The sequence below is a fragment of the Urocitellus parryii genome, chromosome 7 (assembly GCF_045843805.1).
Source record: "Urocitellus parryii isolate mUroPar1 chromosome 7, mUroPar1.hap1, whole genome shotgun sequence".
In the NCBI taxonomy this organism is placed as follows: domain Eukaryota; kingdom Metazoa; phylum Chordata; class Mammalia; order Rodentia; family Sciuridae; genus Urocitellus; species Urocitellus parryii.
Window position 1 is genome coordinate 158,483,789 of NC_135537.1, and position 139,567 is coordinate 158,623,355.

At 52.3% G+C, this 139,567-nt stretch overlaps 4 protein-coding genes across 7 annotated transcripts; 2 read left to right on the top strand and 2 right to left on the bottom strand.

The window, feature by feature from the left end:
• The first annotated feature begins 13,697 nt into the window (after window positions 1-13,697).
• Window positions 13,698-31,210, top strand: Ppp1r9b (protein phosphatase 1 regulatory subunit 9B). Of its 3 annotated transcripts, none has more exons than XM_026386778.2 (10): window positions 13,698-15,575; window positions 19,532-19,664; window positions 21,580-21,703; window positions 23,641-23,745; window positions 24,766-24,901; window positions 25,434-25,586; window positions 25,662-25,715; window positions 28,736-28,965; window positions 29,295-29,391; window positions 29,575-31,210. In XM_026386778.2, exons 1-10 carry the CDS (start codon window positions 14,202-14,204, stop codon window positions 29,626-29,628), a joined length of 2,460 nt encoding a protein of 819 aa, XP_026242563.1. In that variant the 5' UTR covers window positions 13,698-14,201; the 3' UTR covers window positions 29,629-31,210. The 3 variants fall into 3 exon arrangements, with proteins under 3 accessions (XP_026242563.1, XP_026242564.1, XP_026242565.1); XM_026386779.2 differs by having other exon boundaries at window positions 21,583-21,703; XM_026386780.2 differs by lacking the exons at window positions 28,736-28,965; window positions 29,295-29,391; window positions 29,575-31,210 and adding an exon at window positions 25,851-25,921.
• Window positions 31,211-34,562: 3,352 nt separating this feature from the next.
• On the top strand, window positions 34,563-51,044 carry Samd14 (sterile alpha motif domain containing 14). Its single transcript, XM_026386781.2, has 10 exons — window positions 34,563-34,856; window positions 38,219-38,273; window positions 45,064-45,230; window positions 45,635-45,923; window positions 46,862-46,949; window positions 47,031-47,105; window positions 47,187-47,346; window positions 48,368-48,487; window positions 48,582-48,737; window positions 49,542-51,044. Exons 2-10 carry the CDS (start codon window positions 38,231-38,233, stop codon window positions 49,695-49,697), a joined length of 1,254 nt encoding a protein of 417 aa, XP_026242566.2. The 5' UTR covers window positions 34,563-34,856; window positions 38,219-38,230; the 3' UTR covers window positions 49,698-51,044.
• Window positions 51,045-51,461: 417 nt separating this feature from the next.
• On the bottom strand, window positions 51,462-66,148 carry Pdk2 (pyruvate dehydrogenase kinase 2). The gene is made up of 11 exons (XM_026387007.2): window positions 65,918-66,148; window positions 63,700-63,841; window positions 56,238-56,309; window positions 55,700-55,884; window positions 55,172-55,261; window positions 54,905-54,982; window positions 54,138-54,214; window positions 53,949-54,047; window positions 53,739-53,846; window positions 53,083-53,196; window positions 51,462-52,522 (listed from the first exon to the last, which is right to left on the bottom strand). The coding sequence occupies exons 1-11, from the start codon at window positions 66,033-66,035 to the stop codon at window positions 52,382-52,384; spliced, it is 1,224 nt and encodes a 407-aa protein (XP_026242792.1). The 5' UTR covers window positions 66,036-66,148; the 3' UTR covers window positions 51,462-52,381.
• Window positions 66,149-70,952: 4,804 nt separating this feature from the next.
• On the bottom strand, window positions 70,953-99,419 carry Itga3 (integrin subunit alpha 3). 2 transcript variants are annotated; one of them, XM_026386894.2, is made up of 26 exons: window positions 98,770-99,419; window positions 91,649-91,776; window positions 91,296-91,375; window positions 89,128-89,377; window positions 87,195-87,281; window positions 86,587-86,794; window positions 85,953-86,149; window positions 84,316-84,404; window positions 84,054-84,190; window positions 83,801-83,887; window positions 82,887-82,954; window positions 82,678-82,814; window positions 81,962-82,111; window positions 81,781-81,878; window positions 81,343-81,490; window positions 81,042-81,110; window positions 80,410-80,489; window positions 80,251-80,328; window positions 79,647-79,749; window positions 79,312-79,494; window positions 78,998-79,120; window positions 78,152-78,265; window positions 76,978-77,076; window positions 73,378-73,503; window positions 72,879-73,020; window positions 72,089-72,169 (listed from the first exon to the last, which is right to left on the bottom strand). In XM_026386894.2, the coding sequence occupies exons 1-25, from the start codon at window positions 98,973-98,975 to the stop codon at window positions 72,910-72,912; spliced, it is 3,156 nt and encodes a 1,051-aa protein (XP_026242679.2). In that variant the 5' UTR covers window positions 98,976-99,419; the 3' UTR covers window positions 72,089-72,169; window positions 72,879-72,909. The 2 variants fall into 2 exon arrangements, with proteins under 2 accessions (XP_026242678.2, XP_026242679.2); XM_026386893.2 differs by lacking the exon at window positions 72,879-73,020 and having other exon boundaries at window positions 70,953-72,169.
• Window positions 99,420-139,567: the final 40,148 nt, after the last annotated feature.

Consider the following 139,567-nt stretch of genomic DNA (forward strand, 5'->3'; position numbering starts at 1 on the left):
GCACACGCACACGCAAGCACACAGGCTCCTCCAGCCTCACTCTGCCTCTCCCTAGCTGATAAGCCCTTTCCTCTGCCTGATATTCCCTCCCTCCCTCCACCTCACCATCCAAACCAGCCAACTTTGGCTCAATGCACGAGTTCCCTCCTCTCTGAGGCAAGGTTCCCCTTAGCTCCTGTGTGCATCCCTGTGTCCAATCCAAGGTCACAGCTGGGGTGATATGGGTGCTCTGGGCTCCTAGGGGACTATGATCACTGTACTTTCCTATCCCTAACCTGACACAGGTATGTGTAAGGGACAGGGTGACAGCTTCCTGAACAGCAAATGGAAGTGTCTGTTCACCCTGTGCTGGTTTCCTGGCCAAGCATCCCCTGTGTGGAGGTCTGGGAGGAGCAAGCCTTGCATGGAGCCTGTCTCTGAGCACAGGAGGTGCCCTCTGTGGTTCATGCAGCTGGGGCTACCTGAATGGGCTTGGAGGCATGCTTGCCTGGGCATATGCCCCACCTTGAGGCTCCCCAAGATGTGGCCTTGAGTGAGTCACTTGCCCTCTTAGGCCTCTGTCCACAAGTACAAGCCTGCATGAATAGTGCTCACCTCTCACCGTCATTGTGGAACTTTTGCATGATCATGTTTGTAGCACATCTGTGACACTGGGTCTACCAGGTACCAGCTGCCGAGGAGGCAGAGCTGAGCAAAGTCCAGGCTGTGTGACACTTGCACACAAAGTCAGGAGAGCTGAACTGCCTGCCCTGTGCTAGAGGGCTCACATAGGTTTACACCTATTACCCTGCTTGTTGCATACCATGGTGGTTCTGTGAGGCAGCATTACTATTGTCTCCACTTTATAGATGGTAACACTAAGGCACAGGACTGTATGACTTCCCAAGTCATGCTGCTGATGAGTTGAATGCATGGTAGGTACTTAGCCCAGTGCCCAGCTCCATCAAAGCAGCCACTGAGGTACTTGCTGGCAGGGCATGCTTCCTTCCTCCTGTATCTGCCAAAGGACCTTGGTCCAGGGGGCTCTTCTCTCCCAAAGCCTTGCATTCAGAGAAGGCTGAGGGGCCCCCTCTCCAGGTGCTGGAGAGGGAGGCAGGACCCCAGGGCTGCCAGTGTTCCACTGTCCTTGGTCTCTGGGTAAGCAAGCCTGCAGGCCTCAAAGTGAAAGGGGCTTCCCACTTCACCCCACAACCTAGCAACCCGGGCAAGGACGTCTGGATTTGCCCTGGATTGGGCCTCCAGGTGTGGGCCTGCAAATGGGCTTGGCGTGTGGACTAGCAGGTAGGTTGCTTCATCTTTGTCCTCTCCCTTTCCACCTGACCACCTCACCTGTCTCTGGAGAGCTACCAAATTCCAGAGTCAGCAACCGCTGTGGATCTCAGGCAGGTGTTTGTCCCTGAATCACCTTGGCATCTCTCTGACTTCTCAAAGATGAAGGCAGAGAGGAAGAGCCATTCTGGAGGCAGAGGGCCATTGGGGCAGGCGGAGGTGCCTGAGCTGGGCAGCTGCCCAAGCCTCAGCCCCTGAGCTTCCCCATGTGACTTTCCTCCCTGCCCCCTGCTGCCTCCCCTGCTATTTTTGGAGCCACACACTCACACCCTCAGCTGTGCCTGCACCCAGGGTCACCAGACCCGAGGAGGTCACCCTACCTCAATGGAAAAGCTGTAGCCAACTCCCCTCTGATCCTCCCCAAGACTGCCCTCTTTCAGAAGAGCCAGAGACTGTTCGGGAGCCAGCTAGAAGTAACTAGGAAGCCTCCTCAGTCCCCTAGATTACCAGATGGATTCCCTACCCTCAGAGCTGCCTGAATCCCAACTTGCTGCTGTAACACATAGCACTTTCTGTTGAAGCCTAGGGCTGGGATGGGCGAAGTCATAGGGTCTTTAAACTTCTTATTTGGGAAGTTTTTAAAAAGTATTCAGAGCTGGGCGTGGGTGGTGGAAGCCTATAATCCCAGTGGCTTATGAGGTTGAGACAGGAGGATGGCAAGTTCAAAGCCAGCCTGAACAAAAGTGAAATGCTAAGCAACTCAGCGAGACTCTGTCTCTAAATAAAATACAAAATAGGGCTGTGGGGCTGGGGATGTGGCTCAAGCGGTAGCGCGCTAGCCTGGCATGCGTGCGGCCCGGGTTCGATCCTCAGCACCACATACCAACAAAGATGTTGTGTCCGCCGAGAACTAAAAAATAAATATTAAAAATTTCTCTCTCTCTCTCTCTCTCCTCTCTCACTCTCTCTTTAAAAAAAAAAAAAAAAAAACAAACAAAATAGGGCTGTGGATGTGACTCAGTGGTCGAGTGCCCCTGAGTTCCACCCTTAGTACCTCCCCCCAAAAAGAAGTATACAGAATAATATAATAGTGTCTATGTATTTATCGACTTGTGGCCAATCTACTGTCATCTGTGCTCCTTCCGATTGCCCTCTCCCACCAGATTTCATCTGTCAGTGTTCCAGTACATACCTGTAAAAGATAGTGGCTCCTTTTAACATAATCACAAAACATAATCAATTATTAATATAATCAACAATCCCTTAATATCAAACTTTTAATGTTCAATTTCATACAAATTTCATGTGTTTGTTTTCAAGAGATAAGGTCTCACTATGTGGCCCAGGCTGGTCTCAAACTCTTGGGCTCAAGCCATCCTCCTACCTCAGCCTCCTACGTAGCTGGGACTAAGGGCACATGCCTAGGGACCCAGCTAAGTTCTTCTTCTTCTTCTTTTTTTTTTTACAATGTATTTGTTTGAAATAGAACCTAAATAAGATGGACATACAACTGATTGATAGTCTCTTTTAAGTATCTCCAAATTCCTGGCATGAGTGAGGCCCTGGATTCAATCCCCAGTACCACCAAAATAAATAAATAAATAAATACATACATACTCAAAAACAAAAACCCCTCTAATCCATAAGTTCCTTGTCCATCTCTTTCTCTTCTCCACCCTCTCTCCTCCTTCCTCCTGGCTTCTCTTCTTCCTTCCCTCCATCTTCCTTCCTTCCTTTCCCTACCACTCTCTCCTTCCTTGAAAGAGTCAGCTCTTCTGCAGTTTTCTGATTGTGCTGATTGCATCTCTCTGGTGTTCTTTAACATGTTCCTCTGACCTCTGCACTTTCTGTAAATGGTATTTCCTGTACATTGTAGTTGGATCCAGAGGCCTGATCAGATTTAGGTTCAATTTTCTTTTGCAGAACCACTTTATAGGTGCTGCAAGTGTCTTCCATCTGGAGGCAGATCATGCACCATCAGTTTTTTTAGTTTAGATGTTTTTTCTTCCTCCTTGGAAAATGATATTAAAATTTGATCTTTATTTTACTAGCTGGAATACTTCTAAGTAGAGAAACTGGGCCAGGTGTGGTGGCACACACCTACAATCCCAGCAACTAGGAAGACTGAGGCAGGAGGGTCTCAAGTTCGAGGTCGGCCTCAGCAATTTAGTGAGACCCTATCTCAAAATAAAAAAATAAAAAGGGTTGGGGATATAGCTCAGTGGTAGAGTGCCCATGGGTACTTAAATTAATCATCATCATCATCATGATACTGCCCTTCACTCATGATTTGGTTACCTGAATGGCACAGTTCATATAGAAAAAAACAACAACAACAACAACAACAACAGGGTAAATGCTTGGTTTGTTTCCTGTATTGACCAGTTTCAAAATAGTAGGCTGATTTCCTAGCATCCTCCAAACTGTGACTAATTAGCTTTCTTTTCACTATTAGTTTAATTGTGAATTTATGGTTTAAATATATTTGCTTTAACCCATTGCGACTAGTGTCCCTCCTGGTGTCCACTTTGCAGGTCTTTAGCTCTCGGATTAGCTCTCCTCACCAGTGGGAGCATCCGGCCAGGAGGGGAGGGACCATACAGAAGTGCCTATGTGTTTCTCAGCCTTGTCTCTGCAGGCTCAGTCAGAGCTTCCCTCGCCTCTCCTTCACTACTGCGACCCCAGTCCTGCCCTGGCCTAGCTGGTTTTCTGTCTTCTTTGCCATCCGCGTCCATCTCCCCAGCTTCCTACCCTGTCTCTTCCCTCCCAAGGAATCCTGCATGAATGAATGCATGCGCGATATCCCCAACTCTCTCATCCCACTCCAGGATCCATGAGCCTGTCTCTCTAAGTCTCTTGATCTTTGAGGGCCATATTTTCTTTATCTGCATCTAAAACAGGGGATTATACGTGGTGGTGAGGGACAAAGGAAAGGCATTTTCGTCACTGTGATCTGATTCTCGCATCTGCTTCCCAGGCTCCACCCACATCTTTCTCCCCCATCCTCTTCGTCGCCCCCAGCGCAACAAAGGGTGCGACTCGTCAGTTCGCCACGAGAGGGCGCGTTAGCCAGCTCCAGCCAGTCCTGCGCCTGCGCATTGATGAGGCGGAACAGAGAGCTGAGCGGAGAGCCCGGGGGCGAGAGGGAGGAGGAGGGCGGCAGGGCGCCCCGCCCGGGTTGAGGATGCGCGATCGTGGTGCATGCGTGCTGAACGCGATGGTTGAAGGGGCGACGCAGAAGGGCACCCAAGGCCGCGCGCCCCATGTTGTCCTCCTCTTCCCAATTCAGAGAATGTTCTTCCCTACGGAGAAGAGAACCTGCACGGAAGCAGGTGGCTGGGCAGAACGATCTCTTCCCCACCTGTCCCCCACCTACCCATCATCTGTGTCAATCCAAAGATTGACGACTTCCAAAGACATTTCCATATCCCCCTAACCCCGCAGGCACTCTGGAGCACCAGCCTAAAGACTTACATCCACCCAGAATCTTCTCCCCGTTCTTACCAGTGGATTCCAGCCCTCTAAGGGGTTTCTTGAATCTCTAACACCCCCTCCCTCCACCCAAGCCATCATCACTGAGTTCGAGAATGCTAGAGACTCTTCCTGCCCAAATTTTTTAGCTTCCAGGAGAAATGAAGTGGGGGAGAGACCGTCGGAGGTCAGTGCCATAGCCATTTCTACGGAGGCACTCCCTCTCTGTAAAGGGGCGTAAGAAGGATCAATGAGATAATGGAAGCCAAAGTGCTTTGTAAACTGTAAAGCTCTGGAGAAAGTAAGGGGTCTTTTATTTATTTATAGCGGACAGTGCAAGGCAAAGCTGCCCAGGGCCAGGCCACTGGCAGGGCCTGAGAGCTGGGACAGGTCAAATTTAGAAGCCAGAACTCACTGATAAAAGTATTGGGAACATAAAAGAGACACAATCTCTGACATCTTTTGTAGACGGTATGGTTATTTACATAGAAAACCCAAGGGATTTCTACAGGGATTATTATTATTAGTGTTACTAAGGGAGCTCAGCAGGGTTGCTGGACAAAGATCAGCATCCAGCTACAAATAAAATACAAAACTCTAGTGTTTCTACTAGCAATAATTTATTAGAAATTATATATTTTTAAAAAAATAAATCATTCACAAAAAAATTAAATGATGGGAAATCCAGAAGAAGCTTGACACAGTGGCTCACGCCTGTAATCTCAGCAGCTCAGGGGGCTGAGACAGGAGAATTGCAAGTTCAAAGCCAGTCTCAGCAATGAAGAGGCACTAAGCAACTCAGTGAGACCCTGTCTCTAAATAAAATACAAAACAGGGCTGGGAATGTGGCTCAGTGGTCGAATACCCCTGAGTTCAATCCCTGGTACCAAAGGAAAAAAGAAAGAAAGAAAATCCAGAAGAAAACCTTACACAATTTCAAGTATTTGTGGGGGAAAAAAGTTATTGTAGCCTATAAAAGTAATAAATGGAGAGAAGTAGAGTATGGTTGAGTTTAGGGACCAGACTCCTCAATGTCGTTTTCATTCAATGATTCTCTCACTGGTCTGGGTGGTGCAATCTTTTAATCCCAGTGTCCATCCCCAGACTGAGTTTCCTGGCAGGAAGCAGGAGGACCACAGGTTTGAAGCCAGCCTCAGCAATTTAGGGAGGCCCTAGGCAACTCAGTGAGACCCTGTCTATAAAGAAAATTTTTAAAAAAGGGCTGTGGATGTGGCTCAATGGTTGAATGCCCTGGGTTTAAACCCTAGTACAAAAAAAAAAAAAAAAGTGCTCTCTGCATTAATCTGTTGATTCAATGAATGTCCAATAAATATCCCAACAGGATGTTCCCCAGAGCTGGGTAGACAAATTCTAAAATTCAGATGGAAGAGCAAAGGGCTAATAAAGAGCTAAACAAGTACAAAGAAGAACAGGACGGGGTCCTAAACCTAACAGATACCAGGATTTTTTTTGAAAGCCATAGTAATTAAAACAGTGTGGTATTGGTGCCCGGCTAGACAAAGGGATCAATAGAATAGAGGGCCCAGAAACAAATGCAAGCATATGTGGGGATTTGATTTATGATGGCAGCGGCATTGCAGCCCAGCGAGAGAGGAACAGACTATTCAATGAAGAGTGTTGGGACAATTGGCTTTTCACATGAAAACTCTTCACATCATCCATAAATATTAATTCCAGATGGATTAAATATCTGCTAGTGAAAAACAAAACTTTAAGGTAATTAGAGGAAAATGTAGGAGATCCATGGATAGGAAAGCAGCATTTCTTAGACAAAAGACACAAGTTATAAAAGATGGTCTGATTTTATTACAGGACCCCCTGAAAAGCCTTCTGCTATTAAAATGACAAATAACAGCCTGGGTGGCGATGTTGGCAGCACATGAAACAGATCAAAGGTTAGTATTCCGAATATATAAAGACCTCCCAGAAACCAATAAGGAAAAGGCAAGCCTTTTGAATGCCACTTTCCCTTCTCCACACTAGAATCTTGGTCTGATTCAGGAGTTTGGGCTTTGGGGAAGAATGAGCCTTGCCTGGTCTCAGCAGTAAACTGTTAGTCTAAATACAGCAAAAATTTCATTTCTCTGGTCAGTGATTGGGTTCGGTGTAGACATGTATGTGATTCGGGTCACCAAGACAAGATGGAGATTTCCTTAGGGGGGCTTCTGGAAAAGAGTCTAAGAAGAAAGCGTTCACTTCCTTCTGCCTTGGATATTGCTGCCTATACAAGATACATGAGCTGAGGCAGCAATCTTGGGATCATGAGGGAGCCGGTTTAAGAGACAAGCAAACATGATGAGGGTGGGATTATCCTCATGAAAGAAAAATGGAGAAATGGGAGAACCTGGTCCTTGAAGTCACAGTTGAATCTCAGAATGAACCAACTCAAAGACTTCCTGTTATATAAGAGAATCCTTTTTGATGAAACCACTTCTAGTTGGGCTTTCTGTAACGTGTATCAAAAGCTATAAAAGACAGAGAAGGATATGAACATAAGTGATTCATCCGGAGGAAATTCAGAGGGCCAAAGAACATGATAAGAAGCCTGACCTCATAGGCAGGGAATGCAGACTCAAATGAGATACCACCTCACATCCATCAGATTGGCAAAGATAAAAAATCTAACAAGAGCAAAAGTTGGCAAGGATGAGGCCAGACAGGACATCTTGTACAAAGGCTGGTGATGGAAAAACCAATAGGTTCAGCTGCTGGAGATATTTGGCAATACTAGTCAGGTGGAGAGCGTGCCTGCCCCAGTTCTGCTTCTAGGAGACACTCTAAAGACGGTTGAGAGAACTGTCTGAGGATGTTCATTGCAGCTAAACATGGAAATGATCCAAACAACCATCCGTGGAGGAACTTATACAGAAATTATGGCTCATTCACATTAAAAAATAACAAACAGAAATTAAAATGGACAAATCAAAGCCAGAAGCATTAATATGGCTGAATTGTGAAAAACATCTCAGAAAAGGCACAAATTCGTACACATAGTATGATGGTTATCACCTTAATTGTGAAATGACAGAAAGCACTACTGTTTTATGAAATTTAAATGTGTAGAAAAAATATGAAATTATGGGCTATTTTATTTTCATGGTGCCAGGGACTGAACCTGGGGTCACTTAACCACTGAGCCACACCCCCAGCTCCCCACCCTTTTTTTGTAGTTGTAGTTGGACACAATACCTTTATTTTATTTATTTATTTTTATGTGGTGGTAAGGATCTAACCCAGGGCCTTACACATGTGAGGCGAGTGCTCTACCGCTGAGCCACAACCCCAGGCCCAGCCCCAGACCTTTTTATATTTTACTTAGAGATAGGGTCTCCCTAAGTTGCTTAGGGCCTCGCTAAGTTGCTGAGGCTGGCTTTGAATTTGTGATCCTCCTGTCTCAGCCTCTGAACCACTCGAATTACAGACGTGCACCAGCAGGACCAGCAAGTCTATTCTTTAAAAAGAAGAAAATTCTGACACATGCGGTAACACTCATGAATCTTGAAGACATGACGCTAAGTGAAATGAGCTAGTCACAAAAAGACAATTTCTGTATGATTCTGCTTATATGAGGTACCAAGAGTGGTCAAATTCATAGAGCAAGTAGAATGGTGGTTGCCAGGGCAGCTGGGAGAGGGAGCAGAGAGTTACTGTTGGACCTATGTGGAGTCACAGTTTGGGAAGATGAAAAAAATGTTGGAGATGGTAGTGATGGTTTCACAATGTCAATGTACTTAATGCCACTGACTTGTATACTTGCAAATGGTTAAAATGGTGAATTTTATGTTATGTTAGTTTGCTACTATTAAAAAGTGATGATACAAAATTGGGATCTACCAAGGATGTGTTCCAAGTTTGGGAGAGTAGAAAGGACAGGCAAGCAAGGCTAGGGGAAAAGGAACCGGAACTTCACTCAAACCGGAATGGTCACTTTGTATTACAGGGAAAAACCTGAAGCAAAAAATATCACACCGCTAGCATTTGTTAATTCTGATTCTGATTTTCTGCACTTCCCAGGGGCTGGAGTTGTGGCTCAGTAGTAGAGCCCTTGCCTAATACATGTGAGGCACTGGGTTTGATCCTTGGCACCACATTTTTTAAAATAAATAAATAAATAAAAGGTATTGTGTCCACCTACAACCATATATATATGAAACTTTTTAAGCTAAAAGTTAAAAAATAAGGACTAATAAGTTATTTTTAAATTAGAAAGTTTTTCTCTCTCTGAAGCAGAACTCCCCCCCACACACACACACACCTCTCTCTTTCTCTCCCTCTCTGAAGTAGAACTGTCCTTAAGTGTCAGTATCTCTCATCTTGGGACTGAGGCCCCCTGAAGTGCAAGGAAATGGGTATGGGGGACCGATATCTGGACAGTGCCGGAGGCTATACATGTGCTGGATGCCACACTAACCCAATCAAGATGGAAGATGGCAGGATCCAGGGCAGGTAATGAAAAAGCTGGAAGAAGAAGGTGACTCTGAGAGTCAGTCGCCTCCTCAGGCACCCACTGCACAAGATCCAGAGAGCAGATGAAAAATAGAAACCATCAAAACATAGAAATGTGTATTATTAGCAGTTGGAGCAGGCAGTAGAAAGAGTTCTTCGAATCTGCTGATGACAAAATATATTGCCTAATCTTTCCGGTTCTTTTTCTTTTTTTCCTTTTTGACCTCCCTGCGTGTCTCTGGAGCTCCCATGGCTACGGCTGTCTGCGCTGCAAAATACATATTTACAGGCCCTCCAAGCCAAGCTAAATATAGGCTTTCCTTTAAAACAACTGATGATTTGGAGAAATCTTTCCTCTGTCCCACCCTCTCCCCCCAACACACACACCACACACACACACTAACTCCTCCTTCTCAGTTCCTCTTGCCAGTCTCCAAGATGTATCTGAACTTTCCAAGGGGCACTAGACTGAAGTGTGGGAAACTGATGGAAAGAAAGGGAGCAAACCAGAAAGAAGAGGCAGGAGGAGTCTCTCAGCTACAGGAGGACCTCACCACTCCTCTCCTTGCAGATGCATGGACAAACAGGAATGAAAGACCCTTTGGGAAGTAGAGAAAGGAGGTGACCTTCACTACAAGAATGATCTCAAGAGACTTGGAGGAACTGCAGGCAGGGGGTACTTGTATTTCAGAATTTCACGAAATGGGCCTTAAAAAAGAAATTAGAGGCCCAAAGTTCCATGAAAACAGATATAGAGCTGCAGATACCAATTTTCATTCTCAGTCACACCTGCCCATATGTGTGCATGTGTGTGCATACACACACCCCCAGATATATGTGCCATCAATAACAGGGAACACCCCCAGCTCCTCTGTGCTTTATGCATTTAGCACCACTAATCCTCACAACAACTCTCTGAGCTTGGTACATTACATTTAAGTCCCTTAGCTTGAAAGTGGCAGCTTGGGGATTTTAACAAAAATGGTGTGGCTTCAAATCTCACGTCCTGCTCTGTTCCACACACAGATTGTGGAACACTCAGGGTCACCCATACTCAGGAGATGATCAGACATTCAAGTTAGGCCAGTTGAGGAAATTGAGGCGTAGGGAGGGGAAATGAGTAATCCAAGGTCACCTACCAAATGGGTGACCCTTGTAAACCCTAGCCTGGTCTCTTTCCTCAAAATGAGTAAGCCACTGCTCAGCCCTCCTCACTCCCCTGTGAAAGGGTCAGACAGGGGCTTCTAAAGGCCCTACTAACACTGACATGCTGAAGTTGAGCTCTGCTCTATGTCAGTGTACACACACAAGTGTACTTCCCAGTGCCCCGGCAGGAAAGGAAGAAATTGGGGCAAGGACTACTGGCTTACCACAAAACATCTGAAGGACAGAGTCTAGACCTGTCCCTGCTCAGATGACCGTGCCCAGGGAAAAACCACTTTTGGAGGCTGTCTCAAGGCCCCGGGGCTGGGAAGAGAAGCCAGTCTTGGCACCCAGCCTGGGCCTCAGCCCAGGGCGCTGAAGTCTCGGGACTTATCCATCGGGCCCCTCCCTGCCTGTATTGCTGTTTTTGCAGCTACACCCCATGTTTAAAGCAAGCAAGCCTCAAGGAACAGTCCTCAAAGAGCATCTTTCCAAAGGCTCTCATCAGATGAGGGTGTGTGGGAAGGTGGGAGGGAGTTGGGGTGAATTATATCTGCCTTCGGCCTTTTAGCAAGCTCTGGGAAAGCTTCACCTTTCCCATGTACCTAGTTGTCTGGGTTGCAGTCATTGTCACCTCTCCTGGAACTTGATTTATCCTCTCGGAGAACAGAGGGATTACATGACTTGTCCAAGATCACAGAGCTAGTAAGTTGTAAAGCCAAAGTCAGAACCTTGGGAGCCACTCCTAAGGCACAAAGGAAATGAAAGAATGTCCATCAGAAGACCACCAGGCACCCTGACCATCAAGGTCTCCTCCACTAGGAGGAGCATGGGAAGAATAGGGTGCTGAGTTACCCTGGGGTGCTGAGTGAGAGGGAATAGGTGGGCATCAGAGCCTGAGAAGTGAAGTAGGGTATAAAGCCTTCAGTTGGACGGTAACTCTCCCAAATGTAGCCCTCTCCTCACGGTGGGATCACTGCTCCCAGAGAGGATGGAAATCATGACACCCATTCCCCACCCATCTTACAATCCAGCAGCTTGGTGCCTGACCTCAGAGACGAGTGATGGGGAAGCACTTAAAGCTCCCTAAAAGCTTCTTCAGGAATCCTAGCTGGAGGTTGCTCAGCTAACTAGGAGCCCATGAAATAAGAATCCAGCTCATTAGTCTCAGTCACCCAAGGTCAGGGCTGGCTCCACCCTCTTGCATCCCAAAGCCCTTAAAGGGGTTTCACCCTCATAAATCTCTGGACAAGGAAGACCCGAGCATCCTAGTAATTCTATTTCACTCCAAGCTGCTGCAGAGATGTTGTTGGGGGTCCCAGGGTGCCTGCATCTGACAGTTGGTTTTCATTTCCTCCTCCCACCCTCAGAAGCTGGGGGCTCCCCCACCTGGCCAGAAGCGTGGGCACAGACCCCTTGGGCTGGGACTAGTTAAGATGACTCACTACAAAGGGTGTGGGAGATTCTGGGCAGAACACCCAGGGGCCTTCGCCCTCCTCCAATCCACAAAAGAGCTTCTAAGGACACTGCCCAAATTCCCAGCCCCCACCTGGGTAAGCTTTTAGTCCTCTCCCAACTGCCAGAGCTGGTTTGAGGTAGGGGTTCAAGTCCCACACTTAAGATTGGAAACCCAAGTCCCAAAGCTTTCTCCTGAAAGAGGCCTTCTAAAAAGCATTAAAAAGGTGGTACTGATGGGAGCCTGAGGTGGGCGTCCTCACTGTGCACCATCCGGAAGTGCAAAACTGGGGAGGGGATCATCTCCTGTATGATGGGACAAAGATGTAGATGGCATTGGAAAGCCTGAAGTCTGGGTTCATTTCCGGCTCCAGCTCAGAACCCACATCTTCCCTCCCCCTTGGCACCAGCCTTGAGATCCACTCTTGTGGTTCCTGGCCCCTTCCCATCCCAATATTCAGGGTTCCCAGGCGGCTTCCCCACACCCCATCCCCCACATACAGAGCTCTTAAGCACGTGCTGACGGGTCAGTATCCCACAAAACCCACACCCATAGTGGAGGGGTACCAGAGCTCCCTCCGCCAGCCCTACCAGGCCAAGACTGAGCCAGTGGGAGATTAGGAAGAGGATGGAAGGGAAGGGGGGTAGGCAGGCAGAGGCCGCAGGAAGGCCCGAGATGCAGGAAGCAGCTGGGAGGGGGGGGGGGAGGCTTTGTGCCTGGGTTGTTCTCTGGGTCCTAGAGTCCACTCTGTTCGTCTGGGATCTGCAGACTGGATCAACACATCTGGATTTGTCCAGAGGGTGGACCTTCACCTCCAGGACTCAGACAGCTATGGAGAGATAAAAGGCAACCCTAGGCCACTAGTTGTGAATGTGAGGAATAGGGGATCTTCAAGGCACCTTTCTGGGTTTCCAGGACAGGGCATGTGTAGGTCACTGTCACCCCTCCTCCCTTTGCAGGCAGTGGCCAGGATCCTTTAAATCAGAGCCAAGTTAGAACTCTCATTGGGGAAACTTTGGCCCCAGGCCTCTAGAATTCCTCCTCCCAAACCCCTTCTTCCTGTTTGAGAGACAAGAGTGTCCTGGTCTGGGTATTTACACACGAATTAGATTTCGGTGCAGAGCAGGCAGGTGACAGGACACTCTCTTCAGACTTTCCAAGAGTAAAGGCCAGGTTTAAGGATCCCTTGCCACTTAGGAAGAGGGGCCACCCCCTTTTATTATTCCTCCTCCACCACTGCAAGGTCAAAAACGGTGGGCCAAGGTTTTACACCTTCGAAGATAAAAAAGATTCTCTTTGGGAAATTGTTAAAATACAGATCCCAGGGTCCAGTTTCTGAGATTCTCTTTCACAAGATTTGGAGAAGGGCCTAGAAATCAGTATTTTTACCAGTCGCCCAGCGATTTTGATGCTGATAGCCCTGAAGCACTTCGAGGAGCCCTAAGGACTTTCAAAGAAATGATCTTTTGCCCCTCCCCACCATTCCCTCCCATTGGGGAAAGAGAGGGGCCGCACTGAGACCACCGTGGCTGAGTTGGCTCTTCCCAATTTAAATGGCAGTGCGCCTATGCGGGTCGAGATAAGCCACAGAGATCGGGATAGAAAGGCTAAAGAGAACTGGTCATGGTCTAGGGACAGCGGAAGGTTCCCAGCCAACCATAGGCAGGGGAAGCGAGACGCTGGGGTGGAGGGAAAGGGGAGGGCTCACAGGCTCCGGCCCCGGAAATCCGATCCCTTTAGGACCCAGAGGTGCCAGTCCCCCAGCGGCGGCGGCGAGAAGGGCAGCCGCTCGGTCTCCGGCAGCCGCGGCTCCGGCAGAGCCAGAGAAAGACCGAGGCTCGGGGCGAGGGGGGGAGGGAGGGAGGGAGGGAGGCGCGGCGGAGCGGCCCGGCCGGCCGAGCAGCCATGGGCGCTGGGGTGCCGGGCGCCCGGAGAGCCGAGGCCCCCGGCTGGAATGGGGAGCGCCCGCGCCGCCAGCCCCACTGACACCGCCTCGGACGATGTGAACCGGCGCCGCCGCCGCTGCTTCGCGGGCTGGGCGCGCGGTCCCAGTGGCCCCGGCCGCCGCTCTTCTAATTTGGGTGGGGGCGACCGCACCAGGCCGCTTGGGCTTTTTAAGGGGGGCTGGCTGTCTTTGGCAGCTTGATTGGGGGAGGCGACCCACACAGGGCGCTCGGAGATTTTTTTTTCTGTTTCTTTCTTTCTTTCTTTTTTTTTTTTTTTTTTTTTTGGAGCGGGGTTAACTGTTTTTGGCAGCTCGGTTTCTGGAGGACCCTGAAAAAGGCCTTTCGGGGTTTCTTTCTTCGGGGGAGGGGGCGGTGGTCCCGACTTGGCCGGCCGCCTGCTGGAGGGGGGCAGCGGGGAGCGGGGGGATGCTAACCCGGCTCCCCCCACCATGATGAAGACGGAGCCGCGGGGGCCCGGGGGTCCCCTCCGGAGTGCCTCACCGCACCGCAGCGCCTACGAGGCGGGCATCCAGGCGCTGAAGCCGCCCGACGCACCTGGGCCCGACGAGGCACCCAAGGCGGCCCACCACAAGAAATATGGCTCCAACGTCCACCGCATCAAAAGTATGTTCCTGCAGATGGGCACCACGGCGGGGCCGCCGGGCGAGGCGGGCAGCGGCGCAGGCCTGGCCGAGGCCCCGCGGGCGCCCGAGCGCGGCGTGCGCCTGTCGCTGCCGCGGGCCAGCAGCCTGAACGAGAACGTGGACCACAGCGCCTTGCTCAAGCTGGGCACCAGCGTGTCCGAGCGCGTGAGCCGCTTCGACTCCAAGCCCGCGCCCTCGGCGCAGCCCGCGCCGCCGCCGCACCCGCCGTCCCGGCTGCAGGAGACGCGGAAGCTGTTCGAACGGAACATCCCGGCAGCCGCCGCCGGCGACAAGGAGGCCGCGGCGCGGCGGCTGCTGAGGCAGGAGCGCGCCGGCCTACAGGACCGGAAGCTGGACGTCGTGGTGCGCTTTAACGGCAGCACCGAGGCGCTGGACAAGCTGGACGCCGACGCCGTGTCGCCGACTGTCAGCCAGCTCAGCGCCGTCTTCGAGAAGGCCGACTCGAGGACCGGCCTTCACCGTGGGCCCGGGCCCCCCAGGGCCGCGGCCGCAGGGGCTCCCCAGGTCAACTCGAAGCTGGTCAGTAAGCGTTCCCGGGTGTTCCAGCCACCGCCGCCGCCGCCCGCCCCGTCGGGGGATGCCCCTGCCGAAAAAGAGCGCGGCCCGGGAGGGCAGCAGCCTCCGCAGCACCGAGTGGCCCCCGCCCGGCCGCCCCCAAAGCCCCGGGAGGTGCGCAAGATTAAGCCGGTGGAGGTGGAGGAGAGCGGGGAGTCGGAGGCCGAATCAGCGCCCGGGGAAGTGATCCAGGCCGAGGTGACGGTCCATGCGGCCCTGGAGAATGGCAGCACCTCGGGAACCACAGCCAGCCCGGCACCCGAGGAACCCAAGGCCCAAGCAGCCCCCGAGGAGGAGGCGGTTACAGTGGCAGCGCCAGAGAGGGGAGTGGGCAATGGGCGGGTCCCGGACGTGGCCCCAGAGGAGGCAGACGAGTCCAAGAAGGAGGACTTCTCGGAGGCGGACTTGGTGGACGTGAGCGCCTACAGTGGGCTCGGGGAGGACTCTGGGGGTAGTGCCCTGGAGGAGGACGATGAAGAAGACGAGGAAGACGCGGAGCCCCCCTATGAGCCCGAGTCGGGGTGCGTGGAGATTCCGGGGCTCTCGGAGGAGGAGGACCCGGTCCCGAGCCGGAAGATCCATTTCAGCACCGCGCCGATCCAAGTGAGTGAACCCCCTGCTGCCCGCGCCGCCCCTGCCACGTGCACGCGGTCGCCCCCGCCTCGCCCGCGGGGGTTTGGCAGGCTGAGTCAGCCCCTGCCACCCAGCCCCCTTCCCAGAAGTTCCCACCCTGAGGGGGGCGTGGGGGAGTTCCAGCTGTTTGTCAGAGGGAGGCGATTTTCGATTTTCGGGTCTGTGACCTGGCGACCTGCCCCGACCTGCCCTCAGGTTCCTCTGCCTGCAGCCCCGCCTAGCACCAGCAGAACCGGCCCTGCCCCGTATGGGCTCTGGGACACCTGCTTTCCCTTTCTCTCCCAGACATTCCTTCCTCCAGAGCCTGCCAGAGGCTGGGACTTGGATGATGTGAAAGGGCGTGGGTGTCCTCAGGAGTCACTCCCCACAGATGACTTGTTCCATTTGGAGAAAGAGGGGTCAGGGGGCTTAGAAACACTTGCTGCTGTCCCCTGTAGGGGAGCTAAGTCTGGTGAGGGTGCAGGGAGTCAGAAACTTTCCAAAACAAAGATGCAGGGGACTGGACGGTGTCCCTTCCTCCCTCCTCCTCATCTGTACTCCCACCCCAACTTTGCAGAAGTGAAAGAGGGAAGCAGGTCGTGAGGGTGAACTGGGCCATGGACATGTGACTGAGGCTGAGGGAAAGACCCTGGCGCTGGGGCTCTGCTCCCTGGGGTCTTTGCTGGGCTGGCTTCCCAGGTCCCTCATTGCAAGGGAAGGGAAACTTCGTGTTACCCTTGACGGGGAAGGCCTTCTGCAGACCTTGAAGGAGAAGGGGTGGGGCTGGGAGATCCCCAGGGTGCCTGGCAGAGGCCCACAAGCCTTTGCTCTTGGCTGCTCCATAGAACAGACTCCAGTGGCCTTAGCAGGCCCCAAATGCTCTTGCCACATTCTTTGAGTACCCTGACAGGAACTTCCCCTTTTGGGGGTCTCAATTTGCACTCCCATCCTCACCACCACTGTTGGTAATTGGTTTGTGGGCTGTGCCTGTGCTCTGAGATCCTCAAAGTAGTGCTGGTGAGGAGGGGATGTCTCTTGGGAAGAAGTAAGAACCCGAGCCCCCCACCCCACTGCTCTCCACTTTTGTCTGGCACATTCAGCCTTGATGTTTCTCACCACCCCAGACTCATCTGTGCCTGGCCCCAGGTCTGCCCAGTGGAAGTGTCCAAGTCCTGGGACTCTCCCTAGCCTGGACCCTGCCCAGTTTTTACCTTCCCCAGCCAAGACCCATCTGTTTGCTTGCAGTTTCCATAACTACTCCTGGACACTGAAGCTGCCCAACTTTTTCTCCCTGCTCAGGGTTCTCACCCTCTGCCCTCTCTCACCTCCCAGCCTAGCAAGAGCCTAAGTAAAAGGTTAAGGGGAGTGGCTGTTATTCTCCTCCCAGGCCTGCCCCTTGCCCTGGCTCGGACCTTAGGATCCTTTTCCATCCCCTGTCCCCTCTGAAGGCAGTGGGATCCTGAAGTGAGTGAAAGATGTGGTATTCTTGGGAGGGAGTCAGGAGGCCCCCACCCCTGCCCCCACCAGCAGTTGGAAGCCCTCAGAGATGGAGTGAGGTCTGGGCCTCTGTCTATATCTGACACCTTACCCTGATTTTTTGGTAAAAAATAGCACATGATTTAGAGCAGTGCTTCCCAACTCCCTAGTGACTGTGAGACTGGCCTCCCTGCATGAGAGCCAGGGCACTATGTAGGCGCTGAGTGACTTTTGGCTATGCTGGGGATTTCCTCCTATCCCCCCTGATGCAGGGGCCGCAGGTTCCTTCTCCCTGCCCCCAACCCTGCATTGATCCTGAGTCCAGGGTTCCCTCTCCCTCCAGTGACCCAGTTGTTGCCCTTATGGAAGCAGAGTATTCCATGGATGAATGTAGTTTCAGACTGTTACCTGGGTGGTGGGACTGGCCCCAAGGCCATTTGATAGGAGGGGTTATTGGGTTGGGGGCTCTGAACCTGAGGCCTGGAATTCCTGCAGGGGGCAGGATTTGAAAGGTGAACAGGCACTGGGAACTGTGGCACATGTCTGTAATCCCAGCAACTCAGGAGGTTGAGACAGGAGGATGGTAAATTGGAGGCCAGGCTCAACAATTTAGTGAGACTGTCCGCAATTTAGGGAGACCCTGTCTCAAAAAATAAAAAGGACTGGAGATATGTCTCAGTGGTAAAATACTCCTGGGTTCAATCCCCAGTTAAAAAAAAAAAAAAAATGAACAGGTTTGATGAGCTGAGGAAAGACAGGAGGGCAAGACCCATGACAAGATGGAAAGGTGTGTTAGGGGTTGCAGTGGGATGTCTGTGGTGGTAGTGGGGTAACCAGGAAAGGAATGGAAGACCCTCTCCCCTGGAGCAGAGGTGAAGGGACCTCAGATGCAAAAGTGAGTCTAGGTTTACCGCAGCCCCTGTCCCAAGGCCTGAAGCACTTGTGTGATGGGAACAAAGTCACTGGTCACCCACCTGCAAGAGCCCAGCTGGTATGGTCCCACCCTGTCCAGCCACTGACTAACCCTTGTGACTTGGCCAGCGGACCCAGCGTCTTGGATTATATGTGGAATGGGTGTCCTTTTCCTCCAAGGGGCTTGGGATTCTGACAGATGTTGGGAAAACAGCCCACTTACCACTGCACAGTGCCAGATGATCCCCATGGGCCTGATCCTGAGTGCCTTTCAGGCTGTGAAATTGAGGGCATTGGACTAAGTGACCACATAGGCCCCTCCCAGCTATGCTTCTATTTAGTCCTATAAGTGCCCCTCCCCCTTCCATCATGCCAGGGAGCCTCTGTGGTTGGGGGTGGGGATGACATGGAGCAAGCCCAAACAAAGGCTGGGACACAAGTACCCATGGGGCCGGCTCCTAGAGCAGAGGGGGCCCTGGCAGGGTCCTTGGGGGAGACGCTGTCCCACTGCAGCTCCTCAGGCCCAGCCAGCTGCTAGAGCTGCTCCTTCCCTCCCCTGTCCCCACTTGGCTCCAAGTAGTGCCAACCTGTCAACGCAGGCAGTGAAGCCAAGCAAGTCATGGAACCCCAAACAGTGCTCATTACACTCCCATGGGGGCACCCTGCCTGTGACCAGAACCAAGCACTCCCACAGAGCTCCTGCCCCTTCTCTGGTCCTTTGAGGGAAGGGGGGAGCTGGGGAGTTCCCCTTGACAGAGAGACCTAGGAGGAGAGGGACAGCTGAGAGACACAGAGGATACCATGGCACAGGCAGAGAGGCTGCCCCTTCCCCAGGATCCCTGGTCCTCTCAGGGCATGGGTCCTAGGGTCTCTCCCTGGGTCTCCTGGTGCACAGGAGGCACAACTCAGCAGCCAATCCAGAGGGACACAGGCCTGGGCGTAGGAGCCAGCTTTTGCCTTTGCTGTTGCCCCTGAGGGCCCCTGGGGTTGGAGGGCCTGACCTTCTCCATAGGAGTACAAAGGATCTTTCCTGCTTCCCTCCCCTACCCCCAGTCCACCTCAGGTAGGGCAGAGTGGGGTCCTGTCTGCCTCTCCCATCACTCCCTCCTGCCCCCACCCCACATCTGGCGTCCTCCAGCACAGTCGCCATCCTTTATCCCCGCTCCTCTCCCTCTTTGCTCAGCTGTTCCCATCTTTCTGTCTTTATGTCCACCCTCACCTGTCTGTCCCTTGGGTCTTGTCCTTCGCTCTCTCTCTGCTCTGGGTGTCTAGGTTCTTGAGCCTGACAGTCCCTCCAGTAGTGCCCGTCTGCTCTGCACAGACCTGCTGCGCTAGCTCTGGCTGCAGTGTGGCTGAGGCAGGCTGGGTGCCTTTCTTTTTTGCCCCCGCTTCAGGCTCAAGAACTTTGCTCAGAGCCGGGGTCATCCCGGGACTGGGGGATGAGGATAAGGGAAAGGCCTGTGGCAGGAGGGGAGCAGGGGGCATCAGTGGGGCTCAGCCTCTTCATGCCAGCTCTGCCCTGGCCCTCTTGGGGCCTCTGACAAGCTGCCCTTCCCCAGGTATTCAGCACCTACTCCAACGAGGACTATGACCGGCGCAATGAGGATGTGGATCCCATGGCGGCCTCTGCAGAATATGAACTGGAGAAGCGGGTGGAGAGGTTGGAGCTGTTCCCTGTGGAGCTGGAGAAGGGTGAGAGGCCTGATCTAGGCCACCTGGGCTCACCTAGGCTCCTCTCTGGTGCCAGCCTCCGAGCAGTACTCCGGGGCTCTCACAAGTATGCTGGGCTTCTCCTCCAACTTGGGCCCTTGGCAGCCCTATCTGGCCTCCCTCACGAGTGCCCCACAGCTGCTCATGCACTTCAGCCCAGCGGGGGCGCTCCCTGCCCCACTCATCCAGTTAACAAACCACCATTTGCTGGGCCCTGGGCTCTGTTGGAGGGTTGGTGGTGGGCCAAACCAGGCTCCCTCTCTCAGGGAGGTGTCCCCTCAGGGAGACAACAGGGAGTAGACATAGATGAGCAGCCACTGTGTCCTTAGGAGTCGTAACAGGTGGAAAGAGAGGGTTGCTACTGTAAAAGCATTTAACAGAACCTGCCTAGAGAGCGGGCCGTGCCTAAGGGAGCAACACTTGAGTGAGCTTGAAGAGAAGGAACTCAGGGGGTGAGGGAGAGAGAAGAGGGGCTTGGATGCATTTTCACAGTGAAAGCAGGAAGGGTGTGAAGACAGGGCCCCCAGACCATGCCTTTTCCCTGGGATGGACTGGGAGCTATTGCAGGGCATGGGGAAGGTATTCTAGAAGGAAGACCACATCAGCTGTGATGCAGGATCAGCAGTGAATGGAGAGACCACTGTGGCATGGACCAGGTGTCGGCAGAGCAGGGGTGGGGGATCAACAGGGCCTGGTGGGCTATGAGGGGGTGGGGTGCTTCCCAGGTCTGGCAGTAGGAGGGTGGTGGTGCCAGTCCCTGGAGGAGTGTCTGAGGGAGGGAAGGTCACCAGGTTGGATATCAGAGACCCATGAGGTAGACCAGACCACTGTGGCTGAGGAAGTAGGCAAGAGAAAACAAGGTTTTTGGTCAGTGAAGCTCTGGGTATAGATGAGACTGCTTGGAGAGGGACCAAAAGGATTAAGGCCAAGCCCTGTCACAGACCCCATTCCAGCCACACACTTTCTCCCTTTTCATTGAGTCTTTTTAGTTATGCATAACATTAAGACTCACTTTGATATAATAGTAAAAGCATGGAATACAATTTGTTCTATTAAGTCCCCAGTACTTGCCCTTTCCCTTCCCTCTTCCCTTTTTTTCCCTATCCTCTCTCATTACTAATCTTTCTGCTATTTAATTTTAGTGTTTTTTAAATAGTGTCTTGTGGGTATACACAGTGGTGAGATTCACTGTGGTCTATTCATATAGGAACATAGGAATGTTAGGTCAGATTCATTCCATTATCTTCCCTCCTCCTTCCAACTCGATCCCCATCATCTAGTCCATCCATCTCTCTTGTATTTTAATGGAATCCCCCAGTTCCCCCACCGTCTCTCTCTTTTCTGCCCTTACTTTGGACTAGCTTCCACATATCAGAGAAAACATGCAGTCTTTGACTTTTGGGGTCTTGGCTTATTTTGTTAGCACCATAGCCTTCAGATCCATCCATTTATCAGCAAATGCCAAAATTCCAGTCCTCTCTGGTTGAGTTACACTCTACTGTGTGTATATATCACAATCCGTTCATCTGTTGAAGGGCACTAGGTTAGCTCCATAGCTTAGCTCTTGTGTGTTGTGCTGCTATAAGCATGACGTGGCTGCATCACTGTAGTATCCGGCCATGTGCTCTTATCTGCATGTGTAGTAGTCTCTCACTCCCACTGCCCTTGGCACACTCTGTTGCCTGTGAGCTCTTTAAAAGGGGCAAAGGGGAGGGAATGAGCCAAGTGCCATTCTTGGTGTCCTGGCAAAGAGGGGTGGACAGAACCATGCCCCTGTCCCAGTTGGGGGACGTCCTCTAAGCTTGAGGACTGCCTTCTGGAGGGGAGTTGTTCCCTAAAGTGAGGGTTCAGGTTGAAGGATGTCCCCCTGTCCCTGACATCTTGCCCCTCTGTCCAGCAGACTCCGAAGGTCTGGGCATCAGCATTATCGGCATGGGGGCTGGGGCCGACATGGGCCTGGAGAAGCTGGGCATCTTCGTCAAGACTGTGACAGAAGGTGGTGCAGCCCATCGGGATGGCAGGTACCACCCCCAACCTCCCCACTCCTGTTAAACCCCCTCCCCAACGTCATCTGTGGAACAAGCCACTGTGTGGGGGGACAGGCTGTTCCTGGGAGCTTGTGCGCTCTGTGTGGTTCAGATGTTTGTGGAGCGCTGTGCTGCCGGGTGCTGTGCCTGGCCCCAGGGATGCACAGTGGACAAACAGATGGGAACCCCTCGCTTATGGTGCTGGCATTCTAGAGGAGGCTTGATGAAGATGGTGACTGTGTGTCTTCTTGTGTGTGTTGGCATTGTACTGGGAGCATGGGCTGTTTTTCTGGGTACGTTGGGGCATTTCTTTCACCAAATAAATTCAGTGTGCCTGGCTGTCCGTGGGCTGGTGCCTGGCCCCACGCGGTCAATGTTGAGAGCCTTGCCCTCAGGAAGCAGGCAGTGTAGTAAAGGGGACACCAGACAAGGACACACAGAAAGTGGCAGAATGGAGAACATTATGTAAAGGTAGAACACAGGAGGCTTGATTTCTCTGGGAGTCAGGGAAGGCCTCCTGGAGGAAGTGACATGGGAGCTGAGAGCTGAAGGCTGGATGGGAGTTGGCTAGGCCCAGCAAGGGCAGGAAGTTCCAGGCAGGGGAGCAGAAGGCAGGCAGGGGGATCCTGGTGTTGGTGTGATGAGACCAGCTGGGGTGCGCTCTGGGGGTGGGGCTGCTCTTTGTCTGTGTCGTGTGTGCCTGTGCTGAGCATCTGTGGTGGAGGGTAAGTTCTGTGGGCCAGAGGGACCAGGGAGGTATCATGGAGCTCTGGGCCAACAGGGTCACATCTGTGCCAGCTCTTCTCCTGTGCTTATGCTGCAGGGGGGAGGTGGGGTGTAGGTGAGCAGTGCTGTTGGCACCCCCAAGGGAGGCTGTGAGAGCTTGGCATCAGGAGTCCTCGGTGGTGGCACCCCCAAACCCAGACCCTCTCCTGTGACAGATGAGCAGGTGTCTTTGTGAGGGCTGGCTGACCTTGGGGTCATGTTGGTAGAACATAGTTCCCCATTCAGAGGGTTTCTGCCTGTTGTGGCCCTGGTGGCATGGAGAGGGACAGAGAACAGAAAGGGTGACAGTCCCTGCTCTTTTTTTTATACCTTTATTTTATTTATTTTTCTGTGGTGCTGAGGATTGAACCCAGTGCCTCATGCGTGCTAGGCAAGCTCTCTGCCACTGAGCCACAACCCTGGCCCCCTGCTCTTTTATTTACCTTCTCTCCCTTCCAATTTGAATTTTCCAGATCCTCACTCTTTGTCACCTGCTGATTGGGGAGTGTGTGTGTGCATGAGTGTGTCCGTAAGCTCATGCCATGTGTGGGCTTGGGACCTGTGGGGCCAGCTGTTTGCTGTGTCTCCATTTCCATGGGGCGCTCTGAGAGAAAGCCTGCAGTTCTCCAGACAGAGGTGCTCAAGTCCCCACCGACCATGACATTCCAGGCTCCATCCACCATCTCGGCCCTGAGTGGAGGACAGGGCCTCTGGAGGCAGAGCTGGAGTGCCTGTAGGATGTACCTCTGTCAGTGTGGGTGAGCACCAGGGTGCTGCTCAGATCTGAGACTTTTGAGAAAATGTCTGGGGACTCAGGTCTGGGCAGAAATGTCCATGTAAGAGGGCAGCATAGGGCATGTATGCATGGAAGAGGTGAACTCTGAGGATGTCACACCACTCTGTTGAATGTGATGGAGGAGGGGGCAAGAGTGTGATTGTTACAGGAAGTGTACCTGCCGCCTTTCCCAGTCCTAGACACCTGTGTCTGGTTGGCTTGCTAAGGTCTTCCTATTCACCAGGTGGGCCTGGTCAACACCTAATCCCCTGATATCATGAATATTTTGCAGGTAGACAAAACACCTCAGGTTTCTGATGGGAGGGGTTCATCTCTGCTGCAGGGTCACGGTTCCCCTTATAACCCCCTTAACCAATGTCACCTCCCCTAGGATTCAGGTGAATGATCTCCTGGTGGAGGTGGATGGAACGAGTCTGGTGGGAGTGACCCAGAGCTTTGCAGCTTCCGTGCTCAGGAACACCAAGGGCCGAGTGCGGTGAGAGCCCAAGGGGTGGGGAAGGGTGGGATGGGAGCAGGCAGGAGGCTGGGCCCTCATGTGGCTACTCTGTCCACCTGCTCACTTCCTGTCAAGGTTTCACTGCAAAAATTTCTGTGTCCATAGTCCCCTGCTCCAGGCCTGCCTTACACCCTGAGCTCCCTGGCCACTGCTGGCCACCAATACTCAGGTTTCTAGGCCCCCCACCCATGCCCCTCCATACTGTCCACTTGGGCTTGTTCTCCTTTCCCCTGCCTGTCTCTGACTCACTCTTTAAAGAACCAAGGTGTTCAGGGTGAATGCCAATCAAACTGGGCTCCTCTCATCTGCACTTCAAACCACCCTTCCAGCTTGCCCCAAGCAATCCTGGGAAGATTGCTCCCTGAACCCAGAAACCCAGGGATTAGGTTCCAAATTCCGTGTCCATTTCATCTCTGGCATAATATTTAAGGATCACTCCCTTCCCCCTACAAGAGGGGCACTACCCCCAGGAAAGGGTGGTGGAGAGAAACAGGATGTGGGTAGCCATGGGAGGAGGGGCTGGTGCCTGGAAGTTCCACTGTTTCCTCTCCATCCTAATCTTCAGTTAGCATCATCCCGCCCCTTCCTGAAGTTCAGGGACTTGGAGCCAACCCAAGACACACCTCCACAGCCCCAGCCCTCCCGGATGGGCCAACTTTGCCATTCCCCTGCCTCATTTTTCTCACATGGTAGTGAGAGAGCCCCCTATGCTGGCAGCTCCTGAGCTTATGTCCTCTGCAGTCCAGCCCAAAGTTTGGCTGATATCCACCTCCCATTAACTGGCTAGGAGGGCTAGTGGACCTTCCTGCCTCCTCTGGGAAGGAAACTCAGTAAGGCCCCCGAGTTCCTCCATTCATTATTAACACTTCAGCCTCTGAACTCAGCCTCTCATTTCACCTCCCCTGGGAGGGCCTGGGCCTGGAGAGGGGAGCACTAGCAGGGAGGATGCTGGCATTACCAGCTGAAGATAGGCAGGGGATGACACTGGTGCCCCTGCAGGTTTATGATTGGCCGGGAGCGGCCGGGAGAGCAGAGTGAAGTAGCCCAGCTAATTCAGCAGACCTTGGAACAAGAGCGATGGCAGCGGGAGATGATGGAGCAGAGATACGCCCAGTATGGGGAGGATGATGAGGAGGTAGGGACTCCGGGCCTGCCTGGTGGCTTGGTTGCCCTCTGCTGGCCAGATGAAGCAGTACAGACGTCTCCTCCTAGGCTTTCTCAGGCCTGGTAAAGAAGCCCAAACCCCTTGTGGAGCCCTGGTCTGAGGGAGGAAAAGCAGATCCTTCACTCAGAGAACCCCTAGTCTGATGGAAGAGTTACACCCTTTGTCTTCAGAGAGCCTTCCTGGTCCCTCGAAGAGTCCCCACTCTGAGCGTAGGACATAGCCCCTGACCTCAGGGGTCCTAATCTAAGGAGGGAGACAGGTGCAGACCTCAGGGGACCCATACTGTGAAGGGCACAGTATGGGCTGTTTTTCAGGGTCCTAGTCTTATGGGGAAACTACCCCTGCCTTCAGGGGACTCCCTGGGCTATTGAGGGAGGCATGAACCCACCCCTGGCCAGCTCCAAGTATGACATGGGCAGACAACTACTGGTCTCAGCTCTGGTCACAGGTTGCTGAACAGCTGGGGTGGGTAGGGCCCACGGCCACCTGTCTCCCTTCACAGACAGGGGAATATGCCACTGACGAGGATGAGGAGCTGAGCCCCACGTTCCCAGGTGGCGAGATGGCCATCGAGGTGTTTGAGCTAGCAGAGAATGAAGATGCATTGTCTCCTGTGGACATGGAGCCTGAGAAGCTGGTGCACAAGTTCAAAGAGGTAGGAGGAGGGCCCAGGGAGGTGGCCCTGGGTGGTGGCCCTGCTGAGCTGAGTACCACCCCCTCTGCCCTGCAGCTCCAGATCAAGCATGCTGTAACCGAGGCAGAGATCCAGCAGCTGAAAAGGAAGGTGAGGGTGCATGTGTGTGCAGGTGTGCTCGTGTGTGCGTCTGCATGTGTGTTGAGGGGCAGGCCTGGGGGCCGGAGGGAGGATCCCCCCTCACACCTGCAGCAGTTGACACCCGTACTCCACCCACGGCCACAGGTGCTCATGGAGCAGACTGCTGTGAGGTGAGGGAATGCAGACTGAGAGCGCGAGCTCGGACCCCATCTGCTGCACCGTTCATTTGCCACTCTGGGCCTCCATCTCCTCAACTGTTAAGATGGGGCAAAAATGGGGCCAGGGTTGTGGCTCAGTGGTAGAGTGCTTGCCTAGCATGCATGAGGCACTGGGTTCGATCCCCGGAACCATATAAAAATAAACAAATAAAATAAAGGTATTGTGTCCATCGACAAAAAAAAAAAAAAGATGGAGTAAAAATACTAGCAGCACCTAGGAGCCTGGTGAGAATTAAATGAGATAATGCACAGTCCCTCAGACAGGAGGTGATCAGTCAAAAGTCAAGTGTCAGCTGTTACAGTGGAGCAGCTAAGTTGAGCTCTAGATGTCTTGGTTTGCATTGTCCAACACACTTCCTCCATGTACAGGCCAAATACACACTACCAAAGGAACACACACTGATATGTGCCAGCCTTAACCCAGGTACATGGTACTCACAGACCCAGACACCTAGACACACACACCCTCTGCAGAGTCCTAATCACAGGACAACGCACCTGTGCTTCCTATGACATTCTACCCAAGGCCATTAGCAAGATACGTGGACCCACTGCCCTTGAGTGCTCTGAGACACACTGGTGTGACCATCATTTAGAGCACCTGGCTTGGGACATGCATATTTTTACCTGAGCAAGCATCACAGATGCTAATGCTGACAGCACCAGCTGGTGACATGTGACATACAAACATGCATATGTCCATGCACAGATGCTTACAAGAACACTGGGTGCCAGCACTCTTGCAGGCATAGATACACAGACTTCATATTGAAGGAGTTGCACCCCCACAAGTTTTCTAGTTTGGGAGAGATGGGTCTACAGGGGCCACGTGGACCCAACACACCCAGGTACACGTGTGCATTCACTCCCACTTGTGCGTGGAGTGGGCAGGATGTAAGTGGCTGAAGCACAGCAAGCGCATTCCTCACAGGGAGACAAGCTGGAACTTGGAGGCTGGCTCTGGGAGAAGGCTGTCAGGCTGCAGGGCAGTCATGTGGGCAGGCTGGACTAGAGTGGGCTGTGCCCAGCAGTGTGCCATCTTCCCTCTAAGGACTCTAGCCTTGGCTACAGATGACAGGGGGCTGTGCAGTCACTGGGGATTTTCAAAATGTCACTGCTCAAAAAGTGGGAGGATGTGAGGGTAGAAAGGACTTGGAGGCTGGCAAACTGGTTGGAGGCCTGGGCAGTACCTGTTAGAGTGGTCCAGGACTACCCAGATACAAGTCAGGGGTGTGGAAAGGAAAGGTGGGTCAGAACCTCATTTCCAGGATTGAGGTGACAGGCCATGTTCCTGGGAGTATGCAGGGCATTTGGGGGGTGGGGGGAGGGCAAGTCAGAGTTCTGTCCAGGGTCACAGAGAGCAAGAGGGCCTTCAGGTTTTTTTGGGTTTTTTTTTTTTTTTTTGTACTGGGGATTGAACTCAAGGGCATTTTATCACTGAGCTACATCCTCAGTCTTTTTTATTTTTGAGACAGGGTCTTGCTGAGTTGCTTAGGGCCTCACTAAGTTGCTGAGGCTGGCTTTGAACTTGTGACTCTCCTTCCTCAGCCTCCTGAGTCTCTGGGATCACAAGCTGTATTTGACCTAAGGGGCCTCCAATTTACAAACATCCATCAAGTTATTTCTAGATGGTTGACACTATTCCAGTCACTCATCATGATGGGCAAAAGCAGAGTTGGTCCGTGTCCTCATGCAGCTTAGAGTCTGCACACCAGTGACTGTTGTTACAAGCTGACATGGGACTCTGTAGGAGTGGACAGGGCTACTAAGCTCCTAGAGCAGAAAAAACTTGGCCCAGGTGAGAATGGGCCATGTTTTGCTGCTAGAGTCACAGGGAGCTTCTCTGGGGCAGTGACAGATGGAGTAGAGAGCATGGGTCAAGCTGGTGAGGAAAAACTAGCCAGAGAGAGTACATGCCATTCCCCACAGAAGGAACAGCATGTGCAAAGGCCCTTTGGCAAGTCTGAGGGTCTATAGGAAGACTTGTGTGGCTGGGGCACAGAGAACAAAGTAGCTGCTTCTGAGGTGACTAAAATGGTGGTACCTTCAAACAGGTGAGAAAGTCTAGAAAGGAGGCATTGGTTTATGCAGATGGGGACTCTGGTTTGGGGCATGGTGCCTACGAGGAGCTGGGAGATAGGACTGGAGCTGATCTCCAATAATTGGAGAGCTAGAAATTGGGAGTGAATTTGGGCTGAAGCTTGGGATTTGGGGCTCAGCACACAGAGGTGGTGAGGGAGGTGGGTCCCTGCCCCAGGTAGTATGCGTGGAGAGAACAAAGGCTGAGCTGTTGGGGACCAAAAGTTACCTGGGACCTGGGAGAGACTAGATAGTTCAAGAAGCCCCAGAAGCTTCAGCGGCCAGGACTACAGAAAGGACAGAGAGCAGTGATGACCCTCACCATTGCTGATGTGACATCTTTCACATCTTCCATCTCATCTGTGTTAAAAGCTCCCTTGCAAGCTGGTGGCGGGGGGCAGTGGTGGCAGTTGTCATTCCTGTTTTATAGATGGGAGGGCTGAGGCTTGAGACTGAGCTGTAAGAGCTAGTCAGTGACTAATAGAAGCCTCCCGCCTCCCTGGGAATGTGGTGCAGTGACAGGGACTCTGGCTAGGAACCCTGAGGCTGGGGTCCTATGTCTTCTCCCTCTGGGTTTCAGTTCCCAGGCTCAGCCAAGGAGAATAAGTAGTTGGGGGTCAGTGGGTTCCATATGTGCAGGAATCCTCAGGAGATTCTGGCCCCAGTGCCAGATGGGGATGCCCTTGAGCTCCCTCTGGCCCACACCAACCCAGGGCCACTCCTCCCTCTCAGCTGCAGAGCCTGGAGCAGGAGAAGGGGCGCTGGCGGGTGGAGAAGGCACAGCTGGAGCAGAGTGTGGAGGAGAACAAGGAGCGCATGGAGAAACTGGAGGGCTACTGGGGCGAGGCCCAGAGCCTGTGCCAGGCTGTGGACGAGCACCTGCGGGAGACCCAGGCCCAGTACCAGGCCCTGGAGCGCAAGTACAGCAAGGCCAAACGCCTCATCAAAGACTACCAGCAGAAGTACGTGGTAGGAGGCTGTGGGTCCTGGGCCCAGGAGTATTGAGTTGCCTTCAGTGGTAGTCCCTATCCCCTCCCCTGAGCAGGGAGACAAGGAGCACAGAGGTTGGAGAACCCCACGGTGGGGTACTTGGGCCTGGAATGACTAGGGCCCAGAGGCAGCGCAGGGCCAGGCCATGGAGACATTAGGTAACCTGGGACCTCCTGACCTAAGAAGCAGCACAGCAGAGCTGGCAGTGGATCTGAGGACAGGGATGCGGACCCTGATTCTTCCCTGGACAGAAGCCAGACCACATACCCTTACCCACCATCTGTCCATCACCTGTCTCCAGGGAGATCGAGTTCCTGAAAAAGGAGACTGCACAGCGACGGGTTCTGGAGGAGTCGGAGCTAGCCCGGAAGGAGGAAATGGACAAGCTCCTGGACAAGGTAGGCTCAAGGGTAACCTGGGGGCAGGGCTCTGTGAAGGGAGCAGCATGATTGCTCCAGCTAGCACCTGTGGACCCCAGGATGCTGCTGGCTGGGAGCTCAGGGTCATTTCCTCACTGGGGTGGCAGAGGGAGCAGGGTCATGTTTGGTGCCCAAGCTTGACCACCAATCCTTGTTTTCCAGATCTCAGAACTGGAAGGAAATCTGCAAACACTGAGGAATTCCAATTCTACTTAACAGGAATCATTCCTTGACCGGACAATAATAATCCCCTCCCATTGTCCTCCCTCCCCTGTCCTCAATACCCCACCCCACCCTCTTTCTGCCTGGGGACAGGTGCCCCGACTCCCCCTATCCTTCCACCCCACCTCCCCCCAGCTTCAGGGACCAGAGGGCCCATAACACAGGCCCCCTTAAGGTGGCCCAGGCAGACACTGGTGGCTGGAAGGGCGGCCTCCTTCTTGCCCCATAGGGCTGAGGCATAAAGGCCAAGGGAAGCTTAGGGCTGGCCTGGGTGGTGGATGGACACATGGACCTGCAGAACAAACTGCCAGACTTTACAACCTCCAGCCTTTGTCTCTGGACTGGAGTGGGGCTGAGGCTCTCCCAGCATCTCGCCAACTGGAGGCTGCTCCCTACCCATGGGGCTTCTGGATGCCCCTGGGCCTCTTGACTTGAGATTCTTTCTACCTTCTTGGCCCTTCCCTCTCCCCTATCATTGTGCTGTCTGTTGCATTCTGACCCTCCTGCTTGGGGGTGGGGGTTGCCTCAACACCTCCTGTACCTGTTCCCTATCCTGGGAAGGATAGAGCCCACCTCAGAGCCCAGCAGCTGGGCCTGGCCCTGCACTGATTTCTCATGTATCCTTCAGGGAAAGGGGAGTGAGAGTAGAGGAAAGTAGAGTCCAGGACACCTGGTCCCCAGCTCCCCTTTTCCTGGAAAGAGCAGCAGCCCTCAATTTCTCCTTGTGCCTCCCCTCTCCCAGGTGCCAAATAGCCATAACCTCCTCCTGAACTGTTCTGTGGCCTCTCTGGGGTCCAGGTTTCCTGGCCAAGCCTGGGAATGTCAGGGAGGAGGGGAGGTCAGCTTAGGGGGCCTGGTTGCAGAGACGCCAGTCTCAGGCAAGGGCAACACTTCTCACTGAAAAGCCAGGCCCTGCCCTTCGCAGCCCTGCCCAGGGCCACACTTGGAAGCCTTGTACTAACATCGCAGAGATTCAGCCTCCCTCCACCCCACCCCCGCTGTTTTCCAATGTTTTGACTGGAAGGCGAAATTTTACTACTCTTCGTTTTGGAGACCAGGGCTGCCCCGCTGGCAGCCTGCTTTCTAAGTGAAATCGACTCCGTTTCCCCCACTTCAACCCCAAATTGGGGCTTTGACCAAGGAGGTGAGACCCCCCCAAACCCCTCCCCTTTCAAAATCCATCTCGTTTTGCCACTTGCTCATGCCCCTGCCCCAAGCCTGGGTTTTTGTTCATTTTTTAAAAACAACCCCTTTCCATCCGTTTCTGCCTCTCCTTGTTCCCTGTAAATAGACCATTAACATCTATCAGTATTTCTTGCCCCTCTCTTTCCCTCAGACGTGCCCCCACCCCCGGAAGAGCTGGCTGTCTCAGTGCCGGGCCCCTGTGCTTCACCCGGCAGATGGAGGGGGCGGAGCCGGTGGGCGGGGCCGCGGGGCGCTTCCGGCTTCTCGGGCTAGCGGCCGCCCCTGCCCCGTCCTTGGAGGACCCCGTCTCTGTATATAATATATATATGTATGTATTGTTCCCGGTTTTGTACGGACCATGCCCTCTGTCAGGTCGTCCCCATAAAAGCAGCCCCCAGACCCTCGCTGCCTGGTTTCTTGATTCACTGGGGGTGGAGGGGTCAAGACCACCAGAGTTGTCCCGGATCCTGATGCACTTTCTGCAGAGTTCCCAGCCCCTGCAAACTGCCTTTCTGCCATCATTACCCTATCAGCATATATGCTTTTTGTCCAGTCCTCCTGGCGTTTCTAGACAGTCTGTCGCATCCCTTTTGCAAGGTCTCTAAAAAATCCAGAGGATGGGCTAGATATGATAAGGTGAACCCCAAGCCCTTCCCCTGAGTACTGAAGGAAGGGATACTCTTCAGAGGTGCCCTGTTTTAGGTCCTAGAAGGATCAAATATTTATTGGAGTGGGAAGTAACATGTCAGGGCAGTCTTGATCCTAGAAATGTCCAGTTTTCTCTCCTAGAGGTGAGCCTGAGAGGTCTTAAACAGCCCGAGTCCCCTGCTCTTTTCCAGCAGATCTGGCTGCAGCCTCCAGATCTGATACTAAAGGGTCATGAGTCCGATTCTGGAGTTCCAGGAACAAGCTTTGCTGAGTCCCAGAGGTGAAGGCAGAAGGGAGGGGCAGGAACTTGTGGCAGTTCCCAGTGCAAACTTCCCTTCCTTGATGCTGCGGTGCAAGTATGGGGAGAGAACCGAAGCTGGGTGCTTGTGTTCTTTGACTTGGCCCCAGTGGGATTCTCACTCTCCCCACTCTTTACCATAAGAAATAGAAGTGCCAACCTGAAGGGCCCTGAACTCAAATGACAGCTCCTGAGGCAGCTACTCCCTGTGGATGACTGTCACCCAGGTATCATTCATGTCAAGGCAAATTCTGGCATCTCATAACTACCCCTCTAAATTTCTGGTTTATATTATGGCCCATGTAGGACCAGTCCAGTCCAAACCTGATGGTTAAGGACCATTTCTCTCAGACCATCTCCTCCAAAGTAGATCATCCTGGGAACACTCTTGAGTGCTCTGGGGATACTGAAGACAGATCCATCCAGCATGATCCTATGATCATAAGTCATCCCATGATCATAGGTCACAGTTCCATAGTTAAAAGTCAAAACCCCAGGGCCACTGGAGAAACCTAGCCAATAAGTCCCAAGAAGTGACATGGCTGGGGAGGCAGACCTGGGGGTTTACTGAGGGTTTATGCTGGTCTATCTGGGGCTAATCATCCAGGGTGGAGTCCTGCTATCACCATCTGTCATGGGTCATGTGAGGGACCTTATACATATGTTCCAGAAGGTGGGCCTAGTAGCCACCTCATGTTTAAGCCCTTGAATGGCTGGGTGTATTGTGGCTCTGCTGTGAGTTTCTCAAGCCTGAGATATGACTTGCCCGTGAATTATCTCCATATTTGAGGCTGGGCCAGTTGGCCATGGCCAGGCCTGTGTGAAGTTTTCCACCTTAGCTCCCCTACCCCCCTTCTGATCCCCTACCCAGGTCACCTGCCCAGATCTTGAGAACTTGAGCACTTTTGTCACAACCCTAGCTGAGAATTGTCTCAGTTCCCAGCAACTTAGGCCTCATTAACAACATGGGTCCTTTCAGGTCTAACATATCCTCCCCCAGAATGCCTCAGTGTCCTTATATTCTATCACCACCACCCCCAACCTCTTGAGATCTATATGGGTTATATATTCAATCCCCCTACTCCAGATCTCAGCCTGTAAACCACATCCTCTTAAAACACTCCAGACACAGCCCAAACAGGCTGTCACCAGAGACCCTACCCCCTCAGCAACCCATGGCTGCTAGCAGATCCTATAAATACCCAGAGAGTCCCAGACTTCCACAGATCTCCTAGGATCTGCCCTCACCTACAGTTCCATGCCACAGACCCTTGGAGGCCTCAGACTACAGATATGGATGGGCCCTGAGGGAGCTTTCCTTCTCTAACCTTTTGGCCTCATGAATTCTAGACCCTTCTCCAGCTTCACCACCTGCTCCTAAACCACTTTCCTTCTACGTCTCTATTCCTTCTAAGTCTCTAGCTTCTCCAAGGTAGGAGGGTAACAAACACCTACCTTATGGATTTATTGTGAGGATGACATTAATAATCTGATAAATTCTTAGTAGAGTGCCTGACACACCTCAATCCCTGCCTACGGCAGCTAGTTGTTGACTACATGATCTCCCTGGGTACCTCTCCTCCACCACCACCTCCCGCTGGCTCACCAGGTCCAAGTCTGAGCTCATCCCTCCTTTACCCCACCCAGCTCTAGGGCTTCCTGCCTCTAGTCAATATCCACAGCCATCCAAGATCCCTCCTTCTCCCTCAATTCTGTCCAGCCAGCCTCCAATTCCTGCCACTTGATTCACTTCTATATCCTGGATAGTTCTCAACTTGATTTTTACTCTTCTTGCCCGCTACTGTCGTTTCTTCACAGCCTCTTTTGAAGGGGCTCTTGCCCTCAGGATGTCCTCTGCAATCAGCTTTCCACTGAGGAGCCAAGGGTTCTTCCCAAAACGCAGAACTGCACCCCTCTCTCCTCCGTCAACGTTCTCCACCTCCCTCCCCCATGGCTACTAGAATGGAACGCCAAACCTCCCCGTGCACCTTTGCAGCATCAGCTGGTCTTCCCCTCTGGCCCCTTCACCCGCAACCCCTGTGGCGATGAGCATTTCTCCCCTAACGGCCTGTAGGAATCCTTCTCCTGTAGGAATCCTCCCTGTCCACTCTCCCCAGACCAACCAGGCGCCCTCGCGTGCTCTCTCCCTCCCGGCCGAAGTGCCCTCTTGAGACCCGGCCCACAGCCCGGGGCTCGGGAGGGCCTCTCTACTCGTCAGTCCTCGGGGCTGCACGGCCAGCGCCCTCGGCCTGGACTGGGTCGGTTGGGTTCACTGCGGTCCCCTCCGGCTTCAGCGCGGGGCTGGCGGCTGGGCGGGTGTTTTGAATGAGTGTGTGAGTGAGTCAATCAGGAGTCCTCACGGGCCCTGCAGACTGGGCGGAAGCCCAGTGGGGCCGCCTCCCTGCCGCTCCCCTGCCCCCGCGCCGGCTCCAGTGCGTGGCGTCTCCCGCGGGCCGAGAAGTAGCTGCAACTGGGATACCCCGGGCCGGGCCGGCCGAGGCGCCCGCCGCCTCCTTCCGCTCGGATCCCGCCGCCTCCGCCCCCTGCCGCCCGCTCTTTGTCTCCCGGCGCCCGGCCTCCCCGCCACGCGCCCCCGCACGCCCCTTCCCGGGAACCCCCGTCGACCCCGCGGACGCGTCGCGGAGCGAATCCGCCTCCCAGGCCGAGGCCTCGACCGGCCCGGCCGGCGGGGGCGGGGCGGGAGGTGGCGCTCCTCCGCTCGCGCGCGCGCTCGCTCCCTCGCGCTCTCTCACACTCACACACTCACACACACTCACACACACACGCACACGCACGCACACACGGAGCATCCTTCCGTCAGGTCTCCAGGTCCAGCCCCGCCCGCGCTCCTGCTTCCTGCAAACCTTCCTCTGCCCCCAAACTGCCCCCGCTCTCCATTTCTCTCCGGCTGCGGGACCCTCCCCGCCGACCCTCCCCCCCCACCCCGGGATGGAGCGTCTTGAGCCAGCCCGGAGCCCCCCGCGACCGGGGTGACGGTCCCTCGCCCCTCTCCTGCCCGGCCCCCGCCTTGAGCACCATGGGCCTGAGGGGTTCCCGAGGCGCCAGCCACTGAAGATGACCGATGCTAGAGGTGAGAGGCCGGGCCCCCGGGGTGGACGGGGAAGCCGGGCCGGCCACTTGGCCCGAGTGGGGTTGGATGGGTCCAAGGGATAGGGACCTTTTCCCCCTATCCCTAGGGGGACCCGCGGGGCTGGGGAGCTGGGCTGTCAGGGGAGGGGGCGGAGATAGGATTTGTGTCCCTAATCCCCTCCCTCTCTCCCAGAGAAATTAATAAAAAAAAAAACCCACTGGTGTGGGGGAAGGGGTAGAGGACTTAACTCCTTCGTGCCCAGCGAGAAGTTGGACTGGTGGGTTGGAGAGAAACTGGCCACCCGCTGTGATTAGGGAGAGGGGCCCTGGGAGTGAAATAGGTAGCCCGTCCCCACCTCCACCCACTGTGCAGCGGAGCTTAAGAGGGGTGTCGGACTCCTGCAGGCTGTCCCCAGCCTGGGGCCTGTGGAAGACTGGCCACATAGGGAGGGGCACAGCCTCCCTAGATCCACCGTCCATCCTGCCTAGCCTTCCCAGTTGCACTTTCTCTGAGTCAGTCTCTCTCTCTCTCTCTCTCTCTCTCTCTCTCTCTCTCTCTCTCTCTCTCTCCTCTTCCTGGGCCCCTTTCTTTCCTCTAGCCTGTAGGCAGTGGCTCTCTGGCACCCCACCCTGGGCCCCACTCTGGGCTCCCAGCCCTCTGCCTTCTCCACTGCTTTTCTGGCCTCACTCTGCTCCTTTTGGCTCTTTCTTCTCAGTCCCCTTTGATGTCACAATCTCTTATTGGCATGCTTATTTGTTCCTACTCCTGCTTCCTCCCTAGATTATGCACCTCTACTTTCTCTTTCTCCTTCCCTTGGGTACCAGATTTATTTTTTTAACTCACCTGCATCCCTTTTTCCCAGAAGAAAGTCAGAGGTCATTGATGCTCCTCCAGAAACTGGAAGTTGTAGGGGAAGAGAATGGTCTGGTAATGTGGCTGTCCAGAGGAGCAGGCTCATTTCTACCCTTGTTACCTGTTTAGGAGTATGTTTGTGTGTGTGTCTGTGTGTGTACGTGCTCATGTACACTTCTCACCCAGGGAAGAGGGTGAGGTTGAGTATCTAATTTTCCAAGACTCAATTTTGGAAGGAGAGGTGGCAGGATCTGGTGACCTTCTACATATCAAGCTTCCCTAGAATTCTCCATGGGGCGGTGTAGGGAGGGTTGGGTCCCTCATACACCCTAGGGAGCTGGCTGTTGAAGGGAAAAGCAAAAGCAGTTTGTGTTGAATCAGGTGGACTGAGAGTGGGTGCTACCTGGAAGCCCTAGCTCAGCCCAGAGGGTGCTGAAAGGGGCTTCCACACACAAGAGGGTCTCAGTCCTGGACTGGGTCCCTGAATAAAGAGCACATGAACTTTCCCTTCTCAGTGTCTAAGAGGAGACACCACTGCTGCCCTCAGAGGACCCCTATTCTGATGGGAAGCTCCTGTCTTGAAAGCCCCTGTTCTAATGGGGGAATACATGGCCTCTCTCCCATCTGATATGGGGAGCTAAGACCCATGTAGGGAATCAGTGAAGTCTGAAAAATTCTTCATTTCCCACTGACTGGAGAAGGGTGAGTTTAGAAACTATGAAGAAAAATAGACAGGAGAACTACTATGACAGCTTTCTGGAAGAGGGGACAGCTGGGCCCTAGCGTCAGATAAGGCTTTGTGATCCAGTGTGAGAATTTGGTTTATTCTTTGGGGTAGCCTCCCTTCTCATCTGACCCCTCAGGGCAGGAAGAACCATTCTAGATCTTGGCTACTATTAATCCCCAGAGTTCAAGAATGTTGGGAAGGTTCTTGGAGGCCCTGCATCACCAACTCCTCCCCTACCCTGCTCAACCCCAGGTATCCATGGTGTCTGGGGTGGAGGTGGTTTTAAATGGTTTTAATACTTCCCCTAATCCCAGGCTGTGTATACCAGCTCCCCTGTCTCTACCCTGTCCCTTTCCCTAGGGGGTGTTTTTTCCTCAGGAGTACCCCAGGAGTTTCAGGCCATCCCTCAAGATAGTGCTGAGAACCAGGCATGGGTCAAGGCAGAGTTCTGCTTCTTCTGCATCTCAAGTTTTCACATCTGAAAAGTGGGGATACTAAGATCTCAAGCCTGGCTGGCTCACAGTGAGACCATTAGGAACAGAGAAGGAGGGGCGGAAGGTATGTGCTCCAGCTTCTCTGCACATCTGTCAAGGACATGGTGTAGTCCAGTGCCCTGCCCTTTTCTAAGGGACCTGAGTGTTAGAAGTAACTGAAGATCATGTCTTGGCTATGCAGTGTTCCTGCCTTAAACCGTTAGTGAGTCCCAGCTTCCTCCTTGTCTTCTCATCAGTATTCCCCTACATCTGCTAGGAAAGCCTGTCCAAATGCTTTCACCTGCTATATCCGGCTTCCCTACCTGCCATCCCTTCCTGCTTCCCACCAAATAAGCAAACAAGAACAAAATAACGTGGTCCATCCACACTCCTTCCCAGAACATACTTGATGCTCTGAGCATTGGCTGTCCACTGTTCTGCTGTGAGTACTCCTCATACCCTCCTGCATCTGTGCGTCTGTCAAGAACAGGGAGAACTGAGAGTCTGCCTAGAACAGTGGCCCTGCTGATGGTGCCAGTTTCCTGAACAGTCATGTTCAGAAAGGCAGGTGGTGAGGGCCCCAGTGTGCAGTGGGGAGGGGGGAAGCAGGATTGGATGGTGGATGGAAGATGGGCACAGAACTGATAGTTGCAAAGATGGGTGGATGGATGGATTGAGGTTGATATTGAATGGATGGGATGGGGAGATGGATATTAGACGAGTGGGGGAAGGAATGGATGAATGACTGGATGGATGGTGGATAATCAAGCAGATCAAGCAGATGGGTAGATAAATAGATAGGTAGAAGGATGGAAGACCCTGGGCTCTGATTCTGTATTTACCACTAACTTGCTATGTGATTGTGGGTTAGCCACTTCCTCCTCTGTTTCTGTGTTTGTAAAATCAGAGGATCAGATTTAGTAATCTCCATGACTTCTTCTACACTTGATGTTGGACGGTTTATGATGATTGAAAGCTTTTTTAGGGGATACTAGTGATGGAAGGGCCCAAGACAGTGAAGAGCCCTGTGTGAAGGCAACAGCCATTTGGCTTGGACCACTGCAGGGCCAGCTGCATCTGTGCTCAGGGTTGGCTCAGCCATCCCCTTCTGCTTGTGCTTGCTGCCCTGACACCCCCAGTGTAGAGGAGGACTCAGATGGCTTCTCTCCCAGGGCTGTAAGAAAAGCTTTGAGGGAAAGTGAGGGCCAGCAGACCAGGAGCAGGTGTAGCCATGGACCTGTCCCCTGACTTGACCAACCTGAACCTCTTATCCAGGGTCTCTTTTTCTTTCTCTCTATTTGTCTCCACAGCTCTCTTGAGTCATGGCTTCTTCAAAGCTCCGAGAACCCGCAGATGAGGTTTTTGGTAAGTTGTATTTGACTCCATCTCTACCAATAGACACAGCCAAAGAGCACTTCTTTCCAAGGCTACTGGGCATGGAATGGGGGAGAGAGGACCTTCGGGTGTTCAGTGTGTGTGTGTATGTGTGTGTGTACTGTGGTGTGACTCTGTCACCACTATCTTAGTGGGTCCTCATCTACTTATCTTACTCTGGTACCAGTCCACATACTCCGTCTCACATGCGCTGTGTCATTTCTCTACGGAAAAGGAGCATAGAATGCAGTGTTAAAGTGACTTGCTCTAAAGATCACATGATAAGTTAGGTGAGAGGCCTGGGGCTAGAACCCCAGACTGCCTGACTCACTGTGCTCCATCCCTGTCTATTCCAGCCTAGACAACACGCATCACCTCCTAGTCACCTGCATAGTGCATGGGACCTCACTCCAGGGCTCTGCCCTGGAATCAAATGCAGCACACATACAACCTCACACCCCCCACGTTGGCCCCACATGCTGGTCTGCATGGCCTTGTCCTCAGCACATACTTGGGTGCCTGTGTGGTCACCTGTACCTTCATTTGGAAATTGACTGCCCCAGTGGGGCGGCATTCCTAACAGGCCCTGGGGTGGAGAAGCTGTTTCCCAGCTGGATTAAGGTGTGTGGTGTGGGGGGCTCCTATACCCGGAACACCAAGGGGCTCCCAGCTTCTTTCCCCTGCCTTCCTATATCCATCTTCCTCCTGTCTTTTCCCTGTCACTGCTCCTGGCCACAGTGACACCAGGGCTGCTGCCTCTTGGCTTCTGAGGAACACTGCTTCCCATCCCAGGCTCCCAGGGGCTCCCCTGGGCCTCAGTCTCTGGGTTCCTGTGTCCCCACACAGGCCCAGCCTAACCCTTGGCTTAATAGGTGAGCTGTCCCTCCCCTGGGCTTTCCTGCCTCCCCTCCCCCTCCAGTCTCCACCCTCTGCTCCTCACCCAGGCCTTTCCTGTTTCCCTTTTCTACTGAGATAGTTGGGCCTTGCTTCCTGATGGGAAAGGCAATTAAATATTCATTATTCCCACTGCCCAGGGCAGGAGGGAAGAAGAGGGGGCACAGAGGAGGGAGCAGGAAATGGCAAGAGGTGGAAGAAGGGGTTGAGGGGCCTGGTAGACCAAGGGGTCCAGGAGAGGCTGGTGACCTCGCCTCAAAACTTCTAAACTGTCAGGGTAGAGTTGCACCTGCCTGTAATCCCAGCAGGTCAGGAGGCTGAGACAGGAGGATCCCAGGTTCAAAGCCAGCCTCAGCAAAAAGCGAGGTGCTAACAACTCAGTGAGACCCTGTCTCTAAATAAAATACAAAATAAGCCTGGTGATGTGGCTCAGTGGTGGAGTGCCCCTGACTGAATTCAATCCCCAGTGCCCAAAACAAAACAAAAACTTAGAAACCACCAGGATTCCCTTTGCCCTCTAAACTGTCCCATGGAGGGTGACTGTGATGCCCAGAGTCAGGAGCAGAGGGCCCTTCTCCTTGGCACAGGTTGGCTGAGCACCAGCTGAGTGACAGGAGGGTAGAGGGTGCAAGAGTACAGGTCTGGAAGCCAGGAAACCTGGACACCATCCTTAACTCCCTCCTACCCAGGCCAAACCTTTCTTCCTTGACCTTCAGCTTCCCAACCCATAAAATCAGGAGTTAACTACAAGTCGGAGCATTTGTGCTTCAGAAAGGATGTAGTGTATTTGGTGGTTACAGATATGCCAGACTGCCTGTCTTTAGCCCTGGCAGGATCTTACCAGCTCTGTGCCCTCAGGCAAATTAAGGCTGCCCTGGGGATTGGTAGTGTCCCTTCCTCCTGGGTCGTGGGAGGTAAAATGAGGGAGTAATTGTGAAGCACTTAGAGGAGGGCCTGGCACTGAGGAGCCCAGCGGGGAGTAGCTCTGCCTCTTCTGCAGTTTGGTCTTCAGTGCTTGCTGATACCAGGCCAGCCTGGGGAGTCTGGGTGAGGGGGTCTGAGGGCTGGGAAAGGAGGACCCCTCCCCACTTCAGCCCAGGGGCTGTGGACACCAGAAGCAAAGCAAGTGCAGCTGCGGGGCCAGAGAATTGAGCCAAGCCTGGGTCTAAAAAATCAGTCCTTAAGCCAGCATCTGCCCCCTCGGAGTCCTCAGCCGCTCACTGCCCCTGGTAGCTGCAGCAGCCTCTCTGTTCTATCATCCCCTTTCGCCAGCCCACTCCTGGCTCCTCTTTGCAGGCTGCACCAGTCCCCTGGCTGCTCCTCAGACACTCCAAGCCCAAGCCTGCACCATTCTCTCTCCGAAGAAAACTCTGGGTCTTTCTATTACCTCAGCTCTTTATTGTCACCCAGGCCTCAGCCTGGCTGTCTAAGATGAGTAGCAGCCCTCAGGCCATCCTTGTCTCTTCAGCCATTCCGGAAAGATCCACAGGCTCCTAATAGGTGCCAGGTTCTATACAAGGCTCTGGGGAGAGTCAGCAAAGAACAAAGCAGACCAAGTCACTATCCTTAGGGAGCTTGATTTCTCGGATGGGAGCAAGTGGGGGTCCATATCCTGAGAGCACCAGAGGCAAACAAAGGTGACCATCCTGTGAGGCCAGAGGAGGTGGGAAGAGGAGGGGTGTGTTAGTCAGCCAGACAAAGAAGGGTGGAGTTGTGGCACTGAGGGAGGGCTGGGGCAGGTGGGGACAGAGGCAAAGGCAGGCAGAAATACATCATCATGGTGTGAGCATTGTTCACCACCCCGGGCATAGGACAAGGCCTGGTACAAAACAAAACTGGGTAGTGATATGCTCACACCATCAGCAGCAAATGCCAAGCTGCAGGCATTATGATGAAACACTTTATATGGATGATTCTACTTAATGTTCACGACAAGGCTCTCAGTAAGACACTGCTAGTTTGGCCCCTTTTTACAGATGAGGGAGCCAGCACCTAATGTAAGTAACTGGTCCAGGATCACCCAGACAACAAGTGACAGAAGTGCCCTTGGCCTGGGCCATGCAGCTCCAGAGCCTGTGCTCTTACCTGAGGTGTGATAGAAGAGTCTAGCGCAGGAAGAGTCCAGGAAACTCGGAAAGGGAGGCTGGGTCTCCAGGTCTTGATACAGGGCTGAGGCTCGGGAGCTGGACTTTATATTGGCTTTGGGATCCACCCCACCACCACCTCCCACAGACCCCAGAGGGTTTCAAAGCAGGAGAGTAGGGGACATGGCAAGAAATGTGCTTTGGAAAGTTCTTCTAACCTGTAGAAGGTGCGGGAAGGGAAGTGTACCCAGATGCAGAAGCCACACTCTGGGATGGCAGCCGCTGGCAGAGGTGGAGGCACTGGCGAAGGCCTGAGCTGAGGTAGTGCAGTCTAGATGGGGAGGTCAGGCTGCCCGGCGTGTGCAAGAAAGGCCAGTCAACAGAACTTCCTTGTTTTATTAAAAGAGTGCTTACAAAAATGTTGGCATGGTGGCGCACTCCTGTAATCCCAGCCACTCTGGAGGCTGAAGCAAGAAGATTGCAAGTTCGACGCCAGCCTCAGCAATTTAGCAAGACCGTTGGTAACTTAGCGAGATTGTGTCTCAAATTAAAAAGTAAAATAGGCAGGGGATGTAGCACCCTTGGGTCTAATGTCCAGGACTAAAATTAAATAATAATAAAAAAATTACAAGTCTGGGGCAAGAAGATGACAAGTTTGAGGCCAGTCTCAGCAATTCAGTGGGAACCTACCTCAAAATAAAAAGGGGCGGGAGTGTAGCTCGTGATAGAGCACTTGCCTAGCATGTGTGAGGTCCTGGTTACTGCAAAAACAAACAAAATGAAAAACAAGTATTTACTAAGCACCTACTATGTGTACTATGTACCAGGCATTGTTCTGCATCTGGGGTAGTGAACAAAATAGAGAAAAATCTGTCCTTGTGGAGCTGCCATTCTAATGAATGAAGAGAGACAATAAAATTACACAATATGCCAGAAAGTGATAGATGATGTGGAAAGAAAAATGGAGTGGGCTTTTGGAGTGTGTGTGGGAAGGTGATATCAACTGAGTGGTCTGAAGGGCCTTGGTGTGAAATTGAGCAAAGACCTGAAGGAGGTGAGGGAGAGAAGCAAGTAGAAATCTAGCCAAGGGCTCTGTAGGAAGAGAGACATGCAAAGGCCCTGAGGTGCAGGCTGGATTTCCGTGAGGAAGGGTTGCTGGAGGGAGGGAGAAGAGCAGAAGCTCTGAGCAGAGGAGTGACAGAACATGGGGTTTCATTAGGATCACACAGGCTGTGTGCTGCAGAAGGAATGTATGTGGGAAAAGAAGGGGGAAGGTTTTTTGTTTTGTTTTGTTTTTTATAATAAATAAGGCAAGAGATGATGGTACCTCGCTGTGAGTAGGTACCTGCTTGCTCCCCGCCCTCCTCTTCTCTTTCCTGTCCTTGTGTGGATGGATGAGTGTGTGTAGACTCAATCATAAACAGCATGTTTTGAAAAGTCTCAACCATAATGTTTTCCTTGGTGGTACGGGGGCCTTGCACATGATAGGCAAGCACCCTACTGCTGAGTTATATCCCAACCATGTCCAGAAGTGGAGAAGAGTGCCGGGCGCACACCTGTAATCCCAGAGGCTAGGAGGCTGAGGCAGGAGGATCACAAGTTCAAAGCCAGCCTCAGCAATTTAGTGAGGCCCTAAGCAACTCAGCGAGACTGTGTCTCAAAATAAAATGTAAAAAAGTGGCTGAGCATGTGGCTCATTAGTTAAGTACCCCTTTGTTCAGTCCCTGTACCAAAAAAGAAAAAAAAAAATGAGGAAATAAAGAAGAGTGCAGTGTACTCTGCCATGTGCTCATGTCCAGGTCACCCCACTTCAACAAGCGCCGACTCACAGCCAGTCTTGTTTTGCCTCTGTCCCTCCCACACTCTGCCCTCATTGCTCTGGATTATTTTGAACGGAATCCAAAACATCATATCACTTCACCATAAATATTTCAGTATGTCTAGATATATTTTGAAAGTAGAGCCAACAGGAATTCTGGCTGGATCAGTTTGTAGGATGGGAGAGAAAGAAGTCAAGGATGACTCTGGGGGGTTGACTTGAGCAAGGGAACCGGTAGAGCTATCAAACTGGGGAGCCTGGGGGGGCAGCTTATGGGGAGGCAGAGCCACAGGTTGGGTTTTGGTGTGGAAGAAGAAGGAGCCCATTGGACATGTCAGCGGAAGTGCTGAGTGGACAGTTGGACATATGAATTTCCAGCTGGGCGTGGGGCTGAGGGAGGACGGTAGCCCAGAGCTGCCTAACCTGGGTGGCTTGGGTGGGCAGTGGGACCTTTCAGGGAGCCAGAGAGGTGAGCAGTCTGAGGCAAGGCAGAGGGTTTGTGTTGAAGTATTGAGTTGGAGGTGTCTGGGGTCCTTTGTCACGGCAAGTTCCCTGGACATGGCCCAAGTGCCTGGGCTTGGAATTCAGGGGAGCAGTCAGCTAGAAATAGGCATAAGTGGCCATTAAGCCAGGTGTGTTTGGGGTGTTTACAGAAAAGAGGGAGGAACAAGGAGGACAAGGGTGTGTGTGAGGGATGGAATGGGGTCCCAGAGGTCCCAAGGGAGGTGTGGAGAGGAAAGGGTTGAACCATGCTGAGGCGCAGGAAGAGTCTTAATGCCAAGTCCAGTCCAGTGTGAGGGCACCATTCTCAGGTAGGTACACAAAAAGTGAAACTGATCCATGAGTGCTTTTGTGTGTGACCCACTGCGTTTGCCTGCTCCTCCTTGGGGCCATCATGCAGGACCTAGCACTGGGCCACAGACCCCCGGATGGCAGGGACAGGCTTCAGAGGCCTGTGGAGACTTTCTTCCTGCCACTGCCACTAGCTTGTGGGAGTCCCTCTGCCTCACTTCAAATGCAGGCCCCCAAATGCTCACCAGTGTTCTCTCTGAATACTACCCTAAGAGTGACACAGCAAGTGTCCCCACAGGGCCAGTTTCTGGAGCCAGTCTAGTCAGGCTCAAATCCCAGAGGACTGCTAGCTGATGGCTCAGTCAAGTGACTCGATCTTTTTGAGCCTTAGTTTGTACAGTGTGTGTAGTAGCTGTGGGGTCCTCCCCTCCCAGGGTTGTTGTTTTTCTTTTCTTTTCTTTTCTTTTTTTTTTGTTTTGTTCTTTTTTTTTTTTTTTTTTTTTTTTTTGTATCAAGGTTTGAACCCCAGGGGCACTTAACCACTGAGCCACATCCCCAGACCTTTCTTTTTTTCCTTTAAATTTTTTAAATTTTGAGACAGGATCTCACTGAGTTGCTTAGGACCCTGATAAATTGTGAAGCTGGCCTTGAACTTGTGATCCTCCTGCCTTAGCCTCCCCAATTGCTGGGATTCTAGGAATGTGCCACCACACCTGGCTCTCAAAGTTGTTTTGAATGAGAGATGATGTTTGTAGTGTCTGGTGCATTGTGGTTGCTTCTTAAGTGGTAGCCACGATCACCATGATGTCTGCAGCCTCGTCCAGTTCCTCTCCCTACAGAGCTTCCCTCCCACCACCCCTAGAGGTGCCATCCCCGCTTCCCTACTTTCAGCATTCCGTATGCCACCTAGTCATTTGGAAACTCCCCTCCACACCTTAGGAGCTGGGTTGGCATTTCCCCCTCTGACCCCTCCAAATACGGCTGCTCTGTGCCTCTATGCAGGCTGTACTTATGTGCTGACATGATTAGGTCTCCCCCAGCCTGCGGAGGAGGGTCCTGATTTCCATCTCCCCTGGCCTTGCAGTGCCTGGCACTCAGAAGTACTGGCTTAATGCCTGGGGTGTGAACAAGGTGGACCTCTGGGCTCTCCACCTTCAGGTGACTGGTCTCTGCCCATTCACCTGGTTTACAGATCTGGACTTGGCTGTGCCAGAGACCGCCAGACTGGACAGCAGTTTACACAAGGCCCGGGCCCAGCTGCTGGCCAAGGGCCGAAGACACCGGCCATCCCGCTCCAGGCTTCGGGACAGTGCCAGCTCTGCTGAGGATGGTGAAGGTTCCGATGGGCCTGGAGGCAAGGTTGGGGCAACACCCACCCACCCACACCCACACCCATCACCCACACCCACACCCACACACCTCTCTTTCCCCTGGGCTTTCCCTGCCCTCGGGGGAAGCCTCATTCCCAGAGAGCTGATGTAATAATAATGCTACCAAATGTCAGTGCACTTCACTTCTGGCCGACTCCTCCTATTAAAGTAGAAGCTCCATTTGCCTTGGTTGTGCCCCAAGACCCAGCTTGCAGATCAGGAAGCTGAGGCCAGCACAGGTTCAGTATTGGTCACAATAATAGCTAGCAAGGCCGGGGACCTCAACCCTTCCCTATGCAGCTCACGGGGAGACCTTCCCTCCAGGCCCTAGAAGGACTCAGGAGCCAGGGCTCCAGCACAGTGGGGAGGATGAACGGCTGTCCCCTCCCCCAGGTGACCGATGGCTGCGGGAGTCCCCTGCACCGGCTGCGCTCGCCTTTGCACTCGGGCCCTGGCTCCCCGGGCGGGGGCTCTTTCTGCCTGGAGCCTCCTGGTTTGCGGCGCAGTCTGGACGAGGACGAGCCACCGCCGTCGCCGCTCACACGCTATCGGCCCCTACACAACGCGGCCTCCCACGAGGGCCTGGCTGCCGCCTCCAGCTCGCCGCCGCGCTCCGCACCCTCCTCGGACAGCTCGCCCAGCTTCGTACGCCGCCACCCGCGCGCGGAGCCGCACAGCGAAGGTGAGCGCGGACCGCGCCCCCTGCCGGTGCGCACAGCCACCGCAGCTTCCCCAGCCGCGCCCCGCGACACCGAGGCAGTGGCTGCGCCCAGTGGAACTGGGTGGCCATGGGGAGCTGGGGAGAATGAACACCAAGGTTCATTCATTCCTTTACAGAGAAATTACTATGTGCCAGACACTGCTGGATCCTGGGGCACAAATAGGGCAAATAGAGGCAGTCCTTGTCCTCCTGGGGTGTGTAGTTTAGAGGAGCAACAATCGAATCATCCCTTAATAAATGTGCAGTTACAAAGTGTAATGATTGCTACGCAGGAAATGTGCATGGCGGTGGAAGTGCCTGTTATCAGGGTATCTGACCTATTTGAGAGCATCATCAAAGACTCCTCTGAGGAAGTGACATTTGAGCCAAGATTAGAAGGCCAGGATAAAGTTAACAGTAAATAGTAGTGATCCACCGGGCGCCATGTCACATGCCTGTAGTCTAGAGGCTTGGGAGGTTGAGGCAGGAGGATAGCGAGTTCAAAGCCAGCCTCGGAAAAAACAAGGCACTAAGCAACTAAGTGAGACCCTGTCTCTAAATAAAATACAAAATAGGGCTGGGGATGTGGCTCAGTGGTTGAGTGCTCCTGAGTTCTATCCCTAGAACTTACACTCCCCCAAAAAATAGTAGTGGTCCCTACCTTGTCAATTTGTAAAGTGCTTTACGGTTTGTCAGAGCCTTTCCTATGCATCTCAAAGGTACCATGACATGGTCAGAGATTATTACCCCCACATTTGAAATGACAGAATCTCAGAGGAAAAAGTGACTTATCCTAGGTCACACAGCTAGTGAAGGACACCAGAGCCAGGGTGGCTGATTCTAAGTCAAGAATATGCCAACCCGCCAGAGAAGATAGGCAAGCCACTGTACTGGCTCTTTGCTCCCCCTGTCCCCAAAAGATGACAGCCGGGATGCCAGTCCTCCTGAGCCTGCCAGCCCCACCATCGGTCTGGATAAGAAGACTCGCCGGAAGTTTCTGGACCTGGGGTGAGTGAAGGAGGGGCCACCGTGCAGAGCTGGAGCTACTGGGGTAAGAGCAGCTCTGCCACTCCCCTGCCCTCCCCACAGGGTCACCCTCCGCCGAGCATCCACTGGCAAGAGCCGGAAGGAGAAGGGCAGCAACCGCCTGTCCATGGGCAGCAGGTAAGAGGTGCCCACAGTGCCCACCGTCAGCTCCCAGCCTCCCCTTGGTGCCCACACCCATGCTGGGTGCTCTCTTCACAGGGAGTCGGTGGAAGGGTCTGGCCGGTCAGGGGCCTCCCCGTTCCTGCCCTTTTCCTGGTTCACAGACAGCGGCAAGGGTTCAGCGTCCTCAGGCAACATCACTTCTCCTGCCTGCTCCCCTAAACATGAGGGGTTCAGCCCCAAGAAGTCAGCATCACAGGTAATCCCAGGACTTTCTTGCCCCCAAACTGGCCCCTGGATTCAGGTGACATACTACACCATAGTCAGACGGGGATCCAGGCCTTCCTAGAATCCATTTGTCCACCTCAGAGCCACTGTGTGTTCCATGACTCCACCGTCACCTGAGTTCATTCACTCTTCTCAGTAGTTCATTGCCTCACTCATTCATGGCCTCCCGCATCTCTGACACTGGGGCCCTGCTGTTCACCCAGCCTGGGGTCTCCCTGCCTGCTAACCCCTCTGCCTGGCTCAGGTCTGATGTGACACCCTGTTAGGAGTTGGGCCACCTGCTTGTGGGGTGAAGCTTCAGAGATATAGAGGTGAACAGGACCCAGCCTGGTGCTCTGAGAGCTCACAGCCCTGCAGGAGGAGCAAGCCCAGGGACAGAAGCCACACTGAGTGTGTGCTCATGTTCATCCGCACTCTCCAGGTCACCACGCCCCAAGCACACCTTTTTGCTTTAACAGTGAGGTGGGGGAGGCAGGCTCACTCCTCTATTGTACAGATGACAAATGAAGGGTCCCACAAAGGGGACCTGCTCACTGACTTGCACAGATTTCGTTGCAAAGCTCCATGACCCCCAGCCCTGGGGACACTGTGGTAGACAAGATCCAGCATAGGCCCTTATAGAACTGATAATCCAGTGAGGGCATCTACCAGCGAGGTGACACAGGAGTCAGGACAACTGACCCAACCTGAGGGAGTCCTGGTGGGCTTCTTGTAGGAAGCAGCACCGAGCCTAACACCTCTGTTCCTGCCAGTTCTTCTGTCTGGCTTAGTTCTAGCCCTGTGCCCCCTAGATGGCTGCCTGCCTCTCAAAGGCCCCAGGTCATGACATGTCACACAAGTTACCATGTCCTGTGTTTGCCCAGCTCCCAGCTTGTGCTCAGAGGGCACTGAGCAACTTTGGGTGCCTAGTCTGGGACTTCAGCTCCATGTAGACAGGGTGGTGGGCCCAAGGGGGCTCCCTTCCTCATCAGCACACACCCCTTCCCATGTAGGAATCCACCCTGAGTGACGACTCCACGCCCCCCAGCAGCAGCCCCAAGATCCCGAGTGGTCCCCGGCAGGAGGCCAAGTGTTCCTACCCCTACCACACGCTGTCCCAGTCTTCAGATGAGGTGAGTGAGGCTGGCCGCCATGCCGGCTGGAGTCCTGCTGAGTGTGCAGGCTGCGGCCGAGCCTCTCCCCACATTCTCCTCGTCTCTGTCCCAGTTCCTGGATGAGCCCCTCCCTACTGTCCAGCACTGGACCAGCCAGCAGGTGGGCCAGTGGCTACATAGCCTCAATCTGGAGCAGTACGCCGCTGAGTTTGCGGCCCGGCAAGTGGACGGGCCACAACTCCTGCAGCTGGACGGAAGCAAACTGAAGGTAGGTCAGAGTGCAAAGGTCATGACCCAGACAGAGCTTGAGGCAACCTTCAAGGTTGGAGAACTCCTCATGCTACTTTGACCCTTGGCCCAGCTTCCTGAGCTGCCTTTCCGCTCTCCAGCCACTGCTGAGACCTCTGACCTCTAGGATGGTCCTACAGGGGTCTGGTAAGGGACCCCAGTCCAGCTGGAAATCCAAGCCCACGACTTGAACTTGATCATCTAGCTCCAGCCCAAGCCTCCAAGCTGACCTTTCCCTTTGGGACGGTCATCTGACCTCTGGAACTTGAGTTTTCTAGTATCATGGGAAGCCAGGCCTCTCCCTGGTCAGCTCTGCCCCATTCTCAATCTCAGAGGCTAGCGGTAGTGATGTGTCATGGGGACGGTTTGCAGGGTGGCCTCTGAACTCTGCTGGAAGGTTCCCAGCCTGTCTCCAGCTGTCATCTGAGTTGCTTGGGGGTAGTAGGGAGGGGCCTTGGCCACCGACCAGCTCTGTGACCTTGAGCAAGTCACTCCCCATCTTTGGGCCTCAGCAGGTTGGGCAGGGTTGTGTGGAGGCTGAAACCCCAAGTGGAAGGAGGGAAGACACGGATGGGGAGGCCCACCTCAAGCCTCATCTCTCCCAACCACTCCAATTCCACACTCTCACTGAGGCTTCTGATCCCTGGGCAAGTCACAGTAGGAGGCAGAGGCTGCCCTTCAGGGTGTATCGCTGGGACGGAAGGAAGCCCTGGGCTTGTGTTGGCTGGAGCTGAACCTGGAAGGTTCTGGGATGCTCTCCTCCACCCTGGGATTTTCCCCCCAGAGCCTGGGGCTCAGCAACTCGCATGACCGGGCGCTAGTGAAGCGGAAGTTGAAGGAACTGGCAGCAGCTGCAGAGAAGGAGCGCAAGGCCCAGGAGAAGGCTGCGAGGCAGCGGGAGAAGCTGCGGCGCCGGGAGCAGGAGGCCAAGAAGAGCTAGGGGCGGGCAGGGTGGCACTGGCACCTGGGTGCGGGCAGACACCAGGCTCAGCGGGCACAGGCCTCACCAGGGGGGTGGGCCTGGGTGCCAGGCTTGGGCTGGCCTAGCCCCACACTCTTGGGGGCACGTGCCCTCTCTCACTCTGTCTGGACCCAGAGTCCCCGGGAAGGGAGACCCCAGGGAGAGGGCCCAGTAATAAATCCGATTCTGAGGACTCGTTTGGCACAGAGTTCCTGGGGGAGGCAGGTAGCAGCTGAAGGGAAGAGGGACAGAGAGGCCAGGGCTGAAGTTAAGTCCAGAAGCCCAGAGGAGCCGGGATCAGGCTGGCCCTATGTCCTCAGGCCAGGGTGGTGCTGGGCATGAAGGTGCCTGCCTGCCTCCCAGAGGCCCTGCACCTGGCAGGGTCTTCAGGCTCAGAGGGTAGTCGGGGCATCTCAGCAGGGGACAGAGCTGTGCCTCTCCAGCTCTTCAAGGTGGCTGTGTTGGGGGAGAGCTGTTCTGCTCCCCAGGTAGATCAGTGAGCATTACAGCAAGTCGCACTCAGGGTAGACTCCCAGCCAACTCCTCAACAGGAGAGCAGAGAGAGCAGGAAGAGATACGTGTGGCCTCTGCAAGGATAGGAGAAGACAGGACAAAAACCCCTTCTTTCTCCTGCCCTGTCCTGTGAGTCCCAAGGCAAGGACGGCATCCAGGCAGCCTGTCCCTTCAGGGCCTATTCAAGAGCAGGTTTCTCACCTGCTCTCCAGCCAGGACTCCTCCTCCTCCTGCTCCCTCAGAGAGCACCTGAGCTCTTTTGGGGGGCAGAACACACTTGGAAGCATTGGGGACAGAGCCCTCCCGGTGCCTTGGTGCTGCTGAACCCATGGCACTTCACCCCAGCCGGCAGAGGCAAAATCTGGGGTTCACCTGGAAGCTGCTGGATGGGAAGGGTCCACTGGCTCCCTCCATCAGCCCCGGCCACTGTGAGGAGCTCAGGGCTCTAGACCAGGCAGGGAGCGCAGGCTGCAGCTCACAGGCTGCAGCAAGGGCCAGGAACGACCCCCGGGTGGGAGTGGTGTCTGTCATTTTTGGAAAATGTCCAGAGACAGGTTGTCCAGGTACCATGCTGGCCAGCAGCCAGCTCAGCTTCTGGGGCCCTGGTTAGAGCTACCAATGGAGCCAGGGGCTTCGGATTAGAAACCCCTCCCCCTACTGTCTGCCTGGAGAGGTGGACAAGACCAGTGCATGCTGACCCCTCACTCCTGCCAGGGGTCTGTGGCTCAAGGCCAGGGCCCCCTCCCTGGGACCAGCACTTTCCTCCCCTCTGCCATTTGGGCTGGGAGTGGGGCTCCAGAGAGAAAGGGAGCAGCGGGGGCACGGGCACCCCTGGGCCTGGCAGAGGGGCTGGTGGGGAGGTGGGAAGGCATGCGTGTCCTTGAAGCCATCAGGAGCTATAGTGGGTGTCCACCTGCATGTGAAGGGGGGAGGCGGTTCTCAATTTCTTTCAATAAACATTTACGATGTGCCAGTGACCTCCCTGTCTGTCCCAGTTGTGGGGGTGGGTGGGGACACAGGGACGAAGCTGTGTCATGTGTGGTGGACTGACAGGCCTGTCACTGTTGCTGGGCTGTCAAGAGCTCTGAAGGAGCTGCCTGGTATTTTACTCCTGGTACATACGGGTGATGCCAATGTCCTGGTGACATCATGTGTGACACAGGGTATGGCAGTCTATGTAAATGAGGGTGTGTGTGGCTCCCCGCCCCCAGCAATGCAGCCAGGCCACAGTCTTATTCAATCTCCTCTTTACTGTGAATGTCATTGTCACCGTCACAGCCACTGGGAGGAACACACAGCTTTAACCCCCTGTGTGCTAAGGGGAAGGGTGGGGGCACTCAGGGCTATAAAACTAGCTATGTACAGAGCATCCAGGGAGAAAGCCACTCGAGTACACGCTGGGCACAGCAGGGCTGAGGTCAGGCAGGACTGAGTGGAGGTGGGGTGGGCAGACAGTGTGCACGTGAGGACATGCTGGGGAGGGTGGCACAACCTTGCCAAGGTCACCTGAGGCTCCCTGGCAGGGCAAGCAACCTCGAGGTTTCCCCAGGTTCCTCTACTTTTGGGATAGACCTGGGCTGAGAACCATTCCCTACTCCCCACCTGCCGACTTCTACCTTGATGCCCAGAGTGGAGGGAGAGGTGCCAGAGCAAGACCCCGACAAGGGTCAGAGGTGCATCCTCTCCCTTCCACTCCCCCCACCAGGCCTGGGGGCACCTGGCCCCTTCCTAACACTGACGATGGACCAGGGCAGTATGCCTGTAAGTGGTGGAGAGTAAGGCAGGAGGAAGTCCAGGGCTATGGTGGGCATGAGGGGGACCCAGGACCCTGGCAGAAGAGTGATAGTCCTGGTCTCAGGACCACCATGGGAAAGTGTCTCTAGGGCAACCCATGGGGTGGATCATCCTCCATCCTCAGGCATCACCCATGGAGACTGGGACCCAGGGAGACCACCCAGGTGTCTCCACGGAGACAGATTGGCACTTAAGGACCACCACAAACCAGTCACTGCAGTGACTTCCACAGAGATAGAAACTGGTCATCAGGGAGAACCACCCCCACCCCACTTCCTGGGTGACGGAGAGGGTCGCCTTGGTGGCCAGACCCCGAGGCAGCAGTCTGTCCTCTCGACTACAGGGGAGGGCGGCCCCTAGCTGACCCGGTAGGTGGACGTGTTCTTGGGCTCTGTGCTGGGCACACACCAGTCGCCGGCCTCCTGGATGGTCTGGTAGTGGCGCCAGGCTGACTTGTTGTAGACGGGCAGGCGCTCCACTGAGTCTGTGGACAGGGCCTGCGGAGCACAGGGTGAGCCTCGCACCTCCCTGAGACTTGCCCACTCCTCAATAAACCACCCTTCCCCAGGTGGCTGTGCTGGTCCCTGAGCCGCATGTCCCACCGCAAGTCAGCCCAGCCACCAGCAGCCGGCTGAGACACGACCCTGCTCAGAAGGGCAATGGAAGGGTCTGTTCCCTCCTGTGTCCTGCTCCTGCCCATTCAAGAAAGCTGCTCCCTCAAAGGTCAGGGAGAAAGAGGGAGGAGGGTGGGCTGTGACCCTGATTAAGGTCACCAGGTTGGGTCCTCAGTCTCACCCTCTGAGCTGGATAACAAGACCTCCACAGTCCCCTTTCTTTCCAGGTCTAAAAGGTCAAAGGTCCCTGAAAGAGGGGTCTTAATCGTGGGCCACAGATTGAAATTCCCTCCCAAGCTGGGGGCTTATGGGTTGAGGAACTGTACCTCTGCTGACTCTGAGTCTAGAACCAGGAAAGGAGGGAGGGGTGGATGGGAAACCTCACAGCGGCCCTGCCTGCCCAGAAAACCCTTCTCCAGGGGACTCAGTGGGCAGGGCCTCACCTTGAGATAGATGACAGCATCAGTCCCAAAGCCTTCCATGGAGAAGAGCTGCAAGTCCCCCTGGAAGTACTTGGCATAGAGGCGGGAAATGGGGAGCCCATAGCCAAAGCCAGCCTGCAGGGAGCAAGAAGGCAGCAGTGAGGGGGCTGGGGCTGGTCCTGGGGCCACAGGGACTGACAGGTGAGTGGGCTGCTGGGCTGGCGCCAGGCAGGGGCCTCCAGAACTGGGAGGGGGAGGGGGCATGGAAAAGAGAAGCCTCTGAAGCCAGACGGGGCTGTGGGATGGAGGAGGCCAGGCAGGCAGGAGGTCTGCTCAGGTAGCCAGGAGGCCTGTGCAGGTCACAGGGCTTCCCCTGGGAGGGGGCAGGGAGGCACTGGACAGCAGAACAATGTCACGAGAAAGGTAGTAACTGTGGGGAGAGGGAGGGAAGACCGAGGAAAGGTGACAGGCAGACAGACGACCCTCAGCAGAGGTGGACCCGTGCAGGAAAGGGAGAGATGAGGAGACCAGGAGGCCCAGACTCAGGAGAGGGAACTGTCACTACACACCGCCACAGAGGGTACAGCATCACTGGGAGATAGGGAAGCAAGAGGGAGAGAGGTGGAAGAGGCGGGCATCCCCCAGGAGCGAGAGGGGCCTGGATGAAGCCATCTTACCAGCGGGGTGCCCCCAGTGCCGGGCTGGGGGGTAGGTGCTGTGGAATACATGTAGCTGAAGAGTCGCTCAATCTTCCTCAAGGGGACACCTCCACCCCGGTCACTCATCTGGGGCCAAGGGGACATGTCAGGAGCCCTCCAGAGCTTAGTTTTCCACCCACCACCACCCTGCCCTTTCCATGGTCTTCCCCACCCACAAGGGCCACCTACTTTGATGGACAGATCTTCCTCACCCAAGGCCACCATGACCTTGATAGGGGGGAGAACGAGGCTGGACTCGTGGCTCTCCACTGTGGCTCGCATGGCATTCTGGGGAGGGGGAGGGAATGAGGGCTGAGCTGAGTGAGAGAAGCCAGACCTAATAGGAGCCCTGTGAATGGGGGTCCCCAGCCTCCTCACCTTGAAGAGTTCAAAGAGCATGTGGTAGAGGTGGGAGGGGACGTAGACCATGTGAATGGGCTGGGTGGAGTTGGCAGCTGCAGGGAGTGGAGAGCAAGGTCAGGACACAGCCTGGAGTAACTTCCCACCCTCCTTCAGACAGGCCCTGCAGCCCTCCTGGCCCCCTCTTCTTTGGGTAACGGCCACCCCTTCCACGCTGTAACTGGGCAATGGCTGCCCAGCTAGAGATATCCCCAGCCTCCATTGAGCTGGGGGGAGCCAGTGACTCACAGAAGCCCAGCCTTCCCTGTCCTCCTGAGAGCTGGGGGTGGGGAGCCAGCTCCAAATACCCTGCCACCCAGAGGCGGGCCAGAGGGAAACCTCTCTCTTAATTTAGCCACTCGGATTTGGATTCTGGAAAGGCGGCCAGACTGACGGCCCACCTCCAACTTGGCTCCCCCATCGCCCTCCTGCTAGTCCGCCTTATTTCCTTCCTATCCATTTGAAATCATCTTGTTTATGTGTTTGTTGGCCCCATCCCCCAACCTCCCTAGCACCCAGAATATAAGCTCCCCAACGAGAACAGGGACCTTGTCTGTCTTGCTTGCAATAAATATTTATCAAATATCGAAATAGTCACCATCAAATAAAAAAATCCTAAAAGCAGCCCTGCTTCTCCCCTGCCTGGAAAGCAGCACCCCCTTCCGGCTGCCCCCCTCACCCGGCTCTCCCCTGCCCCTCCCCTGCCCCGCCCTCCAGGAGACACACGCACAGCCTCACTTGCTCACCGTTGACCTCCTGGATCTCCAGGTCAGGTGAGGCCATGTAATACTTGTCACAGAGGAGCTTGGCCATGTCGTAGGCATCTGCAAGAAGATGGGGCCATTCGGGGTATGGGTGGCTCACATAGCAGGCAGTCCCCCTGGCGTGGACAGGGCATCACCAACATTACCTTCATGGGGATGTGCCCCTACCCACCGGGAATGGGTCACCCCTGGCAGGTGGACCTAGAGTGGTCCCCGAGTCTCCTGCAGGCCAGGCCCAGGGAGGCTCACCTTTCACCACGTCAGACACCTTGCAGTTGGGGTCGATGCTGCCGATGTGTTTGGGGTGGGCAGGGTTGGTGCTGCCATCAAAGATGAGGGCTGTGGGTGGGAGAGAAGGTGCTGCTGGCTGGGCCTAGAGCCTGTCCCTGGGTCCCCTCTTCCCAGGGCCATCCTAGAATCCACCCTTCTCCAACCTCCTAGGGGCTCTGATCCCAAAGTGCCCCCAACCCTGGCTGCACCCCTGGCTCAGGCCACCTGGGACCTCTGCAGGCCTGAAGCATGCTTCTTTCCAGAAGTTTCTCCCCACATCCATCCCACCTGACAGCTGTCCTTTACGGCTTTCCCCATCTTGATTTTGAAATTAGTTGAGCATGAGAAACTCGTTGAATTTATGATGGCTATGATCTGTCAACAATCACAGTGAACCTTCCTGGACAAAGAAACTCTAAATAACAATCTGTTTAATTCATGTGCTGGGGGTCTAGCCCAGGGGCTCCCCCCTCCTCCCACCCCCACCTTCCCGGCAGCTGGGCTCACTGTGCTGGTTGATGAGCATGCGGATGGAGATGCGGCTGAGGTAGAAGCGGTCCAGGAAGTACTGGATGTTCTGGTTGGAGACCGGGTCATCGCCGTAGGTGTCCTTGTACTCCAGCACGCCCTGGGCCATGGTGGGTACCACGTCATTGTGCCGGTTCCGGATGGTAACCAGGGCATCAGTGAACCTTTGGAAGGTCAGATGTTCACCCTACCCAGCCCCAGCCCTGGGGCGCCCAGACTCCTCCCCATCTTCCCTTCCCAACCCCATGACACACAGCACCCCTTCCTCCTGAAGCCCATCCTCAGTCTCCTTCTGCTGTCCCACAGTCTTTGTGCTCAAAGCTCTCAGATCCTCTGAAGGGCAGCTCCCCAAGGGCAGGGCCCAGCCCTCACCCAGCTGACTCCCACACTGAGAATGGAGTCTGCTTCTCCCCTGCCTAGGCATCTTTCTGCCCTGCTGGCGTTCCACCAGGAGCTGCAACCTCAGATGCCCCTCGCCTGGACCTGCCTCCCTGCCACGCTCAGGGCCCTCACTCACTGGTGCAGGGTACGGTGGTCCTCAGGGTCCTTGTCCAGGAACTCCATGATGTCCAGCAGACTCTGGACATACCTGTGTGCAGAGGGAAGGAGGGGACATGGCTTCAGCTGCAGCTGGCGAGGCCGCCTCCAGCCCCTAAGATGGACCTTGCTTTTGCTCTGTTCCCACTGTGGGACCTGGGGACAGGCTGCAGCACAGCTTTCCTCAACCTCTGTCATCTGCACGTCTCCCTGACAGCCTGGTAAGTTATGCAAACCTCTAATCCATTGGTCCCCTATGGCACCTCTGCTTTGGAAACTAGAATACTAGTCCTAGGGGAGCCTGGAGATAATTCCATCCAAGAGGCCTCATAGGTCAGGAGAGTGGACCGAGGGCCCAGCAGTGAGAAGACACTGAGGTCCACCTGCCCTTTCCCGGAAATCCTATCACTTCTCCCATAGGCGTCTGCTGCATCCCCTGGGGTACAGACAGAGACTGGTGAGCAGGGGCCTCTTCCAGAGTGACATTAGGCCTAGGGAACAGGATCCTAAAATGGTGAGTAGGCAGGGCCTGAGGGAGGGCTAGGTCCCTGGAGAGCCCAGAGAGGCTCCTTTTGCTCTGAAGGGCCCCAGCAGCAGTGCAGGGTGCCTGCTCCTACCTGCAGCTAGGTCAGAGGATGCAAAAGGAACACAGGGCCAGCAGGGGGCATATGAGTCACCTGGGGTAGCAGATGATGCCAACCTGGAGCCACTGTTCCCCCTAAGGTTCCCGGTTTCTCTGCTAACATGCCCAGTCTGCAGCCTGTTCTCCTGGGAGGGCAGGAAGCACTGGGTCTCTGGCAGAACGGCTCCAGCCAGGAGGCGGGGTGGGGGAGGGGCTGTCCTTAGCCCTGTGGCAGGGGGCCCAGGCTTGGCGGTGTGTCTGGGAAGCGCCCTACCACATTCAGAGCCACTTCCAAGGCCAGGATGCACTGACCTTCATGGCGACCTCTAAGAGGTAAGAAAGGCAGGGATGAGCCTGAGTCACCTCAACCCAGGCCTGGGGCAGCGCCACAGCTGGGAAGGGGATGATGAAGGCCCAGAGGTCTCCAGCTCTCCTGTCACCCATCAGGCTGTGACTGCTCGGGATTCCCACCTCCAGGCCTCCACTCAGGCTGTTCCTCTGCTCAGGTGCCCTTCCACTTACACCCACCAACTGCTGCCCTTCCCTCGCTCGCTAAGACAGCAGACAAGACTGTAAACATCTTGGAATGGGCTCTGCTTGGTCCCCGTCCTGGCTCTTCCACATCAAGCTGTGTGGCCCTGAGTAAGTCATGGAACCTGTCTGGGCCTGAATGTCTTTGTTAGGAAAATGGGGACTTTGCAGACACATTTACTACTGCTTTCTGGTGAGGACTAGATGATCACTGGCATGGGGTGAGGCCCATTGCACTCTCCGAATGCTTGCTCAGAAACGCTCCATCTGAGTACACCCTGAGCCCCAGTGGCCTCCGACACCCCTGTACTTCTTATAGACCCCAAATCACACCATTCTTTGGTCCACACTGCCCTGAAGAGCTCCCCTCTGTGGGCAGGAATGAGGCTCTTACCCCTGGGGCTCCCGCAGCCTCCCCACCCAGGGCCCAGGATACAGCGGACAGAGAGAGGTGTCCTTGCTGACAGCAGGATGAACTGGCAGTGGGTAGCACCGCCAGCCAGCCAGCCAGGGTGGGGACGGGGAGCCACAGTTGAGTTCAGCTTCCTCCCAGAGTTACCCCATCCCTGTCCGAAGACATTGGATGACACTAAGACCTTACTTTGGTCTCCTGAAGAATTATAACAGCTGACACTTACGCAGAGACCACTGTCTCCACCTGCGCTTAGAGCTGGGATACAGAGTGCAAAGTATTTCCCTCATTTTGAGGACAAGGGACCAGCTCAGAGAAGGCAGGTACTGTGCCCCAGCCACACAGTGAGCAGCAGGCTGGGATTTGAACCTGGGTCTACTTGGCTATACCCTGTGGCCAGCTGCTCCCCATCCACACTGCTCCTAAGAGTGATGCTTCTGCTGCTGCCGATGGCGACAGTAGGCAGCACTCTCTGGATCTGCTCTGTGACGCCCTGGTGCTTCACTTTGACCTCCACAGGGATCCCATGACGTAGGCGTGAGACAGATGAGGAGGTGAACATGCAGAGCCGGGATGCTCTCTCTCAGGCCCGTGTGACTCTAAATCCTTGTCCTCTACCACGTCCAGAATAAAGCCTCATGCTCAGATGACTCTTAGAGAGATTTGGGGGAGAATCTCCAATGCTGGGGGGAGGGGGCCAGCTGGAGCATGGCCCTGGGATCCCCTCTCAAGACCCAGGGGCAGGTGGGGATGGAGGAGGCCAGAGGAGAAGGTGGAGCTGCTCCCTGACTGCACATCGGCAGCAGGGGCAGAGTCCTAGTGCCGGAGGGTAGGGCTGCTCGGTGAGGCTTAGCGGGCAGCATGGGGTGCTCACGTGCCACTGACGTGGAGCAAAGGACAGCAGGATGAACTGGCAGTGGGTAGCACCGCCAGCCAGCCAGCACAGTGTGATAAGGGACATCACAGTAGCCACAGGCTTTAGACTCCCTGACAGCCCTGGTTGTATTCCCAGGTCAGAGAGGAGATTCCCAGAGGATCCTTGGCCTGGCCCTGGCCTGAAGCTCCCAGGGGCCTGGCACTCCAGATGTCCCCCTTGGGCTAGACCTGGAACCTACAGAGGAGACACAGGGGGTGGAGCCCTGCTGGCTCCTGGGCTGCCTACCCTCCCAGCACCCGGGAAGAGCTGGGTCTAAAGTAGATGACATGTCCAGGCAGAGCGGGCAGTGGGGGCCCACAACAACTGGGGAGGCCTGGGGCCTGGGAGCCTGCTACTCCTAGGTAAGCTTCCCACCTGGAGGTGCCCCCAGGGCTGCCTTCAGGGTTCTCACCAGTCCAGAGCCCCGACAGGGAAGGCAGGAGGGTGGCATGTGGGGTGGGGGGTGGGCACACCTCAGTGAGGGATGTGCAGAGAGGGGGTGCCTGAAGATCTTGGGGGAGGGTGCGTAAGACTGTGAACATGAGGAGCGTGCCTGTGGGGCACTAGTGTTCACAGCTGCTGGGGACAAAGTAGACCAGGAGATAGCCACATGAGGGCCATGTGAGGGGGTGGCTCTCTGTACTGAGTGAAGAGGACCAGAGCCTGCAGGCACCTGGAGCACTCTCTTAGGGTTCGGGGGCAGGCTTGGCTATGCACTGAAGTCCACTGGCTGCCCAGTCCCCCCCTGCACAACGGGGTTCCCAGCAGGAACTAGGGGGTAGGACTGCACAGATAGAAGGAGATAATCGTGGCCCCTGGTTCCTATTGGGCTCAGCATCTGCTCCTTAGTTATGCAGGGGGGTCTGGGGGATCCGGCAGCCAGTTCTGCCCAGGCCCTAGCCCAGCGGGGGACCAGATCCGCCTGGGCCTGCTGCATGGAATTCTCTGGGACTGGGTGGTTCCCTGGGGAGGCAGCAGGGTCTGAGGTCCACACACCTTGCTCATGGGCAAGGGAGGCTGGTGAGAGGATGCTGGCCACCCCCTATCACCTGCCCCCTTCCAGCAACCCCCACAGACTCTTAATGACAAGAATGACTCACTATCATTTGATTCTACTCTAACTCCTACTTAGCCCAGAGCGTTTTCTAAAAGCACGTCCCCACCATCCACACCTCCTCCGGCCATCCTCCCCTGCTAAGAGGAGCCGGGTGGCCACCAGCTGACAGACTCTTTGCTGGTGGACCCTACTTTGCAGGGGACTTACACGTGAGCTTAGAGATCTCAGTCTTTCTCGCTGTGGTGGATGCCCACCGGCTCTGGAAAACCTCTCAGCACGGCGACACTGCCCACGGGGTGGCCTGCCGCTCCCTTCCAGAACACAGCCTCCAGATCCTGTAGCCCTGGTTCGACTCCCAGCTCCACCACCCATTCCCAGGGTGGCCTAAGAACTTCTTCACCTCCCTGAACCTCAGTTTCTCATCTACAAAGTGGGGGGGGGGGGTGAGAGCAAAGTCCACTCGGAAGGTTGTGGGGACAAGTGGCGCATGTGAGCACTCAGGCTGGCCCTCAGGATGCAGCTTCTAGAAACCTCCACCACAATTGGAGCATCTGTGGCCTGGAGGTGCTGCCCGGAGGCCTGGGGACATCGCTGGTGTTAACAGAGTTCTGCGTGCTTGTCACTTTTAGCAATAGCATTTGACCCTGAGAAACAGAATGAGTCCCCATGTTACAGACAAGGCAGCAGAGGTGTAGGGCCACCATACTGTCTGCAATACCTAGAACATCCCCACCTTCCTGTCACCTCTAAAACATGGCCTGCTACCCCAAGTCTGTCCAGCTGAAATAACACATCAGGTTTATTCAGAACCAGGAATTCTTCAGGTACAGGGACTGCCCAGACCCCGCCCCAGCTGAGGGGTGACCCTGCCAACCATCACCACACAGTGACTATGACACTACTGCCAGCTGCGTCTGCACAGTACTCTTTTGGTTTCCAACAGAGAGGGTTTTTTTTTTTAAATATATTTTTTTAGTTGTAGTTGGACATAATACCTTTATTTTATTTTATTTATTTTTATGTGGTGCTGAGGATCGAACCCAGCATGTGGTGCTGAGGATCGAACCCAGCACCTCGCACATGCTAGGCGAGCGCTTTACCGCTGAGCCACAACTCCAGCCCCTCCAACAGGGAGTTTTATTTCTTACTCATCAGACTTAGTCTGGTGGCTGTCTTGCCAGGTTCCCTGGGAAGTCACCACCTCTTTTCATACAGACCCTGCCCACGCCCACCACATCTGATCCATCATTCAGCCAGCTGGAGGTTTCTCTAGAAAAGGAGATCTGCACTCTTATAGGCAACCACTTTGTCCCCATCAGGAAGTCCTTCTGCTCTCACACCTCAGTCTCTCTTGCTGTGGCTGATGCCCACTGGCTCGGGAAACAACTCTCAGCAGGCTGTCTCTTCAGCATGCCAGGAGGCCTTAACAATCCCTTGGCTTGCTCTCCTCTACGCTGAATCATCCTCTGGTGAAGTATTCTCTCTTGTCTAACTTCACTCCCTCCTGCTGTTACTTGACATTACTTCCAAGCTTTGATAGAAGAATAAATTAGGTCAAGCCCCCCCAGGTCACTGATTTTCAGAAAGGGACTCTGTGTAGCGTCCTGGGGAGTCATGGACAGTCCAGCAATCCCCTGCCCTCCTCCTGCACCTCTGGCTATCCCCAGAACACAGTGTCCAGGGAGGGAACTGAAAAGCCTGGTTCTGGAGTCGGCCTGAGTCGGTCAGTCCTGAGAGGCAGCCAGGCCAGTCAGCCGGACAGAGTGGGAGGAAGGCTGGGCAGAACAGATGGCACCTTCTGTCTCTCCCCAGTGCTCCACCACCCTGTGGTGGGACACGCTGGTTGGCTCGGAGATCCTGGGCTCAGCAAGGGGTGGCCTGGTTGGGCTACAGGAAGATCAGACTCTGCCCTCCGTCCCTCTATCCCACCTTCATGCTCACAGTGGGCACAATCAACCCCTCAGAGCACGTTCCCGGGTGACCAAGCCGGGTGATCAAGCCAGCCCCTTCCCATTCTGGCTATGAATTGCCTACGTTCCTCTGAAGTCCATTTTACCTTCCACCATGATTATATATATATATATAATTTTTATTTATTTTTGGTGCCAGGGATTAAACTCAGGGGCACTCGACCACTAAGCCACATCCCCAGCTCTATTTTGTATTTGATTTAGAGACGGGGTCTCACTGAGTTGCTTAGGGCCTTGCCAAGTTGCTGAGGCTGGGTTTGAACTTGTGATCCTCATGCCTCAGCCTCCTGAGCCACTGAGATTACAGGTGTGCGCCACTGTGCCCAGCTTCCCACAACTTCTGATTTGGTCAACATTCATTGTGCATCTACTGTATACCTGGCGTTGTGTGTAACACGTTATCTACCGTGGCTCATTTCATTAGAATAATTTAAGGGTGTGCGTGTTCCTGTACAGACATAATGCTGGCAGGGCACCAAAAAAGCCCCTGAACCCTGAGCAGTGTCTGGTTATGGGAAGAGAGTAGGGGTTCGCATTTTCTTCTGTGTTTTTGTATTTTCCACGTGTCAAAATGATATTATGTTATCCTTCTTCAATGAAGGGGGGAAAACACTCGATTATACTTTTAGAATAATAACCTTAGGGCTGGGGTTGTGGCTCAGTGGTAGAGCGCTTGCCTAGCATGTGTGAGGAACTGGGTTCGATTCGCACACCATGTGTCAATAAATAATAAATAAATAAAAGACCCACTGACAATTAAACAACATTTTTAAAAATAATAATAATAACCTTTGATTCTTCATTTAAAAACAACTAACTCTTCAGTGCTCACTGCTCCTCCCTCTATCTCTGATGCACTTGGTTTGCCCAGTCTTGGTAGAAATCGTATTTTCCTATGAGAGGATGGGCTCCCTGAGGGCAGCCATTGTTGTTTTCTTAGACACAGCATGCTGCTGGGCTCAGGTGGGGGGACACATGCTCTGGAGTCCAAAAGGAAACCACAGCCATTCCACTCCATGGGTCCCAACAGCCAAGCGATTCTGCCCAGGCACCATGACAGCCCACTGATGATTAGCCAGCTATATGCCTGGTGAAGGACACATCCTGTTTGTGCTTCATGGAACAGGCTGTTGGCTAATGACCTCTAGTTACCTGACCCTGCACCCTCCTGAGTGCCTTCCCCAGGCTTCACCTCTGCTCCTCTGGCTGCCTGCAATAAACTTATGGACTTTGTCCTCCAAAACTCTTTGGGAAAAGACTGTGTCATCCCTGTATCTATTTGAGCATTTTCCAACATCCAAAACAATCAGACTTGTTGCTTGGATTATATAATTTGTTCCAAGATTTGCTTCTTGTTTCTGTTTCTCAAAAAGTCACCCTAAATACCAGCATCTCGGGAGGCTGAGACAGGAGAATCATGAATTCAAAGCCAGCCTCAGCAACAGCGAGGTGCTAAGCAACTCAGTGAGACCCTGTCTCTAAATAAAATACAAAACAGGGCTGGAGATGTGGCTCAGTGGTTGAATGCCCATGAGTTCAATCCCTGGTACCAAAAAAAAAAAAAAAAAAAAAAAAAAAATCACCCTAAATAAATAGTGTCTAATAGGGGCTGGGGTTCCAGACCTAGGGCTGGTGGCCATTGCTGACATTATTAGCCTGAATTAAGGTTTTGACTATGAAAACTGATTTCTGGATGGATCCTGGGTTCCCAGAGAAAGCAGGATGGTAAGAAGAGGGGTGTCCCAGACACAGAAGTGAGGAGGCCAACTATTCCTGCTAGGGCCTAGAATTCCCATGTTACTCTGGGCAACTCCCCAGCCTCTCAGAGCCCCTGTGTCTTCCCTTGATTCCCACCCGCCTCAAGGCAGCTGGCAGCACAGAGACTCCATCCCTGAGCCGAGGGGCACAGTGTGATGGAATGGGAGAGGTCTCACCAGCTCTGTACCAGCTGCACAGAGGGTGTGCTCAGCACCCGATCCGGAAGCAGGTTAATCTCTTTCATGATGTTGGCCAAGCGCACAGGCAGCTCCTGCCGAAGGAAGGTGAACGAGGTTTTCTCACAGGCATTGCTGGACCCTGGTGGAAGACAGAGGGGTGAGTCCATAGGCACAAACTCTGGGAATCCAAGGACATCTCCAGGATCAGGTGAGCTAAACCTTGCACTGATCAGGGTTTAGAGGACAAAGGACCTGCCCAGGGCAAAAATAAGGCACCTCTCTTAACCTCTGTGGTGTTCAGGCCTCCCCATCACCTGTCCAGTACTTCAAGAACTGCATCCCCTTCCCATCCTATTTGCTTTTAAACATGGGGACAGGGCCCCTTTGGGACCCATTTGGAGCTGCTCTGGCCTAAGTCACCTCACTTCTTTCTCCTTTCCTCCCCGAAAGCTTTGGCACTGGGAGTAGATCCAGGGGGGCAGAGGCACCCAGGACATCCATCCCACCTGAACTGCACCCTCGTTGAGGGGGGCTATACCCAGACTCCCGTAGCTGCAGGGTCCAAGCATTGTCCCTGGCCACTCTATCCAGGCTGGTGAGGTGGATGGATGCCCACTGTAAGGTTGCCTCTGTATTAATGATCCCCTACTTTTCTTTGGTATCAGGATTAAACCCAGAGGCACTTACCACTGAGCCTCATCCCCAGCCCTTTTGCTATTTTATTTAGAGACAGGGTCTCACTGAATTGCTTAGGGCCTACTTAGCTACGTTGCTGAGGCTGGCTTTGAACTTGTGATCTTCCTGCCTCAGTCTCCCAAGCCACTGGGATTATAGGCATGGGCCACCATGCCTAGTATTAATGTCCATCTTTGAGGCAAATGGGAACCTTGATCCCCAGTAAAGATGAAAAGCTGGGTGAAGGACTGGAGAAGGCTATGAGCCAGTGACAGGAGACCTGGGTTCTGGTCCAGGTTCTGCCTCCAAATCTGTCATCCAGGACAAGTCACCATCCTTCTGAAAGTCTCACTTTCCCCACTGTACAAGTGGAACAAACTACTCAAAGTCCTCTGCAGGTGTGACATTTCTCTCCAGTATGGGCTGGGTGGCTTCTAAGGGCTGAGAGTGGGCCCACCAGGCTTTCCTACATGAGGGAAGCTCAACACTCAAACAGGGCAGTAGGTGGGAAGACATATCCTGAGAAACAGGTGCCTTATGTCTTGGCTGCCACCTCCCTGACCTCTTTCTGTCAGTGACGCAGCTGTAACCTAAGCCAGCCACTGTCTACTCAACTCTTGAGAGACCTGGGCCCTCCCTCCCAATTTCTAGCTGGCACCACGGAAATGCCATTTAGACAGGGCCCACACGCCTGGCTGCCACCTTAGCACAGCCCTCCTCCTGCCCCAAAGCCACCCCTAGGACATTGGTAGGGGAAGATCCTGGGGGATCTCCTGACCCAGCAGCCCCTGAAGTGGGGACAGTCAAGGGAGGGTACAAGCAGCTTGACCACCTCATGGTGACCTGGGCCTCTGTCCAGCTGAGGACAGGCAGCCAGGCTAAAACAGGTTTGATCTTCAAGTGTCCTTGCCCACTGAGGCAGCTGCAATGGGTGGAGGTACACCAGTCAGGGGCATTGGCGCCTGCTGGCAACTTCTGAAGGAGCCTCCTGGCCCAACTGCCCAGGGTCTTCGCTCCTGCCTGCTCAGGAGGGTCTGACCCTTCACCTCCAGCCCAGTTTTCTTCCAGATGGCTGCACCTCTCAACCCTGCCTTGTCGCTACTACCCCATGCCCCCTAGTTCCTCTGTCACTCACTCTTTAAGAGTTGTGGAGACAACCCCCCCGTTGGCCTTTCAGTGACCAGATAGGGCTCCACTCCCTCCCTGCGCTGACATCAGGCCTCACTGCCCCTTACTCTCGCAGACCCCTCTCAACGCGAGCCGAGGAGGAAACCTTGGACCCCCTCCTTCTCAGCGCCCCCCATTCCCTCGTACAGTTTAGGGGACAGTGTTTTCTGCTGGGGGCACCCTTAACCCTTTCTGCCCTGCCTCCCTGTTAACCCCTTCCTGCCTCTACTCTTCCGAGCAAGTCTTCCTGGCCACAGAGGGCCTCTTCGCTCCAGGGGGTTAACCTCTCATTGCCAGGACCCCTTCTCCGCGCCCCATCTGGTGGGCCCCTGCGGCTCTCCGCCTCCCGCCTCCCTCCCTTCGGACTCCGTACCGAAGTCCAGAAACTGCTTCATGGACAGGGGCGACGGGGAGAACTTGCTGAAGTGCTCGATGTACTTGGGCGCTCCTGCCAGGGACGCATTCTTCAGAAGCGCCCGCACCCAGCGCATGGCGGCGACGGCGCCCGCAGCTCGGGCTCAGCTGGGCTGCGGTCCCTGCACCCGCAGCTCTGGCGCTGGCTTGGCCCAGTCCGGCCCAGCGACGCTGTTCGGCCGCCTCCTCCCTGCTTCTGCCCTGACGGCCCCTCCGACGCTCAGCCAATCGGCACTCATGGCTTCTCGACATAGCCAATAGCCGCGCACAAACAATTCCGGGAAAACCAATAGCCTTGTGCCCCGGCACGTGGCTTTTTCTGGGTCCGCCCCCTTAACCCAGTCTTTGTCGGGGTGGGTCTGTTGTTTTCCTCGGCTGTGTCGACGTCCCGCCCCCATCTCCTCGCTCCTCCGGTGCCTCCCAGAGGCAAGCCCCGCGTTAACCCATCCCTTCCCCGAGGCCAGCAACCCCTTTGCTTCCTCTTCCACTCTTGCCTTGCTTTGCTCCCTCACCACTTTTCTTCACTTGCCGGGTCCTTTTTAACCCTTCCTTCCCTGACTTATCCAGGTAACTTTCAGCAAATCCCTTTTCCAAATAAAGGTACCTGTCTTACCTGTCCTGATCCCCACCAGCCCTCCTTTATGGAGTCTTGTGGCTTCCCAATCCGGGTGATTGACAGAGACTGAGTATTTGCAAAATTAGGAACCAGGATACGAGCCTATACTAATCTGCCCTAGATACTTGCAACCCTCTCGCCTCCATAAAGATTCAAGTGCCCCAGGAGAAGGTGGCGTTTGCCTTCCTAAAGTGAAAAACACCCAGAACCCAAAACCCTCACGATTAGCAGCGGTGGAGGAAGCAATTACCATCAGTGCTCATTTTCGAAACACTTTCATTCTATTATCGGGTTCATTTGACTGATCATAAAGCCTTGGACATCTTGCGGCGACCACCTAAGAAAACAACCTTCTTTGGACCGGGTTTCCTCAGAGTAAGATCCGAGGGGTTGGGGAGTCCTGGGATCTTGGAGCCCAGTCTTGGCCACCAGCGCCGCCTCTTTTGTGAGAAACGTCTTGCGCCCACTTGTGGAAGAATGTAGTATGTCCCATCCTGGGCCTGGGACTCTGAGGATTTGCACCAATGGTTTGATCAAATCGTGAGCTCGCATTTACCAAGCGTCTTATATATGCTAGGCTTTGTGTTGAAATCAGGAAACACAGACAGGATCATGACATAGCCTTTCCCCTTAATCATTTCATTTCTCAGTTTGGGAGATGGCTGCACAAGAAATGAATCAATAATAGGATGTGATTGTAGCCTGGCTTCACAATGGAAGGCATTCCTGGCTTAATGGATAATAATCTGTGTGCCAGGCACTGTTTGCTGCATTACCTCATTTAATTCTCAAGACAGCTCTATTGTACTATTATTATCCCCCATTTGATAGATAGGAAAACAGAGTCTCGGGGATCATTCTGAACTACAGATCTGACCCTGTTGCTTTCCTGCTCACAGCCTTTCAGTGACTCTCCACTTCTTACTGGAGCCTTTTCAGTTGTCCCATGATGTGCTTTGGTTTCACTCCCAGCCTCCTCTTCCACATGTTCCAGCTCAACTCCCAGCCCCACCTTTGTGCTGCCTTGAACTGGCTTCTAATCTCCAAGTCATTGCAATCTCCGTCTTTTCTGTCTGGATCAATTTTCTCAACTTCATCTATCCATTCTTCTATCTCATCTGCTTAGTCATTCCTTCTTCCAGGAAGCTTCCCTGATATTTCCAGCCTGGGTTAAGAGCTTCCTTCAAGGGCTCCTTAAGTCTCATAATCTTAGCAAGAGCTTACCACAATGAGTGGTAATTTTTGCTGATTCATCTGTCTTTCCTACAGGACTCTGAGCTCCAGGAGGACAGACATGTGTTTATCTTGGTATCTTATTCTCCAACTTGGGGCGCGGTGCCTGGCATGCGGTTGAGGATGGAGTGAAAACGGAAATGCGGTCAGCAGGGAGACATGCCCAGAGATATCGGAGAGCACTACCAGATGTCACTGGGCCAGCAATTAAGAGGCAATTGAGGCCCTGGGTAATCGTGGCTGCAAGTGCCCTGTAATGTATGGGATATTATGCATAAAAACCCAAGCCCTGTGCCTAGCAGTAAATGGTATTGAGAAACTGATGTGACTCCATTTTTGAGAAACCAGCTTCTACCTCAAGGCCTGTCCTAAGGAAGGGGGCATGACCCTTGTCCTTGGAAAAACCCATAGAGCACTCCTAAGCACATACCCACCCTGCTGAATTGTTTGTCTGCAAATAACAGGAGAGATCTGCAGCGGTGCCAGGTGTCCCTGACTCAGTTAGGCTAGGTGAAGACCCATAGCAACCCCCTAGCCACCTCCAATCAGCATGAGACAGGGAAAATACCTGGGATGCCAGATGACCCCCCAGTAGTTTATGGTGGTTGATAACATGTTGGGAAACCATGTAGTTTAGCACGTACACCCCTCGTGGCCTAAACCAATCAGTTCAAAGGAATCCCCCTCTTGTACTAACCAATCACCCCTACTAACTTGTTCCTGCCAGTGAATGTGCAAATCAATGTTAAGAGTTGTTGTTTGACTTTTCCTGCCGTGTGGAATGATTTGCTGTGTGATGTTGTGACACATAGAGTATCCCCCAAAACCTATAAGATCTCACTGAACAATGGACCGGGACTCACTCCCTGGGGGACCGCTGCATCAGGAACGGTTGTGAGTCCAGGCTGGAGCTTGCAATAAAGACTCTTGTGTGATTGCATCGGATTCAACTCCTGGAGGTCTATTGGGGTCCCATAAATCTGGCATTACGTATCTGTTACTATTACTATTGTCAAAATAACAAGGACAAGCCCATGACTCTGAGCCTAGGTGTAAGAGAGGGAGAGAGTTCCCATGACCCTCACCTTAGAGCTCAACTTCCACACAGTGGGCTCTATGCTTGAATAAAAGTTCCTTCTGCAGAGCTTGCCGCAGGGTGCAACCCAGTCATGCTAGGTGAGGTGATGCTGAGCTCCCCAAAGCTCCCAATCCTCAAACATCCCACATCCCATGCAATATGGGTTGGTAGGGGACTCTCAGGCTGACAGAAACTTCATCTCAACACAGGTTTCTACAGCAGCAGTTTTACACCAGCAATTAAAGGGTCCAGCTGACAATTGAGCTGCTTCCCTCCTGTTCAAGCTCATTGGTCAGAATGAGTCACATGGCCTCACCCAACAAGGGGGGACCTGGAAGTGCAATCCCATCTGCTACCCAAAAAGGAAAGAATCACCTTGATGGTTCTTTTAGAGATGCAAGAGCCAAGACCTTCTCTGGCATGCAGTTTGGAGGTGCTGCAGCTCCCGGGAGCTCAGGAAGCTTGGCACTGTGGAGCGTGTTTTTGTAGTGGCTGTGGTGGCATCTCTACCACCCGTGTTTCTTGCCTAGAAGTGTAGCTGCCCTGGTCCTGCAACTGTCTTATTCTCAGGAGTGGCTTAGTAGGAAAAGTGTCTATTCCCAAGCCTATGCGTGCACATGTGTGTGTGTGTTGGGGGGAGTGTCAGACTGGGCATGTGCAACCAGTCAGAGAGGTGTATAAACTCTCCTTTGACTCAAGCAGGAAGTGGCTGTAAGCACAGGACTGATCTGGGCTCAGTTTTGCTCAACATGAGATGGGATTTGACACCACCACCATGGTGTTATTCCCAAACAAGTGAATTCCAGATTCTGGAAAATGAAGGTCTTTGATCACTGGGTTCTAAGAACTTGGCTTCTCAGGGGTGGGGCTGGGATTTTGCTGGGGGAACTGAACATTCCACTATCAATCATCCTGAAACAGGGGAAACCCCAGCATAGAAAATGAAGGGATGAGGTGCAGGAAGGGTGTTGGACCCTGCTGGAAAGAGGGGGCGGGCAGAGAGCTGCCACAAGGTCAAGGCTGAGAGACACCAGGTAGACATCAGGAGGAACTTCCAGAATAGCTTGGGCCTGAGGGCTCTGAGTGGCTCAATCTGGCATCTGCTCCTAGATTTCTTCAGTTATTTCCAGCTGTTATTGGAATCTTGTTAAGGGTCAGAGCTTTAGATAAAATTCTCTCCTTTTCTCCCTTCTTTTATTCATTTTGTTTGGTTGGTTTTTGGTGCCAGGGATGGAACCTAGTGGGCCTGATGCTAGGCAAGGGCTCTATCACTGGGCTACATCCCCAGCTTAGCCTTGGGGAAAATGAACAGTATTAATACGAAACTTGGAGTCAAGAAATCAAGGGACACAGCCTTGTTCCATTCCCAAGCCTATGTGGAGGGGACAACCTCAGTACAGACGATTAAGTGCTTCAGGAAACACGGCACGCAAGGGGGGAGCTTCATCCAAATGGTGGGCCACCTAAGCTTTGGTACCACTCTCGGGGAGCTTGCAAAAGATGAGAGCTCCAGGGCCTCCTGCTCAGAGGCTGGGGGATGGATACTATGACCTGCTCGTCTTTGCAGCCTTGGGTAACTGGTTCACCGTGATTGCATCAGGGTGCCCAGGGGTGGTGGTGGTGAAACAGAGGCAGAAAAGTAGGCTCTTACGTGAACTCAGTCACTGGCTGAGGGATGTCTCTCTATCCATGTACCATCTTTGTTCTGTGACAGCCAGGACTACCTGTTCCTACAGCGCAGTAGCTTGTGCCTCTTCCCACCCTTGCATCCCACCCTGCCTTCCCAGGCCAGCACACGAGACTGGTCTGTGTCCCACCGGGTCTGCTCAGGGCTCTTCCCTCATCCTCGCCTCTCAAGCTCATTTGTGTGTCTATGACCAGCCTTTAGGCAGGGGCAGCCCTGAGAGCAGGGGCTGGCGTCTCCTCCACAGATCTTTACCCTCAAACCTCTGAGAGCCCAGCAGCCAGCTCTGTCTACCTGGGGCCAGCTGGGTGGTGATGTGGTCATTTGTTTGGGCTGAGCTGGGGAGGATGGAGGCAGGTGCCGCACGTACAAACTGGGAGCAATTTATTGGTTGCAGTGAGAAGCCTGTGTACAAAGAAGGCACGAGGCGGGCAGGAGCTCCCTGCTACAGTACCGTGGAGGGGGTGGGCAGGGGCCAGGGGAGGTCCTGGGAACAAGCCTTGGCTTCCTCTGTAGCCCATTGGGGAGGGGCCAGAGCCAGGTTGGCTCTGGAAGCTGAGGACAGTCAAGGATTCCACCTCTAAGCCCCCAGTTCATGGGCGGGGGGGCACCAGAGTGGAGCCTGGCCTGGGGTGGGATCAGGGACAGGCTCCTTCCCTGCCCTACATTCAAGCGTCGCTCCCTCTTTGGTCTTTCCAGGCCTTTCTGAGCAGGGGATCAGGATTGGTATCTCCTCTGCGTCCTGCCGTCTACCTGGCCCAGGACTGGTCTCCTGCTCTCTAGAGACTTCCATCAAGCTCCAGGGCAGGCCCAGAGCCTCCGGTCCAGGATGTCCTGCCGTCTATGTCTCTGTTCCTTTGGGCTGTCTGCCCTGCTAGTTCCAGGGAGAGATACTTCAAAGAGATCCATGAAAGAAAGCCGCCCTGGGACCTTCTTTCTAGTTTGTTTGCTCCTGGATCACAGCATGCTGGATGCCCCTGGACAGCCTTTAATGGAACCCCAACTCTGTGGCTGGGCCCAGCTGGCTGCTTCCCATCAGTAGTTTACTCTCAACAGCAAAATCGGTCCAGTGACTATGGCTCAAGATGGATCCAGTGTGAAAGGGAGAGGCATCACCACATGGAGGCCCCTTGGCTAGGTTCTGGCGTAGGCAGAGACTGGGATGGGGTGCGTCCATGTACCACCCATGGTGCACGAGCCCAGGGCACAAGCAGCAGGCTCCACGTGTCTAGGGCACAGGGCTGCCATGTGCTCAGCAATGCAAGGTCCCGCTGGGAGGTGTCCGCAGCCAGAAGCATATGCCTCCGCCCAAAGACGTGTGTGTGCCTTGATCTGCTGGTGCCAGCCAAAGGCAATGGCCCCTGTGGACTGTCAAAGGCATAATTTATGATAAATAGGAAGAAAGGGGACACCAGGGGAGGAGGGAGTGGGGTCAGGAAGGATTTCAGTAGTATCGGTCTCGAGTCTGCCAGCTGGTCACCCAGTGCTTCTTGGTGGGCAGAGTGCTCCCTGGAGCCGGGTAGCGCTCCTCCTCCCGGATGCGCACCGCGTGGTACTTGGGCATGATCCGGTAGTAGCGGGTCCGCTTAAAGAAGTCACACTGGAGTTAGGCGAGAAGAGAAAATGCGTCACCATCCAGGGTTCAAGTGGAAGTAAGATGTGCCAGCCTCCCCCCAGACTCCCAGTCCTCAAAGCCAGGACCCTGACTCAAACATGACCCATGTCCCTGCACTGAGATGGACAGGGAGGATTAGTTTCCACACCCCAGGTCCAGGGGAAAGAGGAACTGAGGAAGGCAGAGAGGAGAGGAAGAAGCTGATGGAGACCAAAGGGCAGCCGCAGAGACTACTGGTGGAGTGGTGGGCCAGGAGAGTGGGGTGGTCTCCCTTGACCATCATTGGAGGGTCGGTTGCTTATCCCAAGGAGGTGGGTACTGCTCAGTAGGAAAAGTGCTGGTTCCCCGGAGGCAGGAGTCTACCAGTGCCCTCCTTCCCAGGGGTGTAGAATCATCTGGACATGCCTCATGATCTACAAACATGGGCCTAGCCTTGGCTCTGACCCTTTTGCAATCCCCAAAAAATCAAAGTGATCATGGGGAGGATTTTGTGGTTCCTTCTTGGGGTCTAACTCCCTGAGAGCTAGATTGGGGGACAGAGGGGAAGTCACACAGAGTAGCCTGCTGTCTTGAGGTGGTGATGGGGACAGAGGAGGTCAGAGCAGGCCCCTAAGCCAAGAGGAAGAGACAGGACAGAGACAGAGGCCCCGGCCAGCTGGGGCACTCGGGGAGGAGGGCCCGGAGGCCGCGTTACCCGGGTGGGCCTGGGTCGGGGGCTGCCCCCCTCAGTAGTCGTCCGTCAGCCTCTCCGTCTCTGACGGCTGGCTCTTCATCTCCGCCTTCTGCCTCTTAGCTTCATACAGGGCGCGAGTGCGGGCTCGCTTGAAGAAGCCGCACTGGAGGGGAGGAGGTGGGGAGCGGCCATCAGGGGCGCTGGGGGTCGGGCCAGCAGCTCTCGGGGCTAGGGCTTAGGGCTGGGGATCCTGGAGGCCTGGGACCCAATCCCAGCCTGGTGGTGTGACCAGAGGCTGGAGCTCCTGTGTTCCCCTTTCCAGCTTGCTGTTCCCCCCATGAGCCCAGGCAGGGGGTGAGACTAGAGCTGGGAGAAGGTGGGGAGGACGTGGGGTAAAGGTGGGGCTGAGATGGAAATGAGGACTGGGATGGGGAAATGTGGGATGAAGGGAGGGCTGGTGAGCATGTGCTGGCAGGAGGTCCCAGAGCGGGAGTCCCCAAGGTGGGCTGGTGCTCCTAACCTTCCACAACAAGAGGATGATCAGCCCCAGGAGCAGCAGACCGGCACCCACGGCCACAAGCACCAGCCACAGTTCGATCTCAGCTGGTAGCTCCTCCACCAGGTCAGAGTCAATGTTCACAGAGAACTGGAGAGGGCAGAGAAAGGACTCAGCCCCTGTCCACACACTTAGACCCCAGACTCACCCTTTTTTATCCTAGCTGGGCCTGGGGCCCTGCTATTTGACTTGCTGCCAGTAGGGGGCAGCCAGGGACTGGATAAATCCCTTGCCAGCCCCACTGACACCAGCAGGTCTACCTGTCCTGCTTCTTTTCACAGATCTGGCTCCAGAGGAGCAGCCCCAGATCTGGAAGGCAGCCTGGCATCTGAGACTGTGACCCACATATTCAGATTTGAGAACCAGCTCCATCCCTGATGAGCTGTGTGACCTGGGACAAGTAATTTCACCTCTCTGAATCACCATTTCATGCTCTCTGATAAGGAGATCATAATGCCTAACTCACAGTTTAGTGAAGTGACCAAAAGCATGGGTTCTGGAGCCAGTCGACCCAGGTTTGAGTCCAGCTGTGCTATTCACTAACTGCATGACCTTGGGGAAGTTGCTTAACCTCTCTGTTGCTTATCTGTAAAATGGGAATTATAATAATACCTACCATAGGTTGCTAGGGAGGATTAAACACGTTAAATGTGAATAAACTGCTTAGAGCAACACCTGCTATTCAGCAAGCCCTCCATAAACATTTACCAAAAAAAAAAAAAAAAACAAGCCACAAACAATGCATAACACCTAGTATTCATCTTCTTTCCCTATAATGGAGTGGTGTGTATATGTATGTACAGATTGAATACCCCTTATCCAAAGTATTTGGGGTGTTTTAGATTTTGGATTTTTAAAAAATATTTATATTTGCAGAGATTTTTTTAGATTTTGTTTAAGATTTTGGATTTTTTTTGAATATTTATATTTGCAGAGATTTTACTTGTTGAGCATGATGTTCAAAAAGGTTCAGATTTTGGGAGACTGGAGTTATGGCTCATTGGTAGAGCACTTGCCTTGCACATGTGAAGCATTATGTTTGATTCTCAGCACCACATAAAACAAATAAATAAAATAAAGGTATTGTGTCCATCTACAACTAAAGAAAAAAAAAGTCTAGATTTGTCTGGGGTTGTGGAACAGTGGTAAAGGGCTTACTTAGCATGTGTGAGGCATTGGATTCAATCCTCAGCATCACATAGAAATAAATAAATAAAATAAAGTCATTGTGTCCATCTACAACTGAAAAAAAATATTTTTTAGAAAAAGGTTCAGATTTTGAAGCATTTAGGATTTTGGGGTTAGGGCTGTTCAAAATATACATAAATATGATTTTTCCTGATTATACATGACTTTGAATTTTAAATTTTTTTTATTTTTAAAAATATAAATGATGGGCTGGCGATGTGGCTCAAGTGGTAGCGTGTTCACCTGGCATGCGCGGGATGCTGGGTTCGATCCTTAGCACCACATAAAAATAAAATAAAGATAATGTGTCCAGGGGCTGGGGTTGTGGGTCAGCGGTAGAGCACTTGTCTCGCATATGTGAGACCCTGGGTTCGATCCTCAGCACCACATAAAAATAATAAGTGAAATAAAGGTATTGTGTCCAACCACAACTAAAAAATATTTAAAAAAAAGATATTGTGTCCACTGAAAACTAAAAAATAAATATTAAAAAATTCTCTCTCTCTTATATATATATATATATGATATGGTTGTAGCTCAGTGGTAAAGCACTTGCCTAATAGGTGTGAGGCACTGGATTTGATCCTCAGCACCCCATAAAAATAAATACAATGAAGGTATTGTGTCTATCTAAAACAAAAAATATTGGGCTGGGGTGTGGCTGTGGTAGAGTGCTCACCTAGCACGCACGAGGCACTGGGTTCTATCCTCAGCACCACATAAAAATAAAATAATAAAATAAAGGTATTGTGTCCATCTGTAACTTAAAAAAACAAAACAAAACAAACAAAAAATATATATATATATATAATGTATAAATGATATAAAGAAAATTAAATGCTCCCAGTAATTTTACTCTCTAGAAACAACTGTCTCTATAATCTCTGGTGAATCTCTTCATTTTTTTTTTATTACATATAATCCACATTGATGGGGTCACACTACACACTCCTCTGTGACTGGCTCCTTTTTTCTCGAATATCATCATCCTTCCTTGTCTGTTGGTCAAAGCTGACCTGATCCCTTCAGAGGGCCATGCAGTCACTGTAGGAAATGTACCACACTTTATTGACCCAATCTCCTACCAAAAGATGTAGATGGTTTCCAGTTTTCCGCCCTCATTCACAGGGCTCTGAAATATCCCCATACACTTATCTCCGATACTTGTCCTATTAGCTCCTTAAGATACATTATCATGTGCTGGATCAAAGGAAATGAGTGCTTTAAATTTTAATGGATATTGACAAATTCATCTCCAAAAAGAATCTACCAATTTATACTCCAGTCAAAAGAATTTCCCTCCTCCTTTCGGCATCAGCCAGCATTACTCTTTTTAGTATTTTCCGATCCGATAGGAAAAAACTCTTTTTTTTTTTTCTGTTATTTTTATCTCCTTATGAGTAAATTAAACATTTGTGCTGGGCATGGTGGTGCATGCCTGTAATCTCAGAGACTCCTACTGAGGCAGGAGGATCACAAGTTCAAGGCCATCCTCAGCAACTTAATGAGGTCCTAAGCAACTTAGCAAGACTCCAACTAAAACAGAAAATAAAAAGAACTGGAGATGTTGCTCAGTGGTTAAGCACCCCTGAGTTCAATCCCCATTTCTTTTGCTATATATAGATTTAAATTTTCATGTAATTTGTCAAATTTTTCCATTGTAACTTTGGGTTTAATAAAGTAATTTTCCCCATAATTAAAGGTTGTGTTCTGAATTTTTTCTGACATGTTTAATTACTACATTTAAAATTTTCATCTAAGCCCAATTTATTATTTATCGGCTACATATCAGAATCACCTAGGAGTGCTTTTTATTTTTAGTGCTTTACCACTGTGCTATATCCCCAGTTCTTCTTATTTTGAGACAGGGTGATAGGGTCTTACTAAATTGCTGAGAGTCTCACTAAATTGCTTAGGCTATTCTTGAATTTGTGATCCTCCTGCCTCAGCCTCTGGAGCCATTGGCATTACTGGCATGCGTCACCATGCCTGGATACCTAGGGGTACTCTTTTTTTTTAATATTTATTTTTTAGTTGTAGTTGAACACAACACCTTTATTTTATTTATTTATCTCCATGTGGTGCTGAGGATCGAACCCAGAGCCTTGCATGTGCTAGGCGAGTGCTCTACTGCTGAGCCACAACCCCAGCCCACCTAGGGGTACTCTGAAACACCCCTATACCGTGGTCCCTTCCCCATGATCAGATTCCACTGCTCTGGGGGATGGTTCAGACACCACAAGTCCTGCAGGTGAACTTCACATGCTACCAAGCTTGAGGCCCACATAGCTCAAGAGTATCTGCATGCTCTTAAAGATGTCCTGTGCTCCATGCTCCAGGCCAGGGTCTGCAGTCCTCGTCAACATGCTCACTCACCCACGTGGTCTTGTTCTCCATGTTGATGGTGGGGACACTGGTCCGTAGGAACAGAGTAGCCGAGCCATCTACCCTGACACGGTCAAAGTCTCTGTAATCCTGGAAGGGGAAAGGGGGTCAAAAGCAGAAACTGAAGGCTCTCTGAGCATCCTTGCTTGTCCCCAAGCACAGCTAATCTCTCACTCTCCCACCAGGCAGCATCTTTAAGCAGCAACCCCAAAGGGTCTGTCAGTCAGAACACAAATGCGCATCATTCATTCCTTCATTTGTGCATCGGGTCCTGTGCTAGAATGGTGGGGACAGCAGAGACAATGAAGGTCACAGTCAGACCTCTGGGCTAAATATGGCCCTGCACCTGCTTTTGTAAATGAAATATTTGGGACACAGAGCCACACCTACTCATTTGTGCATGGCAGCTTTTGTACTCTGATGAGGGAGCTGAGTAGATGCAGCAGGAGCCATGTGGCCCGTTCAGCTGAAAAGATTTATAAGTGAGTCACGGAAAAAAGTTTGGTGTAGGTGGCAAGAGAAGGCTACAACCCTGAGTCAGGCACGATAGGAGAAGTGTGCGGCTTCTCAGAAAGCTCTGTGGGTGTCCCGAGGGAGAGAGGTCACTTCAGCTGTTAAAGTCAGAAAAGACCTCACCGATGGCAAAGAGATGAAGCATCTGAAGGAGACCCTGAAGGCTGAGTAGGAGTTGACACATGGAAAACGGGAAATGGCATTTCAGGGGGAAGGAACACAGGGCCAAAGGCTTGGGGGTGGAAAAGGTACAGACACAGCAGACAGGGTCTCATTGAGTTGCTTAGCGCCTTGCTTTTGCTGAGGCTGGCTTTGAGCTCGTGATCCTCCTGCCTCAGCCTCCCAAGCTGCCGGGATTATAGGGATGGGCCACTGCACCTGGCTGAGAGAAGGTCATTTTGGCTGGAGACAAATATTACACATCCACACACAGACATGCAGATGTCACCCTGGCATGGCCCTCAGTGACAGGGATACTGCTGTGCATAAAACACAATGCTGTCACTGCTATCACACACACACACGCGCACACACACACACACACACACACACACACACCCACATGGTCCCTGTGACCCTGGTTTCACCCTCCCCCTGTTGCTCTCCCCACCCAGGTGGGTGGCATCGAAAAACTCCAGGCATGGGCACTGACCTCGATGAAGGTACTATTCCATACCCGAGCCTTCACTGTGACATTGGTGACAATGGAGGCATCAGGAATGGGGCACTCCAGCCACACGCAGCGGGCACGGCCAGTGGAACAGGACTGAGGTGGGCAGGGAACAAGAGACATGAGATGGTCTGGGTCTCTGGCTTCTCTGTGCCTTCTCCTTTCCTTCCACCCTCTAGACTTCCCCCTACCCCTGGGAGCTGAAGGAGCCTGACTTCATCTCTTCAGCCACACACACTCCTGGCCTTCACACATATACCTTTAAGACGTGTTCTTTGGGCCAAGCTCACAAAATGCCAGGAACAAGAGTAATGTAAACTCTAGCCCTTGCTTATATAAGTGAGGTCCAACCCCAGAACTCCCTTCCTCCCAGCCCCTCCTGGCCTGAGCCTGCCTCCTTCCCTTCAGCTCTGTGCCTTGGGATACCACCTTCAACCTGTCCACCCAGCTGGACCTCTGCTGCTCCCGGGCCATTCCTGTCTCCCTTCCTACAGAGGATGCCTCACACATCCTCACGCTCCTCCCCAAACCCCAGTCCTAGTGTCCAAAGCCGTGAGCATCCGGGTGGTCCCCAATAGATAGGGACCCCTTGGAATACAGCGGTGTCTCCTCCCTTGGTTCACAGTATGGGATGCTCCCTATCAGAAGGGAACACCCTCTGAGGGCAGACAGTGGTTCTCCTGCTCTGTCTGGGGGCTCCTGAGGGCAGGTACCACCTCGCCTCTGCAGACAAGGGTCTCCAGTGAGTAGTCTCTACCTCCCTGCCTTCATGTGCCACCCCATGACGGGGTCAGCAGGATGCTCCCCATCCCTGCCCTGACCACTCACCAGCACAGTCTCAGACTTGGCTTTTTTGGCAGCAGCCAGAGTAACAGGTGGTGGGCCCTGGCCTCCCCCTGGGTCCAGCTCTCTCCGCCTGCGCTGTGGAGATGGTGGCCTGTCTCCAGGGTCCTGAAGAGGTAAGATATTTGCTAGGAAGACAGAGGGAAATGTGGGAGCAGGGATGGGAGAGGGGAAAGGGTGGGGGGAGAGTCAGGCTCCCAAAGGGGTATGAGGTGGGGAGGGCCTTTGGGTCCTTCAGCATGCAAATGAGATTCAATGCAAATGAGATGCAAATAAAACATTGCTCATCATGAACTTACAGAGAGAGTGAGGTTGAGAGGGTTGACAAGATCTCCGGGTGGCGAGCAGGGCCAGGACCCATTGCCGTGGACGGTGATCTCCGTGGGGTAGAGCAGCCACTTGCCATTGGTGACTTCATAGGGCCACTCCAGACCCAGGACCAGGGCCCCCAGAGCCACCAATCCCTCCCCTACTGGGCTCACCTATGGGCACAAGAGGTGTCCTGGTTACAGTCTTCTAGCAAACCACTCCATCTCATCAATCCCAACGTTCCCATCCTCCAACCCCCAATCCAGAATGAACCCCCATCAACTTTCCCAGGAGTCCCCAACCAGAACCCCAGAGGTACCCTTACCTGGAATTCATATTTGAGAGGGCTTCCCACGTCCTCCACAGTTTTCATGCCAGCCTCGCCCATCACAGTCCCACCAAAGAAGCTTTGTAGCCGGTGATTCACCCTAGGGTAAGAAAGCTTCCCGAGTCATGGGGAATGGGAGGCTGGGGTCCTGGCAGAGAGGGTGGGCACCAAGGATGGTTAACTATCGCTCCTCTGACATCAGACGGACCTGGTATAAACCTGAGCTCTGCCATGTACCTACCAGCTGTGTGGCCTCAAGCAATTTATTTTTCCTCTCTGAACCTCTGTATCCCCATCTGCACAGTGGACTTAATAATAGTTGGAAAAACACAGGGCAGTTGTGAGAAGATGATCCATTGACAAATGTAAAATCCTTTGCCCAACGAGCTCTCAAGAAATGGTAGGGATTGATATCTTAGCCCTAGGGTGGCTCATGACTCCCCTTCTACCTGCTCTATAGGAGGATAGAACAATAATGACAGTGACTTTTGGTGAAGCAAAAGGAAGACCCAGGGGCAGTGGAGACCTGAGGTTAGCAGGCCAAGAGAAGTGTCAGAGGAGTTTGGGGACAGGGAGACATGGGGAGCAGGGTTGTACCCACATGCTGAGCGAGGCCTGGAGCTTGTAGTCCACAGATAGTTTCAGAGTCACGGGCCGCAGGTTATCCTGGTGACTTGATCTGGGAAGGGAACACAGGGGTTGAAAAGAGGCCCCGATACTACCTCACCCTGACCCAGGCTGCCTTCACAAGGCCACTCACGTGGAGAGCTGCAGCTGCACCTGAAGGTCCCTTGTGTGCAGAGTCACCCCTATGACCTCAAAGGCAATGAGCAGCTCCATCTACAAGGGCCAGAGAAGAAAAGGACATTGGGGCCCAGGAGGGGTCGCGATGGGGGAAGAGGAGAATCAAACAATAATGGCTTCTTCCTCTCCAAGACCACCTTGCTACCTTATTTGTTCACTTTTCCCCTTTTCTCCCTTGCAATATCTGGACTTTGGCATGACCTTGAGCAAATTACTAAATTCTATAAGGCTGAGCTTTCTCTTCTCTAAAATGGCACGTACCTCCTCAGAGAACATTGTGAGAATTAACATCACCTAAAAGAAACTGTTGAGCTTAGGGCGGGCACACTCCAGGACTTAGTAAAATTGGTTTTCTTACTTCCACCTGCTCTAGCTTTGTGCCCAGCTCCCTAGTGGCCCAATTTTTCTTGGTCGCTGGGCCTCATTCCCACACATACCCCCCTCCACCACCACCACCCACCAGGGCCTCCAGGTTCTTTGCTTCAAGGAAGCCCCCAGGGCAAGCAGACGAGAAGGTAGGTGCAAGCAGGTGAGAAGGAGGAACAGCCTGAGCCCCACAAGGAGTGGGAGGATATGGCCTGTGCTCACCCTCTGGTTCCTTTTGAAAGGGTTCCCCAGTTCGCACAGGATGGTCTCATTGGCTTGGCAGGTCCCAGACTGAAGAAAGAAGACAAATAAGGTCAAGGTTGGGCTTGTCTTCCCTCCCACATAGAGCAGGGTCAGAAGCCCTAGAAGCTCCCAAGCACAAGATACGGCAGGCAATTGGGGAAGCCAAGCCCAGAAGAGGTGGGGACGTGATTAAGGATAATGCATGTAAAGAACATGAACATGGGGGTGCAAATACACGGGGAGCCCTACTTGGGCTCAGGGCCTGGTGGTGGGCACTCACTGGGCGCACTGAGGACAGCAGCAGGGCGGGAGGCACCTCCAGGTTGAGCAGTGCCTCATGGGCGTCTTCCCCAGCCCTCTCCCTGCTTGGGGTGTTGGTCACATTGATGCTCAGGAGCAGTTTCCGGACGTCTCTGCTGTACTGGAGCCTGAGGGGAGCAGCCCTGAACTAAGCCCAAAGCCCAACCCCCCGGCACACTCCCCGTATTCATAGGTCCTGACCCTCAGGTCTCCTAGGTGAGGAAAGTTCCTTCTCTGGCCAGCCAGGCCGTGCCCCACAGTCTCACCTGGAAGACTTCGCACCTAGCCTATCTAGTTCCTCTTTTCAGGTTCATCTAACTATGAGGCCCCGCCCCTGTCCAGTGTGGCCCCGCCCCAAACCCAGTGAGCCAATGAGGCCCGTCGCGCCCTTGGCCAATCAGCGCTGCTAAGAGCCCACCTTTCCAGCCGCTGCAGCTGCTCAGACACGAAGTACGCTTGCATCTGCAAGTTGCTGTCGCACTTGTTGTCAGGCCCACACTCCTTCTGGAACTGGACCTGGAGCAGTCGGAGGTGTGAGAGGCTACACCCCATAGAGCGAGCCCTCACCCTGCAGCCCTCCTGGCTTGGACCCCAGCCACCTCGGTGTGGTTCTCCTGAGTCTGTGCCTGGTTGAGGACCGGGTAGGCGTCCAGAGAGCGCGGCCCCAGGCGGGGGCCCTCAGGCATCTTCAAGGGTAAAGAGTAGTTCATGGAGATGACAATGGGGCGGAGTTTGTCACGGACATTGTCCTGGGGAGAGAAGGCAAGCTGAGCCAACTGTGCCCTCTCCCAAGTTACCCTCTCCTCACATCACCCTGAGCCTGAGGGAGAAGCTGGCGCTCTCTCCAACCTGAAGACCCCCTAAGTTAGCCTGGAACCCCTTAGTCCAACCATCAGATTCAGACTTTCTACCATCTTGCCTGCTAGCTCTCCCTTCTGAGGTCCCTCCAGGTGGGGGTTGAGCCTCCATTCATCTATTCCCCAGGAGGAATTTTCCCCTTCCACTTTCAACTCCCTGGAATGGTATTGAACTTGCCCCTCAATCATGGACTCCTTTTTTCCCCAGAGGTGAGCTATAAGATCTCCCGCAAACCCCCTCACTTTTCTTAGAGGTGAGAAGACCCTTGGCCCCGTCCCCACCCTGGGGGCTCTATCTCTCCCCTACTGTGTGCTGGTACTGTGCACTGTAGCCTCATCTAGAATCCATCCACCTATGGCATTCCAGGCTGCCTGCCCCACACTGTCTCTGGGGAGACCCCTGCCCCTTACTCTTGACCTGGGGAAACACGGGTCTCCTCCCTGTGCTCCTCCCTCACCATCAGGAGCAGCTCCAGTGTCTGGCAGCGCGTCTCAGGCATGGAGAAGAAGCCATGGAAGACAGGTGACTGGCTTCTGGCAAAGCGCAGCCGGGGCGGGCGGCGGTCGCGATCAGCCTCCAGGGTATAGGCCAGGGCTACAGGTACACAGGGCAGTCAGTAAGTAGCCAGGTGAGTGTGCTCCCCCTCGCCCTGTGCCTGGCACTCACTGATGTTTCGCCTGTAGTTGGGGTTCCCAGCACTCTGGTTGTAAGCAAAGCACAGCTCCACTTGCACACTGTTGGTGGGAGGACAAGGAGGGACCCGTCACTGTGGGGCACAGATAGCCAAGCCCTAGCTCTCACTCCTGTACTAGGCAAAAGGGAACCCAGGGCCCTTCTGGGGAAAGGCAGGGACAAAACTGGGGCATCCACAAAGCTGGTCTGTGGTGTCTCTGTCCCATTCCATCCCACTCCCCTAAGGCCAAAGAAAGTAGGGTTAAAAATCACAATTGGGAGAACACACCCAGAGAGCAAGACTTGTCCAAAGGTACGAATTAGGAGCCCTGCCCCGTCTTGAGCCCAGGTATCTGGATCTCCAGTGCAGACCTCCTCTGTCCACTCACCACCATTATCACCACTTTCTTAGCAACTAACATTTTTTAAGCATTTAAGGTATATAAAGTTGCTGTTCTAGGGATTTTTTTTTCTGATACATTGTCTTATGTAATTATAACAACCCTGTGAATTGTTTATTAACTCTTTTACAGGTGAGGGATCTAAGACTCAGAAATGAATAATTTGCCCAGGGTGACTCTTCCTTCTTGTGCACATCCATCCACCTAAGTATATTCCTCTTCCCTCTCCCTCAGAGTCCTCACTCCTCAGAGCCTGCCCCCTCTCCCACAGTACACAGCTGGGGTTTGCAGTCCAGAGCTCCTATTCCTAACCACTATACTCTACTGCCCCCAATTCCCTCACTATCTCCTGTAAGAAATTCTGCTTTTTAATGAGGCTGGATAGGGACAGAAATGCTAGTTCCAGTATCAGATCTTTAAAGGTGGGATATCAGGAGTGGCCAGGGGAAGGGCTTGGGGGCTGGGACCCTTCTGGCCAGCCCATAGATGATGAGTAGGTGGTCTTACCAAGAGGTGGCTGTGCACAGCGTAGGGTCCAGCACAGCTGGCCTGGCAACCAAGGTCCTGTGGAGGATGTTGATGACGGGCCGGGCCCTGTAGGGACAACAGAAGCAGGGAGATTTCAGTGCCTCCCGCCTGCCCCTGGCCAGGGCTGGGGCTCAACCTTCTGTGGACCTAGTGCTGAAGATGGACGAAAATGGACTCCACACAGACAGGGATGAGGGGAGAAAGGCCCCTGTCCGGCATCCCCCTGGCTCACCGCAGCAGTACGATATGGTCCGACAGGCTCCCTACAAGCAGGTCTGGGTAGAAGTTCTCATCCACGTCCATTTGCCCACTCAGAGAGTAGCCAAAGGTGGACAAGCCAGGAAGCCCCAGCTTCTCTCCATGGATTACCTGGGGACAAGGGAAAGGGTTCTGGGGAGGGAGGCCTGGAGAAATCTGGAAGGGGTGGGTAGGGAGAGGAGAGAAGGTCCACTTCAGCTGTCAGGGGCAGCAGAGGCGTCCCCAGCTTTTCATACCTGCTGGGGCTGTCTGAGGAGCCCCCTGGAACTGCTGTGGTAGATGTACACTTTGCCAAGGCCTTCAAACGGGGCTCCCACCGCAATGTCTGGGAGGAGAGGCAGGACAGTGTCACCCAGGTACCAGGCCCCACATCTCCCGAACCCTGTGCTGCAGGCCACAGAGCCCCGCGTGGCATTGACCTCACCCTGCCAGGTGGTGCCGACAGCAGCAGGGACATTGCAGAGGTCTGCAGCTCAGGGTTAAAGGTGACCATCTGCAGCCCAGGTGCTTCCTTTTGCAGGTGAGAAGGCAGGTTTCGAAGAGGGGAAGTGATTTCCCTACAGTCACGCAGCAAGTCAACGCCATAGGCAAAGCCACATCCTAGATTCCTGAGCCCTGCCCAGTAACTTCCCCTTTCCATGTCCCCACCAATCTAATCTCCAGACATCCTGGCTCTTCTTCTAATGCCATTTATCAGCAGGGTCTGAAAAGGAGGTGTTCCCATCTGTGGCTGCCGCACACCCCTCATGAGGGGGCTGTGGGGTAGGTACTATTACCTCTATTTTATGGATGAGGAAAAAAGACTCAGGAAACCCAGAGACACAATGAGTGAGGGAAGAAGAGGATGTGTGAGCCCGTACCTAATACCAGGCACTGGGATTTTAATCATAAGGACAGTGAAATTTTACTTCAAGTGTCAAGACTTAAAATTCATTATTTCCACAAATAAACCCAAAACATTTTATGATCTTCTTAGACTTCATTGAACTCATTCTCATTTGCTGCACTTGACCTCGTAGGGTCTGGATGATCGGAAAGCCAAGCTTGTTAGCAAACTATGCCAGCCACAGGCAGAAACTAAACGAGCCTTCCATAGGAAGTGCTTGGGCTTTACCGCCCCAAGTTTCTGGCACCCATTTTGTCTCTTCAGAGGTCCCTCTGCCTTTGGTTCCTTTTAGTTCTCAGCTAGGTCCTCGAAAACTGAGGTTGTCAGAGAAGTGACTTCTGGATAAGCCAAGGGCTCCCATGGCATCCAGGCTGACACCCTGATCTAACCCTCTCCACGACACCCAAATCCTACAGAGCACTGGTCATACTCCTGTATGTAGGGCCCCCACCTTGTCCAGTCCTAGTCATCCCACACCTGATACACGACAATCCTGATCTCATCTCTCCTTCGGTCCTACAATCTCCGCCAGAATCATCTTTCAAGGTATGAAGCTATATCATATTGCACCTCTGCTCCAAAACTTTCTCTGGATGTTTCCTATACACCCTGAAACCCCAATTAGCCAATAGAAAGCACCAGTTCCTCTGCCTGGCTTTCAAAACACCCACCCCGAATCCCACACTCCCTCTCCAGCCTGTCTCTGATGGAAACTCCACATCCGCTAGATTTGGCACATGGATAAGTTCCTGCATTCCCATTGCATCCCTTCTGTTCCTTCCCACTATGTACTCTCAACCCATCCTTATCAACCACTTATCACCTCCTCCAGGTTCACCTGTCACCCTCTGCACATCCTCTCTCTAGGATGGCTCTGAGAAAGTTGGGCCCAAGCCCCATCCCGTCTCCTCCACAGGCCCTGTCAAGCCTGGTATGCAGTTGGTGCTCAGTCAGTGGGGGTGCTGGGGAAGGGGTGCTGGCTCATACCCTGGAATCCATCCTGGTTGATGTCACCAATGCTGGCCACAGAGAAGCCGAAGGCAGAGCGACTGGGGCCATGAAGGATGAGGGAGGGGTGGGCAGGGAAGGAGGTGCCCGCCTGGTTCATGAAGACGTAGACCGCACCCCCGACTTCCTCTTTCCGCTCAAAGTAGTAGGGAGCACCCACCAGGAGGTCCTGCCACCTGCACAGGTGAGAAAGGGCAGGGGAGATGAGAGTGTGAGGCTGGCCCCCCAGATGATGCATAACTTGCAGAATGGTGGCAGGGTACACAACTGTGCCAATGGCACCTCAGGTCCCAGCGCATGGGAAGGACACAGGAAGGGCCAACATGGCCCACTGAATAGGAAACTCATGTCATGGAGAAGCCATGCAAGCAAAGATCACACCCAAACAGCCCAAATCTGTTGGAGCCATACAAAGACAGGTAAAGACAGGAGAGTGCAGGTGTCCTGCATATGGCATGCAAATACAGAGCCGCCCATCCACTCTGATTGCAAACTCACCACAAGCATTGAACAAATGCACAATTGCAAAGTTTCCATTTCCCTGCCCTGGCCTGGCCAGCCCACCTTTCCACACCTCTCACCCTGGCCCCAGAGGATGTCCCTAGATTCTCACCCATCGTTGTTCAGGTCCGCCAGGGCAATGGCGCTGCCAAAATAAGCGCCCACCTGCGTGCCTTCCAGCACCTGCCTCCTCCGCAGGTCCCCGCCCATCTCCTGGCTCAGCAAGAAGACTGCCCCCATATGTCGGTGTCGTGGGGCACCCGTCACAACAGTGATATCCGTGGGATGCAGGATGGCACTGCCTACCTGCACCGTGTACCCTGGGATGAAGGGAAGATGTTCGATAAGCCCCCAGCAAACTGTGTCCCCTTCTACTCTGGGTCCATCTCCCTAGTTTCCTGAACCCCATTATATTCAATTCCAAGTGGGACAAGAAAGTGGAGCCCTGAGCGCCTGTGTCTGTGCCCCATTCCAGCCCCACTCCTCCTACACTCTGGACTGAGCTCTGTAAGGGTAGCAACTTTGCATGTGAGAACTTGGAGCAGAGTCTGGCATATAGGTGGTGCTTAATAAGTGTGTACCAGTTGAACTAAATGCCACTGGTCACACCTACACTCTAGCCGCCCTCCTCCACCAGGCACTGAAGGAAGAGAGCCAGTGTATTAGGGACTGAGCCGCCTTCTTTTTTATCACCCAATGGGCCCCCAGAACTGAACTCACCAATGTAGAGGTTTCCTTGGTCCTCTGGGTCCTTGTAACTATACTCAGATAAATCCCAGTCCTTCCGCTGAATCATGTAGCTGTTTCCTTCACAAGGATTTGGGAAAAGGGAGGGGTAGGAGTCACCAACCCTTTCTCTTCCACCACGTCTAGCCCCCTCACCCCATTGTAATCACACCTTTTGTGAGCACTTTGTCATTTGCAAAACATGACCCCTTTAGAAATGTCATGATGTCATATGATGGATGACTCCCATTTTGCAGATGAGAAAAGTAAGGCCCTGGGAGGGAAACTGACTTCCTCACAGTGCCATGGAAACTAGCTGTAGAGGCATGGCCAGACTCCTGCCTACAGGCTCCTGGGTGTGGACACTAGGTGACACTTTCCCACCCTCCAGATGCCTTGGGCAGGCTCCATGCCATTATCTTTGGGTTGCCTACCTGTTCCCAGGTAGAGTACCTGTGACCCTGCCAAGGTTCTAAAGGACCAGGGGGAGGGAGGCAGGGCCAGGGGAGGGGGCAGAACCTCATTGTTCCATGAGCCCAGAGCTGTGGCTATGGCTGGGCCACCTGCTGGTCAAGAGGAGGAGACTGAGGGTTCCCTGCCTGTAGATTCTGTGACAATAAGGATACATGAAGAGGAGAGGAGTCACTATCACTACAATCTGTGTGATGGAGAGAGGCAGAGATGGAGGACGCCTGAGTCATCAGACACCTGTAGGACAGTATGTCCCGCAGTCCCCAAAAGGGTGGCCCTCCATGCATGTGACATGAAGAAATACCCCTGGCTTTGGATAAGTGAAAAGAAAAAGTAGCAGGATAGCATGTTTAGTAGGATTCTGTTTTCAGGTTTTTTCTTTTAAAAGTTATCTTATATTCTAAGAAGGATTCAAAAGATACTATTAGCATCAAGAAATGGTTTGAGGGCTGGGGTTTCGGCTCAGTGGTGGAGCACTTGCCTATCATGTGTGAGACACTGGGTTTGATTCTCAGCATCACATACAAATAAATAAATAAAATAAAGATATTTAAAAAAAGAAATGTGTTGAAGGAGATGGATGGGAGAGGAGAGACATTTTTACTTTTTGGGAGGTGGGGTACCAGGGATTGAACTCAGGGGCACTCAACCACTGAGCCACATCCCCAGCCCTATTTTGTATTATATTTATTTAGAGACAGGGTCTCACTTTTGCTGAGGCTGGCTCTGAACTCTCGATCCTTCTGCCTCTGAACTCTCGATCCTTCTGCCTCAGCCTCCTGAGCTGCTGGGTTTACAGGTATGCACCACGGTGCCCAGTGACAATTTTACTCTTTATTTTACCAAATCCTGCTGTACTATTTAGTGGCTGTTCCAGGAGGAGCATGTTTTATTTTTAAAGTAAGTTTTGAATCTAGGTGCAGTGGTACACACCTATAATCCAGCTATTCAGAAAGCTGAGGCAGGAGAGTTGTCAAGTTTGAGGCCAGCTTGTCTTAGCAAGACCCTGTCTCAAAAATATAAAGGGTTGGGTACGTAGCTCAGCGGTAGACTACTTGCTTAGCATGTGTGAGGCTCTGGGTTCACTCCCCTGCATCACAAAAATAAATAAATATAAATAAGTTTTTAGTGGCTAAGTTGCAGTCAGATGGACCCACATGACAATCCAGGTTTCAGAACTTATTATTGGCCAGAGGCTATTTATTTCACTTCTCTAAGGCTCAGTTTTTTTTATCCTATAAAATGAGTATTATAAGAGTATAATTAAGAAAGTCCCTGGCACACAGTAAATGCTAAAATAGTGGAGGTCATGATTGCCACTGTTGGCACAAGGGCTTCTGCCCATCTCTCCTGCCCCCTAGTGGGGATGGTCTGGGGTGGGCAGTCCCAGTGGCTAACAGGGTAGGGGGGGGGGTGAGTGCTCTCTGCTCCTCCTCCCTTTTTCCATGGTCCCCACCTTTCCAATTGTAGGCACCAGGGGCTCCAAAGTACACGGTGTTCTGGGTAAAGCCGCCACTGGTGCCCAGCTGGCACATGCCTGTCTCCAGGTAGTCGGTGTTACTGTTGCACATCTCGTTGTGGTAGGTCTGCCAGTCATCTTTGTCGTCCAGCTCTAGGTCGTTGCCCCGCACGTAGCACTTGCCTACCATTCGCCGCTGGTCCTCCGACCCTGACCACAGCACCTGGGTGTAGCGGTGGGCACAGACCTGGGGAGCACCCCCCAACACATGAGGCCTTAGCCAGAGCAGGGGCCCAGGGAAAGCTGTCTCCTCTGGCCCAGGCACCTCGGGCTTTGTGGGACTGAAGGAGAACCCCCGGCTTCTTTTCCTTTCTATGGTGATAATTAAACTCACATTCCCTTTCCAATATCCAGAAATCTGTTCTGAAGGTCAAGAGCAATTTTTGGAAAATTTGTATGGATTTGAGAGTAGCTAAGACAGCTAGGAGAAAGGATGAGGGAAGGTGGGGCTTAGATTCTAAAGTCCAAAATGGGTCATTTCCAGAGAGATTAGGGGACTTGCTTCTCTCTGTCCCCAGATGACCCTGTCTGCTTAATAAAAGGACCAATATTAAACTGGAATAATAATAGTAATACTCATAATAATAATAATAATAATAGCAGCAGCTAACACTTACTGAGTGCTTACTGTTTGCCAGACATTAACAACTCCATAGTGTGGGGACACTTATTTCCCCCATTGTAGATAAAGAAACCAAAGCAGAGAGAGTTTAGTAGCCTCTCCAAGATCTCACACCTACATAGAGGCAGAGAATATTCAAACAAAAGATACTGTGCTGCCTCATAAAGGTGACTCTCTCTACACACAGCTCCAGGCCCCCTGCAGCTACTCAATATAGATTTATTGGACAAACCAGTGAATCAGATTAGTGTGTTCTAGGGCTGGGGGTGTAGCTCAGTGGTAGAGCATGTGTTAAGCATGCTCCAGGCAAGAACACAGAAAGAAGAAAAAGGGGGGTGTTTTAAAATAGCCTAGGGTCAGGCATAATCAGAAACTGCCCCATTCTTGTTTATTTGCTTTTCCCTGATCCCTTCTAGCTATGAGAGCCACTAGCATGTCACATGAGCCTGTCCTAAGTTTCCAGGACTAGCACAGTGCTTGGTACTCAGTAGGTACTCACTAAATATTTGTGGAATGATTGAATGGGTGAGTGATTAGCTCATTGCTAAGGACTCAGGATCTAGAATGGCTTTAAATGGTCTCGTAGACCTATAACCATTCGCAACAGGGGTCACAAAAACGTGTTTCAGTGAACTGATGCAAACCTGGAGCTCGGAATAGTGTTCAAAGGTGACAGAAATCACAGCAGTGATGGCTACAGGGGTGGTAATTGACTATAAAGAGGCACAGAGAACTTTCTGGGGTGATGTACATATGCTTCATCTTTCATGCGTGTTGATTACGCAGGTATATACATATCCCTCAAAACTCACAGAAATGGGCTGGGTGTGTAGTTCAAGGGTACAGCACTTGCCCAGCCTGTGTGAGGGCCTGGGTTCCATCCCCAGTACTATAAAACAAAAACAAAACAAAAAAAAAACAAAACAAACAAATAAAAAAAAACCCTCTTAGAAACTTCATATCTGTACATTTCACTGTATGTATATTTTACATGAATTTTAAAATGAAAACAAAAATGTCCATCTGGGCCTTGGAAATGGAGACCCCCAGGGGCTAACACTAAAGGATGTGTATAGGAAGTGACAACTGACAGCAGGGAGTAGCCCCCAAAGCAGAGCTGGGTAAGCTGGGGTCAGCAGGGCTGCGCCTCTTCCGGCAGCCTGACTCCCAGGAAGGAGGCAGGCCAGCGCCCAACCGCCTGGGGCCCTCTCTGCCCTTTGCTCCTGCAAGTTCCCACGAATGAAGAACACCCCATGTGGGTGCGGGGAGGAAGAGGGTGATTCAGACAGGACCCAGGCCATGCCCGGCCTTGGGAGACAGCCCAAGGGACACACCCCCTCCCCTAGAGTACAGAGTGCAAGGATAGAGAGGCCTGTGGAGATGCAGCCACTGGAATGGATACTTGCAAAGGCCACATGCATGCACCCCTGGAGAAGGAAGGAGAGGGGGGGCAGGGCAGGGCCAGCAGTGAGTGCCCACTTACCAGGACTCTGCCTGCCGGGCCCTGGCTGGCCACAGTCACCCCGAGCCACATGTCCTCAATAATGTGATGGTCAGGGTCACCTAAAGGCATGGGAGGGATCATGAACCAGGGCACCTCACCCCATATACCAGTGCTCCAAACCCCCAGAGGGCAGTAGTTCTCTTAGACTCCCAACCCCAGTAGGGCAGCCCCGGCTCCTCCCCTCTTCAGTCCGTCATAACTTTGGTATCTACCAATCCCACATCTGCTCTAAGGCTCTCTGTTTTACTAGTCACTAGATCAGAAATCACTCGAAACTACATAAGCAAGCCTTGTCCTCTCGCTGTGCCTCCCCACCAGACACTGCTCCTCACTTTTCTCCGTGATGTCCATCCGCTTACAGTCGTTCTTGTGGGCAGTGAGGGGACACAAGTACACAGCACCAGTCCGGTTGGTGTAGCCATCAGACACAGCAAGTTCCCTGGGGGCACCAGCCAGGAGCCTGCGGGCAGGGAGGCAGGGGGTTCCAGGCTCAGACTCTCCCAATCTCCCCCCCAGCCAACTTGTCATTCAACACCCAGTTACTGAGTATTGGCTCTGTGCTAGGCTCTGGGGCTGGGACAAGAATGGACCCCAGCCCCTGCCCTCCAGGAAAGAGCCCAGGGTAAGGGAAGGCAGGCAGGAACAGACAGTGAGTGCCACAGGAAAAGGACACAGAGAGACCTGCAGAAGAGGGTGTCTGAGGACAATGACCAGGGGTCACCCGATGAAGAAGGGGAGCAAGGGCACTTTAGGCAAAGGTACTGCATGTGCCAGGGCCAGGAAACATGAGGAAGCAGGGTGATTCAGAGCTCAGGCCCTCCATAGAGTTGGAGCCCAGGAACATCCGGGGAGGGACAGGAGGAGAGGGTGGGAAGGGCCTTGGAGGAGCCGCAGAGGGCAACCCAACCAGATGACATGGTCAGATCTGGGTTTTCAAAGGAATGTTTTGGCCTCAGAGATGAAGGTAGAGGGGAGGAGTCCTAGAACTGGGTTCCAATGACCTGACACTTTGAACGACGTGGTCCAGCAGCCCTGTTCCGGTGGATGGGCAAGGACTATTTCCTTGCCTCCAGAATCCATCTTTGGGGACATGACATTGACGATGAGCTCTTACAAGGGTGCTTAGAGCCCTGGCAATCCATCCCACACCAAAGGGGTGGCTGGAACCAGAGGGATCAGCCCTGAAATATTATCTCTGAGGATAGTCATGGGGCCATGACCATCAGACATCTTCGTGAAAGAGGCAAATTCCTCAGCCCACCACTGACCTTCTCGAATCCAGGGCACCCCTGCTGGAGAACCCAGTTCTTCCATGCCTCCTCCCCAGAAGCGTCCCTGCAGCCTCTCAATGTTCTGCCAGGACCCCTCCTCGATCCTGATGATGCACCTTTCAGGTGCTCCTCCAACTGGCCCCAGAAACATTATCACCTTGAGGCCCCAGGCTCAGAACTTGGGCTCCAGGGCTCCCATCAGACTCTGGAAGTGCTAAGCAAGGGCTGTGCCTGCAGCCCCTGCCAAGGACCTACTTAGGAAGGAGGCAGGGAGTGGGTAGGGCAGGGCCAGGCAAGCTGGGGCCTGGAGTGTCTCCTCCCACTGGGATTCAGGAATGCACAGCCTGGGGTGCTGGGAAGGGGCGTGGCCTCTGTCTGCACCTCACTTCTGCAGCTCAAACCTCACCCTGGGGAAGTGTTCCTGGGAGTGAGGGCTGGGCTTCCCCAAGAAGAGTAACATTATGAGATTATGAGCCCCACAGGGAGGCTGACAGGGAGCCACAGTGGCCTGGTCAGTCACCTTCTGCCTGGGATGGGGAGGGTGGCTCAGTGAGTCCACTGCCTGACCACCCAGGGACATCCACCCCCAGGGCTCCTAACAGATGAAGAAAGCCAGGGCCCGTGGGAAAGGAACATCCCAGCCTGGGAGCTGGTGACCTTGTTCTAGGATCTATTCTGTCTCCAAGGGTAATTTCCTCTCCCAGAGCCTGGATTATCTCATCTGTAAAATGGAAACAGCAGCTGTTTTACCCACCTTTGGGGGTTATTGGAGGAATAAATGGGTTCACTTGGTAAAAAGCTTTCTGACTATGAAGCCATGGCTGTTCTGATTTCTTGTGGCACCAAGACTGGCTCTAGCATGACCCCAGACTCCCTTCAGGGACCCCAGGAATTTCAGTCCTACCAGGTTAGGGGGCCTGGAGCAGAGGGGAAAGGAACAGAGTACTGCCATCGTTTAGAGGGAGCAGGGGACTGGACACAAGTAGGGCTCCCGCAGCCTGACGATACCAGGCAGTCACTGAGGGTGTGGGCACTGGTGGCTAGAGTCATTCTAGGGAAAAAAAACAGTATCAGCTGGAGGTGGAGGTCACCTATGATGACCTTGAAAGGGTACAGGCTTCAGCAGTGAAGGGGACCCTAAGGAGCCCAGGTTGCGTTCCAGGACATGCAACATAGTGGAAATACTGCCCTCATGCTGCTCCTGCCCTGTCCAAGCTACTGGCAGGAGGTGCCCAAGGAATGGGGTCTCTCTGCCTCCCAGCTCCCTCACCTCAGCCAGGAGGAGCTGAGGGAACCCTCCTTCTAGCTGCCTGAGGTACTGAGGCAGCAGAGCTGGGCATAAATGGCAACTGGATTAAACAAATTCCTATACCACCTATATCCACCCCCCTTGCCAGAGCGGCCTTGTGCCCACAAATGGAGGAGGGGGCAGGACCAATGCTTTAATCCCAAACCCACATCCTAGGTCCCCCCCTCAGAGATTCCACAGGAGCCCCCCCCACACCCCCTGGAGTATTTTTAGCTCTTACTTGGCCCGCTCAGAGGCCCTTTAAGGCCCTCTGGCTCCCAGCCCAGGATCCAATGGGTCTCCAGCCAGAGGCCTGCGTGTGCATAGGGGAAGGCAGGTTTGCAGAGAGTCAGGTTCCTGCTTCCCCAGTCACAGCCAGGTGTTCCGTGGTGAGGGCTGGAGAATCCAGAGGCTGCAGGGAACCTTACTAATATGCAAATGAGATACAAATTGTTATGCAAATGAAAACCTCAGCCAGCTACCTGCTGCTGGGGCTGGTCCAGATCAGGCAGTCCAAAAACCCACCCCTCTCAGATCAGCGTTTAACCCAACTCCCAGCCAGTCAGAAGGCAGAGGCCGCGAAGGGTAGCCCGGATGAAGCTCTAGGAAAACAGAAGGTGGACCTGGCCTCTCCTGGAGTCAAGCTGGGCTGGGAGGGAGGGGGTGTGGAGGAAAAGATGGCTCAAGGGCTCTCACCTAGCTGCCTCCTCACCCTTGAGTCTGTTCCATTCTGAAGGCACCTCCTGGCCTCTGGAGACCCCCTGAGCCCTGAGTTCTTCCTCACCCGGCCCCAGTGTTACTCCAGGGCAGCACGAAGCTAATGGAGCAGCACAAAGTGGTAGAATTGGAGAAGGCTGGGGAATGGGGCCCAGGAGAGTTCAGGGCACCAAGTTGGCTCACTCCAAAAAGGAGCCCCCCCCCCCCCCCCCCCCCGGGCACTGGGGTGATGCTCAAAGAAACAGTCTCTATGATTCAACCTCACAGTCTCCTTCATCTCGGGAGTGTGGGTGGAACCTGTGGAAAGAGGAGGAGGCCAGGGGATCTAGCACTCAGTCCCCTGCCTTATTCCTAGGGTCCTTAGCCCCTGGGCTCCTTCCCATGCCAGGCCAGGAAGCAGGAGGGGGAGGGGATCTGCTCTGGCCTAAAGCCCTGGGGTGGGAAGGGGCAGCTCCTAGATGCTCAGATGCCAGCCCTGTGCCAGCCCTGCTGCCCAAATTAGCCACCTCCCCAGAGGCTGCTCCTATGGAGGCTGAAACTGCAGCCCTCCCATCCTCCTTAGGCTGCCCACACAGCCCCCTCTCCTCCTGGTGACTCAGCCCAAGAACCAGAGCAACACGCTGGAGGGAAGGAGAAAATGAGGACAGCAGAAAGAGGCTGGGGGGGGGGGTGCTCCAAGTAATGGAATAAGCACAACAGACTATTTTTCCCGTTTCTTCTCCCTTTCCCCGTTTCTTCTCCCTTTCCCCGGCTCTTCAGGATTTTTCCATATTTGACCCCACAGGGCATTCTTCTTCAAGTCATCTAGCCTCAATCCCACTTGCTGCAATGGATATCATCTTCCTCCTTGGTTTAGCTCTGATGGAGTCCCTTTCGCTGCTTCTTATTTCTAAGATCAACCTTCCCTACCTCCTGCCCACTTTGAAGCCCCCTGGCCTGGACTGGTCATTGGAGAGAGTCCAGGGAAAAGTCCTTTGGCCTGAAGCTGCCGTGCTGCTTCTGCTGGCACTAGCAGGAGAGGCTGCCGGCCGCCTGCCCAGGGAAATGTGTGTTGGGAAAGCACAACAGGTTGCCCAGCTCCCCTTGCCCCAAGTATGACCTCATTTCCAGGAGCTGCAGCCACTCCCACCTGAGGCCTCCCAGACATCTTTATTTCCAAGCAAGTGAGGAAAGGAGAGGGGGCCCAGAGAGATCCCCTAGAGTCTAAGATCAGGCCAGACCAGGGAACGGCAAAGCAGGTGCTGGGGTGGATCAGTAACCACCTCCCAGAAGAACAGAACTTCTGCCTCCCAGGACTCCTCATGCCTCTTGCTAAGAAGCCCAAAGTGCCAGGCACCTCTAAATCACAGCTGGGGAGGCTGAGGCAAGAGAATCGCAAGTTCAAAACCAGCCTCAGCAACTTAGCAAGGCACTAAGCAACTCAGTGAGACCCTGTCTCTAAATAAAGTAACAAAAAAGGGCTGGGGTTGCAGCTTAGTGGTTAAGTGCCCCTAAGTTCAATCCCCAGTACCAAAAACAAAAACAAAAACAAAAAACACACACACACACACACACACAAAAAAAAACCAAACAAACAAACAAACAAGCAAACAAACAAAAAGTGCTTTGGTCCTCATTCCTCCCTTACAGAGACTGGGAGCTTGGGGCTGGGTTGTGGGTGGGGAACCTGAGCGCAGAGATGAAGGTGATGACACAGCAAGGAGTGTCCACCTTGGGGTTTTAGCCATTTCTGGAACAAAGCCTTCTTTAAGAAGGCAAAAGCTGTGTTCTTCCCTCCTCCTGTCCCTAGGATGAGGTTCAAATACACATGATTTGCATATAATTTCAGGGGTCCCTGCATCTCCTGGAGACCTTCTGTGAACTCCAGACAAAAGGCCTGTTCAGAACCATATGAACACTTTGGTTCTCCCAAAGGGACTTTGAGGCTAAAAGAATAGAAACCTGCAGCTTGACATACTAGCTCCCTTGAGCTCGGTGCTCAGACAGCTGTTCACATCTGGCTACACAGCTGGTTGCAGCTAAGCCCAGCTAGGGCCAGCTGACTTTTCCAGAGGGCCAGGGGGCTGCACTCTGTAAGATGAGATGAATCAAGATAAAGAATGACCCCTGGGTGAGACTGAGGATACCCAATGGGGAGACTCAGAAATGATCTAGAACCACCTGCCACTCAAAGGTTCGGCAACTTTGAAACTCCTCCAAAAAGAAGAACCCCTTTGCTGAGCTATCTTGGGTGGAGCCCATGGGCAAAGTGGGTGTACCCCATCCTGGCTTCTGTCTGAGAGCCTCTGGAGGGTCCTTGGAGAATTAGGCACATACAGAGCATTTTACACACACTATCCCATGCAAGTCCCACTAAAACCCCATGGAAAAGGCATGTCATTCCCCTTCTGCTGATATGTGAGCAAACAAAGTCTCAGGTGTTAGTGACAGATCCAAGACAAGACTCTGGCAGTAGGACTTTTGAGCCGCTTCTCCCTCCACAATGCCAAGTTGCCTTTCATAGGCCAACAGAGGTGGGGAGGAACACATAGATTCAGGTCCAACGCTTTTTTAAGGAAAAATTGGCCACTGTCAGGGAAATACTTGCTCAAGATCACATAGTAGAGAGGGAAGGGCTGAAGAATCAGTTTTTATTCTTTCTTTCCAGTCCAATCTGCTCTTTCACTGTGTTACTTTATGTCATGGAGATTCTGCATCAAAACACCTGAAAATTGGGGCTGGGGTTGTGTGAGGCACTAGGTTTGATTCTCAGTACCACATATAAATAAAGGAATAAAATAAAGGTCCATCAACATCTATCTATCTATGTATCTATCTATCTATATATATATATATATGAAAAAAAAATTTTAAAACTGAAAATTATTTTCTGGGCTAGGATAGAAAAAAAAACATTGCTATAGAATCTTTCACTGGTGGTCACTCAGGGCCTTCAAATGATGGAAGGCTGGCCAAAGCCAGACTGAAGTTGCTAAACCCGGCTGGGAAGGGTGTGGTGGCCCTACCCTCTGAGAAGAAAGCCAGATGGGGGAGAGGCTAAGTCCAGGTAGGTAGGCTGGACAGGGGCTGGGCCAGCAGGGCAGGAGCAGGTAGGTAGCTGAAGCAGAGTTTGGACTTTGAACACTCCAAACTTCAAGTTTCTGCAGGCCTCAGTTATAGCTGGAGCATTTTCAACTCAGTTTTAGGCTGACCAGGTCTTCTAGTTTAGCCAAGTTAGAGACCAGGTAGAGAAAGATGCCTAGCAGGTCACCTAGGTGAAAGGGGCCTGCCTGATTTGTCCCTGCCACTGCCCTTTCCCGGGCAACATTATCTCCTCCAGCCACCCTCTTTCCCCAGCTGCCAACCTCAGCAAACTGAACCCATGCAGAGAACCCTCTGAAACCCCCACCTCTTCCCGCTCACACACGCTGGCGGGTTCTCCTTGCAGCTGTGGGGAAGGAGGGCAGAAGGAAAAGAAAAACACCATTTCCCTCTTCAAACCAAAACAAACACACTCAGGGCTGCCGGTTCAACATGAATCTGAGGAATGCAGGGAAGAGGTCTGGTGGGAGAGCTCTCCGCTTGTGGGTGGGCGCCAGAGACTAAGCCTGTCTTCTACTGCCCCTTCCTCTAGGAGTCGGAGGGAGCCTCTGGACAGCTCCAAACACCAGACTCCCCATCACCTCACTGCAACGCCAAGCAGTTGAGAAGGCAGTCCAGGCTGGCTCTGCAGAGGGCGTGGTTGGTGTGGCCACAGACTAAATGCAAGGTGTAAGTGGGGCTTAAATGCATTTGCTGCGGATTCTACCCAGGCAGAGGGGAATGAGGGTCCGCTAGGTGTTTATCTTGCAGTTTTCCCCAGCTTCCAGTCCCGCAGAGAAAAGACCAGTGCTAGGTAGCCGGCTCAAGCAACAGAGACCCCACTTCCTCTCTCGGGAGAGGTCCGAAGGGTGGAAAGGTGTCGTCTAGACAGGTTCTGGCAGAGTCAGCACTCGCCAATGATTACCGCTCCCCAATCCTTCACTTCCCGCCAAACTCGGCAGTCTGAGAGCTGCCGGGGTACCCGCCCCCTTAATCCTAGGTCACAGTGGCCAGTGGCAGCGGGTCTGGAAGACCGAGGGCCCAGGGCTCCCACCCAGCTCCGGATCCGCACCCCCGCACATACTCTCTCCTTCCCCACCCCCGCAGACGGACTTACAGGTATCGCTGCTGCCGCTGTGTCTGCCGATGGAGGGCGACCGAGTAGCCAAAGAGGCTCCCCGGGTTCTGGGCCTCCTTCACCACCAGGAATCGGGTGTCCAGGTTGAAGGCGGAGGCGACGCGACCGCCGGCCGCCACCATCAAAGCGAGCGCGCAGAGCATCCGGCGCGGGGCGCGGGGCGCGCTGTTGGGGCCGGGGCCCATGACTGAGCGCGAGCCGGGGCGGGGACCAGAGCGCTCGAGGGCGCGGTGCGGGGAGTGAGGACCTGTTCACCTGCTCCGGGCGCCTTCAGAGGACACTCGAGCCTGCCGCGCCGTTGCGCCCGGAGCTGATCAGTTTCTCGCTCCTAGCCGGCTCAGTTTCACATCTGCCCAGGTCTGCGCCCTCGGATCGCCTTCTAAGGTCCGTGGATCTCTTCTCACGCCTGTCCGGCTGCCGGGTCACCGTCCCTACACCCAGAGCACCCGGCCCCCAGCTTGTCCCGGCCGCGCCCCCTTGACCGCGCTATCGCCTTCTATCCCGGCCAGGCGGCGGATCTGGCCAAGCAGACCCGTGGACCACAGGGAGGACGCGAGGGAGGGGTCCCCCGCGGCGTGCGCCCCGCCTCCTCACGCCCAGCCCCGCACCTCCCCACCTTGCGCGCCCAGTCCCGGCTGCGCTTTCCTTCCGGGGAAAGAGAAAAGGTCCCGGCCCCGCCACCGCCTCTTAAAGGGGCAGCGCCGCCCCTCCCTTCTCATCCTTCCTACCCCGGCTCCGCCCTCTTCCCCAGACACCTGTCAGGAACCCCTAAAGGCTTGAATTTCCTCTCCCCGCCCCCTCGCTTCTCCCAGGAACCGTCTCCTCCAGAGCCCTACAGATTGAACGGGCGGGGCCAGGGGTGGGATTTGTCTGGCCGCTTCGCTGAAGCCGTTTCTGCCACTTGGAAAGGCCGTTCCAGGCGCGGCTACCTCGGCTGTCCGGGCTGGACAGATGAGGCGATGGCATATCTGGGAATCGACGTCTGCGCGCAGCTGGTTGGAATGGTGAACTGGCTTCCGCAGCGCCGTGAATCCCTAAGGGATGACTGACGGTCTCTGGGCGTTCTTCTCGCACCCAGTACCTTCGCTGTCGGTCGCTCCTGCTCACCCACTCCCACCCATCATGCTCCAAGCTGGGAATGGTTCGTCAGCAAAGCCAAACAGATATTTGGCAGTGGTAATAACCAAGCATCGCTAATTGTAATTAGCAAAAAGACAGCATTTTCTCCTGGGCAAAGCCTTCTGGTATCAAGGGATAAGGCTGTCGATATGGAAACGAGTTTCTCCTTAGAGCGTACTGCGTGGCCAGAGAGTTGGGTCCAGACTGAGCCCATTTCTCATCCACTCCTGACTTCAGGGCCAAACCTAACAGAATCCCAATGGCCCCTCCCTCATCCCATAGCTCAAACTGTATGTTTGGAGACTGGGCGGGGACACCAACCCCCACAGGTGTGTAGTAGGTGGTGCCAGATGGAGGTAGGTGGAGGAGGCCAAAGATCTCATAATGGACAGAAGACTCCAACTGAAAGGGAATTTCAGAAGGTAACTCTGCACTTTGAATCCCTTATTGTTGCACGAAGACCCATTTCCCCAGCAGTCTTTTTTCTGTATACTCTTACAATAAGAAGGAAAATACCACTCATTAAGCACATATAAAGCAGGCAATACACTAGGTTCTTTATAAATGTCATCAATCCCTCACATACTGAGATGTTAACTATGTTTTCAAACAGGAAAATGTAAGCTCAGGGGTGTTAAACAATTTGACTAAGGCCACACAGCTAGGATTTCTCTGTTACTTCTGATTCCAGTGTTATACCTGACCTAAAGTCCTTCTTAATCACTTATGCTAATAATTAACAGTTGTACAATCCTTAGGACAGATCCAGGTTTGGTGGGACCTGAAGCTTGTATAATTTGGCACTCTCTTTAAGGAATAGAATGAAAAGACGAGTAATACAAAATTGGAATCAGAGCCTGGGAAGGGGCCCCAGCCTGACTTTACAGTTTACAAATCATTTCATCCTTGTGAGATCAAGATTCTCATTTCATTTGCCTTAGGTCAGAGCTAAACCTCAGGAGGTCACCTAGATGTACAGCATCATGTGATTTAGGAGAGACCCTGCTATGGATGGAAACCGCTGAACACAGCTGTATCTTTAAGAGACAAACTCCAGGCAGATGTGGTTCAGCCAGGCAGACGTGCCTAAACAATAGCAGCTGCGATAACAGTCCTCTCTGTGGTGTTTGGGGACAGGACACTTGTCCCTGTCTGCCCTTAGGATAGCATTTGTTCCTAAGCATTGACCCAGCTTCTCTCATGGTCAGTCTTGAGACATCCAGGGTCAAGGAACAGGAAGTTGGAAGAAAGCTGAATGTTGCCTTTGCTCTTCCAGTGGCCTCTTAGCTCCTCCACCTTGTTCCTAAAGAAGGGAAGATGGCCAGGGTCAGCAGGGCAGGGTTCAGGGTGGACATTCAGTGTGGGCAGGGGTCCTGCCCCAAACAGCTTGGAGTCCTGTGATGACAGATGGCTCCACGCCAGGCCTTATCTCTTTGACCATCCCAAACAGGAATGAGCAGCATGTCCGATCTGGGGCCTGGGAGCAGGAAAGGGATGAGGGATGGCTTTTCCACTCCAGGGGAGTGTCCAGAGGGAATGTGGGAGCAGGAGCTGGGGCAACTGCTAAGGGGAGGGCCTGGCTAAGGAATGTAGGGGAGTGTCAGACAGATCTGGGGGAGATGGACTTGGCATGAGAGGAGATGTAGGAGACTGGAAGGGTCTGGGCTGGAGAGATGGGGAAAAAGAAATCCCAAGTTCATGCCACAGACCGGAAGTCTTTTGGTTTTTATTCCCATCCCCAGCCTCATTTCATTCCCCAGTTGAGTTGACCATGTCATCTCCATCGGTCAACTTTTCCCTAGGTAGAAGGGACCCATCTAGTAATGCAGACTGAGAAACACAGGCACGTTGACGTTTGCTGGTGGCTTTTAAGCCTCAGCCCTCCTGCTTCCCCTAGCGTCCTACACATGATGAGTGGATAAGAAAACCTGGTGCAGCCTCCTTTGGCAATGGAGGCAGACTCACAAGCCCCTTCCTGCCTGAACACTGGCCCCAACCATGATAAAAACCAGAGTCGACCTCCTCTCCTGGCTCTCAAGCCCTGTGGGACCCGCTTGAGAGGCTGGCCCTGCACTACTGAGACCACAAGCATGTAAATAATAAACCCTTTCAAGCCCTGGAGGGTGTGTGTGGCATCCTCTCCTCTTGACATCCAAAAGAAACTTTGGATGAGGTCCCTCCGTCTCTGCAGGTGACCACAACAACGGGCAAGCTTTAGGTTCGGCTGGAGGGTCAGAGAGTATCTGGACAAGAGGGAAAGAGTCGCCAGCTGTGGTGATCCTTAGGAGAGAAGAACAGCAAGAGTGTGAGGGCCCTGTGTGAGATGAAGTTTCCCAGCCAGAAAAGTGACAATGTCAATATTCTTTAAGGGCGGATCCTGTTCATGCAGTGCTTGCTGTGTTTGCCCTGGTCTGACAGCCCCAGGAGAGGTAAGGATTGTGTGCTGGAGGCAAGGGGTTGAGCACAGATGCTCTCCAGCCATCTCTCCTTGGGTAAATTCCCTTCCTGCTCTGGGACTCCATTGCTAAAATGAAAGGGCTGGGGAAAAAAAAGAAAAAAAAAATCCCTTATCATTCTTCAATCAGCCTCCAGTGTGTCCCAAGGCTTCTTGTGTGTGTTTAACTAAATAGACTAAATCTCTGCTATTGAACTAAGACTCAGGTCTCTATCTCTGACTTGAATTGAAAATGCAAATTACTGGGGAGGGAGGGAGGGAGGAGGGAGGAGTGGCCAAGCATAAATGGGTTTATCAGATTTCCTTCCCCAATGACCCAGATGTGGGCCTAGCCCAGGCCAAGTCTCTGGCTCAGAATTCCTCATCCTCAGTCCTCCACTCAAGACCAGTAGGGATATATCAGTGCAGGACTGAGTCCCCCTCTATACCCTCGCTCCACGTGTATCAAAAATGAGCGAGGCCCTCTTCCAAGTCCCTGCTATGGAGCCTTGGCATCTGGAAAAATGAAGCCTTCTTACTGGCTGTGTTCTGTACTCAGGTGTTACCAGTGGGCGTCTTTCACCTTCCATCTCTTCATCTCCCAAGGTTCCTGTGAAGCCCTCACCCCTCACTCCTTTCCACTGAGGGCTTCACATAAATGTTGACTAGAACATGGGCTCTGTGTTCACAGCTGTTCACCTATGTGGCTACGTGTCTCTGGATATTTTATGTCTATTTGAATGTGGGAAGGGAGCTGATATTGATGGAACACCTACTATGTATAGCCCATCCCTTTATGTATGTTACCTTCTAAGAACCCTCTGAGGTAGTTGTCTCCCAGTTTACAGATGAAAATACTGAGATACTCAAGGTACATCAGGTGGGAGCCCTTCCTCTGATATACTTGGTACTACCCCCAGGGCTGCCTGACTCCAAGGTCTGCTCCTTTTCCCCATAGTGGGCTCCTCAGGGACAAGGTGTAAGACGTGCACCTGTCCGTATTTACCCTTCTGCCAGAGGCTCTTGGGTAGGGTCAGTAAGACCCTAGAGAGGGGCTAGGTAAATAAATGACAGTGGCATCCAGCTTGCACATGGTACGTGGTTCTGGTCTGTGCACCCTAAGACTTGCCCCACTGAAGACCAATGTCATCATGACTTACCAATAGCTGAGTTTTGTCACCTTCTTTGAAATGTGATATGATGGATGTGTATCTATCACACAATCGATAACATAGTTATTTGCCCAGGTAGAAATAAAAGACTAAAAATGTGGGAAATCCTTTCTCCATTGTGTCTTTCTGAGATTTAGGTAAAAGTTATCCTGCAGTAACGACCTTTTTTTAGTTGTTGATGGACCTTTATTTTATTTCTTTATTTTTATATGGTGCTGAGGATGGAACCCGGTGCCTCACACATGGTAGGCAAGCGCTCTACCCCTGAGCCACAATCCCAGCCCCCCCAATGACTCTTGAACCGGCTTTCTCCAGGGTTCCAACCCCTGTGGATGTTGTCACTAAACCCAAGTTCCTGGTGGGAATTTCCTCAGGTGCTGTGACTCGGGGCACACCAAAGTGACCCACATGTGCCCCCTAGCCTGCTCAGCTCCCAGGGGTTCATTTCAGTTGGAAGCCACCCAACCGGAACAATCCCTGGGTATGGCAGGGTTCGCCTTCTCGGTATCTTGCCACCTTTCCGTCCCTTCTCCCTGGATCACTGCAGTCTTTCCTGTTGCTGCCCTGCCGCCAGCTCTCCCCACATCTGCACGGCAGCTGCAGCCACGTTCCCTCCTCACTCTCCTCCTTATCACCACTCATGGCTCCTCTCCGCCCTCAGGACACTGCGCCCTCCTTGAAAGGGCAGGCTCATCTTTCCATCTGTCCATGACCTCACTGCTTCCTCTTATTGCTTCCCACGCCACACACAGGAGTCCCTTGCTGTTCCCAAAGGAACCATGCATCTGCCCCACCCTTCTGCTGTTCCTGCTGCCAGGCATCCCACTGTCCCACCTCCCCCAAGTCATCTGGGCCACCTGCTATTCTTCTAGGAAGCCACAGCTCAGAAGCCAGAGCCTCTCCCTGCATCACCACGGGAGCAGGGATCCTGCCCTTGGGTTATCAGGGCCCTGTCCACCTCTCCAGCCTGGCTTCAGCTCCCGACAGCTCACAGAAACTGGGCATCAGCCTCCTGTGATGGGCAAATCCCGTGGTTGTCCTTGGTCCTTTGTCCCAACCTCTCTAGGGTGGCGGCAGCCATCTGTTGAACTTGGGTCTGTGTTTTGGGGAACTCCCCCCACCACCACCCTCTTCTGGTCCTCCTCCCTATCTCCTCCCAGCACTGTCCCCCACAGGACTCCTCAGCCCACTGGGCTTCTCCTTGTGGTCCCTCATGTGACCCTTGTTTGTCACTACTCTCTTACATGTTGATGACACCCACCCAGCTCTGACCTCGATTCCTCGCCAGGCACCTCCAGCTGGCTGCTGCAGGCTCCCAGATGCCACATGTCCATCAGGTTCCCCGTGGGTCCCTCTTGCCCCACAACCTGCTCCCCCTGGGCCAGCCTCTGTCTCAGCACCTCCTGCTGAGGGGCCAGGATTCCATGGACACACCACACTGGGCTGATGGCTGCCACCCACCTGTGCACATGCAGGTCACTCTGCCTAGAACATTCTTAACCCACTTGTCCTCTTGGAGAATATCCAATTTTTCTTGGAAATCTCTCATGAGTTCCCACTCTTCCTCACACCCACCCACACACGGCATGTAATACACACACACACACACACACACACACACACACACACACAGTCACTTGGATCTTCTAGGCCTTGCACTGACTGCTAATGTGGGTTTGTAGCATGATCATAGACTGGTGGGACAGTGGCCTTGAACAAGTCCCTTTACTTCCCTAAACCTCAGTTTCCTCCTCCATACATTGAACGTGAAGACACCAAACTCACAGGTTTGTTGAAGAAGCAGAAATTGGGCTCAGAAGCATGTTCCTTGCTCTCTAGGTAGTAACTGTCCCACTCAGTGTGGTGACACCAGCACACTTCCCCCCCATGACAGACGCTGACATTCAGCAGGTCTTCAACCCCTGTATGTCCAGCTGAATCCAATCGGCCACACTGTCCTTATGGGTGAACTAAGGAACCCAGTGGAGGTGAGCAAGAGGCCAGCTCTGTCTCTTTAATATCCCCTGGTTCCTGGCCCCTCCCCCACCCCGGGATCCTGTTGGGACAAATGTCTTGGCTCAGTGGGTTGAAAAGGAAAGTCAGAATTCTGAGGCGTGAATCGCTGTACCACTGACTCACTTCCTCCTCCCTGCCTGCTGTGGACGACAGAGGTCTGAGTAATACAGGTGGAAGCCTCCCCCAGGCCCTTGTCCCTCATCCTAGCCTGTGACCCCAGGAGGGCCGTGGAGCCAGCTGCTGTGGGTTTAAAACCTACTTGCAAGTTTAAGCACAGCTAAGGTGTTCGCCCTGTGGGGCAGACTGAGGGTGGAGGCCCCCGCCTGGCCCCCGGGAGCCCAATCTGGTGTGCAAGGCCTGGCGCTTTTATGGAGTTTGATTTGGGCATCAGGAAAGTACCTCCTGCTGAGGATGGTGCTCTCGCCTTTCCTGGCCACCCCGGGATGCTGCGTAGGGCAGAGGCCTATTAAAATCCAGGGAGCAGCCAACAAGGTGGTCTGCACCTGTAATCCCAAGCCACTTGGGAGGCTGAGGCAGGAGGATGGCAAGTTTGAGGACAGCGTGGGCAACTTAGCAAGACTCGGTGTCAAAAAAAGGGGTGAAGGGATGGCTGGGACTGAAGATTGGTGGTAGAACACTTGCCTAGCCTGCACGAAGCCTTGGGTTCAACCTCCAGCACCACAATAAATAAGTAAATTTTTTAAATGCAGGGTGTCCTACCTGGTAGGGTGGCCTCAGCAACCTGACAGAGAGGAAGCAGGATGTGACAGCATTGCCAGAGAATAGGCCCTGGAGTACTGATGAGTCAGGCAACTGTGAAGGTGGGGGAGGGCAGGGAGGCTAGAACATGAGGAGGCTGGACAGAAAGAGGCTCAGAGGGGCCTGTCGGGGAGGGGCCGGGCAGGGTTCCAGACAGCACCCCACTCACATGCACATGCACCCCTCTCTGGTAACTGTTAGCACCTGAAGACAACGGCAAAGGAGATTTCAATGTCCTGCAAAATCCCCCAGGGCTTTGGCCCTTTCCCCCTGGGGGTCCCCTACCCCATGCTGCCCTGGACCTCAGGGACTCCCCTGAGTGGAGCAGTCATACAAGGCTGAAGGGACATCAAGGCTAGTCCTTCAAATGGCAGAATCACTCTGAGCAGCCACCCTGACATGTGTAGCTCAGAAGCAGTCGGGAACAGTCCTCTTCATCTGGGAATGGCACCTGGGGGTGCAGAGGCAGGTGCGATGCAGGAGGAGGTGGAAGGGGCTGTGAAGTCTGAGGGCAGGAGAGTGGGGCAGAAGTCACAAGCACATTTGCCTCCAAGGGCCATGCTCAGGGGGACACTGTGCCAGGCCCAGGAACTGGGCTTCAGCCTGCTGGCCTGGAACTGAAGGAAGCCGGTGGTTGTCACCCAAGGGAACAAACTGACAGCCTTGGTGGATTTCAGAGCTTCCTCTGGTAAGGACACAAGAAGACCATGTGGGGCAATGCAGGGATAGACAGGAGAAGGGGCGGGGGTCTGTCCCACAGGCGAGGGGAGGTAGAGATGTGGATGGATGTAAATACATTTGGAGGAGGATGAGCAAGGACAGGGGCTGGTGGGTTGATGGGGACCCAGGGTGAGGGGCAGCAGCAAGGCTGGCCAGTGAGTTAGTGGGATTCCTAGGGTCTCCTGGGTAGAGAGGCAGGACCGGCCAGCAATCTTTCTAGGGTCCCAGGACAGGAATGGAGACGGGGAGACCAGAGACCACAAGAGACCCCAAAGCGGCCCACCCCAAATCCACCAGCAGAAAGAAGTTCCTATAGCCTTTTCCTTTTGGGGCTGCCTGGGGCCTGCCAGCCCGGCTCCATGGGTTTGGGCTGGGCCACAGGATGCTCACCCACGACAGCTCCCAGGGTCCCACTTCCTAAGGGCCTTTAACCATCTTGCACCTGGACTCCACCCCCTGTCCCCAGTGCCGCCCTCCTTCCTTCCCGACTTCCCGCCCTCTTGTGGTTCCAGCTTTCTTGGTGGCTCTGGCTGTAGCCCCAAGGAACCCCATTTCATTCCATGACATTCCATTCTCTGCACCCAGGATGCCCTGAGAAGAACTCATAGGGACGCTCGGCCACCCTCCCCACCAGTGTGCAAACAGAGGCACGGGGTCCCCTCACCCCAGGGGACTCTCACCTCTGAGCCTCAGTTCCTTTATTGGCAAAGAGCTGACCGCCATGCCTGACTCTCACTGCAGGGAGGACTGAGGTCAGCCGCGGGAAGCACCTGGCACGGGGCCCAGCACACTGCGCCTTCCCTTCTCTTTCCTTAAAGACAATCGTCACCTGGCTCCGAGAGATCCTCTCTTTCCCTCAGATCTGACCCCACTCACAACCCAACCCAGATGCGGTACAGACCACGCTGGAAGCCCAGCTCCCCAGCCACAGCCCAAGGTCCTGGGCCAGCCACCCTGCCTACATGCAGTGCTGGTCCTCCCTGCTCCCCGTGCTCCCCACACAGTCCCGGCTGTGAGGTGGACCCCCTGCTTCCCTCGCTCACCTGTTCCCTCTGCCCACAGGCTCCGGCTTCCTCTTGCCTTCAGCATTTCATCTTCCCTCACCACCTTCCTGGGGCCCACGGGATGCTTTTCATTCCGCCCTCACCCTGGCTCTCCCTCCAATAGAGTATTTGTCACATTTGGTCACCTATTAACTTGTCTCAAGTTGCTGAAGCTCTTGGCACTTCCCTTCCCTTATATATAAATGGAGCTAATTGTACCCTAACCATAGAATCATTGTAGAGAATAAGTGAAAACGTGCAAGGTGCCTGGCACATAACTCAATAAATGTTATCATTTATTGGCATAATGTGGTGGAGGGTAGCAGCACTAGTCTAGACCCAAAATTCTTGACCTTCAGGAAAGCAAGTTCATACCTCATTCCCTCCACCCTGCCAGTAGCCCCTATGCACTTCCCCGCTGGAGTGGAGATCAAGAACTGCCTCCTCAGACCCGTGGAAAAACTCCCAGCGGCTCTGGAGACTGAGACAGGAGGATCCTGTGTTAAAAGCCAGCCTCAGCAAAATTGAGGTGCTCAGCAACTCAGTGAGACCCTGTCTCTAAATAAAATATGAAATAGAGCTGGGATGTGGTTGAGTGGTTGAGGGTCCCTGAGTTCTGTCACTAGTACCAAAAAAAAAAAAAAAAGACACTCAAAGCTAGTGGGGACATTAGCACTAGCTGATGGGGAGAGGTGCCCAAAAAGCTCTCCCAGAGCTCAGACGGAGACCCCAACACAAGGGAAAGTAAGCATCCTGGAAAAAACCTGGGCTAGATTTTTTATGTACATTTATCTTTTATTCTTCATGACAAGCCCTTGAGGTCCGCTATGCTATCCTTTTTTTAGAAAGGGGACCCGAGGCCCCCATGCACACAGCGGCGCAGGGAGCAGGATCCTGGACTCGCTCTGCTGGACGGGGGCAGGACTCCCGCCCAGGCCAGCTGCCCACTCAGCCAGGGAGGCTGTGGGTGGAGTGGGGCGGAAACAACCACCAGAAGTCAGGGGCACGCGGCAAACAAGGGTGCCAGGAAATGACCCGGACCAGGGGCCCTTCCTCCCGGCCCGCCCTGTGCCCCTGGCCGCCTGCCACCTTCTATTCCCGGTGCTCCCTCCGAGGAGACAGAGAAGCTGGACCAGAACCCCCAGAGGTGGTCCCGAATGGGGGCAGGAGGATCTTGAAGCCCCAGACCAGCTCCTCTAGGTCCAACCCTCTCCAGTGTCCTAGGAGGAGGAGGAGGACAAGGCAGGGTCCTTGAGGTCTTGTCCTGTGTGCCCAGCACAGGGGAGGGGCCGAGAGCATGGTGTGGAAGGTATTGGGCAGGAGGTGAAGAGACCTGGGCCCAGCAGTGGCCGGGACCCCCAGAGGCCTTCCATCCCTCCAATCAGCTTACTGTCCCAGAATGGCACCTTCCAGCCGGGACAGTGCAGTTCTGCTCACTCTTTTGCTCACTGGCTAACTTGGTATTTCAGCAAAATACATGGCGGAGCTCAGAAAATACATTTTCATACCGATGAAGTGGTGAACAGAGTGGAGGTGATAACCAGAGTTGATAGGAAAACAATGTTTTGTAAAGAGCGGAGACTTCCTGGTCAGGTGGCCTGTGAGCTCCCCGATTGTCATTTCCCAGCTGGTGTTTCCTGGGGCACCAGAGTCCTGTGAGTTTTGTAAACACACAAGGAGAGGGGAGGGGACTGACCATTCACATGGAAAAGAATGGAGATGAACCCCGACCTCAGACCATACCCCAAAAATAACTCAAAATGGATCAAAGAAATAAAAAGAGGAGATAAACCTGTACAACTCTTAGAAGAAAATATAAGTGTAAATCTGGGAGATCTTGGGTTTCGTATTAAATTTTTAGATATAACACCAAAGGTCAATCAACAACAAGAAAAATGGATGAACTAAACACCATTGAAATTTAAAACTTTTGTTTTAAATTTTAAATTTAAAACTTTTGCTTCAAAAGATACCATGAAGGAAGTAAAAGAGCTGGTCATGGTGGTGCATACCTGTCATCCCAGGGGCTCCGGAGGCTGAGGCAGGAGGATCATGAATTCAAGGCCAGCCTCAGCAACTTATTGAGGACTTAAGCAACTCAGGAAGACCCTAAGCAACTCAGCAAGCTCCTGTCTCTAAATAAAATATAAAAAAAAAGGGCTGTAGATGTAGCTCTGTGGTTAAATGCCTGTGGGTGCAATCTCCAACACTCTCCCCACACAAAAAAGTTAAAGAACAACCCTCACAATGGAACAAAATATCCACATATCTGATGAGGGATTTGTATCTAGACTATATAAAGAACTCTTGCTTTAAAAATGGGCAAAGGATCTGAAAAGATGTTCCTCCCAAGAGAATAGAGAAATGGTCAGTGAGCACCATGGAAAGATGCTCAACTCATTAGCCATCAGGGAAACACAAGTCAAAACTACAATAAGCTAGGCGCCGTGGTGCACTCCTGTAATTCCAGAGGCTCTGGAGGCTGAGGCAAGATCACAAGTTCAAAGCCAGCCTCAGCAAAAGCAAGGTGTTAAGCAACTCAGTGAGACCCTGCCTCTAAATAAAATACAAAATAGGGCTGGGGATGTGGCTCAGTGGTCCAGTGCCCCTGAACTCAATCCCTAGTACCAAAAAAAAAAAAAAAATTCACAGCAGCATTATTCATAATAGCCCCAATGGAAATAGCTTGGGTATCCTTCAACTGATGAGTGATAAACAAAACGTGTCCAGAACAGGCAAAGATGGAGACAGGAAGGAGAATAGTAGTTGTCTAGGGCAGAGGACAGAGAAATGAGGGAGGCAAGTTGAAGATGATTTCTTTGGGGCTGACAAATGTTCTGAATTTGATTATAGTGATATCTACACATATTGGATATAGAGTCCTGTGTCACCTAAAAAATGACATGGACATATTTTGAGAAATGCATTTCTAGGCAATTTCATCATGGTGCAAAGCGCACTTACACAAACCCGGGTGGTACGACCTGCTGCCCACCTGGGCTGCATGGTACATGCCATCACATATGGTCTCTGGTTGACTTAAACATCACCATGAGGCACATGATTGCTACAAAAAAACCCATTGACTTGTACATTTTAAATGAGTTGTATGACATGTGAATTATATCTTAATAAAGCTTAAAAAGAAAATACAAGAGTGTGCATGTGAATTTATCATTATATTAGTTTGGGAAGTGCTGGGTTAAAGTGGGAATTGTTGCTGGGCATAGTGGTGCACACCTGTCATCCCAGTGACTCAAGAGGCTGAGACAGGAGGATTGCAACTTCAAGGTCAGCCTCAATCACTTAGTGAGACCCTCAGCAACTTAGTGAGACCCTGTCTCAAAATAAAAAAAATATAAAAAGGGCTGGGGATGTGGCTCAGTGGTAAAAGGCCCCTGGGATAGATCCCAGTACCAAAAGAAAGCAGGGATAGGGGTGGAGGTGGTGGGGGGAGAGGACAATTATCTGTTTTGGGACTTCTCTAGTCTTGCACATGCTAATTGCCTTGCACTTGGGTAAACTCCTAAGGTGGGTTAGAATGTACAGCGTTTCCCAAAACTTTGATCATGGTTTAACAGTGGAATCATCTTCAAAGGAACCTCTCAGAAAATAATTTCACAAAATGGAATTTTGCAAGTTTGGCTGCAAGCAATGGGGAGTCATTGAAGGTTGGGGGGCGGGGGTGGAAGCCTGGCTAGACTTGCACCTTGAGGGAAGCCAGGGTATAGTAGGGGGACTGGAAGTGGTGGAGACAGCCTAGTGGTGCGGTGCCAGTGAGGTGGGTAAACGGAATCTGAATCGATGTTTCTCCAGAGGAGCTATACAGAGGGCCGGTGTGCCTATCAAAAATGCTCAGCATCGTTCATCACCAAAGAAATGCAAACCCAACCACAGTGAGAGGCCAGAGCATGTATCACACCCACTAGGAGTGCAGGCGGGGCTGCGGAGCCACAGGCAGCCCTGGAGGGGACTGTCCTGCCTCCCCAGGTACCCAGAAGGATTGCCCTCCCCCAGCTCCAGGAAGGGAGCTTCTTCTCACCCTGCACCTCCTGACTCAAGCTCCAGAATTCCCCAGACCCTCCCCGACCCTGACTGCAGCCCCTGGCTGCCTGAGGCTTCCGGAGAGGATGCTCCATGCCAGCTGTGTTTATGTCCCTCTTCCTAGAAGTGATGGGCAGCCCCGCTTGGCAAGGCTGGTGGGTATGGGAGGGAGGCACTGGATTTGGGGCCCAGGAGAATCTCAAGAATGGGGACAAAGTGGGTGGGAGCAGGCTGGCTTCACCAGGTCCAGGTGAGCTGGAGCAGAGGGTCTTGTCCTGTCCCGGTTACAGCTTCCCGAACTGCTCCCCTCTGACGCAGAGCAGAGGGCTGCAGGAACTTGGGGAAGGGAACTTGGCATCTGAAAATTCTTAGTCATGCTGGGAGCAGTGGCACATTTCTGTTCCCAGTGACTTGAGAGGCTGAGGCAGGAGGATCACAGGCTCAAGGCAAGCCTCAGCATCTTAGTGAGACCCTGTCTCAAAAAAATAAAAAGGGCTGGGATGTGGCTCAGTGGTAGAGTGCCCCTGGGTTCAATCCCCAGTACCCCACCCCCCAAAAAAAACTATGTATCATAGCTTTTATTGAGCACTTACTGTATACTCTATCTTATACCAATTGCTTTGTGTGCATATCTCATCTAATATTTTTTAAAAATCCTATGTGGAGGTCCTATTATTATTATTCCCATTTTATTTATCTACTTATTGGGGGATCAGAATCTCACTATGTTGCCTGGGCTGGTCTCAAACTCACAGCTCATACAAGTGCCACACTTCTCAGGGCTAGGACTACCATGTGTGCCACTGTGCCCAACTGTTATCCCCATTTTATAAGGTGAGAAAACTGGACCTTGGAGGGTTTCAAGATCTTGATATTATACAACAAGGAAGTAGGACAAGGAAGTCTCATGAAATTAGGTTGGAAGCTGGGCACGGTGGCACTTGTCTGTAATCCCAGCAGCTCAGGAGGCTGAGGCAGGAGGATCACGAATTCAAAGCAGGCCTCAGCAACTTAGACAGGCCGTAAGAGCTGAGGATGTGGCTTAGTGGTTGAGCGCCCCTGGGTTCAGTCTGGGCACCCCCCCCCAAAAAAAAAGAAAGAAAGAAAGAAAGAAATTAGGTTAGCGTTGGAATTGTACATAGGGACAACTTTAGGAAAGCATACAGTTCCCCTCTCCCAGCTTTCCTGCTCCTCCACCCAGCCCTCTGCGACCCCTCCCCCACCACCTCTGGGTGACTGGTGACTGGTGCTTACCTCAAATTCTCAGGTGCCTGGTGCGATGAGATTTCTTTCAAAAGACAGCCTCTTCTTGATTGGAGGCTAGAGGAGAGGGGAAAGGCGGGGGAAGGTTGAGTTTGAGGGCTGTTTCCTGCTACACTCTCTTGGAGGGGCAGGTAAGGGGACCCCCAAGGAGCTTACAGGCATCCAGCCCTGGTGGAGCCCTCCCTAAGGGGTGACCCGCAGGGAAACGGCTTTCCAGGAGGGGGTGCTGTAGAGCAGGTGAGGACCACAGTGGACTACCCAAAGGGCCGATGGGGTATTTCCATCCCAGAACCAAGTAAGGCCGGCTGGCAGGGCAGACGCTAGATTTCACAAAGAACCTCCACAGCAAGGGATTCTGTACCCAAGAGAGAAAGAGTCCCCAGGCTGGAAGAGACGCTAGCCAGCCTAGAGGCTTGGAGATGGCTGAGATGGAGCTGTTCCCAGGTGACAAAGGCAGTGTGCTTCTGTCTGGGGCCAAACCTGGGCACAGTGGTCTGGACCACTGATCCTTGATGCTCTCACAGTTGGAGGCAGAGGAATGGACCCCATGGCGTCCTCCCATAAGGAGGGCTTCTGGACCTGCGGTGGAGTTGACGACGCACGAGGGGAGGGGCTGGCATTATTCACTCCCCAAATATTTACGGACAGCGTTCCTAGCGCTGGGCCCTCAGCCAAGGCCCTCGGGTCAGGCCCTGCGCCGAGTCCATTACTCTTGTCTCACTCAAGCAGGCCCTGGACGCAGGGAGGGGAAGGCAAGAGCAGGAGCCTGGCTTGCCGGGCCTGGGGGTGGGGAGCTGGGAACAGTAGCTACCATCCCTCCCCCAGCCCATCCGCCTGGCAGGAGTCTGGCTGCATCCCAAGGCTCAGGGCCTGCTCTCCGGAGAGGTGGAGGAGCTGGGGGCAGGGATGGGGCCTCCCTGGCTCCCAGGATGGGGGTGGGAGCCATCTTTCCCAGCTCCTAGCTCAGAACATCCAACCGCAAGAGGGGGCTCCCCCAGGCCCAGGCTGGGTCAGACAAGCTGCTGCCTGCCTTACATCCTGGGCAGGAGGCAGTCCCTGGAGGCAGAGCCGACAGGAAAAAATAATCAAGGAGCTTGAGGGTGGGGATGCTGCCCAGGGCACGTCAGCCCTGACAGCAGCCACCTCCCAGAGCACTGGGTCACCTCACACGTGCTCCGAGACACACCCAGAAGCCTCAGGTATGGAGTCTGGGGCGGCCCCCATCAAGTGAAGGGGGTGGTTCTAGGCCTTGCAGAGTGGCCAGTTCTGCGCTGCCCTCTCCCTCTGGGCCAGGTCCACCGGGGCACCTGGCCTATTCCCAGGGCCCTGCCCACCTTCTGTGCCACCCCTCATCTGTCTCCATGACCCCACTTCCACCTATTTCCACCTATTTCTGCCTCTCTGTCTCTGTCCCCCTCTCTCTGTTTCTCCTGTCGGCAAGACAAGCTGGGACAGGAATCCAGGTGCCACCCACCCAAAAGAGCCTTGGTGGGAGGAGGGGAACGGAGCCCTGAGAAGTGGTCATGGATTCTCCTGGAGCGTGGACAGCCCAGACCCTCAGCCCCCTCTGTCGCTCTCAGGCCCCACCTGTGTCCTGGGAGGTTGGGGGTGGGGAGGAATCAAAGGCATCTCCTCGTTTGGCATGGTTCAAGTAGCAAACCCTCACCTGGCCAGAACACCTGCTCCCCTAACACCTGCTCCCCTTTCCCTGGAAAGCTCCAGAGGACAAGGGGGCAGGCATCCCCATCTGCCTCCTGGAGAGACCCCCTCTGCCTCATGGCCAGTGTGGGGAAGGGCCAGAGGCCTGCGGGACTCCTGGGCCCCTGGGCAAGGGCTCCCGTAAAGGATGGGACCTGTGCTCCATCACTGTCTCTGCTGCCCCCAGATCTGGGGTTCCTTCCCTGGGACTGGACACAGGAGGTGACACTGGAGAGGCTCCCAGTGCCTGCCAGCCAGGTGGGGGGCCGCAGGCTCTTCTCTACACACCTTTTGGGAGTCCTGAGGCTGGCAGCAAAGGAGCCAACCCAGAGTCAGTGTGGGACTGTCATGGGCCACCTGAGCACCCTTCCCTAGCCCTGAGCATCCACTCTCTGCCTCCGGCTCCTGCAGCTCCCTTCCTTTCTCCCTGGCTCCCGCCCTCGGCCACCCTCCCTCCCTCCCTCCCTCAGGAAGCCTTCCAGGTGGAGTGACTCATCCCTGGTTCATTTTAAAAGTGCTGTACAGGGTTAGCTCAGTGGTAGAGTGTCTCGTCCAACCTGCAGGAGGCCCTGGGCTTATTCCCCAGCAGGGCAAGAAGAAAAGAAAAGAAAAGAGAGCCTCACTGAGTGCCTGGGGGGCCCAGAGGAGCCTTTCCACCCCTGCTCAGAGGCCAGTCAGCCAGCACTAGGCAGGGAGGCACCCCCACTCAGGGTAGGGGGCTTGGCGTGTTCTGGGGTGTTGGGGAGATCAAATGAGAAGGGGGACAGTCTCTGACGAAGGCATCTGGGAAGGCTTGCTGGAGGAGGTGGCATTCGGAGATGGGTGTAGCCCAGTAGGGGCCCACCAAGGCAGGCTCCCATCTCTCTCTGGGGCTGTGCCCACTCTGCTGTCCTTCACCCTCATATTACCTGGCACCTCCTTAACCACTGGAACAAAGCAAGTCCCCAGCGCCCCTGGCAGCTCTTGCAGGGGCTGGCCTCATCCCACCTGCCATGGGTTGTGCAGCAGACACCAGAGACTGCATCTGTGCAATAGAGAGGAACAGGACCCCCGCGGCTTCCCCGGGGATGGCCAGGGCTGTGCTGGTGACAGCCTCCTGAGAGCTGAGGTCCCTGGGGACGCAGCACCATCCGACCCCAGAGACCTGGTCACCTCCACACTGTGAGGGGCAGACGGCACAGTGTGGGTGCAGCTCCTGCTCCCCCTGCACTTCTGTGGCCCTCAGCCTCGGCTCCTCCAAGCTGCCCCTGAATTGCTGAGGGCAGCTGGTCACTTGTTCCTCTCTGCTCAGGGCCAGCTGACTCTCCTTGGGGATGGGATCTGCATTTAATCCCTGTGCTTGTTTGGAGGTCAGAGTCCTTCCCTCCGAGGTTGTGGCAGAGACAGGAGTGGGAGCTCTTCCTCAAGCCTGGGGAGGCCGGTGAGGTGACTCTCCAGGGCCTCCTGGCCTCCTCCAGCCAATGCAGCCTTTGGCCGCCAGCACCCTCCCCCTCCGCGGGGCCAGAGGGGCGGAGCTTCTGCAGCCCTGAGCAGGGAAGGGGCTCAGACCCATCCAATCTCCCTGCAGGTCCTCCAACCCCAGGGTCCATCATCCCAGGGGCCTTGGGTCCTCCACACTGCCAGGCTCAGCCTTCCCCCTCCCTTTGGAAAAGCCTCCCAGGGTCTCTGCAGCACCCTCCGCCTCACCTCGGGGCCTCCCACCTGGGCTGTGGGCTCTGAGCTGAGGAATGCACCCCCCCTCCCCTGGTTCCTCCCGAGATGCCCTTCACCCAAGGCAGGGGGCGGAGGGCCCTTCCTGAGCCTCGGAATGATGGAGGAGGGAGGGAGCTGACTGCTCTACTCTCATTACCCACCAGCTCTCCTGGCGGTGCTTCTGTCCCACCCTGGTGGCCTACTGTCACTGTAGGTCTTCCATCTCTGTCTTCCTACCCCCGTCTCTCCTCAGGAACTCTCCCAAGTGTTCTTCTGAAGCCGGCGTCCTCCCAGGCTATTGGCCAAACCCACTGGCACCCCACTTCCTCTTTCACGTCCAGGAGCCCAGCAAGGTGGTTCCCCAGCAGATCTGTGTCCCCCAGGAGCTCTGCCGACAGCTTTTCAACAGCAAATGAGTGTGTGCTGTTTTTGTTTTTGTTTTCTCTTTCTCCTCTACACAGAAGAAGAAAGTTGAATGCCTGAAGGGAAAATGAGCTTCCTAGGGTCTAACAGTGAGGAACAAAGCAGGAAAAAGAACTGAGGACTTTTAACTGACTGTCTAAAAGCTGTGTGATCTGGGAAGGTTCATAGGTCTCTCTGGGGCCACTTTATTTTATTTGAATGATAAGGTTTTTATTGCGGTATTGTTATACTTCAATACCCACAGACAAGAGTGGGTGGGTTTTCACAAAATGATCACACTGTGCAATCAGAACCCAGGTAGAGAAATAAAGTATTTCTAGCATCCCCCAACCGCTCTATGCCATCTCCAGTCTCTATTTTCCTAGCAGGTAACTGCCCTTTTCATTCTACCACCATAAATTGGTTTTGTCTGTTTTTGAAGTTTTTTTTAAGAAAATATTGTTTTTTGTGTCTGGCTTCATTTTTCCCCACTCAACATTAAGATTGTGAGATTAATTCATTTTGTTTCTTGCAGTTACAGTTTGTTCCTTTGTACCGATGTATAGTATTCCATCATACATAACAGAAATATACCACCATTTGGGTATCCACTCTACTGCTGATAGAAACCCGAGTTTGGGGATTTTGTTTGTTTGTTTTTTCAGTTTGGGGCTGTGGCACTGGTACAGTGGTGAATTCTCATGCATGTTTTGGGAGCATGATCTATGCTTTTCTGTTGGATACATATATCAATGTAGATTGCTGGGTCCTAGAGATGGTATGCGTTTCAATTTTTTAAAAATGTTTTTTAGTTGTAGTTGGGCACAATACCTTTATTTTATTTATTTATTTTTATGTGGTGTCGAGGATGGAACCCAGGGCCTCGCATGTGCTGGATGAGTGCTCTACCACTGAGCCACAACCCCAGCCCCCATACATTTCAATTTTATCTGGTGCTATCATTTAGTTTTCCAAAGTGATGTATCAATGTACACTCTCCAGCAGGTAGAAGAGTGCTACTTGCTTCCCAATACTTACTTGCTTCAGTAGTGTCAGTCTTTTTCCTTTTGGTTCACTATGGGTTTTGCATTTCCCTAGGGACTGATGATGTTGAACACTTCCCCCACAGGAGGCCAGGGAACTCAGAAAGCCTTACCGGGCTGTGCCTGTTCAGATCTCCTGCCATTCTCTGATGAGCTGATTGTCTCTTTCCTATGGATCTGTAAGAGGTCTTTGCATGTTCTGGTTGCAGGTTTTCTGTGTAGTAGATACTTTTACCTTCTCTCTGTTGTTGCTCGCCTCTGCACTGTCTTAAAGGTGAGTTTTGATAAACAGAACTTCTCATTTTAATGGAGAACACTTTATCAAGATTTTTCCCTTCGTAGTTCATACTGCAAGTGTCACGTTTAAAAACTCTTTTTTCTGTCAGGCGCAGTGGCATGCCTGTAATCCTAGCAGCTCAGGAGGCTGAGGCAGGAGGATTGTGAGTTCAAAGCCAGCCTTAGCAACTTAATGAGGCCCTAAGCAACTGAGGGAGACCCTGTCTCTAAATAAAATATAAAAAGGGTGTGGCTCAATGGTTAAGCACCCCTGGGTTCAATCCCCAGTACCAAAAAAGAAAAAGAAATCTCTTTCTACCCTGAAGTCATGAAAATATCCCATGTTCTATTTAATTAAGTTAACTAATTGACTTAATGGTATTAGGGATTGAACCTAGGAGTGCTCCACCTCAGAGCCTCATACCTAACTTTTTGTATTTTTTATTTTGAGACAGAATCTCCTTAAGTTGCCAAGACTGGCCTCAAACTTGCCATCCTCATGCCTCAGCCTCCTGAGTCACTGGGATCCTATGTTCTCTTTTAGTTGTTTTATGTTTATATTTGAATCTATATTCATCCAGAATTTTATTTTTTGTATGAATATCTTTTTTCCAAATAAATATCCAATTGACCAAACATCATTTATTGAAAAGACCCTCCTTTTCCCGTATAGTATGGAATTATTTGTAAGAAAAATCAAATGACCACATTTGCAGGAATGTATTTTGTGGCCCTCTATTAGCATAAGGTCTTTCCTTATACTAATACAACACTATCTTAATATCTGGTACTGGAAGTCTTCCGCTTTGCGCTCTCTCTCTCTCTCTCTCTCTCTCTCTCTCTCTCTCTCTCTCTCTTTTAGGTCTCTTGGTTATTCTTTGCATTTCCTTATAAATTTTAAAATCAACATCAGTTCACACATACATGCACATACACAATTTCTGCAATAATTTTGATTGGGATTGCATTAAATATATAGATTGATTTGGAGAAGATTGACATATTTACAATATTAAGCATTCCAATCCATGAACATGGTATATCCTTTCATTAACTTATGTGTATTTAAGTATACCATAATATTTTGTAGTCTTTTTGTATACTGAGTGGACTTACACTTTTTTGGTTAAATTTATTTTTAAGTAATTGATTTTTATGGTGTATAAATATTGTCCTTTTAATTCTTTTTCTAATTGTACACTGGTTATGAATCATTATTCCATATGCTAATCTTGTATCTAATGACCTTGTTAAGATTACTTATTTATAATTTATTCTAATAGTTTGTATATTGGGGGATTTTCTCTATGTACCATTATGCAGTTTGATTTCTTTTTCCTTTTTTTTTAAATTTTTTGGTGGTGCTACTGGGGATTGAACCTAGGAGTGCTCTACCACTGAACTACATCAACAGCCCTTTTTATTTTTCATTTTGATGCAGAGTCTCACTAAGTTGCCCAGATTATCCTTGAACTTGTGATCCCCTTGTCTCAGGTTCCCAAGTTGCTGGGATTATAGGCATGAGTCACTGTGCCCAGTCTTTAGCCCCCTTTTTAAAATTTTTATTTTGAGACAGGGTCTGACAAAGTTGACAAGGCTGGCCTCAAACTCACAATCCTCCTGCCTCAGCTTCCCCAGTAGTTGGGATTATAGGCATGTGCCACCACACCTGGTCGGTAGTTTTATTTCTCCATTTCCAATTCCCATAATTTTTTTATGCCTTATGGCCCTGTCTGGGACTTCTAGTGTAGTGCTGGACAGAAGTGGTGATCGTGGGATTCTTGTCTAGCTTTTGATATTAGTAGGGAAAAAAAAAAAAAATATATATATATATATATATATATATATATATATATATATATATTAGTTGTAGCTGGACATAATATCTTTATTTATTTATTTATTTTTATGCAGTGCTGAGGATCAAACCAGTGCCTCACATGTTTGAGGCAAGCACCACTGAGCTATAGCCCCAGGCCCAGGAAAACTTCCATTATTTCACCTTAAGCCTGATGTGTGTGTGTGTGTGTGTGTGTGTGTGTGTGTGTGTGTTAGTAACTCTTCACAATGCTATTTATTTGAACACATCTTTCTGATAAGGGTAGGATCTGAGGTCCTGGGTGTGGAACACTGCAAAAAAGTACTGAGGGCCCCTGGGAGGGGACTTCTAGCTCAGTTGATTTTTTTTTTTTTTTGTACCAAGGATGAACCGGGAGTGCTTAACTACTGAGACTCATCCCCAGCTCTTTTTATTTTTTATTTGAGACAGAGTCTTACTAAGTTGCTTAGGGTCTCACTAACTTGCTGAGGCTGGTTTCAAACTTCTGATCCTCCTGCCTCAGCCTCCCAAGTCCCTGGGATTACAACCATGAGCCCATGGCTGGCTCCCAGCTCAATTAAAAACAAATTAGAGTTGCCTCAAAAAGGGTAGCACCTTTATAATGATCCCCCAACATGTCTTCTATCAAAATGTGGCACAACTGGGGGGGTAGTGGTGCACATCTATAATCCCACATGCTCAGGAGGGCCTTAGAGACCAGGACGGGGACCCCAGTACCCCAGTGCTCCCAGGAGTGGGAGCATCCCGTGGCTAAAGAGGGAAAATCCTGAACCCAAGACACACAGGAGATAGTAACCAGCCAGAACTAAACCAAACCCAGGGTCCTTGGCTGTCTGGCCAGAGGGGGACAAATGTCCTGCACCGAATCCTGGCCTGGTCACAAACTCCATGAATGACAGAGAGGAGTAGGCTGAGAGAAGGAAGATAGAACAGGACAGGAAAGAAAAGAAGCCCCGGGAGTGGAAAGTCAGCTCTGGGGTCCAAGGTCTGAGGACCTGGGAGGCCCATGAGGCTGCTGAGCCTGGGCCGGGGAGAAACTGGAGCCAGTGCAGCTTTTATAGTCAAATGCCATTCTTCCTTTTCTGGCCACCCCGCCCCCACGCTGCCCAGTGGGAATGTTCGGAATGTGATGAGCTGATAAGAGCAGGGGCTCCCACTCCACCTGGCACGGAGCAAGGGGGGGAGCCATGCCACCCCCACCTAGCAGAATGGATTTTCTTGGTGGGATTTCAGGGACCACAACCCTAGTGCAGGGACTGCGTGAAAGATCGGAGGAGGGTACCCCTCGTATGGGGCAGATAGGCCAGATGCCAGGGCTGTGGGTACGGCCAGATGCTCTCCAGCTGTGCTGTGCTGTGAGTCAGAGGCTTGGGGCCTGGCTGAAGGATCGGCTCTGGCAGGAGAGGGCAGAGGGCAGAGGGAAGCCAGGCAGAGTGGCTGGCACTCCACAGGGAGACTGGGAACCATGGCTGCTGGGTAGGGAAGCCTCAGGGGTTCTGTCTAAAGGGGACCTCAGTGGGCACTCCTCCACCCTTGCTGGGTTGAGAGCCCTTAGGAGGCAGACTGGCTCTCCTAGGACCCCCGTTGGGATCCAGGGGTGCTTCACTTCAACACAGAGCAGTTACTTGAGCACACGGGGACACTTGCTTCAGTGTCCACCCTGCCCTACCCTGCCTTGTTGTGGACCCGAGTGGCCTCCCCACTGCATGGCACCCACCCACCACCCACCTTCACAGAGCCAAGCAGCGCATCTTGTAGAGACCTGCTGTGTGATGGGCACTGTGCACGGAGCTGGCTGACCAAGCCAAGGTCTCCGCCCTCAGGTGCTGTCCTCCTGTAGGGACAGTGATAATAGCCAAGAGGTGGATGCTTCCAGTGAATGGAAAAGCAATGCCCCGATGGTGACTGTGGCCTGGAACCAGGAGAGGGCAGGGCAGGAGCACGGCTGGAGGAAAGTCCGAGGGGTCTGGAGGCCCTGGATCCGGGCCTTCTCCAAGTACCCGCTTTCTGCTCTCTGGATGGACACTTCAGAAAAGCTGCCCAAACGGAGCAGAGGGAAGGGAGGAAGGGGGTGGGGAGCAGACTGGCGGTTTGAGGTTGGGCCTGATAGAAGGAGAACAGAGATGGGGAAAACCTCAGCCCCAGGGACCGCTGTGTGGCTATACCTGAGACCCGCTGTGGGCGGCCTGAGACTGGGCAGGAGGCCATCCAAACCTTGCTCAGGGCCCACTGCCCATTGGCTCCGCTACAGAATGAAGAGCCACCATGCCACGTGGCTGCCGTGGGAATCAAGCCAGCCAGGCTGCAGGCCTGGTCCATGGAGACCTGGCTGTCCTTACCCACTCTGGCTGGGGGGGGGGGGTGCTGCTAGGGAAAAGGGGTGCGCTAGGTGCCTAGAGCCCCCACAGGGTCTTGGCCACACCTTGCACGATGCCTGCTGGCACGTGTCAGGACTCAGAAGTGCTTGGGGAATAAAAACCATGAATGAATGATGAGTGAATAAATAAATGAGGAATGAATAAGCAAATCCATCAACCAACCAAGTCCTGGAGGTTCCCCGCCAATCCTTTAGGAATGGGCAGGCCTGCCACCTGGTGGCTAACTGCAGTCATGGTCTGGCCGGGCCTCACCCTTCCCCACATAGCAGGACCCTGGACTAGAGTCATGAGGGCTGGTCCAGGGGTCACCTTGCTCCCCCTCCTGCTTCTTGCCACACCATCTTATCTTCCAGCTCATTCATGCAATATTGGTTTTTTTCTTCTCTTTTTTTTTTTTTTTTTTTTCATACCAGGGATTGAGCTCTGGGGCATTTGACCACTGAGCCCTGTCCCCAGCCCTATTTTGTGTTTTATTTAGAGACAGGGTCTCACTGAGTTGCTTAGCACCTCACTTTTGCCGAGGCTGACTTTGAACTCACGATCCTCCGGTGTCAGCCTCCCAAGCATCTGGGATTCCAGGAGTGTGCCACCGTGCCAGGCAATATTCTTTTATTTTTCTGAGCAAAGAGTCCTCCCTCACCTTTGCCTGTTAGAAGAGCCCACCTGGGAGTCTGAGCCATTTCCCCTTCCCCTTCTTTTCCTCTAGGCCGAGAGCGAATGAAAAGGCTTCTCTCCACTATCCACACAGGAGGGTCCACCCAAGAAGGGCCCAGGCAGAATTCTCCCCACTGCCATCCTGTGTCTTCCCTGGGGCCCAGAGCCACACTCAGCCCCTCACCCCATGGAGCAGGAGGGTGGTAAGGGCCACTCGAGTCAGCAGTGAGGTCAGTGGCTTTGATGCAGGGAAATACGCTGGCCCAGGACAGGAGGCATCTCTGTGTGACTTTGGTCATGTCTCTGCCCCTCTGTGGGCCTCAGTTTCCCCAGCTGTATAAGCAGAGGCACCTCTGGCTCTGCTGGTCGGTGGCTCTGCCTCTGCATACCTGGCTGCCATCCACACCCTTCCCTCCTCCTGCAGGCCGGGATTTCACAGCCACCCCCCACCTTCCGCTCTGTCCTGCTCTTCAGCCTCCAGAGCCAGCCGTACAGCACACAGAGGCAGGAAGGTGGGACCACCGTAGCCTACCCCTGACATCTGTCCTTCCCTCTCTCTTTAGATCAGAGTTCAACTTTTTTTTTCCTTTTGCAGTTCTGGGGGTCAGACCAGGGCCTTGCAGCTGCTAGGCAAGTGCTCTATCCCTGAGCTACATCCCAGCCCAGAATTTCACTTTTACTTGGGGCAGAGCTAGAATCTCTGGAGCTCTCAGAGGGGAGGCCATGAGCAACCCTGTGTGACAGCCACAGGTGCAGGGACATCTGCATGGCTCCTCCTCCCCTGCTCCAGTCCCAGTTGAGGTCCTTCATTCACAAAGCCACTCCAAGGGGCCTTGACAGTACCGTAGGTAGAATGTGGTGCTCACCCCAGGGTGCTGTCTCCCAAGGCTCCCGATGCCACCAGTCCCTGGCAACAGAGCAGTACTCCGTTCAGGCATGTGCGAGTGGGCCCCAAGGCTTGAAGTCTTGCGCACAGACAGTTCCACCACCTGTCTAACCACAAGAGCATAAATCCAGGCCTTGGCTGTCATCTTCTTTGTCCCCCTTCCTATCATCAAACAGAAACTCGATGCTTTTTAAACATCCGCTCTTCCCAGGTGTTCTGGGGAAACACCTGCCCTTGTCTCCAGAACCAATAGGATGTCTACATGTGTACGAAGAGATTTATTATAAGAAATTGGCTCACAGGATTATGGAGGCTGGCAAGTCCCAAGCTCTGCAGGGCAATTGGCAAGTTGGAAACCCAGGGGACTGATGGTGAGGGTCCATCCCAGCAGCCAGCTGGCCTGACACCCAGGAAAATCCAGTGTTTCCTTTCAAGCCCGAAGACAGGAAAAGCTAATGTCCCCGTTGGACGGCAGCCAGGCAGGAGGAGAGAGGCAGCCTGCTTGTTTCATTGGGGCCTTTCCCTGATTGCATGAGGCCCACCTACTTTGGGAAGGGCACTCTGCTCACACAGTCTACTGGTACAAATGCTAATCTCATCCATAAACAGAGAACCCAAAACCGTGTTGGACCAAATATCTGGGGACCTTGTGGCCCAGTCAAGTTGCCAAGTAAAATTAACCATCAGAGCAACTAAGTCCTTCTGTGTGCCCATCTTCCTGGGGACCAAGGCTGTTGATGGACACCCCATATATCAGCCAGGGTAGGGACCAGGAAGGCTCAGCCTCAAGGGGAAAGGCCTGAGGGAGCCCAGCTAAAGGTAGGTGAGGCTGGGGCTGACCCAAGAACAGAATGGTGAAAAGCATCATTTCCAAGGACAAGAAGGCTTTAGCCACCCAAAGAGGGGGACTAGATGTGGGGAGTTGTGTGCTCCTAAGCAGACTCCCCCTGGGCAGAGCTGGGAGTTCAGGGGCTTGAGAAATGTGGTTCAAGTGTCTGGAAGACATTAGGACAGACAGATCTGAACTCAGGGGAAAGGGTTTGAGCAAATCTCAGAGCTAAGATTTGCAGCTTCTCTAAGTAGAGAGAGGGTACAGGGAACGTGGGAACTGAGAGCTGAGAATAGAGGCAGGAAAGGACCCCGAGACATTACTGAGCATCTACTATGTGCTTGGCTGCTCACAAGGTGCAGAGAAGGCAGCAGGAACCAGACACGGCCCCCATCCTGAGAGCTCACTCTTCAGTCAGCGAGAGACTCGATAGATCATCTCAACATAATACGGTAAGTGATAAAATGGATGCATGTTTGTTTGGCTCCAGGGATTTGGCCAAAAATGATTTAGCGGAAAGCACTTTGGCTCCCTGCCAGTGGGTAATGGCCAGCAGAGGATGCTCCTGCTGCACAACATCTGTTCCCTCTTCTGGTAAGGGCTCTGCACCTTCCCTTTAGGGACCTGACTCCGGCTCCCTGGGCCTGTGTTGGAGGGGCTGACTCCCTCCAGCCTCCTTCCCTGACAGGGCAACTGCCTGCACAGGACCCAGACTCAGCCACCCTCTTTGAAGATACCAGGAGCTTCAGGGACAAGCCTCCCAGAGACACCAATGAGGCTCAATCCCAGGACAATGTCAGGGGAGGTGCTCTCAGTGCCGAATGGCCAGGAGAGGAAAATGCAAGGACAAGCTGGGGACAGGGACAGCAGACAGATCCCTGAGATCTGGTGACATCCTACCAGCTCTGCAAAGTGAGTCTGCTTGGCCCTGGCAGTAAGTCCCCTAACCCTTGGGTGACCAACTTTTTAGAGAGCGAATCTAAGACACAGCCATTCCAGACAAAAAATAAAGAACATAATAATATCATACATAATATGTATCTTATTACTTTAATATAAAAATAGGTGTTCATTTTTAATTATATATTATTCTATTTTATTTATTTTTTCTGTTCCAAAAAGGTCATTATTTATTTATTTATTTATTTCTGACTGCCTATAAAAAAGCTTTTTGAGGATACATGATTCACTCAGAAACAGATTCTGGCATATTTTCTGGTGATTATGATCTAATTCCTAAGATCACTGTATTAGTTTCCTATTGCCGCTATAACTAATTACTGCCATTTGTGGCTAAAAACAACACTAACTTTTTAAGCTGTTATTTATACATTAGTGCTAATTAATACAACCAGTTCAACAATTTAACACTGAAAAAAAGAAAAATATACCACTGCTTTTTTTTGGTTTGGTTTGGTTTTAAATTTTTGTGGTACTGGGGGTTAAACCCAGGGGCCCTCTACCACTGAGCTACATCTACAGCCCTTTTTATCTTTTTTTATTTTGAGACAGGGTCTCACTAGGTTTCTTAGGGCCTCGCTAAGTTGCTGAGGCTGACCTCAAACTTGCATTCCTCCTGCCTCAGCCTCCTGAATTGCTGGGATTATAGGCATGTGCCACCACACCCAGCCACAAACATAAGTCTTTTAAAAAGGAGAATAATAAGACAAATTAAACAGATATTACTTACATTAAATTTAACTGATAAACAATGCCATGTTTCTTAGCGGTCCATGCCAGGGTAGGATAATTTGGCTTTTTCTGTCCTCCGATTTGATGACACATCTCTAAATTGCCCACAGTCCTTAAGACATTTTTTTTTTCTTTTTAGGTAGCAGTGAAATGTATAATCCATTTTAATTCAGCCAGTCAAGTGGAAAGTGCCCTGTGAACTGCAGGCCCAGGTTGTACTGATCATTCCTATATTGCACAAAATATTCTCTCAACAAAAACCACTAAGCCAGGCTGTGGTTGTGGCTCAGTGGTAGACAACTTGCCTAGCAAGTGTGAGGCCCTGGGTTCCATCCTCAGCACCACATAAAAATAAATAAGTAAAATAAAGATATTGTGTCCATCTATAACTAAAAAATTTGTTTTTAAAAAAATGAGCCTGGAATACTCAGGATTTAACCTACTAACAATAACAGGTTTTTAGAGTTGTAGAAATTCACTAACAGGGGCTGAGGCTGTAGCTCAGTGGTGGAGTGCTTGCCTAGCATGCACTGATAAACTACTAGGGTCATCTTATAAACTACCAGGTCTAAAATGCCCATAGTTTTAAAATGCATGGGATGCAATTGGATGTACACAGTGGATGTAATCAGAAGTTTAATGCTTTTTTTTTTTTTGAGAGAGAGAGAGAGAGAGAGAGAGAGAGAGAGAGAGAGAGAGAGAGAGAGAGAGAGAGAATTTTAATATTCAGTTTTTAGTTTTCGGCGGACACAACATCTTTGATGGTATGTGGTGCTGAGGATCGAACCCGGGCCGCACGCATGCCAGGCGAGCGCGCTACCGCTTGAGCCACATCCCCAGCCCTAATGCTTCTTTCTTAGAGAAAATGCTTTTAAAGCACAGAGGTCATTTGAATTTGTGACATTAGATATCATTTTCCTTCCACCTGGAAGATTAATTTAGGATCTCTCAAAGTGCAAGTCTATGGTTATTAGTTGTATTATCTTTTTATCCATCAACTTCATTTTTGAGTTTTTAATGTTCTCAGGTTTTGTTTTCTTTATTTGCACCTGTTTTACAACGTGACCTGAGGCCGGGATGCAGCTCAGTGGCAGGACGCTTGCCTCCCATGCACAAGGCCTTGGGTTCCAAACCCAGAGTACAAAACAAACAGGCAAACAAAATGTTGATCTGTTGTCTTGGACCTACATGATTTCTGACAAGAAGATGCTAGTTGTGCCATGTAAGTAGAGTGTTGTTTCTTGGGTTCTTTTTAAGATACTTTCTTTGTCACTGTTTTTCAGCAATTTCATTAAATTTTTTCTTGATTCTGCTGTTAAAACTTTTGTACATTGATCTTGCATGTGGTGACCATGTTGAACTCTGATGAATTCTAATGATTTGTTCATTCTATTGGGTTTTCTTGGATGATATTTATATTGTCTGCAAATAATGATAGTTTTCTCTCTCCCCTTTTAAAACCATGTACTTCTTTCTTTTTATTTGTCGTGTAGCATCTGCCTATGACTTCCAATTTTTACTATGTGAAATGACAGCAGAGACAGGGTGTCCTGCTCTTTCTTTCATACCAGAGGATTGAACCCAGAGGCACTTAACCACTGAGCCACATCCCCAGCCCCATCTCTTTTTTTAAAAAAAATATTTTTTTAGTTGTAAACAGACACAATATCTTTATTTTATTTATTTGTTTTTATGTGGTGCTGAGGATCAGAACCTAGTGCCTCACACATGCAAGGTAAATGTTCTACCAACTGAGTTACAACCTCAGCACCCCCAGCCCTTTTTTATGATTATTTTAAAACAGGGTCTAAGTTGCCTAGGGCCTCACTAAGTTCCTAAGCTGGCCTCCAACTTGCGTTCCTCCTGCCTCAGCCTCCTAAACTGCTAGGATGACAGGCGTGCACCATCACGCCTGGTGTGTCCCGCTCTTTCTCAATCTTAACAGCACACATGTAAAATTTCTCCATTAAGAATAGTTTTGGGGAGGGGCTGGGGATGTGGCTCAAGCGGTAGCGCACTCGCCTGGCATGCGTGCAGCCCGGATTCAATCCTCAGCACCACATACAAACAAAGATATTGTGTCCACCGAAAAACTAAAAAAATAAATATTAAAATTCTCTCTCTCTCTCTCTCTCTCTCTCTCTCTCTCTCTCTCTCTTTAAAAAAAAGGCAAAAAATAAAAAAAGAGAAAAGAATAGTTTTGGGGAGCTGGAGATGTGGCTCAGTGATTGAGCACTTGTTTAGCATGTGTGAGGCACTGGGTTCGATTCTCAGCACTGTATATAAATAAATGAACAAAATAAAGGTCTATCAATATTTAAAAAAAGGGGCTGGGGATGTGGCTCAAGCGGTAGCACTCCCCTGGCATGCGTGCGGCCCGGGTTCAATCCTCAGCACCACATACAAACAAAGATGTTGTGTCTGCCGAAAACTAAAAAATAAAATATTAAAATTCTTTTAAAAAAAATTTAAAAAAAAAAAGAATAGTTTTTGGCACTGGGTACAGTGGCACATGAGACAAGAAAAAAACAAGTGTGAGGCCAGCCTGAGAAACTTAGTAAGACTTTTTCAAATAAATAAATAAATAAATAAAAAGCTGGGGGTGTAGCTTTAGTGGTAGAGCATCCCTGGGTTCAATCCCCAGCACCAAAGTGGAGGGAAAAGATATTCAATATTATCTGTCCTTAAAAAAAGAAAAAGAAAAAGTCAGAAGGAATGTATGGGCAGGATACCTGTGGTATGTGCATTAAATGTATGTGACTGAGGAACCAGGTTCAGGAAAGGACAGGAGCCAGGAGAGTTGGGGGACGGTTTGGCAGTCATGGTCGTCCTGTCAAGAAACCACCACTGAAGAGATGGGCTCCATGCTTTTGAACTAAGAAGTTGATAGACCATCTTTAGGAGGGGACTGGGTGACAGACCAACTGAGCCCATAGAGCAGAATTTGTACCTACCTCCCCCCGCCCCAACACTGGCTTCCCTGTCATTAGCATCTTGCATTAGAGAGACATTGTTACCTGACTTCCCGATGCTGATACAAATGACTATTTCAAAGGCCATGGCTGGGGGTCAAGCTCACTCTTTGCACGGTGCAACTCCATGGTGCAACAGATAATTTCAGGAATCTGACATTACAGTATATATATAAGATAATTCCACTGCCCTAAAAATTCCATGTTCTACTCAGCCCTGCCCCTGAACTTTTGGGAACCCTGATTTTTTTTTCCTTTTTCAGAGAGTCCAATAGTTGGAATCCACGTGGGATCTTTTTACGTTGGCTTCTTTCACTTAGCAACAGTACCTCAGGTTATTCTGTGTCTCCTTGTGTCTTGGGGGTTCATTTCTTTTATCCCTGAGCAATGTTTCCTTATATTCTGGTGTCCCCATTTATCTATTCACTCACCGGAGGATGTCTTGGTTGCTCCTAGATGTGAATAAATTGTGAATAAATCTTCTATACATATCCACGTGGGGTTTTTTGTGTGGATATAGGTTTCCATCTATTTGGGCAAAAACCTAGGAGAGTGATTGCTAGAGAGTATGGGAAGGCCAGGTTTAACTTTGTAACAAATTTCCAAATTGTCTTCAAAAGGCCTGTCCTATTTTGCATCCCCACAACAATGAGGGATTGTTCATATTGTTCCACAACCTTCTCCAGTATTTGGTATCATTGATATTTTGAATTTTAGTCACTCCAATGGGTGTTCATTTGTTGTTTTGTTGGTACCGGGTATTGAATCCAGGGGCGCTTAACCACTGGGTCACATCCTCAGCCCTATTTTATATTTTATTTAGCATTAGCGAGACATTGTTACATGACTTCCCGATGCTGATACAAATTACTATCAACCAAAGGCCATGGCTGAGGGTGCTTAGAGCCTCAATAAATTGCTGAGGCTGGCTTTGAACCCGAGATCCTCCTGCTTCAGCTTTCTGCTTACAGGCGTGTGCCACTGTGCCGGATCATTGTCCCTTTCAAAATTAGGTTGCTTACAGGCACGGTGGCGCACACCTGTAATCCCAGCAGCTCAGGAGGCTAAGGCAGGAGAATTTTGAGGTCAAAGCCAGCCTCAGCAATGGCGAGGCAATAAGCAACTCAGTGAGACCCTGTCTCTAAATAAAATACAAAATAGGGCTGGGGATGTGGCTCAGTGGCTGAATGCCCCTGGGTTCAATCCTGGTACAAAAGGAAAAAAAAAATTAGGTTGCTTGTTTTCTTATTGTTGAGCTTAAAGGTTTTTGCAATTATGGATATAAGCCCTTCATCAAATATGTATTTTGCAAATGTTTTATTCGGGGAGTAAAAGAATATGTATATTTTATCCCAGTCTGTGGCTTGTCTCTTCATTCTCTTGAGAGCATCTGACAGATGAGGTTCTCCCTTTTGATGAAGTTGTTATGGTTTGGATGCGAGGTGTCCCCCAAAAGCTCACGTGTGAGACAATGCAAGAAGGTTTAGAGAAGAAATAATTGGGGTATAGTCTTGACCTCATCACTGAATTAATCCTTCATAGGGATTAACCGAGTGCCACCTGGATGCAGGTGAGGTGTGGCTGGAGGAAGTGGTTCATCGGGGGCGTGGCTTTGGGGAATGCATTTTGTGTCTGGAGAGTGGAATCTCTCTGCTTCAGATCATCATGTGAGCTGCTTCCCTCCACTACACTCTTCCACCATGATGTTCTGCCTCACCTTGAGCCCCAAGGAATGGAGCCAGCCTTTGATGTTCTAGGACCTCTGAAACTGTGAGCCCTCAAGTTAACTTTTCATCCCCTCTAACTGTTCTCGCCAGATCCTTTAGTCACAGCTGACTAAAACGTAAGTCTGACTTCTTTTTCCCCCCTTTTAGGTACCATGCTTTCGGTGTCATATCTAAGAACCCATTGCCAAACCCAAGGTCATCTCAGTGTTCTCCCAGGCCATCTACTAAGGTTTTATAGTTTTGCATTTTGCATTTAGCACTATGATCTACTTGGAGTTAATATTTCTGACAGGTGTCAGAGCTGGGTCCGGATTTATTTTTTATATGTTATGTCCGGCTATTCCGTTACCCTTTGTTGAAAAAAAAAAATCTTCCCTTTCTCCATTGAACTGCCTTTGTTCCTTTATCAGAGCTCAGTTGGCTGCCCTGTGTGGTTATTTCTGGGTTTCCTATTCTATTCCTTTGATACCTTTGTCTGTTCTTTCACCATACCACTGTGTTGGTTGTTGAAACTTTGTAGCAAATCTTGAAGTTGGGTAGTGTCTGTCCTTAGCCATTTTTCTTTCTTTAGTATTGCTGGTTATTTGGTATCTTTTTCCTTCACATATCAATTTTAGGATCAGTTCAGCAATACCCACACACCAACTTTCTGGAATTTTGATTGGAATTGCATTGAATCCATAGATCAAACTGGGAAGAAATGACATCTGAATAATGATGTGAATCTTTCTTTCTTTGAGCTTGGAATATCTTTTCATTTATTTAGACTTTTAATTGTATTTCATCAGAATTTGACTCACAAATATTTCACACATTTTGCCAGAGTTACGTGTAAAATTTTTTTGGTACTAATGTAAATGGTATTCCAAGCAAGGTGTGGCAGCACACACTTATAATTCCAGCCACTCTGAATGCTGAGGCTGATGGATGGTGTGTTCAAAACCATATGGGAGCTGGGCCTTGTAGCATACCTGTAATCTCAGAAACTGAGGAGGCTGAGGAAGGAGGATCACAAATTGGAGGCCAGCCTCAGTAACTTAGCAAGGCCCTAGTAAGATGATGTCTCAAAATTTAAAAAATAGAAAGGCATGGGGATATAGCTCAAGAGTAAAGCACCTCTGGGCTAAATTCCCCATACTAACAACAGAATAGACTGGGCAGCACAGTGAAACCCTTATCTTAAGGAACAAAAAATAAAAATTATAAATTTTAAATTCCAATTGCTCATTGGTATACAGCAAAACAATTGACTTTCGTATATTAGCCTTGTATCCTGAAAATTTATTAGTTCCACATAGCTCTTGTTTATTCTCTGGGATTTTCTTTCAGTATGTGTGTGTGTGTGTGTGTGTGTGTGTGTGTATGTGTGTGAATGTGTGTGTATGTGTGTGAATGTGTGTATGTGTGTGTTACTGGGGATCGAACCCAGGAGCATTCTCCCTCTGAGCTATATCCCCAGCCCTTTATTATTATTATTTTATTTCATTTTGAGACAGGGTCTCACTTAAGTTGCCCAGGTGGGCCACAAATTGTGATCCTCCTGTCTTAGCCTCCTGAGTTGCTGGGATTACAGGTCTGCGACACCATGCTTGCCTGGATACTTAGTATCTTGAGGGACACTGGCTTTCTCTTATACCTAGTGGGAGATAGCGTAAATTAGTGTTAATCTGTAGGAAGCTACTTTCTTTTTTTTTTAATATTTATTTATTTTTTAGTTTTTGGCCGACACAATATCTTTGTACGTGGTGCTGAGGATTGAACCCGGGCCGCACACATGCCAGGCGAGCGCGCTACCGCTTGGGCCACATCCCCAGCCCCAGGAAGCTACTTTCTTGCATACATATGAGGATTAAGTGTTGGTAGCTTCACAGTTAAGCCGCCTTTTTAGCCAACCCCTCACCTGAAGCTGTTCCCCCTCTAAAACTTTAAATTCCAACCTCCTGCCCTCCGACCCTAAAGCACTCCTGCGACCAGCCCCCTCTGCCCGCCACCTCAGCAGGACATCAGGACATCCAGCCTGGCCCGCTCCCTCATGTTTCTGAAGCCCCTCTTCACTCCCTTCCTGGTTCAACTTAAACACCCCCACCCCGACCTCCACCCCAACCCACTGGAATAGCTGCTGCCAGCCTCGGCTGCTCCCTTGGTGGACTCCACAGCCCATTGCAGGCTGCTGAGCACCTAGGGTGCACCCTGCCCTGCCCCCTCCCCTGAGGTCCCTAAAACCTCATGGGCTCTCACCCGGTGTCCTGGCATCCCTGTCAATCCTCCTGTGTCCCCTGCTCAGACCTCTCTCTTGTCCCCGTGGCAGCAGCTACACTGGCTTGTTCTTGTCCCTCCCAGCCTCTGGTCCTACCATGTCCCTATTCTCAGCTATTAACTTCCTGGGTTCAAGGGTGGTGGTTTTTTTGTTTTTTGTTTTTTGTACCCAGGATCGAACCCAAGGGCACTCAACCACTCAGCCATATCCCCAGCCCACCATTCCCCCCCTCTTTTGACCTTTATTTAGAGACAAGATCTCTCTGAGTTGCTTAGGTCCTCAATAAATTGCTGAGGCTGGCTTTGAACTCGCGATCCTCCTGCCTCAGCCTCCTGAGCCACTGGGATTACAGGTCAGTACCACCACGCTCCGCTGAGTTCAAGTTTTGAATTCACCATTGACATGTCCACTCTCTGTGCCCCGATTCCCCCTCTACTGAAAGGTAGAAATGAGAGCACCTAACTCCTAGGGTGGTTCAAAGCGTGAGTGAACTCCCACCTGTAGGGTACTTCCAACAGGGCCTGGCGCTCAGGACACCTGGTTTCATCTTCCCTCTTGAAATCCTCTGCTATCGGGTCAGCCCCTATGGTGGGGTTCCAGATCCTTCCCTCCCAACTACCTACTCAGGGAAGGAACTCTGGATCAGCCCCTCTCCCGCTGCAGTAACTGACACCTAAACAGCTTGCTCCCATTTAAAACATACACACACACACACACACACACACACACACACACACACACACAACAAGCTGCTTCTTGCCGGATTCTCTCCAGCTACTGCCTCCCCCTCCCTCCTGCCTTTCGCAGCCACCAGGATGGAGCTACCAGGACGAGCTGCCTGAACCCCATTTCCGCCCTTCCACTTGCCCCTCAGCGGGCTGTAAACAGCCTCCCAGTTGCCCCCTCCCTGGCATCACCAACCTCTTCCCTGAGACGTCAGCCAGTAGTTACATTTCAGTCCTCATCCTGTCCCAAGCAGACCACAAGCCATGCAGGATTTGACCTTGCAGACGGTGCCCCGATCCATGCGCCCTACCACGCACAGCCACCTCCCTCTCTATTGCCATCGGCTCTAACCACTCTCAGCTATTGCCTGGGACCCTCCTTGGCCCTGTGTTCTCTCCCTGCCACTCTGGGCCACCTCACCGCGCCTGTGGATCCACTTACTGCAAGAAGCCAAAGACTCAACTTGCATCTCCAATTCCAGCTTCTCCCCCCGGGCCCGACACATTTTTTTCTTGTGCATTACAGTTGTACATACTGATGGGATCTGTCGTTACCTATCCCTACACGTGCACAATACACAGCGCAACAGTGAAACTCTGCAATGTCACTCACCAGCACTCCCCCCACTCCCCGTCCCTCACCTCTTGATCCCTTTTCTCTACTCATCTCCCTTTGATTTTCACAAGATTCACCCCCATCTTTCTTTTTCTTGTTCCTCTCTAGCTGATGCTTAGGAGAGAAAACATATGACCCTTGACTTTCTGAGTTAGACTTATTTTGCTTAATATAATGGTCTCCAGTTCCATCCATTTTCCTTCAAATGACATCATTTCATTTTTGTTTATGGATGAATAAAATTCCATTGTGTGTGTGTGTGTGTGTGTATGTGTATCACATTTTCTTTTTGCATTCATCCTTTGATGGACACCTAGGCTGGTTCCATAGTTTGGCTGTTGTGAATTGTGCTGCTATAAACATGGGTATGTGTGGATCACTGAAGTAAGATGATTTTAATTCTTCAAGACAAATACCGAGGAGTGGTATAGCTGGGTCATTTGGTGGTCCATGTCTAGTCTTTTAAGGAACCTCTATACTGACTTCCATAATGGCTATACTAATTTACAGTCCCACCAACAGTGTAAAAGTGTCCCTTTTTCTCCACGTCCTCTCCAGCATTTATTATTATTTGTATTCTTCTTTTGGGGGTTGGGTACTAGGGATTGAACTCAGGGGCACTCAACCACTGAGCCACATCCCCAGCCCTATTTTGTATTTTATTTAGAGACAGGGTCTCACTGAGTTGCTTAGTACCTCACTTTTGCTGAGGCTGGCTTTGAACTCATGATCCTCCTGCCCTGGCCTCCTGAGCTGCTGGGATTACAGGTATGTGCCACTATTAGTTTTTAGGGCGTGGGGCCATGGCTCAATGGCAGAGTGCTTGCCTAGCATGTATGAAGCATGGGTTCGATTCTCAGCACCACATATTAATAAATAAAAATAAAGGTCCATTGACAACTAAAAAAAAGTTTTAAAAATACCTTCAAAATCTCTATATATTAGTTTTAGGTGGACACAACATCTTTATTTATTTTTTTATATATATATGTATTTTTTAGTTTTTTTTTTTTAGTTTTTTTTTTTTTTTTTTTTTTTGCGAACACAATATCTTTGTTTGTATGTGGTGCTGAGGATCACATTCGGGCCGCACACATGCCAGGCGAGCGTGCTACCGCTTGAGCCACATCCCCAGCCCCAACATCTTTATTTTTAATGTGGTGCTGAGGATCAAACCCCATGCCTCATGCATGTTAGGCGAGCGCTCTACCACTGAGCCACAACCCCAGCCCCTATTATTTGTATACTTGATGACTGCTATTCTGACTGGTGTGAGATGAAATTTCAGTGTTTCAATTGCCCTAATTGCTAATGATGTTGAGCATATTTTCATATTTTGTTGACTATTTGTATTCTTTTGAGAAGTGTCTGTTTAATTCATTTGCCCATTTATTAATTGGGTATTTTGATTTTTTAGTGTAAAGTTTTTTTTTGTGTTCTTTATATATCCTAGATATTAATCCTCTGTCAGAAGAGTAGTTAGCAAAGATTTTCTCCCATCCCATAGGTTCTTTCTTCACTCTCCTATTGTTTTCCTTTGCTGTGCAGAAGCTTTTTAAAAATCTTCTTTTGTTTGTTTGTTTTTTATGTGTTGATGGGGATTGAACCCAGGGCTTCATACATGCTAGGCAACTGCTTTACCTCTAAGCTATCTCTCCAACCCTGTGCAGAAGCTTTTTAATTTGATGCCATCCCATTTATAAACTCTTGGCATGATTTCCTGAGCTTTAGGGGTCCTGTAGAGAAAGTCATTGCATATGCCTATATGCTGAGAAAAAACCCTAAGTTTTTTCCCCCCTAGGAGTTGCATAGTTTCTGGTCTAATCATTTCCAGCTTATTTACAGATTTTTCAGATCTGTGTAGCCTGTAGCCAACTCCTGCTGGACAGCTCTTCCTAGGTATCTGTCTCAAAGATGCTCCAACTCAACATGATTCACAATTAAACTAATAAAGCAACCACTTTAGAGAACTATTGGCAGTACCTTCGAAAGCTGATTATACATACACTCCATGGCTCACATCCACCTTTAGGCAGTTAACAGCAGCACGATTCACACGTGTACCAAAAGATACGTAGAAGAATAATCAGAGCCATACCATTCAGGATCATTCCAAACTGGAAATGACTCACATGCCAATCAACAGCAGGATAGATAAACACATGGTGACATATTTACATGATAGAATACTCACATGCAGTGGTGAAAATAAACCACCTACAAATATATCCAATAACATGGGTAAATCTTACAACTAAATGTTGAGCCAAAGAAGCCAGATGCATGGCTAGGGTGCAGTTCAGTGGTAGACATGTGCTTATTATGTGCAAGGTCCTGGGCTTGATCTCCAGAGCACCCCCCCCCCAAAAAAAAGACAGACACAAAAGTACATACTTTTTTTAAATGTATTTTTTAGTTGTAGTTGGACACAATACCTTTATTTCACTTATTTATTTATTTTTTCATGTGGTGCTAAGGATCAAACCCAGGGTCTCGCACAGACGAGGCGAGTGCTCTACCACTGAGCCACAATCCCAGCCTCCAAAAGTACATACTTACATGAAAGTCAAAATGGTGCAAAATAGACCTACTTTGCTAGGAGAAGATTGATGTTTACCTTCTGGGGCTTCTAAGTACAGCTAAGGTTTTTCCACCAATGCTCTGCCAGATGCCAGGTACACGGCTATGTTTGATTTGTGCAAATTCATTGATTATGACTTGAGTACATTTTTGCAAGCATGTTATACTCCAATGAAAAGTTAAAAAAAAAATGGACACATCGTCTTTCCCATCATGTATCCTCTCTTTTTAGGGTTCTCTCTTTCAGAGAATAGCTTCAACTTTCCACTCAGTTGTCCAAATCAGAAGTTTGGGTGATATTCTCCTGAACACCCTCCCTACAATCCACACCCAACCCTCTCCCTAGCTCTGTGGTCCCCACCTCCTTGCTCTCTCTCACATCACTACTCTCCACCACCTGCCTCTTCCTTCACCCAGACCATGGATCCCTCTTGCTTGAATTATACAATGGCCTTCTCTATGGGCCCTTAGCCTCCAATCCTGTCCCCTGAATGCTCTATCCCCCACTGCGGTCAGAGAGACCCTTCTAAAATGAAAATACTTCAGTTGTTTCCCCCAGCCTCTAAATAATCTCCCACTTCTGGCTGCCAGTTCTGAGCTCTGGGCCCCTGACCTCTCCCGCTTCACCTTTAGACACCTGTCCCCAGGCCATCCTCCACGGAATCACGAGCTTTCAAGCCAACTATTCCAGTGGCTGGGAGCCCCTCCCCACATACCTCTGCCTTTCCAGGCCAAGTCCCACACATCCTCCAGGTCTCACTTCAGGTTCCCTTCTGACCTGGAGAAGGGTTGGGCCTCACTGGGTGGTCACAGAAGTGTGTGCTACCCCTGTCCCAGCACACATCACACAGTAGTGAAACTATTCGCCTATGTGTCCACTTTTCCTATTGGAACCCGGGATCCATGGAGGTGGCACCGTGTCTGTCTTGGTCATCACATCCCCTGACACAGTCTGACACAGCATAGAGGCTCCATGACGATTTACTGTGGATGAGGGACTTCGGAAGGAGGTCCAGCCTGCAGAGTGCTGGGGTGTATCTCTGAGGGAGTTGGTGAGAAGATAGTGGGGAGGTCACCCTTAAGCTACAGGAGAGTCCTAGTATTTAGAATCAGAGAATATTAAAGCTAGAAGGGACTTCAAAGGCCAAAAAACAATCCACTTTTTTATTTACAAACGAGAAACTCCAGGGAAGGAACACTGGCTGGACAGAGATGGGCGGTCAGAAGGGGTAAGGGAAGCCAGGGGGTATTGATGGTGACGATGGAACTGAATAAGTAAATAGATAAAATTCCTTCTGTGAGGGATGGCCTTGTCCCCTGCAGGTGGCCCACTTCGGGTCTGCCCAGTGGAGCTGGACACTGCCTCATGATGACCACTAGATGGCGCCAGCTCCCCGGGCAAGGGAGATAGCAAGGCCTGGCCTGTTCACGTTGGGCTTGGTTCCTCCTTTGAGTTCCTCCCCTCAGACAGAGCCAGCCCAGTTCCTGTGGTGGTTCCTAGGCTGCATGATACCTGGGCTCCAGGGACCAGCTTGCTTCAACAGGTACCTTTCTCCGTGCCAAAGCCAGGGTGGGCAATGGACCTTGTTTTGGACATCAGCCAGTGCTGCCCTCTTTCCCTCCCACCAGCCTCCCAGAGGCACTGGCTGCCCTGCTTCACCCTTCCACCCAGGGCAGGCCTCCAGCCAACACTTGCTCATCTTGTTAGCCAAGGTGAGGTCCAGTGGGTGGCACTGGTCCCACTGCATCCTTCAGTTACCTCTCCCACCCAGCTGTTGGTGGTTCCATTCCAGTTGGTCCCTCAGTGGGCCCACTCAGGATGCCCCATTTAGGAAGTCGCTCCTCTTTTGGCCCTGGAGTCTTCTGCCTGACCCATGCCTCCTACAGACATGGCTCAGCCTCAGCCAGGGGTTTGCCAGAGCAGCACCAAGATGGTTCAG

Coding starts and splice junctions, on each gene's coding strand:
- Samd14 (XM_026386781.2), top strand. CDS start 38,231: ATGGCTTCTTCAAAGCTCCGAGAACCCGCAGATGAGGTTTTTG. Junction 45,231..45,634: donor CCGATGGGCCTGGAGGCAAG/GTTGGGGCAACA, acceptor CCCCTCCCCCAG/GTGACCGATGGCTGCGGGAG. Junction 47,106..47,186: donor CGCCTGTCCATGGGCAGCAG/GTAAGAGGTGCC, acceptor CTCTCTTCACAG/GGAGTCGGTGGAAGGGTCTG.
- Ppp1r9b (XM_026386778.2), top strand. CDS start 14,202: ATGATGAAGACGGAGCCGCGGGGGCCCGGGGGTCCCCTCCGGAGTGCC. Junction 21,704..23,640: donor GCAGCCCATCGGGATGGCAG/GTACCACCCCCA, acceptor CACCTCCCCTAG/GATTCAGGTGAATGATCTCC. Junction 29,392..29,574: donor TGGACAAGCTCCTGGACAAG/GTAGGCTCAAGG, acceptor CTTGTTTTCCAG/ATCTCAGAACTGGAAGGAAA.
- Pdk2 (XM_026387007.2), bottom strand. CDS start 66,035: ATGCGCTGGGTGCGGGCGCTTCTGAAGAATGCGTCCCTGGCAGGAGCG. Junction 54,983..55,171: donor GGTGTCTGACGTGGTGAAAG/GTGAGCCTCCCT, acceptor ATCTTCTTGCAG/ATGCCTACGACATGGCCAAG. Junction 54,215..54,904: donor GGAGATCCAGGAGGTCAACG/GTGAGCAAGTGA, acceptor CACTCCCTGCAG/CTGCCAACTCCACCCAGCCC.
- Itga3 (XM_026386893.2), bottom strand. CDS start 98,975: ATGGGCCCCGGCCCCAACAGCGCGCCCCGCGCCCCGCGCCGGATGCTC. Junction 89,378..91,295: donor GCCCGGCAGGCAGAGTCCTG/GTAAGTGGGCAC, acceptor GGTGCTCCCCAG/GTCTGTGCCCACCGCTACAC. Junction 79,495..79,646: donor CTCTCAAATATGAATTCCAG/GTAAGGGTACCT, acceptor TTGTGCCCATAG/GTGAGCCCAGTAGGGGAGGG.